The 121,896-nt window shown below is 51.9% G+C and overlaps 1 protein-coding gene and 2 long non-coding RNA genes across 5 annotated transcripts; 2 read left to right on the top strand and 1 right to left on the bottom strand.

Moving 5' to 3' along the window:
* Positions 1-22,309: 22,309 nt before the first annotated feature.
* On the bottom strand, positions 22,310-78,100 carry ICE1 (interactor of little elongation complex ELL subunit 1). 2 transcript variants are annotated; one of them, XM_042953499.1, is made up of 19 exons: positions 77,809-78,100; positions 65,492-65,550; positions 64,778-64,812; positions 62,565-62,583; positions 61,710-61,821; positions 60,128-60,204; positions 59,133-59,170; positions 56,927-57,009; positions 56,665-56,704; positions 56,523-56,579; positions 49,176-49,262; positions 45,991-46,403; positions 38,957-43,720; positions 37,641-37,809; positions 34,880-35,040; positions 31,768-31,958; positions 29,407-29,513; positions 23,611-23,709; positions 22,310-22,585 (listed from the first exon to the last, which is right to left on the bottom strand). In XM_042953499.1, exons 1-19 carry the CDS (start codon positions 77,890-77,892, stop codon positions 22,404-22,406), a joined length of 6,777 nt encoding a protein of 2,258 aa, XP_042809433.1. In that variant the 5' UTR covers positions 77,893-78,100; the 3' UTR covers positions 22,310-22,403. The 2 variants fall into 2 exon arrangements, with proteins under 2 accessions (XP_042809433.1, XP_042809442.1); XM_042953508.1 differs by lacking the exons at positions 22,310-22,585; positions 23,611-23,709 and adding an exon at positions 27,923-28,746.
* Positions 78,101-78,421: 321 nt separating this feature from the next.
* Positions 78,422-89,905, top strand: LOC122228454. Its single transcript, XR_006206604.1, has 5 exons — positions 78,422-79,414; positions 80,809-80,914; positions 84,666-85,037; positions 85,338-86,119; positions 89,217-89,905. It is a non-coding gene; the product is annotated as an uncharacterized LOC122228454 (long non-coding RNA).
* Positions 89,906-96,069: 6,164 nt separating this feature from the next.
* On the top strand, positions 96,070-98,405 carry LOC122202150. 2 transcript variants are annotated; one of them, XR_006194490.1, is made up of 2 exons: positions 96,070-96,215; positions 96,625-98,405. It is a non-coding gene; the product is annotated as an uncharacterized LOC122202150 (long non-coding RNA). The 2 variants fall into 2 exon arrangements; XR_006194491.1 differs by having other exon boundaries at positions 96,777-98,405.
* The last annotated feature ends 23,491 nt before the right edge of the window (positions 98,406-121,896 follow it).

Below are 121,896 nucleotides of genomic sequence, written 5' to 3' on the forward strand. Positions count from 1 at the left end.
GAAGCCAACACAGGCCCGTGGAGAATGAAAGATTTTGTAAGGTCTCAGGGGGTCTGAGGACAGCCTTCGACATCATTTCCTGAATTCCCTGGTTTATAGGGGAACCCCTAATGGGACAGAAAGGCCTCTCTCCGCCCAGAGATCCCTGCTGCCCTCCGACCAGCTTTCTTCCCAGGTAGACGGCAGTCCCGTTTGGCACCCATTGATTTTTAACGTTTATTTATTTATTATTGAGAGTCAGAGAGAGACAGAGCATGAGCAGGAGAGGCGCACAGAGAGACAGAGGGCGACACAGAATCCAAAGCAGGCTCCAGGCCCTGAGCTGTCAGCCCAGAGCCCGACGCGGGGCTCGAACTCATGAACCGCGAGATTGTGACCTGAGCCGAAGTCGGACGCTTAACCGACTGAGCCCCCCGGGCGCCCCACAACATGGTGGCTTTTAACGCTGCTTGGCTAGAGCCTGTGGAAGGTGCTTGCTGGCACTGCGGACTGGCCCCTCCAGCGACCAGCAGGTGCACCTGTCTCTGACCTCAGCAGACTTTACACGCGGGACAGGAACGTGGGCGGCTATGGGAGGGACGGGGCGGCACGGTGGGTTCAGAATCCCCAGCGCGGGGCCGGGCAGCCGTCGGTGATGTTTCCAGTCAGGTCCCCAAGAAGCAGACCTGAGACACGGGGTGACGTGCGTGTGATAAGAAAGGGGGCTGAGCAGAAGCCAGCGCCAGTCGAAGCCGGGCAAGGACGGGGACCCAAGCGAGGGGAGATGCCAAGCAAAGTCCCTCGATGGCAGCTCGGCTGACCCCACAGGGAGCCCGGGGTATGAGCTCCGCCTCCCCCATCGAGGCAGCCGGCACCAGGCGCCGCACCCGGGGACACGGTCAGCGATCACCCCGGGCCAGGCACTCCTGCTCTGTGCACCTGGGAGGACAGGCCCAGCAGCCCGAGGAGGCCAGTGCATTAGGGAGGAGCCCCAGCTTCTGGCCACTGAATGGGCGCTGAAGAGGGGGACCAGCACGGAGCAGCACCCAGGGACCTGGGGGGATCCGAGCAAGGACCTGGCTTCGTCCACCACAGGCCGTGACTATCTGTATTATTCGACACTCAAGCAATGTATGCATAGGAATTCACTTCACCCTTGTAACAACCCATTTTACAGACGGGTAAGTTGTGCACAGAGAGGTTGGTTAAGTGGCCAGAGGTCGCAGGGCTCCTCTGTGGTCATATTCCTACAGACGGAAGAGCCAGGCCCCCAGTCCGCCCCGAGGGCCTGCGCCATGACCTCTCTGTTCTGCCTTCGTGTAAGAGCCTGTTCCCTCCTCTGGAAAGTGAAGTAACAACCAGCTAGTAAGGTCATACAGGAAGATCCTTGCTAATTACGAAACCGCTGACGAACTGCATTCCGGGAGCAGGAAGAACCACAAAGGGAACCTTGCTGGCCCCAGATGACCAGAGGCCTAGTCAGCTCCAGCCACGTGAGCCTCTGGTCCCCGAGTCCAGGGTCAAGCTGGCTCATGGACAGGAGCAACTACGCACATGTTTAACTCCACCCTCACGACAGCCTCTGTGCAACGGACACTTACACCCGTCCTCTTCCACGTGCCAGGACCAACCAGCTCCTACAGAAGTTATCCTTAAAAACTGGCAGTTTTGTTTCCTTCACTTAATGGGGATTCCAGAGGCACTGGTTGCCAGCACTGATTCAGTGACTCAGTCTGGATGTCCGGAACGCAGTCTGCTAGTCTCTTGGCCTTCCCTCAAGGTCACAAGATGGCTGCTGTGATTCTAGCCATCACACCCAAACCGCAAGCAACAGGAAGAAAGAGCCGAAGGGCAAAGGGAGAATGCTAAGTGCCAGCTGAGCCTTCTGCCTTTTCAAGTTTTCCTAGAAAGTTCACCCCAGGACACGCATCTGTCAGAACAGTTTCACATGGCGACATGGTGAGCAAAGGAGGCTAAGAAATAATACTCCCTGATCTGAGTTCACTGCTGCTCGAGAATGCTGTTTCCATGCGAGCATTATTTGCCTATTGCTTCCATAAGAGAATACCGCAAATGTAGTGGCTTGAAACAACACACATATATATTCTCCTCCGGTGTTAGAGATCAGGTGCCTGAGGTGCCTCACCAGGCTAAATTGGAGGTGTGGGCAGGGCTCTGTTCTTTTCTGCAGGCTGTAGCAAAGCATCCGTTTCCTTGGCTTCTCTGGCTCCCAGAGGCCACGTGCATTCTCTGGTTTGGGGCCCCTTGGGTCTTGAAAGCCAGCAAAGCCTCGTGGAGTCCTCTCGAACTTTGGTCTCTCTGGTTCTCCCTCTTCTGTCTCCCTCTTCCACTTTCAAGGGCCCTGTGATTACTTTGAGCCAACGCTGACAACCCAGAATCCTACCCCCACCTCAAGGCCCCCTTCAGGGGCCTCAATGCCCCTGTGCCGCGTAAGGTGACCCATTCACAGGTCCCAGGAAGTAGGTCGTGGACATCTTGCGGGGGAGGGGTGTCATTTTCCTGCCCACCACAGTTGGAAAGGAAATAGACACTGGCTGGGCCACCAGCAACCTCTACCCCTTGGGTAAGTGCCTGGATCCTTGCAGTAAAATGTTCAGTGAAAATAATCCCAGTTTCCTCTCTGGGCAGGGTTATAATATCAAGGAACGTAAGAAACAGCCACCAAGTACCTGGTTTTTTTGGCACTGAAATTGGAAAGTGAGGCATGAGAGGGCTGACCGGCCTGCTCAGGTCACGGAGCAGCAGAGCTGGGGCTCTTCGTCGGGAATGGGGGGTGGAGGGTCGAGCGAGCTGGGACCTGGTCCTGGGTCTGCGTCCTCAGGCCCCAGACGCAGCTCCTCCCCGGCACCCCGCCCTCCTGCCTTCCCCACCCAAGGCGTCAGGACTCCTGGGCCGTCCCTTTACATTTGTGTACACGAAGAGGGTGGGGGCGGGGACTGTGCTCGGCAGGCCCGCCCACCCCGCGCAAGGAATCAGATACTAAATAGTCACACTTCAGGACTCTGCGGTCTAGTCGCGACCCTCCCACTCGGGGTCCGCGAACGCAGGTGAATGGGCGTGGCTGCGCGACAATGGCACTCTGTTCCCCGAGGCACCCAGCCCAGCCGGGGGCACAGCTGGCAGTTTGTCTCAGAAACTTGCCGTGGACGCCGCGCTGGCCCGTGCCGAGCCTTGTCGCACCGAGTGGTCACGCCAGGGGAAATACGGGGGCCTCCGGGCACCCTTGTCAACCTACCGGTACACAACCTGTTTTACGTGTGTCTCTGTTTCAAGACACCTTGTTTACAGTAGAGTTGATGCAAAATCAACACCGCGATGAGATACCACCTCACAGCTGTCAGAATGGCTGGAATTCACTCAGGAAACGACCGATGTTGGCGAGGATGCAGAGAAAGGGGATCCCTCTGGCACTGCTGGTGGGAGTGCAAACTGGGGCGGGCCGCTGGGGAAGACAGCGTGGAGGTTCCTCGAAAAGTTAAAAATAGAACTACCTTGCGACCCAGCAATCGCACTACCAGGTATTTATCCAAAGGATACAGGAATGCTGATTCGAAGGGGTCCACGCACCCCAGCACTGTCAACAATAGCCAAAGTATGGAAAGAGCCGGAATGCCCATCAACCGACCAAGGGATAAAGAAGATGGGGGCTTATATACACAATGGAACGTCACTCGGCAACCAACAAGAATGGAATCTTGCCATTTGCAACAATGTGGATGGAATTAGAGGGTATTGTGCTAGGCGAAATAAGTCAGAGAAAGACAAACGGGATTTCACTCAGATGTGGAATTGCAGAAACACAACAGACGAACACAGGGGAAGGGAAGGAAAAGTAAGATAAAAACAGAGAGGGAGGCAAACCATAAGAGACTCTTAGGTACAGAGAAGAAACTGAGGGCTGATGGAGGGGCGGTGGGTGGGGGGCATGGGTCAAATGGGCGCAGGGCATCCAGGAGGGCACTTGTTGCGATGAGCGCTGGGTGTTAGATGCATCACTAGATTCTCCTCCTCAAGCCAAGACTACACTGTACGTTAACTAACTTGAAAATAAATTAAGCAAAAACAGAGGTCATAAAAAAAATAATAGAGTCGAGTTGCCTCATTAACACTGAAGCTGGGCCGCCTGGAGCCATCCTGCGGAGCAGAGCGGGTTCACCTGTGTGCACCCACCTGGCTGTGGCTCCCCCTGGCACCGCTTCCCATCTGCTACTGACTGTGCCCCCCCCCCAAATTCCCATGCGGAAGCCTAACCCTCAGTGGGATGGTATCTGGAGATGGGGTCTTTGAGGGGACCTCAGGTCTCCCCGAGGTCCTGGAGGTGGCACTGCCATGATGGGAGCAGCGTCCTCATAAGAAGAGACACCAGAGAGGTCGCTTCCTCTGTGTCCTCTCTGACACGCAAGGCTGAAGCAAGACAGCCCTCTGCAAACCCAGAGCCACCCTCGCAGAGTCCGCCAGCCCTTCGATATCTAGGGTGATGAGAAATACACGTGTGCCACTCGAGCTGCCCAGTCTGTGCTGACTTGTCACGGCAGCCCGACAGACGGAAACCGTAGCCCCGCTCCCTCGCTCCCCAACACCACAGGCATCAGCCAGCAGCACATAATCCTTTCCTCAGGCTCTGCTTTCTGGAGAATGCAGGTTTGGTTCCAAGCATTCCATCTTTCAAATGGAGATCAGAAGGTTGGGGACGGAATCACATGCGGAAAAGCCAACACTTCTTGGGCGTGAACCGTATACTGATACTGTGCTCAGCAGTTTACATTCAGCACCTAGTCCTCAAACAACCGGTGCGGGGATCCTGTTTCACAAAGCAGGAAAGTGAGGCAGGGAGACTTGGAGAGATTTGGCCAAGGTCAAGTTGTGAGTTCAGGGGCTGCACAGGGCTCCACACTTGCAGGTCTGGCCCCGGACGGCCCTTCTTTACATGATCTCTAAAGCCAGAGGTGGCTAGTAGATGATGGCCTCCCTTCCCCTGCATCTGCGTTTACCATTATGATGGAACATGGGCTTTCCTTAGCTGAACATACTTTTGTAACATGATAATCCCCAGATGTGTGCCTCTAGCTCCCATGACATCTCCTATCAGCACCCTCCCATGCTGGGAATGGAGTCTCAGAAAAACACAAAATGAATGGACTGTAGAACGTAGGCCATTAAATTATTCTGCAAGATCCTTAAACGTGCCGAAGTGCCCGTCTCAATAAATATTTATTCTCAGAAGCTGGTGTTATTTCTGAAACGACGTGCAGCGTATTCTTATTATAGCCCTGAAAAATCATTCAGTTTGATCGTAGTTAGTTCTGCTTGACTTAACGATTTTGCAAGGAACTTTTTGATTCCAGGAAAACAGATGAATTAAAAGTCGACTGCAGGAATTGAGTCACACTTGAGTTCAGAGCCCCTCGCACTTTTTTCCCCGTATTTTCTGCCCACACTCTCCTCTCGCCCCTTTCCTTTCAACCTTAGAAGAAATGTATTATCACTCATGGGAAGAAAGCCAGCATGATACGCTATTTGCAGATAATTGGAGATATTGACGCTGGCTACTTTCCGTGGTTCTTGGGAGGTTCTCAGGCACAAGCTGAGCCCAGGGCCCCAGCGGACGGCCCCCCGGGAGAACAGCAGGTCGAGGAAGGCAGCAGGCAAGATTCTTCATGCCAGAACTAAAGGGTGAAAGCACAGAGCTTGGGCTCAGAGTGGGGGACAGGGAGGCAGCCTCCTCAGGAAGGCTGCAGGGGGTGAGCCCTCGGCTGCTGAGAAGCATGGTACTTGTCCAGAGACTCAAGGCAAGGAAATCCCAGATACAGGTTCCATGAGCAAAGCCACAGGGGATGGAAGTTCGCCCAGCTGGGTGTTCCCAGCGCAGATGGTGTGTGACAAGATGGGACTGGAGACGCAAGGGGCGAATGCTGGTCTCCCGTGGGCCCATCAAAGAGCCAGACTGGCAGGTGAGTGGAGGTAGGTGATCTGTAAAGGCAGTGAAATTAGCATTCTACCAACCAGCAGGGGAAACCGATCCAAGCCTGGAACGAGGCGAAGGCTTCCTGTGTGCCATCTCCAAGGCGAGGGAGGGGTGCGAGGGGATGGACGGGTTTCCTGGCCCCACCCGGACCCCCGTAGGTCTATGCCTTTGAAAGGGAGGGAAGAAAGAGAGGGGGCGAGGTGCCGGGACAGGAGCGCGTGCATCATTTGGAGGACGGCAAGGGGGGGTCCATCGTGGTGTGCAGCCAGGTCATGTAATGTCCTTAAGAGGAACCGGAGATCGGCTACTGCTGCAGCGTTTCTTTCTAAGCCCCAGCCTTCACCTTCCTTCTGCTCGGGAACCTGTGGCCTATCCCAGTTTGGATGCGACTGTCTTCTTCAACGGTGTGCCGATGACAACCCTACACCATCGGATACACTGAGGATAGCAGGCTGCCGCTGGACCCCATTGTGGGATTCTGCAGTCCACCTGGTGACCCCACGTGAGACAGAAGACGGCGTGGCTCTCAAGAGGCAATGGTGCGACTATGGAAAGGAGCTGCTGATCTGGGGACACAGAAGCAAAGGGCTCCATACATCCCGAGAGGAGGGGTGATTGGGGAGGCGGAGGGTGAGCGGGACCACATGTATGCTTTGTGTCGGCGTGGGCTGGGGTGGCAGGGTCCAGACAGGGTGGTCCAGCCCCCATACCCGTTCACTCCGGGGTTCCGGTCCCAACCAAGCAATTCGTCCTATGATGACTCTGAGAACCGACATTCACCCACCTGGTGTGTTCACTCTAGAGTAGCCAACGTGATTGCCCTCAGCAGAAAGTATCACGCGGGTATCAGACTGAAACCCTCACAAACCAGAGATGAAGAGATTGCAGCTCAACAAGTTTGCAGTCAACCACTGCTTTTCATTGAGAAGATAATGAACAGGCACATCATGAAGAAGTATACAGTGAGCACTACAGCACTGTTTTAGGGAGTCTGGATTCAGAAAGATGAATGCCCTGGTCCCCCAAAATGCCAGCCTGAAGACACCCTCATCAATCACTTTAAGAATGTTTCTTTCCAAATAAATGACCTTCCCACCAAGTCACCTGCTCCCTCTGCATTGGGAGTATGGGTTCTCCAGAGACAGAGACCAAGAGGACATGTATTGGTCGGGAATATGTAGTTCTGTGTCTCTGGAGAACCCTGACGAACCCAACACCGACAGATGATCGATAGATGATAGATAGAAATTGGTTTTAGATATATCAGATACAGATACACAGACATAGAGAGACCCAGATATGACATGTAGATCTCTGTATCTATTTGTAGACAAATAAATCTAGATATCTACGTACATCTCTACATCTATATAGTTACCTAGATGGATACAGGTTAGAGAGATTATGTCTATCTATAGATTTATATAAACCTATATATCTATTGCAGATGTGAACCACACTTGGAAAATACCCTCACAGTGACGTGGAGATAGGTGTTTGACCACAGCTGGGCACCACAGCCCAGCCAAGCTGATGCATAACGTTAACCATCCCAGCTGGTACGTACTTCCCTCCCTCTAGAACTTCCATGGGGTGGGAACAGTCATCTTTCCCCAGAGAGCACACATGCCAGTGGGTCCACCAGCCATAGGTCCCAAAGCAGAGGGAAGTCAGGTGGTAGGAAACTGAGGAAGGTGGGGGACCTGGGAGGGCAGGCCGAGCCGGCTGTTCTGGGGGTGTTCTGAAGGTCAGATGCTTTGTTCCCCAGGAAATTTCCCTGAAGGTGACTTCAGATCTGCTCTGTGAGCCTCAAGGGTGGAAAGTACCCAATTTCACACAAGGGAAAAAAAGGTCAATGTAATTTACACACATTGAAATGCTCAGATCTCGAGTGCATTATTCTACAAGTTCTGTGAATATCCACTGAGGCACACAGCGCCTTCCTGCATGGAAAGTTGCCTCGTTCCTCCCTGGTCAATCCCTCCCTCCCTGAGGCAAGCTCTGATCCTGATTCCTATCACCATAGGCCTCTTTTACTTATTCCTGAAGTTTATATCTACAGAATTACACAGTATGTGCATTTTCGCGTTTGGCTTATTTCACTCAGCCTATTATTTCTGAGACTTACACATTGTGTGTACATGTAGTTAATTTCTTCTCATTGCTGAGTAAAATTCGACTGTGTGGACAAAGCATGGTTTATCCATTCTGTTGATCAATAATCCACATGCAACTATTATAAAGGTCTTATGAAAGACTTTTCATACACACAGACACGTTTATTTTGGACAATTTACCCAGGAGTGGGATTACCGTGTCATAGAAGCAGATTTACCACTTTAAGAAACGGACAGTTTGCCACAGCGGTTATATTCCCGCCTACAACGTGTGAGAGTCACCGTGTCCTTTGTGTCCTCCAGGCTTTTCTGTGGTCACCCCTGTGCATTCCAGACATTCTAGTGCAGCATGTGTATCATTATATCATATTATAGCCAATGCTGCATTGGGTTTTTAATGTGCAAGCTTCTTGATGATTAATAAAGTTGAGTAGGTTTTCACAGGTTTATTGACCTGTGTGTGTGAAGTGCCTATTTGCCTTTATTGCTTTTGAAACTGTATTGCCCCTTATTATTGAATCCAGGAGTTCCTTATATATTCTGGTTACAAATACTTGGACTTATGAATATGTCTTCATAGTCTGTGACTTGCTTATTTCATTGATAGTGTTTTGTGATGTAGAATTTTTTCTTTCCATGAAGTCTAATTCATCATTTTTTAAATTTTGTGAGCATGTCTTTTGACTCATTAGAAACCTTTGCTTACCCCAAGGTCACAAATATAGTCCTTTGTGTTTTCTCATTTTCTTGTTTACATTACCTTATTTTCTTGCTTACATTACCTTTACATTTTGGTCTGTCTTAACTAGGATCTTGTATGGAGTGAATTCCATACAACGTTTTAAATGGATCTCATGCAAAGCACATTGTAAGACCTAAATTACAAGGTATTAATATAGAGCAGTGGGATGGTATACTCCTTCCTTCCTCAATTTGGCATTTAATACAGATTTTGACGACCAGCTTTCATACACCTGGGGGCATAAGACAGCCCTCTGAGATCTGCCTGCTTTTCTAGCATTTCCAGCTACTCTCAGGGCCCCACTCGGACCTATCGGCCACACTTGTCTATCGCTGTCCGTGTCCTTGCCACCGAAATAGCACTTTCTTTGCATCCCTTTCTTTGCATCTCCAGACAGATTCACCTCCCTTGATTTCTTCCTCTCTCTACTTCTAATACACACACACACTTATCATGTCCTTTATATTTATACAAATGCATACCTTTTCTGGTGCTCTTTATTGCTTCCTACAGATTCACAATTGGAGCTGACATTATTCTTCAGCCTGAAGAAATTATTTTAGTGTTCCCTGTAGAGGATTTCATCGGGAGAAGTGCTCTTAGCTTTTCTCTTCTCAACACTTATTTAAGTTAATCTTTTCATTTCGAGATAGTAGTAGATTCATAATCAACTTTAAAGAACAGAGGGATTCCGTGTATCCTGTACTCAGTTTCCTCCAATGATAACGCCTTGTAAAACTACCCTACGATACCACAGCCAGGATACTGACACTGGGGCAGTCAAGATACGGAGCCTCTATCACTACAGGATCTATTATGGTGCTCCTTTTAGTAACACCTCACACTCTCTAACCCGTCGGTGACCCCGAGTGACCACTAATCTGTCTCGCCTTTCTGCAACGTTGCCATTTCAAGAATGAAATTACACAGGCTGTAACAATTTGGGATTGTCTTAGCTTCGTTTTTTAAGGCTATTTTTCAGGATATTGAATTCTGGACTGACAGCTGTTTGCACGTGTACGTACGCGTGCGTGCACGTACACGCGTGCGTGAACATCCTCTATTTTTCCCGATTGGTGTTTTCCGAGCATTTTGGAATCGTGCGTTGATGTCTCTCGTCAATCTTAGACCATTCGGAGCAAATATTTCATTAAATTTATTCTTCCTCATTCTCTTCTTCTCAGATTCCAATTACAATGCTGCACCATTTGATATTGTCCCGTAAATTAAGACATTTTTATCTATTGTTTTTTTCTGTTGTTTTATTTTTTAAAATATTTTTCCTCTTTGCATTTCAGTTTAGAGCCTTCCAATTAACCTGTCCTCAAGTTTACCGATCATTTCCTCTGCTGACTCACTCTGATATTAAACCCAATAAAATATTTATTTCTGATACTATATTTCTCACTTCTAGCATTTTTACTTGATTTGTTTTATACTTTCCACGCGTCTGCTAAAATTCACCCTCTGTTCATATCTCCTGCACACTTTTTCCAATAGATCATTTAACATATTTCTAGTTATTTTACAGCTTTTGTCAAATAATTCCAACATCTGAGCCACCTATGGGTCTACTTCTATTTACTGTTTCCTTTCTTCATCATGGTATATGAGAACAGTAGAGACTGAAGTAAATAGTATTTTTATCTTAAAGGGCACTTCCTTTCTGGCTCAGGCCACTGGTTTGGAGGGACCGAGTAAATGTGTCTTACAATTAAGCCAGGTCTGAGCTTTTTGGCAAGTTTAGTTAATTCACCACGACCTTCAAATGTTTTGAGAATGGGATTAGGATTTTCCATTCTGCAGTGCTTGGGGTCTGGGCTGTGGCAAGATTTCCCAAATGTCTTCATGTTACCCAAACCGCCTGTTTTCCACACCATGAGATCTTGAGATTTACAAGTCAACCGATATTTTGAGCTCTCTTTGCATTCTGGTGCAGCCACGGCCGTTGGGGCACCTGTTCTGCCTCGGTACGTGGACGGGCTCTCTCCGCTCTCCCACCCACCTGCAGCTAATGCCCGTGGACAATCCCCCAGGTCTCTTGCTCATGCCCAGCCCTCGGCAGCTGACAATCCACAGCGCCTCTGACTGACTGACATCAGTTCTCATGTGCTGCTTCTCCCCTCCTCTTGTAGGTGGTTGTCTTGGACTTGGAGGAGGTGCCAGGAACGTTGGGGGAATCTCCAGCTTCCTGTCCAGCCCTGATCCTGAGCACTCGAGGAGGGCCTGTGCGAAAGACCGGTTCTGTGACTGGGGCTCCTCGGGATTCCAATGTGTCAGCTTCGCGTGGCCATGCAAAGACTTTTAAAATTCATACCCACTTCTCCTTATCCCCATCTACGGCAGAACCCTGTTTCTCTTGTATGTACACCAAGAATGAGAGTTGCTCTGGGTCTCTTCTCGCCTCTGAAAACCTTGCCATTTCTTGCAATTAAGTTCCTTATGGGATTTTCCCCCCACATTTTAAGCTCTCTCACTGGTTTGGAAAGACCACGATTTCGTGGCTTATACATCTTGTTTGGGTTATCAAGAGCATCAGTCTCTTGGGAGACATCTTCCACGCCTCTCACCCTCTATTTCCTATCATTTTTTCTCTTGAGTTGTTTTCTGTAATTATTTGCAGAGCACTCTTATACCAATATCTCCTGATTTGTAACTGATCTGCTTATATCCTGTCTCCCGGCTTTATACTTTGAGATACACACGTGCGTGTCTGCGTCTTGTTTTTAGTTCTGTTTTTCACACCGATTGTCTGATAAACCTCCATCATCCCTTGTCCTCCTGTTATGCTTTCATATTCCCGTCCAATTTCTTTGAAATGTGAAATACTTATTGTGTGTATTCTAAATCTGGGAAATAAGACATACACAAAGTCCATAAATCTGGAGTTTGTTCTTACTGGAAGTTCTCGTCTCTTCAGTTGTTTTATGGGTATGAGTATGAATTCATGCTCCTTGGAACTTTACCGGTGGGAATTCTTTAAGGACTGGGCTTTAAAAACTCTTTCCTCCAACAAGCATTTCCATTCGACTTTTCCAGGCGCTTTAGCACAACTAAATTGGGACCGCTGTAAACTCACCTGGAGGGACTGGGGCCACATAAGTGGTGCACATTCCTATCCACACTCACGAGTGCAAGACGTGGGGTAGGAATTCTCATGCAAGATACTGTTTTGTGTGTGTGCTGGGGGTGATTTTTCCTGTTGCATCCATAGCTGGGATGGAGGGGGGGGTCCTGTCCCTACCTTCTCCTTCTGTGGTTTTTTTTTTTTTCCCCCCCTTGGCTTGACCTAGAATTTCGTCCCTACCTGGGTCCTGGCTTCATGGGGTGCGGTTGTCACTGATGGAACCCGTGTTCTTCTCTCCCCAGGCCTCGTCACCTCTCCCCTTCCGTGTGGCCCGCACACCTCAATCCGTCTGCCACCTGAGACTGGCTTACTCCCTCCCATTGTCACACAGGCAGACGCTGAAATGATGCCTCCCCGAGTGGATTTCAGCTTCCTTGTCCTGTCTCACCTTCAGCAGATTTTCTTATTTTCTGCCAGCTCAACTGTGCACTATGTTTTAAATGTCTTACTCAGCATTTGTTAGTCTGCAATTCTGCAGGATTCCTTCTTTAACTTTTACTACCTCTGTTGGGCTTTCCTGACAACTAGTGTGCAAGTTTGTGCTTTCCAGGGGCCTCAGGATCTGTATTTTTAAAGCACACTCCAGGACCTGGGTTAAGTGCAGGACAGTTGGGCAAACTTCCACACACTCGTCTGGATGACCACCTTCCAGAACTTTCGAAGGAGAGAGCCCGCTCCTTCCTCGGGCCAGTGGCCCACTTTGACTTTAAAACCTTTGGGTTAAAGTGGCTTTTATATTAGCCTTTACTTTGGCAGCTGTACATGCTGAAGCGAATGTAGATATTACTAAGTTTAAAAGTAAGGTTGAATAAATCCGTGCCAGCTTCGTAAAAGGGAAGTGCGTAATCGATTCTGGAATTACATGGAAACGCCGTGAGCCGGTCCAGGGTAAAAGTGGAAGTAAGTAAACTTGGAATTCTTCACACACGGTCATTTTCCCTTTTTGCAGAGAAGAAACGCCTCCTGCACGGATACGCACGCTGGGGGCAGATGATGGCACGGGCACTAGGAACAGCGGGTTCGAGACTGAAGTCACAGAGACCTGGCCGGGTCTGGGGGCAGTGGGGCTGAGAGCACTCGTTTGTCTGCCTCGTGTGGGCCACTGGCTGTCCCGCTCTACTGGCCGGGGCACATCAGCAGCTCCGTTCTTCTGAGACAAGGCGAGTGGCTAGAAATCAGGGCTCACCTCTCAGATACTTTTGTTGTGCCTTTGCTCAGTCTACCTGGATCTGACTCAGGAAACACCGTATCCACGGCCACTGACACTTCACGAGGTTGCTAGAAACAGAAAGAAGCTCCTACATTCTGCTTAGTGCTCTTTACAAGCCATGCTGTCACTGACTGGAGGTCACCTAACCTGCCTGCCGCTCAGCTCTGGAGGCAGCCGCAGCGATGCCCTTCCCCGATTTTCAAGCAGGCTCTAATGCAAACAGAGATACAATATTCCTCTGTTTTAATAAAATAGTCTGTCTTGAAAAGCTCTACCAAGCAAACAATTTAAACATTTAACCGAATGAAATTAGTGGCACTTAATTACTTCAATCATTAACACAGAAGATTGTGATATTTGGGTATAAACATGAACATGTAAAGCAAATCTCCCCTCTCCCCACCCCGAAAAAAACCCAACCGGAATCAACAAGAAGACAATAAAGGCAAAAGAAAGCAATCAAAATAATTCCTTTCCGATGGTGAAAGGTTACTAGCTGTCAATTCCCAAACCACCAGGATCCTGCCCAAATGCTATTAGAGCATTGATGGGCTTTGCTAATAAAAAGCAGTGTCGTCGAGGTGAATGTCTCCTTGATCGGGGATCATGGGGCAAGCTGAGGGCAAAATACAAGGTGGTACCATCCCCCCCCGCCCCCCCCCCCCGCATGGTGTATGTGTGATATTCTCTGGACACTCCTGGCTACCCAAGAACCAAGGAGAGGGGTTTAAGTGCTTGCTATGGTGGTGTGGGAAACTAAGGCAAATGAAAAATTAAATTCCCTTACTGCCTGCAGCCCACTGACAAGTCCTTGAAACGGGCTGAGTGACCTCCCTCTAGGAGCTCAGCTGCCTCGATGACGACACTTTGCTGGGGACAAAAGAGCCCCGTAGCTTAACACTGTCCCAACCTCGAGGACCCTGTAAGCCTACTTCCTTTATCTCACCTGCCCTGGGACATATGCTGGCAGTCCTACTCCAAGCTTATGGTCCCCGATACACATCTGAAAGGGCTCATGACTGAGGTTTTATTAAACGGTAAGAAGTGGTGTTTCCCTAGCAACAGCCACCCCTCAAGGTCCTGGAAACCTTGCTTCCAAAATACCTTAGAGACTTACTCTATCCCTAACCCCCTCCCAACCTGAGGTTATATAACGAGTTACCCGTCAGGACCCCAGGGCAGCTCTTGTGCCCACGGGTCCCGTCCCCGTGCTTTAATAAAATCACCTTTCTTGGGGCACCTGGGTGGCTCAGTCGGTTGGGCGTCCGACTTCGGCTCAGGTCATGATCTCGAGGTCCGTGGGTTCGAGCCCTGCGTCGGGCTCTGGGCTGACAGCTCAGAGCCTGGAGCCTGTTTCGGATTCTGTGTCTCCCTCCTTCTCTGACCCTCCCCTGTTCATGTTCTCTCTCTGTGTCTCAAAAATAAATAAATGTTAAAAAAATTTTAAAAAAAATCGCCTTTCTTGCACCAAAGACGTCTTCAAGAATTCTTTCTTGGTCGTCGGTTCCGGATCACCCCACCATCACCCTAAAACTTCATCATCCTGAGCTCAAGTTCTCATGATCTGAATCGGCATCGTTCAGGGGTACTGTCTGTATTTTCTACAGGACAAAGTTTTAAGCCCCACCGAAATTTCTTGGGTGACTCATAGAAAGATGTGACGTATGCGATGCGCGTCTTCTGTCTCGCTACACCCAGACGGAAGACAAGTCCCAGGGACGCCAACAGCCTCAGGAAGTCACAGGAGAACACAGACATCCCCCCACCCACCCTCCACCCGCAGGAGGGTGCGCGCTCCCGGCCCCAGTGGTCCCACGGAGGCTGCCCCGTGATTAACAAGGAAGGGTGTGATCTCTCAGCAGGGTCTCTGAAGGTCCCTGCCAGAAGCCCCTGCCCCAGGGGGAGCCCCGCCACACCAGCTCACGCCGCCTGTGCGCCCCGTTCCTGCGGCCGGTGCAGCGCGCCCCCTGCAGGCCGGCCAGGCTCCGACGGGCACCGCCTGCACCAGATTTCTTTTAAATCCCAGGCACCAGGGTTTTCTTATTTTAAGATTTTTCTTCTCCCTCTCCTTTCTCTCCACGCGGCCACACTGTGGGATCTCAGAGTGAAAGGGGCGCAGGTAAAGGGCACGATGTAAAAACAAACCGTTCGCCATATCATTTCCTTGATCTCAAGCGGGCTGGGAAGGTGGGGGTGTGCAGTTGAGCAAAGCCAGAAATCAAGCAACGTGAACCGAACAGTTCCTGGAATTGTATTTACCTCGCTTTATTTTTCCCCCATGTCAATGTTTCTATTTACAAATTAAAGTTATGTATTTCACAACGGCATCGGAATCCAGAAAACTAATTTCCCCATCACTAAACAGATAGGCTGTCCGAACAGAAAGACGCAGGGACATTTTATTCTGGATGACGGCTTCAGGCTCCCTAAAAATACGAGTCCGGAAAGGTCAGGAAGGAGTGAGTGCTTTAAAAACTATTTTCCGCTCCACCGCAGATTTAACAAACACGTCTCCAAGGTGCAAACAAAGGCTGGCCCTGGGTGGCGGAGGCAGAGAGGAGGCTGTCTGAACAGCCCGCTGAGTCACGCCCCTCCTTCCGCCCCCCGTAGGTGGCTCCCCAGGACAGCACGTGTCCCTGGGGCCTCAGGCTGAAAGGACACTACAGACCCTGCAGGCATTCCGGGGACCGCCCTCTGAAAGGAGTCCCCAGCATTCAAAAGAGCACTTCTTCTGCATTTGAAGGGGGGGGGAGGTCCACCTGGCTTTCTCCGTCAGTCTCTCCCTTGATGTCCCCAGAAGAGAAAGGACTCTGGAGCACTGGCTGCCACCACAAAGGACCCAGACTCTGCCTTTCTAGAGGTTTCCACACTAACGAGACTCCGGAGGAAGTGAACACCCGACGACTGGCAGGGCCTCCCCCTCGGGGTCCCTTTCCTCTTCTCCCCAAGGTCCCCAGGGTGACGTGAAAACGGATGATGCTGCGGATGAAATCCTGACAGCCTCCGAGTTACTGGTGGGGGCGCCCGCCGCTCAGCAGGGACGGGGCTGTGGGGGCTTCCCCTTAACCCTCCTCGGCCCAGGGCAGGCGGTGGGGGAGAGGGGGGGGCGGCCAGGGCTCCACGGAGCAGAAGAAACCCCCGCAGGCTAAATGCCTGTTTTTGAAAGACTCTCCACTTTCTCCACAAACGTACTTTTTCCCCAAAGGAGAAGCATTGGTGGGAAAACTACAGACAAGCAGGTCAGGAGACCCGACGTGCCAGTGGTCTTCCTGCGAGGGAAGTTTCCGCAGCTCAGACTTGGGTTGTCCAGACACCTGCAAACATGACTGCTGTTTGCTATTAAAATAAGGCAAGTCGGGGAGCGCCTGGGGGGCTCAGTCGGTTGAGCGTCCCATTCGGCTCAGGTCACCATCTCGCGGCCCGTGAGTTCGAGCCCCGCGTCGGGCTCCGTGGTGACAGCCAGAGCCTGGAGCCTGCTTCGGATTCTGCGTCTCCCTCTCTCTCTGCCCCCCACCCCCGCCCCTCACACTCCGTCTGTCTCTGTCTCAAACATAAATGAACATTGAAAATATGAAAGAAAATAAGGCCAGTCCTCAATTATCTGCTAGTGACTGATGGGCAGATCGAGGTGGGCTTTCCCCAGTGCCTGTGGGAGCAGGTGCCTGGGCCCCCAAGGGACACGTGGGGGTGGTACCCAGGAAGGGCAGAGTGCCTGGCAGTTGTGGTTTCGGCCCTATTGTCAATCGTTTCGCTAACCCCCCTCTGTCACCTTCCATTAGTCCACTGGTTCAAGGTGGCCTTAAATACCGCATCACACAAAGCAGGTGTAGACAGACACTGACTTGGTTGGCTCATCATAAACACAACCCCCCCCAAAGTTACTAGGTGGTCGTGTTTTGAGGACTGTCAGGAAACCCGAAGTAGGATTCCTCCGAGGTCAGAATGGTTCCCCTATTTGGGGTTGCTGCACACGGATCAAAGCTGGTTTTAAGAGTCTGACTGGTGTTGGCGTGGACTTCAGGGAATCATACGACGGCCCTCCGCCCGAGTTGGGGTTCAGGTATACAAGCCACCTGAGTGACAGCTGGGTTCAGAGCCACCACACGGCCCTCCCCGCCTTCAGGGGGAGCAGGACCCCAGCGGGAGTGCCCGCTCCCAGAAGGCTAAGGCTGGAGTGAAGGGACAGCCCTCCAGACCGGACTCCCTGCCACCTTCAGCTTCTGAGGGCGCCCACTTACAAGGGTACACGTGTCCCCCCCAGTCACTGCGGGCCCTCCCGTCCCCGCCAAGCCGGCAGCCTCCCCGGAGGACCCCGCCCTGCAGGCAGGGGAGCAGCAGACAGGAGGGCCCGCAGCCCTGCTGTCAGTAAGCTCTGGGTCGTCGGCAGAGAGGGGTGAGGCGGGCATGCGGTCCCCCACGTTGGCGTCAGGCCATCCGGTGGGAGTCGGGAGCGGCTGGCGGATGTGGAAGGAGCCGCGGGCCCAGGAAGCAGGCCGGAGGGAGACTGGGGGGCCAGCGTGTGACCTGCTTCCCTTTTTAATTTGCTCCGTGCACACGGTACAGAATTAACGCGGAAAATTAAATTAAACCTTGCACCGGGTCCCCATTTAAACTATTAAAAGTGGATACACGGTAACACACTTACACCCAGAAACATGGCGACAAGCAGATCAGCTGTGAGCGCGAAAGGTGTGGGGGGTCCAGGGTTGACATTTCCCAGCCCTCGCTTTCCTCTTCTGTCAGCTGCGCACCCGTGATGCAGGGTGACGTTATCCCACAGCAGTAATTACCGAGCATGTATTAAGAAAAGAGTATTCCAGGGGCGCCTGGGTGGCTCAGTCGGTGGAGCGTCCGACTTCGGCTCAGGCCGTGATCTCACGGTTCGTGGGTTTGAGCCCCGCGTCGGGCTCTGTGCCGACAGCTTGGAGCCTGGAGCCTGCTTCGGATTCTGGGTCTCACTCTCTCTCTGCCCCTCTCCGCTCTCGCTCTGTCTCTCAAAACTGAACAGACATTAAAAAATAAAAATAAAAGAATAAAAAAGAAAGAAGAGAATATTCCTAACGATGCACCAATGACTTAGAACAGACCGTGGTTCCCGATGGCGGGAGGTTACCGGCCCCTCCTCTCCCGCTTCCCCTGAAGGGAATGGGGGGGGGGCGTGCCCCTCGCGGGAGGCCTCTTACCCGCGGCCCCAGACCTCCCACTCTGGCACTCGTGGGCGCAGGGGGGAGGCCGGGCCCTCCGAGAACCAGGGGTGGGGGGATCGGCCCGACGGGCCCCTGGCCCCCGAGCACAGAGCCCCCAACAGGGCAGCACCAGCCGCCAGGTATGGGCACCAGGGGCCCCAAGTCCTCCCCCAAGAGCCGGCAGACGCGGTCGCTCTCCCAAAACCAAAGTCACACCCTCCGTGCCATGTGAGTGCGCCGAACACAGGACCCGGCTCAGGAACCGCTCCTCACTTCAGACAGACCCAAGAAAGTCAGTCTCCCTCAGAACTCTCTTCGGAGGTACGAAAAGGAACTTTCTGCGTGTCACAACCACGCGCAGAATTCCTCCCACCAAGTATCCGGCAAACGGAAGGAAAGAAGCGAGGAAAGTGTATTTCAGTTAATGGCTCGGCCCTCCTTCTGAAACGCTTTCCCCTACGTTTCTAGAACGTTCCACACCGAACCCCTTCTCTTCAGTCTCCGGCAGGTGGATTAAACTTACCAGTCTGAGCTCCACGTGCGCCACTGACCGCCTACACAATGGTCCTGCGCGAGAGGACGTGTGAGGGACGGCATCTGAACAGGACCAGGCATGTTCAGGGTGGGCAGGGGGGTCTCACCGCCGTGCACACAGGACCGGCTCGTCGGGCGAGGGGCCCACAGCCTTCCCAGCCACTATCGCTACGGCCTAGGCACCTGGCCACCTTATGCGTGTATCCGTTCGTGTCCAAGCCCTTTGCTCCAGGGTCGTTAAAAAACATCCAGGAGAGAATCTAACAGGCAAAGCGTGTGCATTTGTGTCTGGCGGGAGGGGTAGGTATGCTCTCAGGTACCGCTGAGCTTTCGTGTGACCCTTTCCAAACATTCTCCCCATTTGCTGCTGGGGAGAATGGGCCGAGGCAGGGGAATCTCATTCGGGAACCAGGTGTCCCGGGGTGAGAGGCTCTGTGACTGTGCACTGTCCTCATCAGACACATCCCAGGCAGGTGCCCTCTGTGGCCCGGCGGGAGTTGCTCACGGGCGAGGCTGCAGCGCCCTCTAATGGCCACGGTGCAATTCTTCCCATTCCCAAATTAATCCAGGCTCCTAATTCTTGCAGAAGTTCAATCTGTGAGTTACGCCACCACATGTCTTGAAAAACGAAGCAAGCAGTGACCGAGTGCCATCAGGGTGGAAAATGGCAGCCTGAAGGGCCGCATGCGGGCTGATTTTCAGAACCAAGAGTGGGGACTTCCTGAGCAAAGTCCCTGCAGACAGGGCTCGGCAGTGAGTGACGATCAGGGCCACAAGGCTCACCGCCCCTGCTCACCGCCACTGTCCCAGGGACAGCTCCTCATCCTGTGCCCTTAGCGTTAGGGGGCCCAGCCCAGAGTGCGTGGCCTGGCCTGCCCCGGGCTGTAATCCTAAACTGTGTGGGGCCCGGCTTGGGCTGCCCAGACCCTGTGTGGTTCCTGGGCGCACAGGACCCCGCTCTAGCCTAACGCCCCATCCAACCCCAGGTTCAACTGCACATTCCCTTTGTTGTTTATTCGTTTCCCCTAAGTGATAAAACCTGCAACGGTGTTCTGCCTGGAGGCCAGCATTCTCCACCAATGACACCTACCGAGGTCCAAAAGCCGTTCTGAAGCCTATGACCAGTCCATTTACCAGGCAGATTCTCCCACAAGCCTGTCCGCGGACGCACTCTTCTCTCTCCCTTAACGCCTTCTCCTTCGGGAAAGGATCAGGGAGTCCCCGCCACTTGCGGGGGGCAAAATGCATCACCTCACCTGACCTCGCGGCTCCAGCACAGAGAGACGGCCACCTGCCTGCCTCCCTGCCTTCTTAGCCTTGGCCAGGAGACAGCCGCCAAGGGGCCACCCCACTGTCCCTGGCCCACACAGCCTCAAATGTCAGGAGGTACCGAAGCTGGCAAGTTCTCCTTCCCCGTGATCACACACACAGCTTCAAACAGCCTCCCTACACCGTCGACTCCCCAACTTCTGCCCGATCTCATCCACCCCCAGACTTCTGCCCGTAAAGGCTGCCCCCTCCACTGCCATGTCTCGTGGTCCCCACATCCCAGACGCACACCTAGGACCCGTGATTCCAACCACCAGCCTCTGCACCTGTCCTCAGTCCCGGTGCCCGACTCTGTGACCCGGGGATCCCGATTCCGACCTGCCCCTCCCGCAATGCATAGTTCAGCAGTGACCTTACTTCCAAGGGGGACTTGAAACCATCCCACCCTTCGCCCCCTGCACTGCCGCCCCGTGCTCTCCCCCGACTTCCCGACAGGTCTCTGCTTCCCTCTTGCCCTCCTCCCATCATTTGCCACAGTGGAAGGTGACTTCGTGGGACACCTCGGTCAAACCTCCCTCTAAGCACGAACGCGCCCGGGGCCCCCGGGTGCCGGCGACGGGCCCTTGCCTGTGTGACTGACTGAACAAACAGCACGCGCTCCCTTCCACAGCGGCCTCCTTCCTGCACGCAGCGGGTTCTTCCCTCTCAGAGCCAGCCGCCTGCCCGGGAGGGTCGCTCGTCTCCTTTCAAGGCTCGCTCCCTCCGCCCAGCTCCCAGCTTGCCGGCCACGGCCTCAGAGGGACCGCTGCAGACAGAGTCTCCCCTGCTGTTCCGGCGCAAACCTCCACGTTGACCTCACTGCACCTGCTCCAATTTCAGACGGCTGATTCACTGGGGGGCCGGGTTTTTCTCTCCCGGCAGCTCACAGGTCTTTGAGAACACAGCCCGGGCTGTGCGCTCCCCAGCTCCTCCCAGGGAGGCCCCAGCACGGAGCCCACGCTCAGTAAATACTGGTAGAAAGAACAACCCGCCAACAAAAAGCTTCCAAAGGGCAGCGCAGAGTTATTCATAAACGTCAATTATGTTTGTTATAACTGTTTTAAAAACACGAGGCAGGAGTGACAAAAGAGTTGTCGGATGTGATTTTTTAAAGGGCAGCAATATTCGTAAGTAAACAGAGAGGGGCCATCAGCACGTAATTACGCGGGATCCAGTGACGCCAAGAGCATCTCGGAGAACACGCACGACCGGCTTGATAGCAGCACGTGGCGTATTTCCGTTTTGGAGCGGCCGTCTTCCCTTTGGTTAGAGTGGAGAATTTTCCATCTGTGGTGATAACACCCAGGGTCACCCTTCGCGGATCAGAACAACCACGCGCGTGGCTTACTTTTTATTTTTTATTATAAAAAACACATACAAGAGTTTTAAGAAATGATGAATATAAGACAAATCGGAACCACGGTGAGTTATTAAACCCATCTTCTATGTACAAATACTACAATTCCGAAAGTGGAATATCATCAAATGTGAAACACATTATAGCACTGTCCATATGTACACGGCACACACAGAGACCCACCCGCGCTGGCCTCTGAATCGTTTAGATACACCTCGCGGACACGACCCTGCAAGTGACCTTTGCTCGGAGGCGCTCCTGGTCCTCCTAGAGTGACAGGGTTTTAAGGAACTGCAGAGACAGGAAGAAGACGCGCTACGACGGGGCCCGAAGGCTCTCCCCGGGTTCCCTCTCACCCGTGGCGCCCCCACCTGGAGAAACAATGGAACAGTCCGTTTCCAGCTAAGACCGCGGAAGAGTCTTCTAGCTCCTTCTTGGCCGATTTATTTTTTCCTAGTCAACCATTCCGGCGCAAAGTCCAAAATTAGCTCAGGAACCAAATCAATGCTTTTATATTAAATTCATTATAAAACGCCACTCAATTTTAAAAAGCGACTAAAAGGACACTTTCTGCAGCAAAAAAGGGCTAAGTTCAAGTTTTTGTTGTTTGACCAAGACACAATAATACAACCCATATGTCATGGAATCACAACAGCCTTAAGTGAAATGTATGCGGTTTGGGGGAGGGCGGCCCGGCCCCTGCTGGCTCCGGTGTCCTCGCCAGTGACGGGCGCGCCTGGACATCCTCTCCTCTGCGACGACGTTCCGAAGCCTCAGTCGGGACTCTGCGAGCTGACTCAACTGTCCGGACTCGGACACGCGAAGGCACTTCTCTAGACGCAGGGGCGCACGGCTTCTTAGCCCACCTCCTCGGCGCACAGGCAGCTGACTTCCTCCAGGCAGCTGAGCACCGCGGAGGGAACGCTGTGAGAGGTCTCTCTGCGCCAGGCTTCCAGGATGCGGGAGATCTCCGCTGGGTTGCTGGGACTCAGATCGCAAAGCGCGTACACAGCTGCTAGCTGTATGCCCCACGGTATATCTGCAAAGAATTTTCCTATCAGTCGCTACGCGAGAAAATGCCTGTTATTCAGAATCTGAATGCCGTAATCTGCGGAAACACTCTTCAAACCCAGGACACTTTCTGCCAGCAATGAAAAGTATCAGAGAAGAAACCCACAGTGAAAAAATTAATGAAGACCCATCCACACGTGGCAAGAAACACAACGGCAAGAGAGCCGTGTGCAGGCCGGCACCCAGGGCACGGCCAGGGTGTCCGGGCAGGAGGCTCCGGAAGGATCACGCTCCACATTTATGTCGCGATGGAAGGTGGATCCCGGAGCACCCCTCAGGTAAATGATTCCATTACACAGCCACTGCAAGTGCTTGTAAAAGGGCTACTCTGAAAACGAACACAGACACGAGAGGAGAAGAAAAGCCCTCCCCGGGGCCGCACTGCCACCCCCCACCCCCCATGTGCCTGAGAGAGGCAGAGGAAGGTAGCTTACAGCGAGGTCACAGACCACGTGTGCCAGGCTTCTTTCTCATTTAGCTTAAGTTTATTTACAAGTCCTTTAATGAAAATTTAATTTAGCTGAATTTCAGTTAAAACTACAATTCAAAGAACACAACATAAAACCCAGATGTGCTCAAACGTCAGTTCTGAAACATAGCTTTAAAAATTACTCACCCCTCAAATAAACATTTTAAAAAGGCGGTGGGGGGGGGGGGGGGTGGCGCCTGGGTGACTCAATCTGTTGTGTGTCTGACTCTTGATTTCGGCTCAGGTCACGGTCCCAGGATCTTGGGATCGAGCCCGGTGGTGGGCTCTGGGCTGTGCGTGGAACCTGTCTGGGAGTCTCTCTCCCGCTCTCTGTGCCCCCCCTCCCCCTCACGCGCATGCCTTCTCTCGAAAATAGACACACATTTAAAAACATGAAAACCACGCATCTCCCCCAGCCGCACGGCAGCGAGAGGTGCTCAGAGCAGGGCGCACAGTGGGAACTCACAAGAGGCTTAACGGGGCCGCGAGGGACTCAGAACAATCTCAGCGGACCCGGGTCCTACCTTCGTCCTGGGCGTGCTGAATAAACATGCCGATGACGGAGCTGATGCTTTTCACAGCAGACGGGAACCCTTCCTTCAAGCCCAACTGGCCCAACCGACCTGGGGGGAAACAAACCGAAACGTAAACGGTCTTTGGTTACATAACAACTTTTCCCGAGAAAGTAAAATTCACGTTTTCTCTCTTCTGCCGTTCCGCACATTAAGGTGAAGGATCCTCAAGCCGAAACGGCTCCCTGTCCCCACCCGAGAGCGGGCGGAACAGGAAAGCATCGGGACGCCTAAAGCACCCCTTGTCCCGCTGGGGGGCGGGGGCAACGGTGGCCAGGATGACTAACCGTCCCTTCTTCCGGTCACACGAGGGCGGCACGCACGTGCGGCTTTCTCCGCCGAGGGAGCCGACAGGGAGCTCAGCGGAGCGCGTGGTCTGGCAGGCTCCGCGCGACAGGGCTGACTTGTGCTGGGTCGGGAGGACCCAGGCGAGGCCGCGGCGCCGGCAGCCAGGTTCTGGACCGGCACCCTTCCGAGCGGCGCAGCCCTGGCCGTGCCGCAGCCCGGGAGCGCGCGGGCGTGGTTTGCACGGTCCCCAGGGTCCAAATGATTTTCACAGCGGAACAACGCGGACTAGGAGGCGACCTGCCTCCTTCCCGATGCTGAGATAAGACCCAGGCTCAACACCAGCGCAGATCGGACGACTGGGTCCGCGGCACCAGTCACGGCAGCGGCTGCAAGGGGGCCACTGCTGCCACCAGGAGCTCCCGGTGAAAACAGCTACTTTCACGGAACGATGCCCCCTCCGAAGCACCAGCAGTTAGTCTTGCCGCGGCCAGCAGCCCGTAAGCTGCTGTGGGTGTGGGGGGCACACGGCACACCGGGGGCCTGGCCAGGCTCGGGCCGGGAAACGCACCGCGGGGGCTGCCTGAACCGGGAGGGAGGCGGTGCTCTTCCGAGACACGCCCACATTTCTCTGCCCAATGACTGACAACCTACAGCTATTCGGACCCAGACAGACCTGTTCTCAAAAACGAATAAAGCGAGGAAATTTATCACTGCTGTCACTGATAAAATGTGCGCTCTTAAGCCAAATTAGAATTTTGGAAAAACTTCCACTAGCCACCCTGCGCCTGACAGCTTCGAAATTTAAAACTTCTCTGATGAGATCAGTGATGACATTAATGTCTGTTTTCTGGATGTTGTTGACGGCTGGAAGATCTGTGCAAATCAGTATTTTCCGAGGGAGCGAGCAGCGCGCCTTATAAAGTCGCCCTGGAGCCCTCAGGACCCGAGACCAGCGGGTGATGCGGCAGGAAGGCCCCCTGGTGACGGTTCAGACCCCACTCCATCCGTTTAGGGAGTCGGCACTTGTGAATTTTTACGTGGTGTCCCAGCATATCCACAATGATCTAAAAGGGCTATTAAAACACTCAGGAGCTCCGTACAAAGCTGGATTTTCTTTACACACTTCAACCAAAAAACCCACTGCAAGAGCCCGGTGCAGCGCGGACAGGCCCTCGGATCCTGGCAGAAAAGAGGATCTGCCCCAAGATAACCTTCTCCTCGAGGTCGGTTTTGTTTGGCAACCACTTTCCACGGAGAATGTCATTTATGTTAACACCGGTTTATCATCACTGGCTTTAAGTGCTAACGGAAGCTCTCCCCCAGTCAGAAGGACCTGCAGAGACAAGCCCTGGGGGTCCTCACGGGGGGGGGGGGGGGGGGCACATCCCGCTGAAGGCGGAGGAAGCACGATGATGCCACGCGCCCAGCCCCGCCCACCTGGATCCCTCCTGTGTTCTGCGGTCCGTGGAGGTGGGCTTGCTTCGAGGTGGAACCCCGTTCCCTCCCTCCAGGCGCGGCCTCGTGGTCTCCGCCCCTCCTCTCTCACAGGAAGGGGATTCCGGACGAACTGGGTGCCCTTTTATCCACGTCCTTTTCCTGGGTTTTTAGGACATCGCCCTGTAATCTCTTCTGTGTCTGCGTTTTCTCAACTCTACACACACCCTCCGCTGTATCTATGTACGAACCCAGGCCACCAGCTTCGCTGCCATTTTGAACACGGAGAAACCGAGACCTAGGACACTGAAGGAACCTTCATCACTTAGCATTTCCTACAGGAACCAACTCAGTACTGGCTGCGTGCAGCCCAAATGCTGTCACAGACAGCTCGATAAATTCCTACTGATGGATGGATGCCTAGAAAATTTCGAATCCAGGATGAAACTATAGACATCTGGATAATTCCCGGGAAATCTCTCACCGAGGTTGAAAAGTAATGTACTTTAGAGATCAGGAATTTCAATCAGTGATCACTCAATTATCTGCTTCCAATTAGATCAAACTGCTGTCTGCCCCCATCTGTCCTCTGAGACAATCTACTAGGGGTGCTCAACATATACGCGACAGCTGAGCAGGGGAAGGGTGTGTGCCAAACACAGACACCGGCTCGCTCAGCCCAGGATGCGCATGTCTTCCCAGATAATATAATGGCCCCTTTTCTTTAAATTAAAAGTGCTTACTGAACTGGATTTTATAAGCTCTTTAAATTAATGGAACTTTCAAGGATCAAATGATCAGTAATCATGAGTCGGAGGTAGGTGGCTTGGGGGAAAGACCTTAATGCACGAGAACAAAGATGAGAGACAAATCTGCCCTACAGACGGGAGAAACGGTCCCCCCAGAAGGAACCTGAGTCCAGGGGATTCGGCCACATGAAAACACAGGTAAGAAACACGGAGTTCACCTTGCTGTCAAAGGTAACGACCCCCAGCACTCAGGGAAGCATGAGGGAGGCAGCTGGGGGCCTGCGGGGAAGGTGACCGAGTAGCCCCCCAGGGTTCCCTCAAGTCTGCAGGTGCAGGCAGGCCACGGAAAACAGGAGTTGAGGCGACGTCAAAGAAAGGGTGAAAGAAAGGCCTGGCAAAAGGCTGGGTGGAAATGGACAAGCAGAGGCTACTTCAGCCTGGCCTGCAAACGCCTGATGTGGGCAGTGCTCCCCTGGCTTCTAGGCTAAATACCAGGTGGGCCCCGGAGGGTTCCTCAGCTCTTAGGGGCAAAGGTGGCGCTACACGGCTTTGCACTCGACCGAGTCCAGCAGCAGACAGACTTCTGTCTCCGCTCGGCCACCTTCAGCGCCGAGGGACCTCAGACGAGGGCTTGACCTTCCCTAGCCTCACCGCTGCCCTGAAATGAGCAGACTGAAGCAGGTTCTACCACTTCTCCACATCCCCCTTGATCTAGAACAACCCAAACACTCCCCAAAAGGCTCTAATACGCTATCCCTCGAGCACGTCAGAAGAAACCCCACTTACTAATCATGTACGACCACCTGCGGACAGCACTGTTCATCCCCCCATCCAACGTTAGGTGACCCCGGGCTGTTCTGACAGAAAGCGTCGTGGGTTTCCCATGGAGTGAAAATTCATTTGGGATTTTGCCAATTTGGAAATAAAAATAAAGACGACTCCTCTATTCTTTGAATGATGAGTGTGTCACTATTAGGAAAATCACGGCTCACCAGTTTGTGTGCCGAATTTTATAGCGTCAGCTTCAGAAACTGCAGGAAGGTTCTCTAATGGAGTTTCCTCTCGGAAACGGCTCAAACTCCAAATGGGACAGCCGTGCAGGGGGTCCGTGCACATCCGGCCCGGACACAACTTCTCAGAGCTCTGCAGCTCTAGAGAACAGGCCTCACCCGTCTCTGTCCCCACCCCCCGCCCCCATCGCCCAGCGCCACGGCTTCAGCGCCCACAGACGGCCAGAGCTGGCCAAGCTGAGCCGCCCTCTCTGGCACCGGCCTCTGCCCGCCGGCCCTCCCCACACCCGCCTCGGGCAGGGACGCCGCGGCGGCTACGCCGGGTGTCTGCAGACCCAAGGAGAATCCTCCAGGCCCGACCCTGCGCTTGTTTTCACCCTTAGCACATCCCAGCTATCCATCCTCTGAATCACACTCATGTGTTTATATATTACCATCTCCTCCCGTAACGCTGTTAAGTACGCGTCATCGTTTACTCCTAGCTTATGTAACTTCATTACATATGGCTGAATTATGTAAGTGTACACATATTCTTTAAGAAGCTTCTCAGGGAATCTGGACGACCGGCCAACGGTGGAAGGCACGGACTCCGGAGAGCCAGCCTCAGGGGCGAAGCACGTGTGGGGCCGACCCTCCACTACAGGTGCACGGGGACCGCACGGAAGCCACCAGAAGCGCAGCCCTCCGCTCTCCCACGCCCGCTTCCTCTCCCGTCACAACCACAAGTGTGTACATGGACAACCTCCTGCAACAACAGTGGCAAAAATCACACAGTATTTTGTAAGCGTGACTTCAAAAAGTTTCGTGTTCGTTTCAAAATCCAAAGATACTTTATGGAGGTTGATATATGTATTTATAGACTTAACATCTCTTCCTAATTTTTTCTTCAAGAAGGTTTCTCGGTTTAAAATAAATCAGTTCAAACTATGAACATCTGTAAGAGAAGACGCTACCGAAAGGAGAATGTGCAGACACACACGCGGCCCGTCTGCCGTCCCCTGGCCCTCGTGTCCTTCCTGCTTCCTGCTGTCGCGGACTGTCCCGGGGGCCTGCAGGGAGGGGCTCTGCAGGGCCCGTGTGGCGGCAGCGCCCACGGAGCCGCTCGCCCCCTCCACCACCCACGCCTTATTCATCTCTGCAGGTGGCTCCCTTCCTCCACGGTCGCGGGCGATCACTCCGGGCTCGCACGCTTCACTCCAAGTGTATTTTCTGTCCTTTCCAGTGAAATTAGAGTCTTCCTTGAAAGCAGGTTGCCGTCTTGAACCATTTTACACATTTACTTAGTGCAAGGTTCTTAGGTTTGCATGTGAAGCAGATACAGAGCAGGAATCCTTCTTGCCGAGACAGTAACAAAAGCAGCCACAGACAGCTCTAAGTAGAAGACTTACTTAGACAAAGTAAGTAATACTCTCAAACCTTCTTTTGAGCGGTACTGTCTTGAAGTTCTAAATAATTCAACTCTAGAGATACTTGAAAGTCGCAGGAAGTACCTTCAAGGATCTGAGGGGCTACAATGCAGGTTATCAGACGAACCTTGTTTGTTGTGTGTCGGGGGGTAATGCTACATGCTGCAGACAGAGAAGTCAGTTCCGAGTAAGGAGAGCCTTCTGAAAGGTAACAGATGTCATCACGTAAATCCCGCAGGGCTTAGAGAGCACCTCATCAGAGATGAGGCAAAGAGGAAAAAATGACTAACACTAAGAAATAAAAATCTGTGGGAGACAGGGAGGAGCAGAACCAAAAAGCCACTGAGGTCCTCCTTATCTGAGAGGCCTCATTTAAAATACGTTTAAACAACGATTTTCATTCCTACATATCAGCTTGGAGGAAAACAAAGTTGGTTCCCAGTCACGGCACCACAGGACGTGACCCTGCCGAGGCAAACAGGAAAGAACCCGGGTGCCTGGCGGGGAGGCAGCCGACTTTCAGGAACCAAATGAGACCAGAGTGTCCTTTAGAGCAACTCTGTGCCCCGGCTGGCGTAGGGCAGTGTGTGCCTGTGCGGCTACGAACAGTACGAACTGAGAAGCACACGTTCAATCATACACAAAATATACTGGCACGAAAACTTCATCTCTGGCAGAGTGGGATAAAACAAGAATTTGTAAGAGTAGGAGTAAGGAGAGTAAGTGAGAAAATATCTACTGTGATGGTAATAAAGTCACTCGTTATGGTCAAGTTTCCCCCAACGTATATTATTACACCTTTATTCCCCTACCAAGATACAATCAATAACAAGAAAAGGCTTAATAAAACAGACAACTCACCAATTAGCCTCAGAATTGATGCTATAATAATGTCGGGAGTATATGCAATGTTTGCATGTCCTTTTCGGTATTTTATCCACTTATCCATGACGGGCCACAGCTCTTTACTACAAAACAGTAACAGCACACGTGCGTGTTTATGTACATGTGCAGGAAAAGAACGTATGTGTGTCACCGCTCAGATATCAACAACTTGAAACTGGCCCATAAAAGACAGACAATCAGTCAAGAAAAGGGACTTCTTAAAAAAAATTTCATTTGTTTATTTATAAAAACAGGCTCCATGCCCAACGTGGGGCTCGAACTCACAACCCTGAGATCATGAGGCACACACTCTACCAAGTGAGCCAGCCAGGCGCCCGAGAAGAGGGACTTCTGAAGATGTAACTTTTTAGGTTAAAATGAGAACAGTGACGGGAGGCTCACACACTCTCCAACTATTCGGGGCGTCTCTGCCCACACTGGCTTCAAAGAGGCTACAAATAGCTATGTTTGCATCTTGATTCTGTTTCCGCCCTTTTCACAAGGCTTTGAGTGGAGAAGCTGAACGAGGTCTCCAGGTCCCAGAACTGGCGGCGGTGGGGGTCCGGATTTTCACTGGGACCCTCCAGACGTGCGCGTGGCCTCTGTGTCCTAGAAGCCTAGCATGTCCTCGGAGGAGCACAGAGCTCAAGAAAACCACGTTTTCGAAACTTTCTACTGACTGAAACACTGCCAATCCTCTTTGCTTTCTCTCCTTCCAAAACCCGATTTCCTTCTTACATAGCATTTGTAGTATTCGAAAAGCTGACTGACAACACACAGGAGAATAATGTAACTTAAAAGTGCCCCAAATAGCACATTTGCAGAGAATGTTACTCCACTAATTCTGGATTTTTCTTTCCACATGCTTCTCCACGTGCACGTACGTAAAAACCTGGGGAGGGGGACCACAGCGCTTAGGGCTCCGGGACTGGAGTTGCTCAGGCAGAGATCCCGGTCTTCCACACCCTGTCCTCACGCCCAGCGGGGGGCACTGGCCAAAGGACCTCTGGTGAGAATCACTTCCAGTGGTCTCATTGGTCACCCTGCCCACTGGGCTCCCACCAAGAGCCAGGGGATGAGGCCCACAGGAGGTCTGCGTGCCTTTCCTGACAGCACTGGGCAGACGGCTGTCACTTCCTTACTTGTCAGCAAAGGACTGTGAGATGCCGTCATGTCACTACCCGAGCATCCGCTTGTAGCTGTGTATTTTAATACAGCCGTACCTCGTTATACAGAAGTACCATCGTTCAATTTCCTACTGTTTCACATTTAGGAGTATAATCTTTCCCTAGTGTTAAGGAGAAAAAAAGGAGAGTACACTTTCCCACAGAATACATTCAAGTATCTCCAGGATACGGACTATCAATCCTTTGTGAATCCTTTTTCGTGTCATAAACTCCTTTAAACCAGCCTTTCTGGGGCGCCTGGGTGGCTCAGTTGGTTGAAGTGTCCAATTCTTGATTTTGGCTCGGGTCATGATCTCACGGTTCGTGGGAACAAGCCCTGCATTGGGCTCTGCACTGACAGGGCAGAGTCTGCTTGGGGTTCTCCCCTCCCTCGGGCCCTCCCCGCCCCCACACGACCCCCCTATGCACGCACACGCACACACGCACACACACACACTCACTCTCTCTCTCAAAAATAAATCACCTCAAATAGATAATTAATTAAATAAAATCAAAAGATCCCCCAAACCCTTAGCCTTTCTAAGTCAGGTCCCCAGACAATTACGATCTAATAAGAACTGTTTGAGCAGCTATTTTCTCCTTTCCCCCACCTCCCGGTCTCCCAAAGATGGCACGCTGCCAGTGCCAGAATTCTCCAGGCCCAGAGAAAGGCAGATTCGTTACATAAAACAGACGCCTGGGACTCCGTTCTCTCCTGAAAGGCCAGGTAAGGAGAGCCACTAATCTGGGCTCTCACTCTGCCTGTTCGTGTGGGTTTTCCCAAGTATTTGAAAGTTAAGATGCGATCGTCACACTTCATCCTACGCTACTGGCTGAGCACTTCCCTCAGTGGACACTGCTCTGCATGCCGGCTTGTGCCAGTGAGCCCACACCCCTCCTCCAGGAGACTCCTTTCCCCTTGGGACAGAGGTGGTAATAAAACAATCTATGGGAAGAAGTCACAGGCACCACAAAAAAACAAAGCAGAGATGTGACGCTAATACGAGTCCTTCAAGGGTAGTTTTGCCAACTCTTACCCAAATCAAGATGTCATTTGTACATGTTTCCGCTGCCTTCAACAGCAAAATCTGCTCCAACCAAATTCAGCAACCATTCAACAGACTACCTTCCAATCCAACACCCCAGCTCTGAGTCAGTGAAACGGCCGTACCTTATAATGTTATCATGTGTCCAAATCCATTTCTGGTGGCAGCACAGCAGGTCAATGGCAAATATGTACTCCCAAGTGTTATCACTCAAATCCTCACCAAATTTTTCACTGGACTGGAATTCTGTTTTTGGACACAGCTGTATGGTCAAAAGCAGCTTAGAAACCATGAAACCCACATCCACAGGAGCATTCTAGCAAACGAAAAAAGAAAAAAACAAAATACAATTTAAACTTTCAAATACAGCACCTTTCATTTGTAATCTTGAGTGTAACAAGCATCCCATGAATAATCATTTAATTTTAAGACACCTTTTGAAAGCTGTATTTGAATAAGGAACTACGTTTATCTTAGTCATAATACTTGTCCTAAGCTGATTATAAACCGGTGGTGGGTAGGCCACAAAAAAAGCTCCAGGCGGGATGCAGAATCCAGTTAGGTAGAAAACAGAGCAGCTGCAATCCAGATAGAAATGCAAATTGTCATTACCTCAAAGCAAACAATTAAAAAGTTATAATAAAAAATTTTTTTTAACTTCAAAAAAGTCCTTTAAGTTCTAACATCTTCCTGACCCTAGATATCAGTCTTGTTACAGAAATTGATAAAATTTAGTCACCCAGTACTGGACTCCTTGACCTGGCTTCATTCACACCTGCGCACATCTGTTGATAGTTACCCACGTCCTTGTACCTATTGGCGGTCTGAACGCTCCTTGCTGCTGAATAGTTCTCCATTACATGACGGACCAGTGTGCTTATCCACTCACCTACTGACAGGCTTCTGGGCTATTCCGGCCTCAGGTGATGCGTGAGAATGCTGCTGTGAACACACATGTCTTCGTGTGGACGTTAATTCGACTTCTTGGATAAATACCTAACAGCGGACTTACAACTTTTTCTTTCTCGTCCTATTTTCTATTGGGTTTTGTTATCAACGGTAAATAGGAAGCTTTCAATCTTTTCTTATACTTGCAAAAGACTAGAATAACTTAGTTCTTTATAAGGTGAAGCAAAATTCAGGTGGAGCCTATACATGCTTTTTATGTTTTACATCAACTTTTCCAGCTCTTCTATAAACGTTAGCTGACAACACTGTCTCTTCAAGTGTTCTGCCCCAAAACCAAATCTGATACTGTTTACCTTGTTAGAAACCGTCCTTGGCTTCCAAATCTGCCGCCATAGTTGTGGCTAGTGGTCTTCTCGCACTCTTTATCCTACGACCGTAGTTCTATTTTCTTTCTCGTTTTGAAATCTTCAATATTTTCCCTTTTCTCTTTTTTCATTAGTCCGACCTGAGAGCTATCTGTTTTGTTACTATTTTTTAAAGGCAATGTGTTTTTCTTCTATGTGTTTTCTTTTTGTTCACTGCTTCATACCTTTTAAGCTATATTCTTTTTTTTTTTCAGATTGCTTCTCATATTTTTAATTTTTAAAATAATTATCAGCCACTTTATCAGTTTAATAATGAAAACACTCAAACTATGTTAGTGAGTGTAAGTTTTCCCAAAACTAGAGATCCTTGGTATGAAGGGTTTTCCTTTTCAATGATTTGCGAAACACTGACTTTACTTTTGAGTTCCTTATTCCCCAATTGTCCAGGATCATATATGCCAACTTTCAAGATGAGCGGGGGAGGGCACAGAGAAGGAGACACAGAATCGGAAGCAGGCTCCAGGCTCCGAGCTGGCAGCACAGAGCCCGACGCGAGGCTGGAACTCACAGACCGCGAGATCATGACCTGAGCCGAAGTCAGATGCTTAACCTACGGAGCCAGCCAGGTGCCCCGGGAATCTTCACTTTTTAAGAATTAAGGTTTTCACGTAACCAAATTCATGATGGGTCTGCACATGTGCTATAGGCAAACAGAAAAATTAATATTCTTCATTCAAGTTTACTTTACATATTAATGAATTCCAGTGCGTCTACTGCTTTTTGTCTCTCTGAGAGAGAAAATCTGCAAGTCTTGTACTATAATGGCATTCTTCCCCCAAGTATTACTCGTTTTTGTATACCTTGCACTTGATATTTTTATTTGATATATGGCAAACACATTTCTTAAAATTCTGCTTTTTTCATAAAGAATGTCTTTTATCATCAAATCACCCGTATCTGGTTTCATCCCGAACAGGCCAGAGGAGCAGGCTCCAGTGCACAAGCAGGGGGACCAGGCAGGGGCACGTGGCCCCGCAGGGGACCTGGGGGTGGAGGTGTGATGGTGGCCATCGCGGTCAATGGCTGGAGACGGAAGGGCCCTTCCGACTCAGTGACTGATGGGAATCTGATGATGCCTCCCAGGACTACACTCTGCTTTGTCTAGACAAGTTGCCAAACAGATAACAGACTTGCTTTTAAATATTTCCTTAACTTGTATCCACCAGTAGCCCTTTCCTGTACTTTTCATAAGAAAATAGAAGTCTAACGAATATTAATATCAAAAAGTACCAAAAAGGAAAGCAAAACGGCATATAAAATTCGACTACGTGCATGGGCCAGGATAATATTAAGAGGATATTAATACACAGTCATTTAAAAACAAACCAAAGTCAACCCCTCACTGAATTCGACATCTCTTCGAGTTTCCCACTGGCAATTCAACATCCAGAGATTCTCATTCGATAGAAGCTACACACAAAGGAATGCAATCTAGATGCCATATTAGCCCTCAGTTACCAAATAAACACATAGGGACAAAGTACTGAAATAAAGAGAAATCCCATCGACCAAAAAGAAAAAGAGAGTACAGATTGAAAAAATTCAAAACGAGGACTTGAACTTTTTCACCTCACCATTTTTTTTGCCTCTCCAAGTGCCTACTGCAGACAGCCCCTCTGAGCCCTGCACACATACACGTGGACCTCACCAGCCGTAAACCAGTGGACAGAAGAAACTTTTGTTAAATTAACACAACACGTAAGTCTACACTTCTTCCCAAGCTGGCCCGTGCACATTTCCCGAACTAAATGCACAAGCTTGGGCTAAAATGGTATTTTAAAGGATCTCATACAAAGAGGAATGTGTCTGAAATGCTGGTGAACGAGTACGACCCGAGCGAGTACATTCACGTAAGATCTACGAGACGAGCACGGTTATGAGAATAAGTAAAAGCCAGCCTCACCTTTTCCCAGTTGAGGAATGCTCTCAGACAGTTCCGAACCTCTCCTTTCGCACGCTGCCTGGCAACCAGCTGCATTGCTTTATTAATCACCGACTGGGAAATAAATATATCATGCCACATGTTTGCAATGAACAAAGTCAATTTTTCTGATTCCGGAAAATCTATGAGAAAGACAGACAGACGATAAACCTTTACATCTGATCAAGTGAATAAGTTACAAGCTAAGAACAAATTTTAATAACTGTGCTTGTGCCTCGCAAGGCCTCCGTACAGTGAAGGGAGGGAGCCCGAAGAGGCCCCGGCCGCAGTTATTTCAAAATCTGCTTCCTTCTCCCGCAAACCCTTCGCTCTGGTAAACCTTCCTTAATTACATCTGAACCATGACAGCTCAGATACGCCACTGAACCATGAAAAGAGCCACGGAATCCAAAACACGAAGCCAAGGCAAACCGCTCTCTCCAGATTCTCCAACCCTAGAACCTTCCCGTTTCTTAAGTGTCATTTCAGGCCAGTTTTTATGCATCCGCAAGACAGAACTCACCGGTACAACACTTTTATAAAAGGCTTTCGACTTGGAGAGATGTTTTTATACACTGCGGAGGACGACCTTCTATCGTGAATGCTCTTGCCCACGTCTGGCTTTGTTTAATCAACCTAAGCCACGTACAGCACACACACAACAAAATGCACCCTTTTCAAGCAGACGGTTTGGTGAATGAATGGATCTGTGTGGCCCCCACCGCAATCCATTTAAGAACATTTCCGTCACCCCAAATTCCCACGGTCTGACCCTTTCCAGTGCGTCACTTAGTCCCAGACACAGACAACTCTGATCCGCTTACTGCCACTTTCAATGAGTTGCTTTTTCTCAAATACGTACGAACGGGTTCGGACGGCACGCGCTCCTTTCCGTCCGGCTCCCTGACTCCACAGAATGTTTCTGCGGTTCACCCGTGTTGCCACGCACATCAGTGGTCCCTCGCTTTGCGTGGCCAAACAGTGGTCAACTGCTTGATATAGCACACTCGTTCCTTCACCTGCTGAGGGATGTGGGCTTCCAGCCACAGGCCCCTGCAGGTGGAGACGCTACGAACAACCGCGGGCCGGTCCAGTGAGCGTATGTCTCTACTTCTGTTAGGGAAGGACCTACGAGTGGGATTCCTGGGTCATTTGGTAAGTGAGTATTTGAATTCTATAAGAAACTGCCAGTGTTTTGCGACGTGGCTGAGCCAGCCAACACAGACTTTTACCCTGTTTGGCAGGAAGCGCATCTCTCCCGTTTCCTGTTGTATCTCACCTAACGCTGCAACGTGTTGAAAGAGCAGACGACCAAAGCATAAACTCCCTGCACTCTCTTGATGTGTTCTTTCTGAAATCTTGGGTCCTGCCCCAGGACCTCTGCACATGCCGCTTCCTCTGCCTGGCGTTCTCTCCCTCGCTTTTCTTGGATACACTGCCTGGCATCTTGCCACCTCAAGCTCAAAGGTCACTCTGACAAGGAGAGCTTCTCTGACCCCACAGACACTCACAAATCCTCCCTCCACAGCACTGTTCGTTCACTCATTCAACAGATACTCCGTGACTGTGGATAGCGTATTGCTCTGGGGTCGGAATAAATGGGGACAAGACGAAGTTCCTCCTTTACGGAGCATGCAATCTAGTGGAGGAGAAAGACAAACAGATTCAGACACGATGGAAGCGGGGGTGAGGGCCATGCAGAAAACGCCAGGAGAAAGACCGCAGGAGTCCGTGTGGGAGGTACCACGTGAGCCCCGAGAAAGCTAAAGGGAAAGCTTCCCAGGGGAGAAATCTGTGCCCACGAGCCTGAGGGGAGCGGGCTGAACCCCGGAGGGGGCTCAGCAGAGCGCACGCAGCTCGCCTCTCTCCTGCCCACCACTGACGATGCCCTGCGCGAGCCGGGGTCACGTTGGCTTGTGCGCATCTGGGTCGGGCTGTGGCCACCACCCAAGCCTGAGGCCTGGCACGCACCCCGTTACCACTGCTGAGGAAAGCAGGGCCTGAGAGAGTAAACAAGGCGAGGGAGAGGGCGACACACAGCAGTCTCACTTGCAGCCCCGCAGGCGGTGGACATGTCCCGTCACCCGATGCACACGCCCCCCCCCCCCCCCCCCCCGGAAGATTAAAAGATTAAAGGTTAAAAATCTTCACGATCCAGGTCAGACTTTCTGGGCTGCAGTCAAATCACATTTATGCGCCGTGTCACCGTTCACAAACATTGCCACCGATGACGTGTGATCAGGAAGGGGGCTTCTGTGCCGACCCGTCCGTGGGGACGGAGGGAGCGGAGGGGCGACGGGGCCCAGGGGAGCCCTCCTGGGGTTCCACGTCTCTGGTCCTCGTCTTGTGGGCTTTACGGCTCCGTTTCAGACGCCGCCTCTTCCAGCCAGCGACACGGCAGCACGCTTTGACACCCACCTTACAAACCCATCCTCCCGTCTCGTGTGGCCCACACCTGACTCTGGAGTGGCTACACTAGGAACCGACAGACACACGTCGTGACGACACTCTATGCACAAGCGGGAACGCAGCTGCTGCTACGAGCAGGTCAGCCACGGAAACTGCCCCCCGGGCAACGAGGCACGGCTTCACCCGGCCAAGGCGCTTCACGGCCTCGGGGAAACGCACCAACGTCCTGCGTATTTGCAAAGACACATGGCGGTCCCTCGGCTGCAAGTACAGACCCAGTGTCGCGGGGGAAGTACACACATGTCAACACAAAACGACCACCGTGTGAACGCACCTTCCTTCAGTAGGCTGTAGCAAAACAGGCGGGCTCGCTCCAAGTCTCCCAGTTGCCGGCATATGCCCACGTACACCCTGCAGAGGGCGTGGATGTAACTGCGCTCCAGGGAGATCTTCTGAATCTTCAGTTCTGAGAGGATGGAGTGAAGCAAGCACTCTGCTAGATGCTGGGTCGAGACACAAAGAGAAAACACAACGTGTGCCGACGTTTCGTCTGCTTACTGAACAACGGCTACAACTTACAGATGAAGTCTGTCTGTCGGGACCACACAATGTGCCCGGAGCAGCAAGCAGAGGAGAGCGGTGACTGCGGAGGACAACCCGCCTCGCTCGGCCCGGTGAGCCACGCGGCGCGGGGGTCAGGGGCCGCGGCCGCGGGCTGCCTGCAGGTGCCACAGGCCGCGCCCGAGCACGCCTGGGCCCCTGAAGCCGCCACCTCCCCACCAAAGTCCACTTCCTTGCTTTTCGCCGAAGTAACTCTCTGATCTACTCCACTTCCTGTTTTCTGAACTCCTTTAGATCTTAAAAACACCGGGCAACGTTTGTCTCGCTTTGGAAGAAGGGCGTTAAATAATTTGATCCATTTGTTCGTTTCAAACGAACCTCCCGAAGTCACTCGCACTGCTCTCGCGCTTTCTGAAAGTACGCGACCCAGGAAAACTACGTGCGTGTTTCTACCACTCCGCTGCGAAGAGGTGCGGGTAGGCAACACGGCAGGGGCACCGGAAGGAATCGGCACAAGGTGTCGACACGGGTACTCAGAAGACACAGCCCTGTGAAGGCCCCACTAAACCACCTGTCGGTCTACACGATGCTCCCATTTCTGTTCCCCCCATCTGGAAGCCAGCACGTGGTCGGGCTTCGTGCGTGACGTACATCAAGGGAGGGACGGGAAACCCCGCGCTATCTTTGTGAAAGACGCTCACTCTCGGGTGTGTGTATGGTGCAATTCATGGAAAAGAAAGGCTCCACCACAGGAGACAAATCTGCTGCTTTGAAACAAATCATTTTGAGCCTTTCAACAGGCCAGAATCGATGGAAAATGTGCAACGGTGGTCCTGACAGACACTTTTTTCCTTCCAAATTATCAGGTATTTGATAAATACAAATGATCAAATCTCCACTGCCTTCTCACATCCCGCGTGTGTAAAATGCTGACTAGAAACCAAGTATGGGTCACAATGTGGACACGGGTAACTGTCCACCTCTGGAATAAAAGTCCTGTTCAGGGCCATCTGCCACCGGGCTGCGAGCAGACAGCCTGTCTCCGAGCACATGCAGTTCCTAACGCTCGTACAGAAAAGTTCCACGTACCTTTTTGGTCGTGCTGAATTCGTGAACAACTTCCTTCTCTTGATCTCTCATTACGGGCTTTTTGGAGATATTTCCCACATACACGTGACTCCGGATGACAGGCAGGAGATCAAAAGACGACTCTGCAATCTTCTTCAGCGCGTCAGCTATGGCTTTGTCGTGGGACTCCACAGTTTCTTTCGGGTTTGGAGGCAACTGTGAGGCTGTGCTGACGGTCAGAAGAGCACTTCTCTCCTCCTCTGTCGTCACGCCTTCAGCCTGAGGGAGGCTCCTCCGGACGGTCCTGTGGACTCCTTCTGCGGCGGCGCTCCCGGGCTCTGGTTCTGGGGACCCGCTGTCCAGCCGCAGTCTCTTGGCGCTCCTCAGCGTAGATGCAGACAACGTCCTTTTCCCACCTGAGTCCTGGTGAGTCCCCGTATCTTTGGACTTATCCTGACTGCAGTCACTCCCAGAGCTGCCCCCCGTTTTCACAAAGGCGGTTGACGTTGACGTGATTGCTTTGAATCCTGTGATGGCGCCGACGGGCCCTGCTAAGTTCTTACAGTCAGCAGGTGGGCCCCGGGCGAGCTGAATGTTCCCTTTGAGGATGTTGAGGGTGCGGGCCCTGGCAGACAACTCCGGGTACATGCTGTCAAGGATTTTGACGGAATTCTCCTGGGGTCCGGCCACAGCCGCATGGGCGGAAGCAAAGGGGGGGAGGCGGCCCGGCACAGGGAGGGCATGCTTTGGCGTCGCAGCACAGAACTGCAGGGGAGACGACAGGATCCTCTCGCCGGCTGCTGCGGTGGATGGGGACGGGGACGTGCGCGGGGGCGAGGGGCATCCGGGCTCTTCCGGCAAAGGAGACATCGCAGGAGGCACCGGGATTTCACACAAGGGAGAAATGGGGCCGATGGGAGAGGCGGGGGAGGAGGGAGTGGAAGCGGCTATCAGAGGAGACACCGGCCGGGAAGTCCGGGGAGGGGTGGCAACCAACGGAGCAAGCAAGGGTGGCAGAGGGGGCCCCACCTCCTGCCGTATTTTACTCAGGGTGTCAGAACAGTCCGTGGGGGTCGACGTGTCCGCATTGGCTAGGATGGTCTGAGTTTGATTTCTCTGGGTTTTTGCGTTCTCTCTTTCCCCTAAAAATGACTGGGAGCCTTCACTCTGATTAGCTTCAACTCTGCTTGACGCTGAGGTCTTTGCTGGCTTGTTTGACTGATCTTTGTTGGTCACCTTGGATCGATTCTTATTCTTGCCAAACGGCTCTAGTTTTGAGTTAAAATACGTGTGATCGGACGCAACCACCTGAGACTCGAAGTTCTGGTCGTAGATTTCGGAGCTAAGCCTCACACTAGGTTTGACCGGCCTGTTGCGCAAGCGACTTTTATCGAAGTTGGTGCTCTGACTACTGCTGGAGATTTCTTCCTGGGCACCCGGGAGGCTGCCGCCCTGGGGCTCCGGAAACGCAAGGCCAGGGTGACCGGTCTCTGGAGACTTGTCCAGAGCAGTGACGGAGATGAAACCGGCTCCCGGGCCTCCCGGCTCCGGGGAGACAGCGACGTCCTCCGGAGTGTCGCACAGTATAACCTGGTCCACGTTTGGCATGAGAGCCACCCCGTTGATGATGGTCCAGTGGTCCCCCTTTTCAATGACTAGATTCTGATCCTTGTTGATCAGCACATTGATGACCTCGGAGGTCACCGTAGAGATCTGGCACTGGAATGTCGTTTCTGCCTCCCCTTCGGCACCGCGCTCCGCCGTCTGCCCCGCTCCCGAGTCGGCGTGCAGGGCTGAGGGCTCCGCCGCTTCTGACAGGCCCTCCTCCCCACCACGGTTCGGGCTGGTGACGTGGGAAGCGGCCTCGGGTCCGCCGGGGGCGCTTCCGTTCCCCGCGGGACCGCCGCCGGGAGAGTCGCCCTCGCCGGCCAGGCCGGCTGCTGGAGGGGGCGTACCCGTGGGCAGTGGCGAGGGGTCCCCCGCTTCCCGAGGTGGGCCGTGCTCTCGGACGGGCCCGGCGGTCACGGCGTCGTGCACGTTGAAGAGCACGAAATCGGCAGCATCCTCTCCGGCGGGGCCCTCGCAGCTGGCCTGAAGCTCCTGTCCGATCTTGGTGAGGACCTCTGACAGCGTTTCCAGAGAGCGCCGAGAGAGCCGCCGCGTGCCCCGCAGGGGCCCGTCCTCCTCCTCGGACTCGAGCCACTCTTCCGGGGTTTCGAGCGCTTCTTCGTCACACAGCTGCTTCCTGTACTTTTCTCCTGATGGCTCACCTGGCTTTAACTCTTTGCTCATGTCCTTACTCAGGGTTCCTTTGCTAGAACATTCTGAAACAGAGTCCCCGGAACTATAATCTCTCAACTGACAACTTTCGAGAAACATGACGACCTCGGACGTAGAAAGTCCGTCTATCTCCGACAGAGTACTGATGTTGAAGTCCTGCAGGGCCGAGGTCAGACACCCCACCTCCACGGAGGGCTTGCTCTCGGCCGCGCCGGCCCCCAGGGCTCCCCCACCTTCCCCGGAGGCGCTGGCGGCCCCGTGCCGGGCGGCCCCCGTCACGGCCTCGGGCTCGCTCTCGCCCTCGCTGCAGCTGGGCGCCTCGCTCTCTTCCACCTCCGTGTCGCCGCCTCCCGCCTCCCGGATGCCCGTGTAACAACACGGGGCCGCGGCCAGGGCACCCGGAGGGACGCCGCGCGTCTCTTCACCTTTTCCGAGACCCGCCGACGGGAGCGCCGTCCCGGAGGTGCCTGGGTCTCCGGGAGAAGCGCCGCCCGGGGTCGGCGACGGCAGCTCCAGAGACCCCCTCAGGCTCTGCCGCCCGCCAGGAGGGTCCTCGGGCACGGCCAGGGCCCCCCCGCCAGATCTGCCCGAGCCCCCACACGGTGCTCCTGCACCAGGAAAGCTTCTCGACACGGGTGCCGGCGTGGCCGGAAGGCGTCCATCCACAGGCAGCCCGGACGAGTCCAGATTCGGGGCACAGAGGAGCAGACCTTGCTCCTGTACCGCTTCCGGTGCCGAGGCTCCCGTCAGGACATCCTGGTTCGGGACTGGGATCTTTTCACAAGAGAAAGACAGTTTGCTACCTGTGGAACAGTGAGGATTTTCCACAGGTAAAGAACCGCTGGGAAAACTGAAATCGAATTTTCTCCTTGAGGCAGAAACTTGTGGCGAGGTCCCCCCCGCAGCAGCCGCCCCCGGCATATTCCAGGCCGGGTCCTCTCTCTCTCCACCACGTCCCGCTCCAGACGCCGTCACGAAGGCCGGCTCAGTCCTCTGCGGCCCCCAGTGCTCTGACCGAGCCCCGTGTGCCGTTTCGGGTCTGGCCTGCTTGGTGATCACCGAAACTTGGTTAGGCAACAGTGACGGAGCGGCCCTGAGCCCCGCGGGGTTACTTCCTCTGGCAAGTTCAGGCCTGGACGCGGGTCCCCTGTTTTCTAAGGCTGGCACTGCCTTTTGTAACTGACGGTCAGTCTTGTGTTCGTGTTCCGATTTAGCTCTCAGCCTTTCCTCGCTACCTCTCCTTAACAGGTCACTCTGGTGCCAGGAAGGGCTTTTCCCGAAGCCAAACCCACTCTTGGTCAAGCCGCACTGAGACTCCACCAACGGCGTGGAATCCGCCCTGGTCAGGGAGGGCTCAGTTCTCGGACCCTGACTTCGACACTGTGCCTCTTTCGCAGCGTTTACAAACACCGACTGCGGAAGCGAACAGACTCTGGGCATGCCTTTCCCAACGTCTGTGCCCTCGACCTCACTGCTACTTAGGTTACTAAAATGTGATGGTCCCAACTCGGGGCTCAAAGCATACAAGCTGTTTTCCAGATGGTTCTCTCCGGCAGGACACTCTGGGGGCTCGGGCTGCAGGTCCAGCAAGGTGAAGGCCTCAGCTCGTAGCTTCTGTTCTGAGCGCTGCAGCTCGGTGGGGGCGGAGTCAGGAGGAGGGCGTGCATCAGAGGAAGGCTGGGAGTCACTGCACACGGACGATGCCCCCGAGGTAGGAGAGGAAGAAAGCCTGGCGTCAACACCGAGCCCCGTGGTGCCCACTGTGTGACCTGCGTCGTCTGCTGGTTCAGGCGAGGCTCCTAAAATGAACCTCCGAACATCTCTGTCTTTTCCCAATACCCTACACATTCCCTGAAAGTGGTCAGAAATGGGTACATGATCCGATTCAAAAGGGATTTCGTTTGTCAGTGTCCACGTGGTAAACTGGGGTTTGGGCGATCCTATCATTTCGGACAGCAGGCTCTTTCCTTCAGATTCCACGAGGTCACCGAACGGTCTGCTGCCGAGGGGAGGGTGATGCACGTCAGCCCTCCAGGGGGCCGCCGCCCCGTCCTGGGCCTGGCGGCCAGACGTCCCCCCACACACGCTTCCTGCCGTGTCATCGAGCGTGTTCTCCGTCTGCACCGACTTGTCCACCTCGCGACCCTCTCTCGGTCTCTGCGCCTCATCTAAAATGCCTCTTTCCCTGTCACTCGTGGCTTCCGAGGACACTGCCCAGGGTTGCTCGCGAGCTAAAGCGCGTGTGGCTGAAGGCTCTCTCAGGGCCGCTGTGACTGTCCCAAACCCAACCGCTGTCACTCCGTTTACTTCCAGTGCAGTCAGAGTTCTGGAGGCTTCATGCGATGTGAGCTTTTCCTCCCGCGTATCCCTCCTTCCATCACTTCTCCTGGATGAGCCAAAGTAATGCGATTCAGACGTCTCATCTTCTGAAACAGACGCGGCAGAATTTCTAGGTTGGGACGACTCATCGTCGCTGGAATCCGTATACTCTCCGAAGTAGGTTTCCTGAAAAACGGAGTTGTTCCCGTTAGTTAAGACTAACTGAACCGAGTGAACACAACTTACCAATTGCATGCATCACAGAACACACTCCTGCTTCCTGAAGAACCCGTAACACCCATCTGCAGAAGGAGCATCTCCTCGTGTGCAGCCCACAGGCGACGGGCGAGTGGCAGCGGGACACAGACAGCACTGCCTCGCCTCCACCCTGACCCTGTCCCAGAGCCCCACCCCCACCGCCGGCTCCTCCCACAACTCACAGCCCCCCACGTGGCCTGGGGTCTGTTCTCCTAAGGCCGGAACAGTCCCTCTCTCCAGCTCTTCCCCTCCGTTTCCTGGCACAACGGTGTCCAACTCGGGACGCACTGCCCTCTAGTCCCCGGCCTCCGGGTCACTCTGGCCCAGGCGCCCAGCTCCGGCCCAGCGCCACCAGTGTGGGCGGTGCACCTGGCCCCCGCTCTGGTGATGCCACGTAGACCTCTCGTGCCAACAGCCCCTCTCACCAGGCTGCACCCGGGGTGCCACTAACAAGCGGACGGGCTCCACTCTTTCAACGGTGCGCACACAACACTGCTCCTTCCCACGCAACCCGCTCTCCGCCTCCGTTCCAGAAGCCCTCCACCACTCCTGGGCAGCCCCGCGGCCCGGGTGAACCGGCCCCCATCACACAGCACCTCCGGGAGAGCTACCTCCTCAACCGCGGGGCCTCATTCCACAAGGGAGACTACGGACCGGCGAAGAACAGCACGGACGTACGCTTGCCCCACCAAGCCAATCCTTTCCTCCCCCGAAATCTTAGGCACTTTTATCTGGTTCTCTTCCTGTCCTGCCACTCGTCCTCAACCTCCTCTCCTCTTCGATGTGGTCACCTACAGGCAGATGCGCTCCTGGGACCCCAGCCTCTGCTGCTACCCACCCACACCGAACAACCTCCCAGTCCCACGGCTTCTGTGACACCCCGAGGCTGGGGAGCCCCGACGTCTGGGCGCGCCGCAGCCTCCTCCCGGGCCCCACGCCCGTGGGCCTAACGTCGCAACGCACGTGTCGCCTGGAAACCCACGCACACCTCTATCCGCACCTGACACCGCGCCTTCCCACCCACGCAGGGTTTCTTCCTTCCTCTCCTTTCCAGCATCGCTGACTCCTGAGCCTCCCTTTCCACCACGTGGAAAACCTCGCCAGAGGCCGCTCGTTCCCCTCCTACCATTTCTCAAGCCACCCCACCTTGAACCCCAGTGCCGCTGCAGGGATATGACCTGTGGAGAAGGCCGGCAACGGCTGAGTCGGTCAGTGACGTCCCCGTCCACGCTCCCACCTCCCTCCGGACTCTCCCCACCGCCTACACTCTGCCACACAGCGGCTAAGCGGAACCTTCCAGCTGAAAACCTACCAGCCGATCCGCCTCCCGGGATCCACCGCCTCCCAATGCCCCCACGATCAACTGGAAAGTCCCGAGGCCCCAGACGGCCCTTGCACGCCTGGTCGACGTGAGCATCCTCTGGCACGGGATCACCTTCAGTCCCACAGGTGTGTAAAGAGCTCCAGCACCGGACACACCCTGCCCTCTTGAACACTCAGCGGGCTCCTGTCCTCCCAGAGCTTCTCTGCCCGCCCTGGCCTCCCTGAGGGCCGAGCCTCCGGCCCGGGTCCACTCCAGCCCCACGGTGTCCCTCACGGCCGCGCAATCGCCTGCGCCCTTCCCCACCCCACCGCCAGGCGCGACCCCGTCACCTCGCGTTCCCAGTGCCGAGCACGGCCTCCGGAACAGAACGGACACGCGCTGCTTCCCAAATGAAGGGAGCGACTCAGAGGGAGCAATGCTTTTACCTGCTCCTTAAGCCAAACAGCATACAAGTCTGCTTTATCCAGACTGGCTTCCTAAGAAATTACAACAAACCTTCGTGCAAACACACAAAAAGATGACGAATTCATCAAGCGAAGGTGGGGAATTGGGCAAACGCGGGTTAACGGGCATGTGTGCTACAAACAGGGATGCCCCATCTCTGAAAACAACTCTGTGCCTACACACATTGTTTGTAGGGACTCAGGATTTGGTTGTGAATCAAGACAAACAGAACACGACCCTAACACAAACCACCAGTGTCACGGCAGCCACGCTGGTCCCAAGAACACGGGCACGCCTTACGCAGTTCTCACTTCGTCCCCAATAAAATCTGGCCCGAGCATGATCACCGAGCACCTCCCACCGAGCATGGCTAAGTGCCAGGATGGGCAACGTGCCCACTGGATAACTCAAATCCAAAGCGCAAACTCACAGGTGCGAGCGAAGAAGGTAACGTGCTCAGGTGCGGTAAGGACACCAGAGGCGGGGACGGCACCGGAGACAAAAGAGGAGGGGGAAGTCTGAAGAAGTCGACTGCAGCCTGGAGATCTTCATCAAAAAAGCGATCACGATCAGAGAAGTCAGCGCTGTCCTGCTCACTCCTGTGCAGCAGGACCTCAGGATTCCGGCCCTCGGGAGACACGCGTTCGGGACGGTGAGCAGCGGCACCGGGCCCCTCTGTTCCCACACTCTTACAGGCAGGGAAGTCGCCCTCTATCTCCATGGACAGTTCCGTCAGGCACGTCTGCACGGCTGCGGCTCTGAGGGGACCGCCTCCCGCCGGAGGGGGTGCGCCAGCATCTTGGGACTCTCTTGGTGCGGGGGGGTTTTCTTTGGCGGGTTTTTCTGTGGGAGACAAAAGCCAATACTAAACATCTATAATATCAAGAAAACTTACAAAAAATACGCTAAACATTCAAAATGCTTGTACTATTGAGTAAATTCGAATCAACAGAAACCTCCTTTAAAAGGCAACCTGCCAATCCCTCCCCACAGATCACCCTAGAAGACCCGAGCACATTTCCCATAAGCACAGTTCCCTAGCAACAAGCAAGCCAAGAGGGCCGGCAGGCAGAGGGAGGGGATGCCCCCCGCCCACCAGCAGCACGGTGCCTGGGCGGAAGGCACCACGACGGCGGGTAATGGGCCTGGACGGCACGTGCCTTCTCTCAGTAAATCTTCCACACAGTGAGTAGTACTGGGGAGGAACGGCTCTGTGCATAGAGGCTGACGGGGAACATGATCTTCAGGTCTGAAAAGCAATCAAAAATCAGCCAACATCAAGCCTATCCCGTGGTCATATTTATACAACGCTCTAATTAAGGGACTCGGCTAGGTCACATAAATGCTTTGTATCACAGCGCACCGGGAAAATTACAGTAAAAAGCCAATGGTTTGGGGGTCTTGGTTTTGGTGAACTGTAGCGAACTGTCAAGGAAGATGTTTGTGTCCTGGGAAGTAACTGGAAACAACCATCTGTCATCTATGAAAGTTGTAAACATATGTTTTACACAAGGACTCAAGGCTGCCTGGAGAAGTGACTGACTGACTGGAGGGCTGGGGGGGGGGGGGGGGGGGGGAGGGGGGGGTACCTGAACATCTCACAGAGCCAGAAAGAAATTCTCCAAACAGGCTGGGGGTGCCTCAAGGGCCCCGGAGCCGACCTGAAGATGGACCCAATCACCAAGTGGGAAAAATCTGAACAATGAAATGATATGAGTTATGATGCAAATACAGAATTCCGATTAATGTGTGTAGAAGGGATGAGAGAAATGCAAAATCGCTAACAAACTAAGTAGTAATTGTAGCACAGGGGCTTTGCCAGTGGGCTCGACTGGGAGAGAAACAGACTGTCTGCACAGCATCCCAGTGTCCCCCTCCAGGCGAGTCACGGAGACTTGCGGTGGAGAACCCTGGTGGACACCACCTTAAAGCAGCAGCCCTGCCCCCCCCCCCCCCCGCCCCGTACGTGCCCCCTCCCCTGCAACGGCCCGAGCACAGCGCCAGGCGCTACTGGGGACCTCCTGCCATAAACACGGTCTTCACCTAGCACGACAAGACAGTACACAGACGAAACTGATGGGTTTCCTCCCTCCCCGAAGACGTCAAAGACAAGAGACAAGGCGAGATGGATGGACCGCGGACTGGGGCCGAGATGCGGGCTGGGGGCGCTGCGAGGGGCAACGTGGGCTCGGGGATGGAAACACCTGGAATGGAACTGGAGGCGTCCGTGTGAGGCCCAGCTCGGCTCAGAGACCCGCGCTGAGGGTGACATTCAGCGGAATCTGGATGAGGAGCCTGAGGGGGATTCTCTGCCTTATTTTTATGAATTTTCTCATAGAAAAACAAAAAATTCGAAAGAAAAAGAAGATGTTTTAGGATTTAAGATTCCAAAGATGCCATGTTTTCCTTTTTACTTGAAAAAGTTACCATTAAGCCATAGACTTACCCCTCAAAATAGTTCGCTTTTAAATAAAAACATCGGATTATTAAACAGAAAGCCCTTTTAATAACACCTTTAACGACAAGAAGTCGCGTGCTCATAATAAAACACGACTACTGCCTGCTGAGGCAGGCGGAAGTGTCCCAGGGTGCTTCTGGCTGAAGGCACGAAGAGAGCGATTCGGGACTGCAAAGACGGACTCACGAGACGCAGGCCCCACCGGCCCGTTGGCGGTGCGTCTACCCAGAATGTGACAATCTGCTTAAAAGCACCCCATCACCGTGCCTCTCTTCGCCTCACAAAACCTCACGAGTTCCGAATCGAGCACTGATGAGAACCAGGAACTTGTCTAGCAACCTTTTTCTGCAGGAACTTTGCCTGCAGAGCTGGGGAGTAAAAACTAGGTCCACCTTTCTACAGATTTAGATCCTCAATGATCTGGCAATTCAGAGCAGCTAACCACAAGAAACTAGTTACACCGAAACAAAAACGGCCGAGAAACGCTTTCCTCTAACGCGAGACCACTAACTTCTCCCCATCCCCGCTGGTACGACCAACCCCGATTTCCAAATCCTAAATCCTGGGTCGGGTGCACGTGGGCACGTGGGAGAACGCCTCCGCAGCTTTCCCCTGCAAATCGGGGTGTCCCGCAGATTAGGTCAAACCTCCGAAAACGCATTCGGGGTGGCGCTGCGCAGTGACCACGTGACGTGACGGCGCGAAAGGAAACGGGCTCTCGTCTGACCACAGCGGTCCTCTAAAGGAGCCGATGCGAGTACGGCAGGTGGAGGCGACAAGGTCAACCAAAGGCACTGGGTAAGCTGCAGGGAAACTACACACGGCTGGGCTGCTACTGGATTCAGAAAGGGCCGTGGCCCCCGGCGTCCCGCCGGCTCCCGCCACACGCGCTCCGTCGTGTGTCCGTCCACTTTCTCTGCACGTTCTCTGCTGGAAGCCGCCATTTAAACGGTAAAAGCCGAAGGCGCTTTTAATTTTCTTTTGATTTGAATTTCAGGCCCCGCTGAAGGGAAAGGAGCTCCGTGTAACGAGAAGGACCCACGCCAGCCCATCTCGCTCTCGTAACGGGAGATGTCACAGACTAAAGGCGTACGACACCCCGGGTAAACGCTTCTACTTCCACGTGTGAGAAGTGCTTGCGGAAGCTGCGCTCTCACCTGGGACACACCTGCTGCCTTCACCAGGTAGTCTGTGTGTTGTGTTGATACAGAGCCAGAGTTCCTTCAGAAGCAGTTTTACTTTTCCTGTGAAAAAGAGCAAAGTATTAAAGACAGGTCACTTGGTCCAGTCCACCCAAGGCCAAACACACTCGTAGGAAATCGAGAGCTCCAAGACTAGGTTCCCGCAACATCGCCCCCCGAGCGCAAGCACTGCGCGTAACACGCTCAGCTGCAGACGGGAAGGCCTGCGATGCTTCAGCTCAACACTGAAGGCTGAATGCACGCTTGGTTTTGTTCGAGGGGTGGGGGAATGAGAGGGCACGGGATTCGAAGGACCAAATCTACTTGCTGTTGAAGGTCTCTATCGTCTTTGTATATGCGTGGGCCAAACACATCTCTGGCCTTGTCACAGAAGGCGGTGAGAGATGAGGGACGGAAGCACGGCCAGAATGACCGACGTCGGAGATGCCGGCTCCCCGTATACGACAGACAATGTCAGAGAGGCACCCTCGGTCACAACAGGGTGTCAGAGAACCCGTGAGAACTGACCACGCTGTAACTGACCCGGGGGCTTCGTGGATAATTGAAAGATCCATTAATGGTTTTCAGGGGTGACAGGGTGGGAGACAAAAATACGTGTGTATAAACACTTGGAAAGGAAGGGATCATCACACACACAAACAGACACACAGAGAAGCATATGCTTTTATAAGGAAAAGTGAAAGTCTCTGAATTTGTATGAATTTTCAAAAGGGTCTGAATTCCTCAAATAGTTCAGAACCATCGGTTCAGGTTGAAAGGTAAGTATTTCTATAGATTTAGATCCTTGATGATCTGTGAATTCAGACTTTTGTAACTAAGACAGGCCTAACGAAATTCGTGTAACATTAAGAATACGACACTATGGTTTTTAAGTGAGTTTAGCATTAATGTGTACATACATTCCAAAAAACTCCCAGAACAAAAAATATTCTTAAAAACTTAAGTATGAACGAACAGCCTGTGGTCAAATCTGCATCAAAAGACCAACCACGCTAAGGAAAGTTCAATTAAAAATGCGCTTTAAGTGTTAGGTAATTTGAGGCCACCTCAAGCTCTATTATAGTTTCCCTGAAGCTCTTAAATTAGCCGGAAGCACTTATTGAAAATACTGAAATCTTTAATCCAGTTCTAGAGAGGATAAAAGACCAAACACTGTAATGCCCTTTGCTTAAATGACCTGACCGGGATCCCTGCTTATTACGTATACCCAAAGCAGCAAACAAGGAACCTTAAAAAAAAAAGAAACAGAGTTACTTTTCTATCCTTACGGAGCTACTGCCCACAACTACGCCTGTTCTGAGCATTCATTACTTCTCATCGGACAAACACAAAAGTCGCCCTTCCCAGTAAAGCAGGAAAAAATCCACCCTGTGCTTTCCTTACTCAGCTGTGAAGAGGAAACCTCATTGGGTCCAACTGCACACCTTCCCCCACGCCTGTAAAGTCCTCCCTGAATCAGAATCTAAGGCATCGACGAGCATCTCTGAACCTGTCTGCTCCACGGATTTGTCAGTTACACCACATGAACACCACGCTTCCTTCATCATGATGAGCTCGCAGTTACGTTTTGATGTCTGGGTGGGCGTGGGCTTTGCTCAGGTTCTTCCTTCCCAAACACTCGATTATTCTGAATACCTATTCTTCCTAATAAGCCTCGACCGCCTGCTTGTCCTTCCCCATATGAAACCGCAGCAGGGTCTGCGTAAGACGGGAAAACTCACATCTTTACACAGCGAGTCTCTGATCCAGGAACGCAACGTTCCCTTACACGTTCTGGTCTTTAACGCTCTCCACGGGGTTTATGGATTTCCCCGCTGAGGCCCGGCGCACACGGTTTATAGGTTTTCTCTTCCTAGACGGCTGACGGTCCCGCGGCCTTTGGAGGATGGGCTGTTCCTGTCCCGTCCCTATTCTGACAGGTCACCGTCGGGCACCGCACATCACACTCTGCCAGCAGAGTCCACAAGACTGTCTTACCATCTGCAATGATGACAACTCTGAACCTCCCTCATCGGATCTACAGCTCGCCCTCGTCTGTGCTGGCCCTGCTCCACTGCTGACGGCCTCCAGCCTACACAGAGTAGACGGCACAGAAAGCACGCGCGTCCGCGTCTCACGGTAGTGACAAGGCTCCTCCGTTTCACCTTTCTCGATTTCAAAATGTGTTGTTCTCGGGGCGCCTGGGTGGCTCAGTCGGTGAAGCGTCCGACTTCGGCTCAGGTCATGATCTCCCATTTCATGAATTCAAGCCCCACATCGGGCTCTGTGCTGACATCTTAGAGGCTGGAGCGGGCTTCCCATTCTGTGTCTCCCTCTTTCTCTGCCCCACCCCACTTGTGCGCCCTGTCTCTCTCTCAATAATAAATAAACATTTAGGGGGTGCCTGGGTGGCTCAGTCGGTTAAGCGTCCGACTTCAACTCAGGTCACGATCTCGCGGTCCGTGAGCTCGAGCGTCGCGTCGGGCTCTGGGCTGATGGCTCAGAGCCTGGAGCCTGCTTCCGATTCTGTGTTTCCCTCTGCCTCTGCCCCTCCCCCTTTCATAATCTGTCTCTCTCTGTCTCAAAAATAAATAAATGTTAAAAAAAAAAATTAAAAAAAAAACAAAACAAAATGTGTTGTTCTATTATTACCTCACCACGTATTGTTCCCTGAGGAACGGGTACTTTTTCTCTTCGGCAGCTGTTGTGGCATTCCTGAGACAAATCTGTGAGTCGTAACTTGTGTGTGTTCTCTGCTACTACTAAACTTGAGTCCCCAAAACTTCATCTAGCGTCTTGCAGCCCCGTTCCTGAGTGACCGCGCTTGGAGTCTTGAGGATGTGAGCACGGGATTCTCAGCCGCCTTTGGTACTGGCCTATTTGAGTTCGAGAGAATGACATGGAAAGCGGTCCGTGTTTTTCTAAGTTCTAAAACGAATACATAACAATAAAGACATTCGTCTCATCCACTGGCGCCTTTACAGAGCTCCCTTATAAGTCATCTGGATCTTCGACGGTGTTAGATCTTTATTTTATTTTAATTTCTTCTGGGTTATTTTTCCTGTTCAGGTTTACAACTATCCCGACTCAATCTGAGCATGCTTTCCTTGAAAATGGCCCAATTCACAAACACGATCAAATCTGAATATAAATCTGTGAACTAAGTAATTCTCTAACTGCAGTTTTGTTCCAGTTTTCCCAGTCCTCGTGCTTTTGTCCCTTCCTGTCTCGGTCACACCTGCCGAAAGGAGCTGTGGGCTCCACCAGCCTTGCAAAGATCCAGCTGTTCCATTTAAAGGTCCCAAATCAATTGCTTTGTTTCCTATTTCATTAACTTAGGTCCTTCCTTCCATTTTCCTTAGTTTCTGTTTTCCGTTGCATTTTCTTACTTTGTTATTCATCTTCTGTAGGTCTTGCTTTCTAGAATAATCACATAGGCCCATTCGTTCCTGTGAATGCCATACTGGCAGGATCGCAGAGACTTCAATACTGCCCTACTGTTTACTTCCAAAAGGGCTTAGTATTTCAGTTATTTTCTGTTATCCAAGAGGTGGTTTGTGTCTATGCACATTTAGTTACCAGATAGGTTTGGTAAGTAATTTTTCCCCCCTTTGGGCGAGGGCAGGATTTTTGTTAATATCTTATTAAATATCAGTATCTTAATAATATATTAGGCTATAGTTCCTGTTGTCTAGTAGTCAACCTTCATATATGTTTGAAAAGTATTTTAAAGAATTCTACGTTTGTGGTTTAAAAGGATTAGATGGAAATCACCAGTCTGCAATTACGAAATCAACTCTACCTCCTACTTTGTCTGCTTTTACAAAATCAACTGTTTCTGAGAAGAATACTAAGGCCTCTTATGGAAACAATGTGACTATTCCCTCTAGAATTTCCAGGCATTTTTACTTGATGCAGTTTCGTGATTTTAGGTCTATGACTGTAGCATTTACTTGGCGAACTGATCAATCACCAACTGATCAATCAACTTAATCAACCTGGTATTCCCTTTTAATTCATGTAAACTCATTTCCAGGCTGGAATTACTTTTTGCCTGATTACGGCTTCAAGTTAGCATTTGTTTGAAACTTCTTTATCCATCCCTCTATATTCAACTCCATTTGATTTTACAAATACTTCCTACGACATGCCAAAAACAAAGGTCATGCACAAGAAATCACACCCAACACCTGAAAGGCCTTTCTAACATAAATATCACGTGTGTGTCCTGCTCCTGAGTTTCCTTCAACTACTTCTTGCCGACCTTCTGTCCCGAGGGCTCTGTCCTCCCCTCGCAGAGGTCCCGCTGGAGGACCATGGGGACATCGCCGATCTGGCTTTCCACAGTCGAGAGCCCCACTGGCTCAATTTCGCAGCCGCAGCCGACGGGTATGCTCTTAGACTTTCTCTCACGACATTACCTCTATTTTTAACATGTTCTCCTTGTTCATGATTTAATCCTGTTTCTTCAGGGTTCTTCTCCTTGAGTGTGGTGGCTTCCTTTCACATGACTGCTGCCTCTCAGTTTTAAATGAAAATCGAGGCAGGACATCTTTGAGAGCCAGTGTGTACTTCTTCAGCCTTCACTTCCCTGGCAATAAACGAAGGGTCTCATTTCACGGACCTACAGGTCTCTACCTTCGGACGGAAGGGATGCAGAGTGAACCAGTTACGAGGATTTACCCGGAGAATGTAAGTAGCCCATTTTCTGGGAACCTGAGTGGCTACCCTTCAAAGCAGCCATAATTCCTCAATTTCCTGATTTCCTTACATCCACACCCACTCCGAGTGCCTCCTGTGCCATAAATGACACTTCACAGACCCGAACTCTGGGCCACAGCGTGTGGACAAGTTCCAGAAACGGCTTCTGACATGGAAAGGCTACAAAATGTTCACCCTTGAATCAATTACCTGGCAAACCTCTCCTGTCCTGCTCTTTCTCCCACTCCCCGTGCCCCTGAGTGGAAGCAACACAGGGCTTCTGCAATAAAACTTGCTTTTCGAGGGCTGCCGTTTTCTCTGTCGTTTTGGGTTTCATCGCCAACTGACGCCACCTGCTTTACATCTTCCTCCACTGCATACACTTTTTTTTTTTACATTTATTTATTTTTGAGAAACAGAGTGAGACAAAGCGTGAGTGGGGGAGGGGCAGAAAGCGAAGGAGACACAGAATCTGAAGCAGGCTCCAGGCTCTGAGCAAGCGGTCGGCACAGAGCCTGATGCGGGGCTTGAACCCATGAACTGTGAGATCATGACCTGAGCCAAAGTCGGACGCTCAACCGACTGAGCCACCCAGGTGCCCCCCCTTTTTAACTCTAAAGGAGAGTTTTGTGTTATTTTTTCTTTCCCTGCCATTTTTAATGGAACTTAGAAGGAATAAAAGGGAAATGTGGCATTCAGGCAGACTTTTTAAAAATGAAGTCAACCCAATACTCAAACTTATGAATTCTTTCATAAGTATAGATGGCCCTTGAATGACATGGGGGTCAGGGGCACCAAGCCCCGGCAGTTGAAAATGCACATGTAACTGTGACTCCCCTAAAACCTAATTACTAATAGCCCACTATTAACCTGAAACCTTCCTGATAACATAACAGGCAATAACACATATTTTATGTTATACACATTATATGCTGTAGTCTTACAGTAAAGTAGGCTAGAAGAAAGAAAACGTTGTTAAAAACTCAGAAGAAACATTCACAGTGCTGTACTGTAGTTACCCACATATAAGAATACCCACATATAAGCAGATACGTGTGTAATTCAAACAAGTGTGAAGGGCCAAAAGAGTGTATTAAGAGAAAAAGTGTTACTTGGGAATTAAATCCACCAAGGTCCTCAGTGAAAGAATTCACAGATTCCCAAAGACTTCACTTACTTAGAAGAAGTAAAACGTACAGCAGACAATATGCTCAGCGTCACGGTGAGGGGAGGCAAAAGACCAAAGAAAACACAAAGCCGGGCTAGAGAGCAGCCAAGGGGATGGGGTGGGAGGGTTCAGTTTGAGACGGTGAGGCCTGAGCACATCAGATCCTCAACCACCCGTCAGCGCAGAAGAGAAGACGGGGACACCGGCAGCCGGCAGGTGGCTGCGAGAGGCCAGCCCAGTGTGCCCGCTGCTTCCCTGGGCAGCACGTCTGCCCAAAGCCTGGCTTCCCGCATGTAAAGGCAGGAAGAGCAGGGTGAGAGCACACGGAACGTAGCGAGAGCAGTGAACGGCCAACCGGGGTCCAGGCAACTGCAAGGCGTCAACTATTAAAGCCTCAAGCCCAGGAAAAGCTGGTCCTATGCTCGGAATTAAAAGAAAAAAAAAGGAAGCAGAGACAAGGTAAAGGAGACTTCCGAAGAGACACTATCTACACGCCCAGAACGACACGAGTGGTTTTAGTAATTTCCGTTTGGATGAGAAATAACACGCTGGTGAATGAAAATACCATTAGTTACTTATTTACCATTTTCAATCCATCCCTTCCCGAGAAAGTGTGAGACAGGTAGAGCAGAAATTCACAATCTAGGTTTTAAAAGTGAAAAACAAGGGCGCCTGGGTGGCTCAGTCGGTTGAGCTTCCGACTTCAGCTCAGGTCATGATCTCACAGCTCATGGGTTTGAGCCCCGCGTCGGGCTCTGCGCTGATGGTGCAGAGCCTGCTTGGGATTCTCTCTCCCTCTCTCTCTGCCCCTCCTGACTCTCACTCTCTCTCAAGAAAAATAAAAGTGAAGAAAAAAGAAGGAAAGTAAATGGCCAAAGATCAAACAATAAAGAGGAAGATTAAAGCAAAAACTCCCAATTTCTCAACTTCCACAGTTAGACCTTCTTGCCTACAAGATAACACACCGAACGACAAATGCACACGGATGCAACCCCTCGCTCCCCCACGACTGCCCTTTTACTTTCCTGTGTAAATGCTGGCCTCCCCCAAATGCTTCTGTCCTCCAAAAATACAGCAGAGGGCTTTGACTCCAGTTTTCCTGCCTGACTTTAATAATCGTTACACATCTGGCACCTAAGAAAGTTTATAAATTAACTTGAGAAACTTCGTAAGAAAACTATAGTTATTTATTGACAAGTATGGAAATTATATCTCTGACAGTTTCCTTTTCCAAACAATATTGCTTTCTGAGTCTTTCATTCGCTATTTTATTTGATCAGACAGCAAGGTGGTAACACGTGCAGACCTGAGGGAGACCTAAAACAGGACAGGACGCCTCGCACATGAACACCCGCTAAACCTCAGAATCTTCCTAATTACAGGTGAGAGCAGCGAGCCACCTCCCAAACCACTGAAATCACGCACAAGTAAAAAGAAATCTGTAATATACTCACTTTTATCTATGCTTCCATAAGAATCGCTTGAAATTTGTGTTCCGATATGTCTCAACTCTAAAATCATGGAGGAGAAGACTGTTAATAAAGAACACTGCATGTCGAGCCAGGATTTTTAAGTAGGCATGAAGTGAATACTCACCCTTTGCAGTTTTCTGTTTAGAGAATTCATCCAGCCGTTCCTGTGAAAACAAAAGGCTGCCAGTGTCTGTAGGGGACAGAGGGGGACACAGAGCGCAGGCGCCCCACACCCAATGTGAGACGGGGAGCTGAGCGGGTCCTGCGGACTCTTTCGTGGGGTGGCCCCGCTCCTGACTCCCGTGGGACCAGGACCCGCTGGGCTGACGGACAGGACGAAGCCCCGAGGCTGGCAGTTCCCACGTGTGTGTGCTATTATCTGTTACCTGTGTCTTCCTAAATTCCTTCTCGAGTATCTTCTTCTCAGTCCTCAGTTGCTTGAAGTCCTGAGTTTGCTTAACAGCAGCCTCTTTCAAGAGTGCAACGGAGAGAGAGAACGATAATTTACCAACTTTACAACTACCGTCAGCATAATACTCAAAATATAATCTGAGTTTTCCTTATTTCACAGAACTTTAACACAAACTTTGTAAGTCGCTGCTCCTTCAGCGTGTTATCGGTCAGGGATAAATGTAGGAACGCTTCGCATTTACACTGTTATCTGTGAAACCACAGACTTGGCTCAGACCCTAAGACTCCTTTCCGATCCCAGCACAAGCCAGCCCGTGCCCTCTGGTCAGGCAAGAACCCAATACACATGAGCCTTCCAGAAGGAGGGGCACTGCTCCCCCTTGCTCTTCAGCAAGAAGCAACGTTCACGCTTCAGACGTGTCAGAAGCGTGGCTGCATCTCAGAAGAGTTCCTACCACCTCTGTATTGGGGAGGGGGGCAATCTTTGCCATGCTTCTTCTATGTTATGCCTTCCTGGAGTTCCCTTCAAGTACATACTTCTAGCGAGTGCCTTTGCTCTAGATGTACTTTTAAGGAATTGTTACAGTTCTTCCCTGGATCTTCAGCAAATTCTTCAATCTGGCTTTTGGTTCTGAAGCACACGCTCCAAATACATTAATCAAGAATTTAGGGGAGCCTGAGTGGCTCAGTCGGTTGAGCGTCCGACTTCAGCTCAGGTCATGATCTCGTGGTTCATGTGTTCAAGCCCCACATTGGGCTCTGTGCTGACAGCTGGGAGCCTGGAGCCTGCTTCGGATTCTGTGTCTCCCTCTCTCCCTGGCCCTCCCCCACTCATGCTCTGTCTCTCTCTCTCTCTCTCAAAAATAAACATTAAAAAAAATTAAAAAAAAAAAAAAAGAATCTAACCAGCATTGACTTCATCTGAATATGTTCAGACACAGCCGCCATGAAAACTAAACTCCCATAAACCACTGCAGTAACGATCCACCCCTGACTGCTCCGACAAGCCTGAGTATTTCCTTACCTGATTATTATGCCACATCACTTACGAGGAAAAAATATTTTTGTCACACGGGAAATAAAGGCTACACTTTTGCTTCAAAGGAAATCTGTTCTAAGAGCTATACACAGTCTCCCAGGCATTTCAGATGTCTTTGAAACGTTTCCTAAAATAGACACTTCTCTCCACACACTAGCAAGAGAAAGCAACACTTAACAAACACAGTCATATCGTGTTTACTACCATATTGTCAGTGTTTGTGCAAAAACCCAATCAGAGGAAAACTTGTTAAAATATTTATAGAGTTTAAATCTAAAAATGTAGGCTCAGTCTAGGTAAATTAATGATGAGAAATATTTTCAGCTAAGTCTCTTCTCTGTGCCCGATCCAACTACGTTGAAATTCTTACTCCTCACTACATGAAAAATGAACCACGCTCTGAAGGAAGGTGGGATCCATTTGATGAAACAGCCCACGCAGGAATGAAAGGGGGACCCGGAGACCCGCAAAGCCCCACTGGTCTCTCCCTGATGTATTTCCGTGTTCCAACCACGTAACGAAAGGGGAAAGAACCCAAAGGAAAGATCTTGAGATCAGTTCCTGAAAGGGCTATTAGCCGTCCCGTGAGGACTCAGCTGACCCTCTCGCGGTCCCTCTGTGTTCTGCCTACTCAGCGTAGACCAGGAGCCCGAATCCAAACGCTGGGGCGGGGAGGGGGTCAGAGACAAAGGGATGATACCCAGGGCAGGCAATTTCTCGGAACCTTTCCACGGATGTGTCAAAACTGTCTAAAAACATCAAGTTTCCTGGCACGAGAAGTAGTATTTTCTTTCTACTAACCTCTTATTTCAGGGAACAATGAGAAAGCCTCCTCAAACTCAACTTCCTGAATTAAATCCTTTTCCTGACTGCTGCTTTTTAAGGTAAAAACACAGGCCGCTCCTAGTTTGGGCCACGTTTCAGACATTTGCCACACAGTATGCTCATATTCCTATTCCTCCCCCGGAAGGGAGCGTTGCCGCCGACCCTCCCGCTAATTGTGCCCTCGGCGCGGCCACTCAGGGCCCGCCCTCGAGAACCACGCAGCCACCGGGCCAAGCACCACAACCCTGTGAAGTCACCGGTGGGACTGGTGAGAAGAGCAGTGACCCCACCAGCGAGGTGACAACAGTGCCCATTACCTTCCAGCTTCTTCACCTTGGCTTCTAGCTTCTTCTTCCTATTGAGACAATTTTATAAGTTAAAAAGGTAAAAACGGTCAGCTCTCAAACCAGAAACACGTACGTTACAATTCACGGTACATAGATTTTCTTAAATCGCTACAATTTACACAACAAAGGCACGTCGGTCATGATCGGTCATGACGAGCCTCGCGCCTCGACCACTGAAATCACCGGCAACTTTTCTGAAGGCAGAGGAAACCCGAGAGAGCGCTACGCGGCTTAGCGTGCCTTGGTTCTAAAAAAACTCTCTTTCCGCCAAGTCCGGGGTTTCCCGGAACTGCAGCGGCCTCGCCGCCAGGCCGGGCCAAGGCGCGCAGACGGGCTCCCGCGAGCGGTGCGGCACGGATGCGGGCGGGGGCACTTCTGGGGCGCACGTGCCGGCAGTGCTCACGGCCCCACGGCCCAGGAGGCAGGGGCCGCCGAGCTGCACCGGTTTTCAGGCAGACTTTGCAGTCGGAGCGAGTGGGAAACTCCGAGAAACCGTCTCTGAGTAACCACCGCGTCGGATCGACGTCACCGCACTGCGTGTGTGGCTCCCAAGCTTTGTGAGGAGCGGGGAAGTGACCAACCGGGTGCCTTCAGACAGCTCTTTTTATTAATGGTGACAAAGACCCCACCGCACAGGGCACAGGGCAAGGAGCTGACGGTCGTGTCCGAAGGCACACGGAGACGCGTGCGTGCGTGCGCGCGCAGGCAGACATAAAAACTCTGGAGTTCTTTCTCTGTGCAGCTCTTCAACGCGCCCAGGCTTCTCAGTCCTTCTTATAACCTTCACGCGAGGTGTGACCTCCGTCTTACAGATGTGGAGACTAAGGCTGAAGGACCGACTCGTTTACAACCACAAGGTTAGTTACAGGCAAGATCCCAAAGACAGGGAGACAAATGGGACGGATGGAAGCATCAGCTCTTTTGGAAAAGGAAAACCGGATTTGCACAGTTATCTTAACACTTACTGAGCATCTGTTTTCAAGCATTCTTCTTTCACACGAGCATACTCCTGATGAGTGTCCTGGTACAACTTCAGAGAACTCTGGAAAAAGATAACATATCTTATCTTATCACCATCAGTGATAACTTATTTTGACCTTGACCAGCAAAATTATTATCACTTAATAGTAAGATGTTAACCAGATGAATACATACATTAGGCAGGAAACCACCATATAATTCTTTGAACATTTTAATAAAGATAACCAGATCCTTAACGTAAATTTAACACGATTAATAGTCTCATCAAAGAAAGCTACTAAGAATGTGAAAATGTACTAATTTTAGGGCAACTCCAAATCTCTGTAATACGGATTAGCAAATATTTTGGTCTCAACCAGTTAAAATTCAACAAAATCTGAGGAAATTTTAGAGCTTAATAAATATAAGCTATCATTTTTACCATACAAAAATATAAACAAACCATTATACTTAACGATAACTGGGAAGAATGTGTTAACACCCATTAACGTGTATGTCCTGATGGCCAGCACAGAACGGGAAAGACTGTCACCGAGCACTGTCTCCTACTACGTGCACATGCGGGGTCTCTAACTGCCACAGCTCCGAGAGGGGTTTCACGACCCCCTTGTACACGAGGGGTCTGAGGATCCACAGCTGACTTATTCCTCTAGAGCCACAGAGAACGAGTGACGGATGAGGGCTTGTCACTGGGGTCTGACGCCAGCGTTCCTGCTTCCTCTCGGCTGTGGCTGCCGACATGATTATGTGTCAGAGGCAGCCAAGATTCAACGTCGCGGCTGTTTCCGTTTCACCTTCTTTGCATCGTTCGACACAGAATAAAGACTTTCTACAAAAGTATTACGACCGGTCACTGTTGAAGCAGGTCAGACAACCGATCGGTGCACGGCATTGCTAGAACAGCACAAGGTGAAGACTGGGAGGCACAGACACTACGGTGACAAGGGCTTGGAGAACAGGCTGAGAAGACCAGCGTTGTCCCAGCTTAGCTACGACATGTCTCAAGCAAACCAAGCAACCGACTCTACTGGCCTCTGACTTAGGGTACCTGTAAAAGCCATAAATTCTCTCCCAAGACTCCTGGGAAGAGTAAGCCGAAATTCATACTGAAGTGCAAGTTTACAGCACTTTTTTTCCACCACCCCCCAGGTTTACGGAATTTTAAATCAACTGCAACTTGATTTTGAAACAGAGAACATGATCTCTCTACCTTTAAGTTTGAATGTTTGCTTTTCATTTTATAACTAAAGCAAGACCAACGTGAATAGGCAATCAACGCAGGGCACGCAATAGCCCTAAAAACCCACAGTTAGCAGGTTCCTCCGGAGAACCTCAAAGAACACAGAAGCGATGAACACAGCATTATAGGGCTAGCAATTACCATGAGGACCAAGCCATGAATCAACCCGTGCGACCTTCTCTAAAAATAGTAATACGCTTAATGCTTCTTGACTAGCACCTGTTTCCTTTGTGAAGACGTAAAATGCCCCCTCATTCCAATGACAGTGAATAAGCAGACCTTAGTTTACGGAAGGTAAAGCTTTGTGGGAAAATCCCTTCAGGTACCTTCTTCTCCTCTAGCTCTGCTTTTAAAGATCCCAGCTCTTCCTGACATTTCTGCAGAGGAGAGATCTTCTGAAGCATCTGTTCCACTTGGTGATGCAGAGTACTGTTCTCTCTAAAAATGGACAATGCGTTAGCGTCAGTCGACAAAAGTATCTCCAGCATGTTACTAAACAGACCTACTGATGATTTCCTGGTTTCTCTAACTTGGACCAGAAAAGAAACAAGAGAATGTCTCATTTGAAATGCCTTCTCTCTATTTACATCAACATGACCTTCATGCTGCCCTTTGTTCCTTTGACATGATAGTCTATTTCTAATAAAAAGTATATGAAACAGCTACCTGAGACGCTCTCAGTCTGACGGAGAATATATTAAAGAACAATCTGTCAGATACTCTGGCTTTTCCGATCTGGAAGTCATCTCCATTTACTCAAACTAAGTGCCGGGCAATTTTGTGATCCAGGTCATAACAATGTTTTGCCTTCTTCTAGGTGACGAATGTATTCAGAATATGAGACACTGCTAAATGTTAAGTCCGTTTAAAATTGTTTAAGATGCACAAGATAACCGCACTTAACAGTCCAATTCATACAGACCACAATCTGATTAACAGTAAACTTCATTTCAATGGCAATGCCATGGGTTCAAGTATTGAAAAGTCAAATGCCAGGCTGTAATTTAAGACCTTGGTAAGAAATTGATTTGGATAAAAATGTAAATCTTCTTCTATTATGACCAGCAAAGCAACACTGTATACAATGGATCAATCCTATGTGACACTTTGATTGAGTCTGTTTAAAAAATCTAGTCTTTTAAATGTCTACCCCAAAACAACGATGAAAACAGGTAGCTTACCTTCTTGCAAACTGCAGCTGTGAAACTTGTTAAAGAAAACTCTTGAGAGTTTTATCTACTGACACTTGTCTGAAGATTAAACTCACTTTAAAAGTATCTGTAATAATCTCTGTTCAATATACATACAGGCAAGATCACAATTCCTAGAAAACAATTATTTCACGTGCCATTTATAACACAGCAATAAAAATTTTTACTACGTTATTCTATTTACCATACCATGTACCTAAAGTCAAAACACCTACTTCTCTAAATTGAAACAAGGTATTCAATTTAATACAGATTAATATGAAATTCCAAGAATAAACACAAGGTAATATTCAACCAACGAGCAACACCTCCAATCCTGTAAGTAACAAAATCCTGAAACAACCTACCCTGGATTTCTCAGATGGTCCCCAGCATAACTGCAGCAAACAAGAGTTTAGGTTCTTGCACAAACCATCTACCACTACACTTAATGAGCAAGGAGAAGAGAAACACAGGGAGAACAGGAAATCTAGACGACCTTACTCTGACAGCGTCCATGGTATGATCACTTCACCCCCATCTCACGCTGCCAGGAAAACGTGCTAAAAGAACAAAACAATTATCCCTTTAAATTTCACCTCCTGGAAGTTTCCACGTTTACAGCACAATGTGGCAAATGTCTACAACATCACACCTCCATCCTCCTCCCAGAATACAGACTGCTCCAGATCCAGGACTATATTCACTCTTACCAGTCTTTGCAAGAAAGCAAAGTTCAAAAATATCGAAAGGAAAAATAAAATATACTCTCTGTCCTTCAGAAAAAGGAAATAAACTTAACACAACAACCAGAATTACACAAAAAAGTAGGAAATGAAGTTACAAAATAAAGCCATTTAAACCTGCACCACGAGCACCGTGGGCTGCGAGAGCAAGCTACTGCCCACGCGAGGTACAGAAGTCCGTACTTGGGACCAACGCCAAGTACGCAGCTAGGCCGCAGAGGATCAGAGCACAGAACGCGCATTCAAGAATTAAGCCCGAGGCTTACCAGGTTTTAATAAACTATTCTAACAATTTTGACTTTAAAATTTGACAAATTTTTGAAAAGTGAATCAGTTTTCCTGCTAGATTACATGTGTTAATTACCTCAAAAATTTATGCCAAAAAAGGATATAATGAAAGTATATACTCTTCTAATGCTGGAATCGCCTATTTCCCTATTCAGCTAATTAAAAGTATTTCTATTAATTGTTTCTGCTCAGCTTTCATGATCAAAGATATAAAAGATATTATTACTATCAAAGATATCATTGCTCTTACCATAATATACATTTAGTTAAACAGACTGCGAATTTCAACAAATAAAGCACAAGGGGCTTTCACTGACCTATTGTTTTTAACATAAAAATCCAGTACTAAAAATAAGTCTAAAGCTTATGCCTTCATTTTATTATTCGAATCACACAAGTTAGGTACGGAAGCACCAACACAAACAATCAGTGATCACACACAAGCTCAGGAAAGTCAGAAAGAGTATCGAAGCAGGCCTCAGGTTCCCGACAAAGCTGAACAGCAGAATGTGTCCCGAGACTGAAGCTGAACTTCAGCGAATCCTCACAAATACACCTGTGCTATTTTTTACGGGGGAGATTCCCTTCGTGATGAATGTTTTCACCACAAAATGCAGAAAAATGAATCACACACACCATCTGCACCCTCGCAACAAAATACTTCGACGGTTACTGAACAAATGCTGACCACGAGTCCACGCCTGTCTTGTCAACACAAGTCACCCCGATGAGGGATAACATCTATAGTAATTCTCTACAAATCAGAAAGCTAATTAATAAAAGTCAATTTTCCAACATTCTGACTATTCCTACAGGGCAAGTCTTTCAGAAATTCCGGAACATTCTCACATTCAGCTTCACGCTATTCCTAAACCCGCAGAACATACGTCACACCTCCTCAGGACAAATGAAAGAGACCCACGTGTTCGAAAGTTAGGAAACCTGAAGAAAACCGAAGCCAGGGACAAAACCAGACTGTTCTAAAACGGACACTCACAGTCTTTGTCATTCCACGCGGTCACAGGAAGAGACTCACATCCACGCTGTGCTCCTCCCTTAGAGGCTGTAAATCCCACCTCCCGAAAGATAACTGAAAATCCCCACGGTTCATTAAGAAACTATAAAGATGTAAATGTTAAAATTCGAAGGAAAAAGCTGGTAAAAGGATATCATCACATTTCTTCTGATATTCTGTTAATAAATTACTGCAACAAAGAAAAGAATTACGTTACCTTTTTGATCTGGAAAATACATTGTTAAAATCACATTTCAAAATATGCCAGGCACCCTTGTTCCTAGGTTTCTGGCAACAAATTTATGCTTAATATGTATGCGTGCGTGTGTGTGTGTGTGTGTGTGTGTGTGTGTGTGTGCATATATATCGCAACTGTATCATATATCGAATATATATGTATATTATACGTACACATCACCTTCAATTCCTTAGAAGCAGCGCTGCACTGATACATGAACTTTTAATTTAAATCCCTTTGACTGGAGTAACATCCTAGCCTATAAATCCATGTGACTTTTAGAATATTAAAAAAAAAAAAAAAAAAAAAGACTAAATCTCATCCCATGACTATGAAACACTTACTGTGAGGAAACCTGAGGTCCAGTCCTAAAGCTACGAGGGCTTTAAAGACAGAAAACAGCTTGAAACAAAATGTCCACTCTGTCTAGCCCAGATCGCTTCCCAAGCTGTAAGGCTGGCTGTGAAGGGCTGTGGGCCAGTACCGCAATGTGAGTTGCACTGTGACCCTCAGCACGCGGGCCCCAGGTGACAGACTCAAGGTCTCTTTGCCCAGGGGTCTAACACACCACCTGCTCCGGCTCATCCGCTGGGTTCATGAAGTTCAACCAAACACTTGAAAACATACTCACTCTGTATTAATAATTTTTTGCTTCAAGGTAATTAATGCTTCGACATACTCGTTTAAATTCTGAAAGACAAAAACAGCTACAGTCAGCTACTTGTTTCTTAAGTTACTCTACACAGATTCTCTGTGTAACATATTGTGAAACACAAACATGCTGTTCATTCACTCTGTGACATAAAAGCAGAAATGAAGACGCTACTCACTCTACCTATAAACACAGACCCACAGACTCCGGGTGATCTTGAACCCATGCTGTATCTCTCTGAATTCTTACGCGAATGACACTCTCTTCCCGACAGCAAGGGAGCCGTGCAGAGGCCGTCACTTGTGCTCTCAACGACAGAGTCTGGTGGGTGAGTAGTCACTACCTTAGCTCACCAACTACCAGTAATCATCAGTCTACAACTTACTCTGCATTGTTTCTGAAGGGACTGAAGACAACCAAAAAGACACAGAAGTTACAAACACACACACACACACACACACTAAAAATTAAAAAAAACCACAGGAAGGACAAGTAGGAATATTAAAATAGGGACAAGATTCAATAAAAAAAACTCATTTGATAAGGATCTGTAGATTTTAGGGACTAACTACAAATCCGGCTCTACATTGCTACTATCGACAGGGAAAACATCATTAATTACACTGCTCAAAGTGTTTCTAAGATTTAAAAGCAAAAATTTTTTTCCTTAAGTGACTTTTTTCCCCTTCACGTCTGCACATTTCATTAGCAAATATTTCAGAAATAAGTACTTATTTTCACTGATTATACCAAAACACCTTTTTCTAGATAATCCAAATGATTCTGAGAATTAAAGAAACATCTCCCTCTACAGTGCCACGTGCACCTTCTTCAGTCCTACGCGTAACGTGATCGTTAAAATAAAAACCGTATACACTGAAAGACATAAAGAAAAAATCTTAGCTCTCCTCTGGCCCCACCCCCAATGAAAGACCTCGATTCCACGTCGCCCATCTCCCTCCGGAACCGCTCCCACACACGACACTGGGTGTGCTCAGGGCACCAGGGGCCACCGCAGGACACGCGGGTTCTCCTCAGCCTTCACCCGCGCCCCACGAGCGTCCCTGCCCATCCCCTGTGAGACACTGCTCCCGGTCCTTAGGATCGAGCGCAGACAGGCTCCTGCAGCAGGGACAGTTACGGGCAATGCAAATCTCAGGGCCCTTTTTTTTTTTTTTTTTTTTTTTTTTTTAACGTTTTATTTAGTTTTGAGACAGAGACAGAGCATGAACGGGGTAGGGGCAGAGAGAGAGAGGGAGACACAGAATCGGAAGCAGGCTCCAGGCTCTGAGCCATCAGCCCAGAGCCCGATGCGGGGTTCGAACTCACGGACCGTGAGATCGCGACCGGAGCTGAAGTCGGACGCCCAACCGACTGAGCCCCCCAGGCGCCCCATCAGGGCCCTTATTTTTTCATCTGTGTTTCTCTAGGAGCGTGACTGACAAATCTCTGCCGGCTACTCACAGTTCTTCTCCTCTTAGTTAACAGCTCCTTCCTACTGTTTGCTCACTGGGAAGTTGCCCTTTCCGAGGGGCTGCCACATCTAAGGCACGGTGACATTTCATTAAATGTTACAAATGCACATACGGTATGTCGGGTGACCGCTGAAATACACCCACGTAGGCATGTATATGTTTTAAATACTCAGAGTTGAATCCGTCACTTTTTACAAAATTTCGGTTTCCTGATGTGTTTAGAAAGTTCTATCCCACCCATGACGCCAAAATAAAAGGATTCTCCTCTACGCTATCCTAGTACTTTCATGCTTTCGTATTTTGTATTTCTAGCTTTAACCGCTCTGGTGCTGGGTACAATCCAGACTCTCAAGGCTGAAGGTCAAAAGGGCAACAGGGGGCCCATTTATTTTTGTATTCAATGTATACTTGGCCTCCCACGTTGAAGAAACAATCTTTCATTAACAAATTTGGGGTGTAGCAACAGACTTCCGGGCCCAGAGGGTAAGGAATGCATCTGCTTTTACGCCCTCCCTAAAAACCAGCTGAAACTGAAGTCAAGGAACTTTCCACCAAAGGCAAGACCCACAAAGACGAGGGCAGAATAAGAGACCAATGGCAACTGGAAAGCAGATTCAAGAACACGGATTCAGGGGCTCAAGAGAGCAGGGGGGTGGGGTGGGGAACAGGGACACCAGGTTCCTCTGAGACCAGAGGCCGGCAGACGGCGCTAACGTGAGAACTGGTCGCAAGCTCTCTTGCAAGCATTTAATCCTCAAATTCCTACCTCTCTGCCACCATCCAGGAAAAGGTCTGCTGTGAGGAATTCTCTGCCCGGGACACTGAACGCAGTGCCAGAAACAAAGGGACGAGCCGCTCCTAAACACAGAGGGGACGCTGACCACCTCCGGGCCCCACGAAGCTCCCAGACGCTGGCAGCCAGTCCTTTTGCCCTCTGGGCAGGAGACTGACCACACTTGGTCGGAGGAAGTATAACCAGCCTGCAGATGAGATCTAAAGGCACTGACAGGAGATCTGCTTCAAATAAACGGCCCGCCAGACCTTCTGCGTGAAGCCCGGGGTCCTGAAGCCCCGCACTCAGCATTTCCCGCCAGCACCTTAGCCAACAGTTTTAACACGAACAAATAATCAAGGATTTCTGCACATCAGAGAGAACCCTGAACGTGAGCGAGAGAGACCAAAAGAAGACAAAGCAACTTGGAGTAAATAAAAACTGAGACGAAAACTGCAAGAACGGTAATATGAGCGGAGGTTAAGTGATGTTACATTCACGAAACAGTATTTTTAAAAGGAATATACAGAGTTCCTAGGAACTTTATTATAGCTCTCAAAAATTAAAAACACATACACGCACGAGGACGGCTAAACAACTCAAAATGACAGACAGCAGCAAGTGCTGGTGAGGATGCAGAGACCGGAACCCTCCGAGTCGGGGGTGGGGGGCAGGAAACGGTGCAGCTGCGTCGAACAGCTGGGCAAGGGCTCACACGTTAATCACCTGACCATCCAGCAATTCCACTCCTAGGTCCGTGCCCCGAGGAACCGAAAACACACGTCCCTGCCAACCCCGCACACTGTGGTTCACAGCATTAGTCACGCTAGACAAAGAAGTAAAAAATAAGCTAATGAAACGGATAAACAAAATGTCACACAGCCACATAACGTGATTACTCGGCAATGAAACGGATGAATGCCACCCGCTACCACAGGGGTAAACCCTGCAAACATCACGCTACCCACACGAGCTCACAGAAGGCTGTATGACTCCATTCATGTGAATTGCCCATAACAGGCAGATCCAGAGACAGAAAGTAGATTAGCGCTTGCCAGGGACGAGGGCGGGGGAGACAGGGAATGACCGCTAATGCCTAAGAGGTTCCTGGCAGGGGCGAGGTGGGGGACTCGGGTGGAGAGGAACGTGTTTTACAAAGTGGTGACAGGGTTGCAAAACTGTGACCGAACTAAAAACCACTGAATCGCACACATAAAAAGGATGAATTTTATGGTATGTGAATTGTATCTCAATAAAACTGTCAGAACTAAATTAAAAACAGGAAAGCAAAATAAAAACCTTAAAAGAGTTGAGGATAAAGTTGAAAATAAAAGTTCCCCAGATAAAACGAAACACAGACCTAAGAACAAAGTAAAATAAAAAGCAATTAAAGTTATCAGTGCAAGATCCCACATGCCCAACAAATAAGAGTTCTAGACACAGTAATTGGAAAGATGGACAGATGATCAAAGTCATTCTGATATTCAAGGAAAACAAATCTCAGAACCAAAGCCAGACATTTCCAAACTGAAAGGTCCCAGCACATAAATAGAAACAGAATCCAAACCAGGAAACATCAGCACCAGGTTTCAGGGCATCGGAGACACAGCAAAGACCCTACAGGAATCCTGAGAGAAAAATGAAACCAGCCAAGTCGCATGCAGAGAATCTGGAACCAGAATGGCTTCAGCCTTCACAACAATCTGGAAACCTAGAACCCCGCAAAGTTTTGAAGGAAAAGTGAATTCCAAGGTAAAATTCTGTGCAAGCTAGCAATCAGCTGGGGTGGTAAAACTGACATTCTTGGTTTTTTCTTCCAACAAGATTTTACATAAATTCAAGTTAGTTGAAAGTAGACTCTTCCCAGTCAGAAGTTCTACAAAAGTTCTACTTCGCAGACATCCTTACTGAGGGAGGTACTGCAGGTCATGACCACACGTGACCCCCCCAAACTCCTGGAGTAAAGCCAGAGAAGGCGACGTGGCACAAAAGACAGAGGTGACGAGAATCGAGAAGGCGGCTGCGCCCCGGAAAGGAGCAGGCCCCAAGGCTCTGCACGGAATTTCCCCCTTAAGGAGAAAACGACAGAGCATCTGGCGGAATGAAAGCCCTGAGGAGTTTCTGCCCTAACTGGCAGAGAGCTGCAAGTAAATGTGGTTGGTTCGCACCATGTATTTAAATTATGACTTTTTAAGCACAAGTGATCCTTCCTTTTTTCCCATCCTCTTTCCAGTTCTTTGCCAGTGGATTTCATCTTCCCCACCTTGCTTCCAGATGCCGTTCTACAGTGCTAAGTACCATGCAAGAGACATTCCAGAAACCTCTAGAGTCCCACACAGCTGGATTCGAATTCCTGCCCCACCTCCTTCCAGCCCGGGAACCTTGGGCAGATTTATTTAGCCTCCCTTTGCCTCAGGACCCTTTCCAATCCTATAGATAAGCAGACAGAGCACTGGGAGGGACAGAGCTGGCCTGCTATAGGAAGTAAACAGGATGAGCCAGGAAAGGGTCAACCCGTCCCTGGCATACAGCAAAGAGTCCTTAACATGTTCAAGATGAGCAAGCTGAATAAAGGCTAGAATCACTCATCCGGGGAAACAAACAAAAAAACACAAGAAAGGAAAAGTAATCATGATTTACTCGAGTACAGCTCTGAAGACCATACAGTCAGAATAACATCCGCTCGGAGCAGGGACGGCACCGAAATTACACACGGGCTGAGAAGGCAGGGGAGCAGAGGGAGGGCAGGGGCCTCAGGGGCAGCAGGGTCCCGGCTGCAAGGAGAGCTCAGCGTGCACCTGCCGAGGTCAGCCATCCGACAGGACGCCTGACACCGAAGACCGAGAAGCAGCAACACAAGTCTGTCACTTCACGCTATTCAGGTTCGTTACAACACGCACCGCGAACAACTCAAAGCGGGACGGGAGGGAGGTGGGGCTGGGGGCTGCTGGCTCTTGCCCATCCGTGGACACATCTTGTCCATCTGGCCACCTCTCTAACCTGTGTTCACCCACATTTGCTACGGGTAAGAAATGAAAACCACAAAACACAGCACCACACGGGGGAAAAGCAGACGATGCAAAGACGAAACCACAGCACTCGAGGCCCTGACTTTTCCCTCTGAGCCCGCCTTCACGGCAGCTCAAATCCGGGCAGATCCTGCAGCACCCTGACAAGTCTTCTGTGTCTCTCCAATCTGGTCCGAACCGTCTCTAACCAGCACATCTCGGGGCTGTGAGTGTGCAGCGGGCTGTGTCTAAGTGACTTTCGCTCATTTACGAGTGCACACGGCCCTACGCCGCCCAGCCTCGGGAAGCAGGCAGGTGTGGGAGCTCCCCTCCAGGACAGGCTGACGTGACGGGGTTCCCGGGACCGCGGCTTCTCTCCCAGCCGTCTGGCGCTTCTGGAAGTCGCGCCGCAACGTCTGCCGGAAGGCTCGGGCTTCCTCCCGGCGGTCCCCCATCGCTAACCCCACCTTGTGTCCCCCTCCAGCCCTACGTCGCACTTACTCACTCGTCCACCAATACGGCTCCCAGACCAGCACGTCCTGTCACCCCGACTTACTCCCCACGTACTCTTCCACAGCGCGCTGTTTCAATTTTATCCACGAAGATCCTCTGGACGGTCACTGCGCGCGTCTAACACTTGACGAAAGTAAAGGGCACCACCGTTTGCTTACCTTCCCTCCCTTCTCCTAGAGACGTGGAACGGGAGCGGTGGCGGAGGGCACAAGGCGAGGAGGGGCGGGACAACCTGGCAGGGGGCCTGGGGCAGGTGCCTTTAGGAAACCGGCACCGCCACAGAAGGGGTCAGCAGACGTGCAGACAGACAGCAAGTCAGTTAGCAGAGGTGGCGACAGGAGAAGTACGGTGCCCAGGTCGACCTCCACACTCCCACCCGGGCTGGCAGATTCTTGTCTGCGGTGGCTGTGCCGTGCACGGTGCGATGTTCGCGGCGCCTCTGGCCTCGGCTCACGAGGTGGCGGGAGCACCCCCTCGGCCCCCCGGGGCACGTGTGGGAACAAAGGACACGGCAGGTCTGAGACTGTCCCCAGCAAGGCCTGCTACAAGGGTGCCCGTGGTGGTGCGTGGGGAATTGGGATTCTAGAGGGTTCCCACCCTTCGCTCGATGCTACGAGTGGCTCCCTGTGCTGACCTGCGGTGTGGTTTCTGCCGAAACTTGCTTTCCTTCTGGAATCTGAGCGTGTATCCGCCCGAGCAGCCCCCAGCAGACACTCCGTGTGTGTCACTGAGCACTGCTGGGTAACGTCCCTTGAGTCCAGTCACCCTCGCTGGGCTGCCTCAGGGCCCCACCCCAGGGCCTTTCCGCCCGGCAGACTCTGCTTTGTGCGCTCCGGCCGTAAGGCCCCGGGCGAGGAGGACGGCGCGCTCACGTGCATGCTCCTGGCCAACCCCTGACCCCGGGTGTGGGCTCGCGGAGCCCTGACACAGCGTGGCCCCCACAACGTCTGCAGACCCCGCCAACGAGAACACAGGCTATGCTCCTGAAGCTTTCAGGGACACGAAATTCAGAGAGAGACTCCACGGAGGAGGCTGAAGAGACACGAGTGCTCTACAACACGTTTTCCTGAGCGGGCCTCGAACCAGCGAGAGGCAGAAGCTCCTCCTTGGCCCGGAAGCAAACTGCGAGGGGCCCAGGGACTGGGCGAGCGGCTGCACCGACGCTCGCGTCAGGACTGGAGGGCAGCGGGCTCACCATGCTGAAGGGTGCTCGGATTTCAGGGCAACACAGCCCGAAGCGTGCAGGGCAGGGAAGGCGTGTGTGCACAGCAGGGACGAGGCCCACGAGCAAACCCCTGGACAATCGGCGAGTGGGGTGAAGAGAATGCCGGAGTTCCGTGTGCTATTCTGGCGACTTTCTTGTACGTTCTAAGTTAAGTCGTTTTTGTTTTTTTTTTCCTCAAAAGAAATTATTTTTAAAAATCACAGTAATCCAATAACCCCTAGGCTGGGGGTGATGTGGCTCGCTGCTCGCCTTGAATCCTCTCCAGGGTGCCACATCTCCGCCTCCTCGTCCTGGTCAACTTTTTATCAACTGCAATCATTTAAAGTCCACACTGATCTCCAGCAGAGCGGAGCGTGTCTCCTGAGCGGTGAGCGAGGACCCCCCTGTGGACTCCTTGGCGTCGAGTGGCCGGGAACACGGCAGGAAGGTAGGGACGCCCCCCTCCAGCGCTGCTCCGGGTACTTCCCCGCCAGACCAGCTGAGTGGCTCCGCTTCCCGGGAAGGCAGGACAACGTGGCCCCCCTTCGGGCCACGACACTCTCCCTTCACTCTTTCTCCTTACTCAGCTAAGAATCATCCTCAGACCTCAGTTCAGATTCACTTCCTGTAGGAAGCCGCCTTCCGCTGCCCCGCCCCTCGGTGCTCTCGGGGTACCCCGTGCATCCCCCAACGTGGTACCTGTTTCCTACACTTGCTCTGTGGTTTTCTCGCCATCTGTAACCTGAACTAGAACACGAGCCTCAAGCCCCTTCTGTCCGTGACTGTATTCCAAACTCATACCATGACGTGACACGCACACACATTTGCTAAGCGACCGACAATGCTGGGAGTGTCCCTCGTAACACAACCACTTACAAAGCACTTACAGTATGTCTAGGAGAGAACAGGTTTCAGGTTCTAAACCACAGGCAATTATCAGTGGCAGTCCAACACAAGTTTACATAAATCACAGGCTCGATTCTGCTCTGAGGACGGCCAGAGAGCATCTGTCCCGCATCCAGTCCAGTGACACGAGCGCAAAAGGATCATCATGTGCTTCGGCCTCTCGTCAGGGTTCCCAGGGTTAAACGGTTTTGCTCCGCAGGGAGTGGAACCGGTGGCAAGGGGGCCTCGCCTCCACCAGAACAAAGCAGCCTGTGCCAGACCTAAAACAACCAGCTCAAGAAAGGTCACTGGCAACAGAGTAAGGACCCACACTGGATCACGTGGCGTCTCACACTCAGGAACCCATACGCACCTTGGGCCAGAGCTCAGTGACAAACCATTATCACCACTGAGGGTGACAAGAGACAGGAGAGGAGGCACGAGACTACAAAACACAGAGGATGCAGAAGATGTGGTTAATCCGCACCCTGCGGGACGCAGCGCCGACCGCAGGGTACCACGAAAGAGAAAGACGGAGTGGGCAGGAGGAGGGGGGCAGGAGGGAAGATTTCCAGTGCAAGGACAGGACCGCGGGACTTAGGACAGACAGCCAGCTTCCCGCCACGGTCCGGAACCAAGGCCTAGCACCCGCCTCCCGCAGGGATGACACCTGCCTGCTTGCCCACGGTGTGCGAGATGCGGGGAGCTGTGCGACACTACACAGCAGGCCACCCTCTCTGTGCAGGGCACCCCCTTAGCTTCTCTGGCACAAGGCGGCCTCAAGTGTGGAACCCGCTGCGGTCCTGAGGCGCCTCTCCAAAAGGTGACCCCGCTCAGGCTGTCAGATCCCTGCTCCCTGTTCTCCACGTTCCCCACCCTGACTTCGCGGGCTCCCATTTCCCTGTGTCCTTCTGTCCCCTTCGGTCCACACTTGCCTTCCGTCAGCAGCTTTCCCTTCATGGACCCCTCACGACAGCACCTCGTCTCATGATTGCCGCAGAAGTTTCCAAAGTTTCCGTAAGTGACAGAGCGTACCCCTCCGGGCCACTTCTGTTTTCCTAGAAGTCCCCTGGGCACCTGGGGGCACCGTGTACCACACAAATCGCCACACACACCACGTGTGACTGCAGCTGGGCATCCCCAATCCCGCGGTCGTTCCAGAACCTCACTCCCACGTTTCCAACGTCTCTTCCGGCCGCGTTTCTACTTCCCTTCCCTCCACCAGTGCTCAGCTGCTCAGGTTTTACTCTCTGGTCTTCTAGCTCCCAGACCTGGGACCCGTCTCCTCTTTGTAGATTCTCACATTTAGACCTTTTTCTTCTTTGTTCCCATCCCTGGGAAGCTTCAGTTCCCCCAGGCTTTTGTTATCACTAATGTACCACAGCTGGTGGCACCCCCTCCAGTCCAAGCAGCACATCACCACCTGCTATTTTTAGGGAAGACACGGCTACTACGCGGCAATCGTGCAAGACCTCGCTCTAGTCCCTAAGCTGAGAAAACTAACGCAGAACTGTAAGGTGGTGACCAACGAGATCTTCAATCGCCTGCCACAAACCTATTTTCCCAGCCTCACTTTGCAAAATTAAAGACTTGCTCGAGGCTCTACGCGTATCTGATCCTCCTCTTCCCCTAAAAAGATGTTCCAGGCAAAAACCCAAATGCAATGGAGTGTCCTGATTTAGGGAAGAGGTCTCCAAAAGCAGGCCCTGCTTTTGTGAATCAAGTTTCCCTGGAGCCCAAGCATGCCCGCTCCTTGCCTGCTGCCCCCACGGCACGTGCCCTGCGATGGCCAGGGGAGGAGCTGCCAACAGCCTGGATCCCGATGACCTTGCCCCCCACGGAACCAGTCTGCAGGCCCCTGGATTGAAGAGACTTCACAGGTCTCCTACTGCTGTTCTGAGACCCAAGTCTGGGAATGCGGCAAGGGCAGGAGAGGGGGAGTCCTCGGCAAGATTCAGCGAGAATCTCTAGGCCAGAGATCGCGCTGGGTCACACAGGCTGGCAGCAGCGGGGAAGAGCAAGGAGTGGGGGGAAACGAACGCGCTGGGTCAAGGGAATGGGTTGATAGACTGGATGCAGAATGCGAGAGAAAGACAGGAACCAAGGATGACACTTAGTTTCCGGCCTACACGACCAGAAAGCTACAGTTGCTACTTTCAACTACCAGAGGACCAGGAACCACACTCCTGAAGGAGGACCAAATCCACAGCTGAAAAGTGGAATTCACACCAGTTCTGCACAGAAGCCTCCAACAGCTCACTGTTCTTTCAGAGTAAAAGCCAAAATCCTTACGGTGGTCCAGAAGAGCCCCACAATCAGGCCCTCCTCATTCTGCCTTCATCAGACTCCCTGACTGCTAATAAACTCCACCCAAAACTCTCAGGTTGAAATCTGATCCCCAATGTGACAGCGTTTGGAGGTGGGGTCTTGGGAGGTGTTTAGGTCATGAGGGCAGAGCCCTCAGGAATGGGATTAGTGCCCTTTCCAAAAGACCCCAGAAAGCTCCCTTCCCTTTACACGGGGTGAGGACACGGCGAGAAGACAGACAGACACAAACCAGGAACCAGAACCACGCCCCGCCCCTCCCCCCCCAGCCCTAAATCTGCCTGTGCTTTGATCTAAGACCTCCCAGTCAACAGAACTATGAGGAATGAACTCCCATTGTATTTTACGGCGTTTTGTTACGCAGCCTAGAAGGGGTATGACATCCACGTTCACTCCACTGCAGCGACACTGGCCTTCTCTTCCCAAGCACATCCAGCATGCTCCTGTGTCGGGCGTCCACACCTGATCTGCCTGCTGGACGGGACGCTCATCTCCCAAGATGTCGACGGGGTTCGTTCTCTCACTCCCTTTGCTCAAATAGAACCTTCTCAGAGAGGCCTTCCCAGGGCTTCCTACGTAAATTCCACCAGCCAGTGGCCCCTTCCTGGCCCATTTGTTCTTTCTACCTCCTTTGCTTTAATTTATCTCCAACGTATTTATTATTTTCTCATGTAACTTGTTTAATCTGTTCCCTCCCCCACCTCCTAAAATAGAAGCTCAAGAAATCAAGAATGTTTGCCTTTTTCCTCCTGCTGCCTAAAACACAGCAGGTTACCTATAAATAGTTTTGGATGAAAGTGGCCCAAAGAATGCGGTTTATGAAAGATCCAAGAGACCTTCACTCAAGTTCCTGGGGTTTTGAGGGAAAATAAAAGTACATTATAGACACCTATCCAGCGCAGCAGCTGAGCTCAGAAACGATTTTCCTGCCAGTGCAGGACTCCCTTTCTCTCTCCCCTGCTCTCAACACTTAACATTTGGGATCATTTCACAGATAGCGCCCTCAAAAAAAAAGAAAAAGAACAAAAAAACACCTTATCTTGATGGCCTATCTGGCCTACATTCTTCTCCGGTCTCATCCCAGCAGCCACTCTCCCCTCCACACTGTGCTCATGCCAAGCAGACACTGTTCTGCTCCCCAAAGACCCACTGCTCCCTCCCACCTCCGAACATCCCACCTGTTGACTCCTCCATGTTGACCCCTCCACGCAGGAAGGTCCTCTCCCGCTCTTCGGCTCAACATTCAGGTCTCCCTACCTCACCCCCTCAAAAACCCTCTGCCCCCACCACCGCCAAGAGGCAAGACCACCATTCCAACTCCTCCTTTGTCTTCCTCCCAATCCTTAAAATCCTGTGAAGTCTTACTTGCACACACGAGTCTTACTTATAAAGGCAGATCGTGTGTTCTGCTCACTATGTCCCTGGTGCCTAGAACACCAGGCAGAAGGCGTGACAACTTCATGACATCTAGTAGGTAGGGCAGGGAGGGGCCCCACTTTACCACTAATGGTGCTGACAGAAGTTAAGAGACCCTCGATATCAGACAGCTAAGAGGATCAGGTCGGACACAAGTGCCTGGGACCGTTTCTACTACCTCACAAGACTTGGGGCCAGACACTAGTAACTCCTCTCCTGTCACCGTAGAGAACAGTCCCTCCTGCTGTTAGAAACTTCCAGTACGTGCACACGCCTTTGATGAATGACCCTCCCCGCCAACCAGCACGGCCTGCCTCCGGGCAAGAAATATTTCAAGATGAGCCAGAGCAGCCCCAAACCTCGTCCTCGGAGAGGCAGCGGCCCCGAGCATTTCGCCCATCACCCGTCGGCCCCGGGGAAGCCCTGAGACTGGGGGAGTGAAGCCAGGGGCCCCGCCAGCGCTCGCTCACGCTGCCCCCCGCTACCACCACCGCATCCCGGCCAACGAGTGCCGGGTTGCAAGCCTAAATAAAGCAAAGGAGGCGGTTCCCAATACAACTGCAGTAGAAAGGGGGGCGGGCAGGGGAGGAGGGGGAGCTTCCGCCGTGGAGCGGGCGCAGCGCGCGCGGCGGGACCCCCAGCCCCACGCCCCGGCCGGCCGAGCTCCTCCGCGCCCCCGGCCCGGGAAGGCGCCGCACCTGCTGCAGGGAGGCGCAGCCCTGACACCGCGAGAGGTCCGCCGCCGTCCCGGGCGCCGCCGAATGGGTCTCGCCCGGCATCATGGTGCCAACGCCGGGCCCGGTGGGCCCGCGCGCCTCAGGGACCCGCGGCCCGGGCCCTGTCCTCCCTCTGCTGACGCCGCCGGGGCCGCCGCCTGCCAGGCCGCTTCCCGCCGGGTCCGGGCGGGTCCATCCGTGCACGGAGGTCCCCGTGGAGCTGGCGAAGGGCTCTCCCAACCGGAGCCGCCTCGGGCACTAGAGAGAAACGCGACCCGGCGCGGCCCCCGAGCGCGACAGCGCCCAGCCAGGACCCCGCCCCGCCCTAGCTCGCCCCGCCCCTCTCCGCGGCTTGGGGCTGCCCGCGGCGCCGCCTGAGCAAAATAGGGAGCGGAGCCGAGCCGAGGCGGCGGGAGAGGCGCCCACAAAGGAAAAGTCAGGGAGAGCAGAGGCATCGGAGGTGCACCCCTTGCGCTGAGTAGGGGGTTAATCTTTTATTGCCGGCTGGCTGTGTGGCAGGTTCCCGTAGACACCTACAGCCCTCAGCGAGGGGGCGGTGACCCCCTTGATGACGTCACTCAGGCGCCTGCAGCAATGGAAGGTCCCGCGCCGGGACGGGCAGGTGTGCGATTTGGAACTGGAGGGAACCGCTCTGTCCGAGCCCGGCCGGGTACCCGGAGGGGAAGGAGGGACTACGCTTCCCGACGCCCCGTGCGGCGGACGACCCCGGGCGAGTCCTCCCGCCGTGGCGCGGCCTTCGCGACAGCGGCCGCTCCTTCCTGCGGGACCGTCGTTCTTCCCGGCAGCTGGCCGCGCTTGCGGCGGTCGGTCGGTCTCTCTGCCAGGCCCTCCCTGCGGCCCGAAGCCCTGGCCGGTGCGCAGCCGGTGACCCCAGTCACGGATGGTGGCAGGCCGCTCCCAAATCTCAAGTCTATACCCCTTGAGAGGGGAAAAAACAAAACTCCTCCCCCTGGCCGCAATTCCTGGGTAAATTCGGGCCCTGGTCCTCGGCTTGGACCGCAGGTCTTCACCTTATCCCCCGGCAGCAGAATTCTCTTCTTAACGATCCCAGCTCGTTGCCGTATCACTGCCTGGCTCAGAAACTTCCCGCGGCTTCCCAACGTCCAAATTCTTAGCATTCGATACGAGCATTGTATGTGCTACCTAGACACCCAGACTTCACGGGCTTTTTCCAAAATGTTCAGTACGGACACTGCGACGGGAAACGGCCCTCCCCAGAGAGCAGTCTGGTTCCTCTACAAATACCGCACCCCTGCCCCTTCTTACACAATCTGTGGCTGCCACTTGCTGTGGAGCAAGGGACCAGGGCTCCGGACCTGACAGCCAGATTTCCTGTCGTTGGCACCTAAGGCGGCCCAGTACCTGACGGATCCATTTACCCCTGAGCGGAAAACAAGACGAGCAGCAGTGCAGCGGGAAGCAGATGTACCTCGGAAGACCGTCGTGTGACCCATTAGAGAAAGGGGAGAGCGGACCATGTCTGCGTCCTGATGACTTTCCGTCTCTGGCTTCTGATCCAGACAAACGTGTCTTAACAGTAACTTCCCTTTTATTTAAGGTTTCCCAAGTGAGTGTTTTTTTCCCAGGTTATTTGAGTGGAAGAGGCACCAGCTTACCCTCCAGCCTTATCTCCCTCTACGTTGCCCTCCACACCCACAGTGCACCTGCTGTTGCTGGAACTCAGAACGCTCACTGCTGCCTTTCTGCCTTTTCTTTTGGCCCGTTTCTTCCCCTTGCCTGGAACACCTTCCTCCCAGGGCTACTGGTTGTCATCCACCAAGTAATCCTTCCAGGTCCCACATTTTATGCCACAACCTGAAGTGACACCTACCTTCTTTTCTGCCCTTTAGCACCGACTGATCTTTTGTTTTTTTTTTTTTAATTTCTTAAACGTTAATTTATTTTTGAGAGAGAGAGACAGAGCACGAGCAGAGGAGGGTCAGAGAGAGAGGGAGACACAGAATCCGAAGCAGACTCCAGGCTCCGAACTGTCCGCACAGAGCCTGACGCCCGACGTGGGGCTCAAACTCACGAACCGCCAGATCATGACCTGAGCTGAAGTTGCTCAACCGACTGAGCCACCCAGGCGCCCCCTGACTGATCTTTTTGTAACCCCGCATTTAGACTTGGATTACAGTGATTGTCACATCTTCTGAAACCTCTCAGTTTTCCTCATACACCTCGTGAAGTGCTGTACACAGTAGGTACTCAGTGAATGTCAGAGTGAATCAAATTTGCTGCAACTAATTGAAGGTAAAAAAAAAAAATAAGCATTTAACATGCAAGACTGAATGCGCATTTTCTCCTTTTCTCAAACCATTCCTGAAGACGTTCAAAGAAATAAACGTTTTGTTCGTATAACGTAGGGTAGACAAACTCTACAAAGGGCCACATAATAACTGTTTTAGGCTTTTGGGGGCCACGTAGATCTACTGCGTATTTGTCATTATTTTTCGGTTTTTAAAGAATCATTTAAAAATGTAAAACTTGGGGTGTTTGGCTGGCTTAGTCCATGAAGCATGCGACTCTTGATCTTGGGGTCATGAGTTCAAGCCCCAGGTCATGTACAGAGATTACTTAAAAATATATATTTTGAGGCACCTGGTGGCTCAGCCGGTTAAGCATGTGACTTTGGCTTAGATCATGATCTCGGCATTCGTGAGTTCCAGCCCCGTGTGGGGCTCTGTGCTGACAGCTCAAAGCCTTAACCTGCTTTGGATTCTGTGTCTCCCTCTCTCGCTGCCCCTCCCCCTCTCACGCTCTGTCTCCCTCTCTCTCTCTCTCTCAAAAATAAACATGAAAAAAAAAATAAATTAAGTCTTTTAAAAAAATGTAAAACTCATTCTTACCTTGCAAGCTGAACAAAACCACATGTTATACGTGGTGATGGAAACTGATGTAGGGCCACTAATTGAGGAATGCCGAAAATTACATTTTTCCTCTTTCCCCCATTTCCCACAGCCACACCTGTCTCATTGTTGTCATGGAAAAAAGCCAGCAAACGTCTACACTACAGAAAGTGGCGAACAGTGAATTTGGAACCACATACCTGCCTTTAAATTGTCAAGTGAGTGGCCTATTTGAACCGGTGTTTTCTTATAAAGGATTACCTGTCATTTAGGGGAAAAGCAACCAGGACAGATCCAAATCCATAGGATCTATGAAGCAGAGAGTAGTTAGTAACAAGTTATCGATGGTATCCATTTCGGAAAACAAATAGGTCTTTAGCTTACTTGTAGAAACCTAATTTGTGGTCTCTTGGGTTTGGTTTTTTTTTTTTTTTTTTTTTAATCATTTTTTCATACCAAATTTACAAGAAAAACATTGCATTTTTCTGTCTGAGAGTCCTCAGGCCTGGAGGGATGTCTAGATTCTGGCTTCTGATGTGGGGACTCCCTTGTACATGTGGAGCCCAGTCGGTTGTTTAGAGGAACTGACTCAAAGGCTCAGTTCTTGCCTCACGACCTCCCGGATACTCAGTAACGTCTCCAAACTAAAGCTTTAGAACGTAACATAATTCGGAGGTTAGTTACACTGATGACTTAATTCATTAATGTAGTCTTCCCCTGAAATGGTTAATAGATTTGGTCTAGAAGCCAAGGAGATTTTTATCATATGAACTCAAAACAGAAAGATACTTGTTCTTTGCAAGTTCCTATGTTTTGCTTTACGAAGAGCTATTCCTTCATCTTATGCGCTTCTGCATAATAAAAATAAACCACATTAGGTCTTTTAAAATCCCTGGGTATGTTTCATGGAGTGGTTTCCAGCTCTGACAGTTTATAATTCAGACAGCATCTGATGAAGGTAATTTCTGGACCTGTGATGTCATGCTAACAAATGGCCACCAGATGTCAGTCTTTCCTTGTGTTTTTAGACACAAATGGACTTTGGAACCACATTTACGGTTCTATTTGTGTGGCACCCTCAGTGGAAGGCACTTTTCAGGGAGCATCTGCCCCCTCACAGTCCACCACGCATGGTCCTAAGCTCCCTTTGCTCCGGTGTCACTTACGTCCTGGGTTACGGCAGTGACTTGTCCCCACGGGCCACTACTCGGCCCTGGGCCCTCGCTTAGAGCCCAGCTCCCACCCTCGAAGTGATGCAGAGTTGGGGGGAAACGCGGGCGCTTTCTGGAAGATGGAGCTCGCTCAGAAAGCCGAAGAACCCATTTTTCAAGACAAGCATCATTGGGAGGAGAATGCAGAACCCATGTGAGTGTTAATGATGAAGCATGACTTTAAAGGACTTTCACGCTTGTATAATCCTTTCCACGGGAGTTCAGGCTCACTCCCCTCGTGGGGTGTTCTGTGAACACCAGGCAGCAGTAAACCGCTTGTCCTGAGTCGCTTCTGGGGATTTGCAGAGGGAGGTTGGGGTCTCGGGGGCAAGGGAGAGAGGCTTCCCTCAGGGAGGGCTGGTGGGCGGGGTGCGACCCACCCACCCCAAAGGAGAGGGAGGGAGGGAGGGAGGGGGCTGTGGGATGGCCCACCCCAAGCCAGGCACGTGCCCTGGTGTGATTCCAAGGGGACCCACTCCTGAGGCTGTGGGAAGTGGGGCGCGCGGGGAGTGAGCCGCGCTTTCGCGGGCGGGGGACAAAAGGTGAGGGTTTTCTGCCCACTGGATATCGTGGGCCTCTTGGCGGAAGCCGCCGGGGACCCAGAGGGCGGCCCGAGGGAGGCAAGCTGCCTGGCAGGTGTTCCCAATGCCACGGCCAAGGCAGAGTGGAAGCAGGCAGCCGGACGTCCAACGTGGCTCTTCCGCCACCGTCAGAAGCACTGCCGCTGGGAAGGGTCCGCTTGGGCCCCCTCCTGGGTCTTGTACCAGCTGCAGACCACGGCAGGGCAGCGGCCCAACAGCGTCAGGTTTTCCGAGGCATTCGAGAACTCCCCGGCCCCCCGGCCCCTGGCGTGCAACTACCTTCTCCCGGTTGACTGTCAGCTGCGGGGGCCTGGCCCAGAAGACCCTCTGTGCTCCTCACTTGCCCCCCCAGGGAGCAGAGAGGAGCCCCAGGGCACTGAGGGGTAGGGAGCTCCCGCCTCCCAGCCCCACCCCTCCCCTGCTACCCACCCTGCGGTACTGGGACCCTTGACCTGGGCCTGCTGGGCTCCTGCTGCTGGGGACCCGCAGACTCTGCCCAGAGGCTGCTCCTCAGCAGTGGGAGGAGGGAGAAGGGCCTGGGCCTCCCTTTTCATACTGGCAGATTCCAGGCCCTGTCAGTGTCTCTGCCTCGCTTTGCCCTGGGCCACATCTGAGTCCTCAGAGAGTCCCTTCCCAGCCCCACAGGGCCCCTCCTCCCACGTCTGAACCTGAGCTCCAGGGGACGTCCTCCAGGTGTCCGTTCTTGCAGGTTCTGTCCTTTGCCCGAGGTCGCCTGCAGCCTGCGGGGTGGCAGGTGCCTCTGGCAGCACCGAGGTCCCCGTCCTGAAAAGAGGGGACTGCCCCCCCCCCCCAAAGCCTGCTTGTCCACATCGCACTCTGACCCCGAGCTGAGCAGCCTGTGAACCCAAGTCACCGCAGAACCAACCACGAGGGACCGTACCTTCTCTGCCTGGAGGGCCCAGGCCCTGGCTGCAGCAGAGAAAAAGGCCGCCAGGCCTCCCCCCTCCCCCACCCCGCCTGGCCTCCCCCTCCCCCAGCCTCCCTGGGGCATCCCAGCACAGGCTGGAGCTCAGCCGGTGGGAGAAGTCAAGCCCAAGACAGGAGGTGAGCGGCCAGCAAGCTGTGCTGGGCTTCGTGTGGACGGAGACGCCTGCGAGGCCACGGGCCCAACAGGGGGTCCAGGGTACCAGGGGCCCCAGACAGCCCGCGCCGCGGGGACCGGTGACAGAGAGCTCGGTCAGTGGAGTGGCTTCGCAGTGGCTCTGCCCAGCGTTGTTCTTGCTCACGTGCTGCACTTGTGCGGACCCTGCGGTCACCACCCTTCCTCTCCACCTCCCCCCCCCTCCCCCCCGGGCCGTGCCTCCAAGGGGGCTCCAGGCACACCTGGCTGCGCGGCCTGCACAGGACGCCCCTCTGGGCCGCCACTGAGGGGCGGTGCTGGGCGTCCCGGTGGCGGCTCCTCCCCTGGGAGTCTCCTTGATGCTGCCGGGCAGGCCTGGTGGCTCGTCCCTTTGTCTTATTTGGCTGTCCTCCCCGCTCGGCCCCCTCGCCTCCCCACACGGCCGATCACCTGCGGGCCTGCTGGTGCCACGTCCCCGCCGTCCAGCTCCCCTCCACGGCCGCCACTACCATCCGGGGACCGGCAGCCCCTGGACGGCCCGGGAGCCCCCCACAGCCAGCTCCCGCCCTTCGCCACCAGCCGAGATCGGTGTCCAGCTGTCCGTGAGGACGACACCGCCGACAGGAGAGAGGCGGACAGGCTCTGGATCGATGCACCGTCTCCCTCTCTGCCAGAAACAGGATTTGGACTCCTCTCCACCGTCGCCAGGGCTCCCCGGGCTCCGGTCCACGGAGCTTCGTGCCACGTGACCCCACAGTCCTCCAGATCTGGCCGGCCCTCTGCCTCACCCGGTCTCAGCCCAGATGTTACCTGCTCAGACCTTCCAGGCCCCTGTGCCCGCCCCCCCCCCCCCCCACCCCACGGCTCCTGCGTTTTCCTTCCCCACAGTAGCCCCGTTCTCCCAGGAGGAAGATGAATGTGAGATGTGAAGGGGCCTCGCTGTGTCCACGCCGGGCCTCGTCCGCTGTCCTCCCTGGACGGGGGGCGGAGGGGCAGCCGCCCCCCCAGCCCCTCTCCGCCTCCCCCGGCTCTTCTCCGTCTTCGGCGCTTCCTGCAACTGTACCTTAACAGGGGCCTCTTCCCTGCTCACCTCCAGGTGCCCTGAGACCAGACCCAGAGACCACGCTTCGTCCACCTTCTTTCTTCCCTTCCCCGGCACTCGTTCATCACGCGGCAAACGTCGCCGGATGACCGCATGCGCCAGGCACACGGCGCCTCGGGGAGGGGAGGCCCGACACGGCCCTGCCCTCGGGCCGCTCGCTCCCCGGCTTCCTGCGCAGCCCCTTTGTCTGCCTGGACCCTCCTCAGCGACTCGCTCCTTACAGGCGCCCGCGCCGCAGGCCCAGCCAGCTTCCAGCACCTTCCAGCGCCAAGACCTGCTACGCGATTTGCGTGGCCCAGTGCAAGATGAAAACGCCAGGCCCTGCGTTCAAACGTACGGAGGCTTCGAAGGCACCGACAGCAAAGCGTGAGAACGAGAGCGGAGGGGGCACCGCACGCCCAGGGAAGCTCCCTGCCAGCGGCCTCCTGGCCACACCCCTCCCGGCCCCCTCACCTGCAGGACCAGGCCTCCTCCCAGTCCAGAGTCACAGAGTCACCCCACCCTCGCCCTCAGACTCTGCGCACTGAAGGGGCGCTTTGCCTCTAATGGCCCAGCCCTCCCTGTTCTAGGCACATCCATCCGGCCGGTCCACGGGCACCGACCCATATCACCCTCACCAAACTCGGATTCCGGGTCTCACATTGCCCTTTCCGTCTGTCCGCCCAGGCCCTTCGTGATTCCGGTTACACAGGAGCTCTCCTGCCCGCCCACGCTGGATGTCTGTCCTCTCTCCTGGGGCCGTGGACATAAGACCCGAGGGAGCCCTGGGACACCTGCCAAGTGACCCCAAGAGGAGCCTGAGAATGGAATGTTCCTAAGAGGGAACGTTGGGGGAAAGGCGGCTTTGGGAGCAGCTGACCTCACAGGATTTTTAGGCAGATGGAGTGACCACGTGTGACCTGGGGGACAATGGACTCGATATCAAGGGGGTCAGACCTAGAGGGTGGGGGATTCTGGGCAAACACTTGGCAGGACTCTTGAGGACAATGCAGAGATGAGCACGCAAGCCCAGAAGGCGGGGCCTGGCCGAGCAGAGGGTCAGAGCCTGGCCAACGCTGGGTCAGGAGAGACTGTCATGATGGGAGGCAGCTACTGTCACGGGGCTCTGGTCCCCACCACAGCACACCTGCCACCAGGCCTCCTCCGGGATGCCTCCTTGAGGAGGGCTCTCACTCCCAGAGAAAGCGGACCTGCGCCAGAGTGAGAGCCGAGGCCTGGTGAAGGGGGCTCCGCTCCGAGGAGGTCCCCCAGGGCGTTTCCACATCAGACGCCTGGTAAAGAATCTTCCAGCCTTACCACCTCGGGGCTGAGAGGGTGGGTCCCTGCATTGGGGTGACAGGAGCAAGGCAGGCGTCACAGGGATCCCTGCTCACCGATGCCCTTGCTAAGGCTGTCCGCTGCCTTAGTACCTGCCTGCTGGTTTGGATCTGATCCCCTGGTCCTTCTAGGTAAGTCTGAAGGAGGGGGTCTCTAAGGGGCGCTGTCCAGGGAAGGCTGTGCTCCTTCAAGGACGGACTCCCTCGTGGGAGTCCCAGCTGCTGAGTTGCCCAGAACCCAGGGCAGCTGTCGCCTGCCAGCTGCACTGCCCACCCTCTCCCCCTGCCGCGGCCCTGGAGGTCCCTCCCCGGGGGTCTGGTGCCACCTCCCTACGTCCGGCACAGAGGCTAAGCCCTCTGCTGACCTCTGGCCGTGGGCCTCACAGGGTGCCAGACGTTCTGTTGTAGGGTTCCTCAGAGACCGCTCTGATTTTCCATCCCTCTCCGCGTGGGGGGCCCCCGTGCCGTCCCCTCACCGGCTTCCACCGTGTGCCCTCCCAGCCCCGTGGGTTCAGGTCCCACGGCCTCCGCCCATGCGCCCACATCCTCATGGCCCCGAGCACCTGCTGGGAACTGGTCTGTTCCTGCACTGCCTGACATTTCCTGGGCTCCTCTCCTTAGCACCCCTACCTTGCTTACCATCATCCACGGGACTGCCTGAGGTCTGGTGAGCCCTATTCAAGGTCTGGCACGACCTAGACCCCTGGTGTCTTCAGTCCCACACGGGCAGTATTGTCACAGATTTGTGTGCTTGGTGTAGGGGGTTTCCACTGGGCTCTGCTAGGGGGCCTGAGGCTGGGGGCTACTCCGAGCGGGTCTCCTGGGTCTCCGGCCGGGGCGATCCTATGCCCTGTGCACCGTCCCCCACGTCTCACGCCAGCCTCCAGGAATGCCTGGCCCAGTCCTGTGGTCATCGTAGCTGTCTCCGGACTTGCCCCACGACCCGGGGCGGAGGTGGGGGGTGGGGGGAAGGCACAGAAGCTCCCTGGTGGGGAACTGCCACTCTACATCTAAGCAGTGGCTTTTGAGATGTTCTCGGTGGCTGGAAGAGGGCCATTGGAGTCAAGGGAAAGGCTTTTTTTTTTTTTTTTTTTTTTTTCTGGAGAAGGAGTGAAGAAGCAGTCATTCACCAAAGAGTTGTTGAAAGGATCAATGAGCACGTGAATATGTGGATATTCATCTGAATAAAAGTATAACCTTGTGAGATTAAATACCGGGAGCTCTGGCAATCACACTGCTTGGTATTTAAACAAATGACTTGAAGACGTATCTCCATGAGAAAGCCTGCACACAAGTTTACAGCAACTTTATTACAAATTGTCAAAACTTGGAGGTAACCAAGATGTCCCTCAGTAGGCGAGTGGATAAACCGGGGTCCATCCAGACAGTGGAATATTATTCGGCACTAAAAAGAACTGAGCTGTTGAGCCGTGAAAAGACAGAGAGGAATCTTAAATGCGTATTTTTAATTTTATTTTTTTAAGTTTATTTATTTATTTTGAGAGAGAGAGAGAGAGGACATGATCGGGGAGGGGGCAGAGAGAGACGGAGACAGAGAATCCCAAGCGGGCTCCGTGCTGTCAGCACAGAGCCTGACGTGGGGCTCGAACTGACACATTGTGAGATTGTGACCTGCGCCGTAATGAAGAACAGGACACTTAACCAGCTGAGCCGCCCGGGCACCCCAAATGCATATTTTTCAATGACGGAAGCCAATCTGCAAAGGCTACATGTTGCAGGACTCCAACTCTGTGACCTTCTGGACAAGGCAAGACCGAGAAGACAGTAAAGGGGTCAGTGGCTGTCACAGGTTGGGGGAGGGGAGGCTGCGTAGATAGAGCGCAGAGGATCTTGAGGGCAGTGAACCAACTCTGTGTGGTGCTGTAATGACACATACACATCACCCGTACGTGCATGAAAATCTATACAGTGTGCGACACCAGGAGTGGACCCTAACGCTCCCCGTGGACGGGGTGTGAGGATGTGTCCGTGCGGGCTCATCAGCTGTAACAGACTTACCACCCGGATGCTGACGATGTCGGAGGCTAAGCACAGTGCGGGGGGCAGGGGCACGCGGGAACCCTGTACCTTCCGCTCTATTTTCCTGTGAACCTAAAGATGCTCTAAAGAGTAAAGTCTATTAAAAAAAAAAAAAAAGAACAAAAAGTTGCACGTGCTGGAGGTGACAATAGAGAGTCTCCAAGTCAGAAGTGAATTTGGCACGTCGAAGCATCAGAAACCAGCTCAGAGTCTGGAGTGTAGGGAGCGGGAAGCCACTTACTGGAGTTGATTGCTTGGGGGTCAGGGTAGCGCCTGCCGATGCCACCAGGGTCTTGGAAACCAGGGTAGACATGTTTGACACTCTAGGTGCAAGGAGCCGCCATAAAGAGTTTTCAGACACGGGGGTGGCATTCTCGGATTTGCGTGAAAACCTTTGGTTCCGGCTGCCTTCTGGAAATAGACTTGGGAGCCTGGGTGTCGTCTCCCCAGTTGGGAAGGAAGAGTTGGTGCTGGGTAGGTAGGAAGTCAAGGATGTGTTGATTCAATGATGTATGCAGCCTAAAAGAGGTTTACTTTTTTTCGGGAAAAAAAGCACACAACACAAAACTCTCTGGACCCCAGAGTGACAAAGAGCTTTTTTGAAAAGCAGTGTTTTGAGTTTCTAGGTGGTCTTGAGAAGCCACGGGTCTCAAAACTTCCTTATTTCTGAAACTGATGATTCAGATTGTGAGTTGGAATGGTGTTATTCTAAGATCGTGAGAATATAGTACATTCTGTAAGTTATCCAGGCAGAAAATTATTGCCAAGAAGGGGGTGGTGGCGAAAGTGTCTTTCATTTAGAATAAGTGTGTAGCAATTGTTTGAATTTTAGATAAAATGATACCAAACATCTTCGGCCAGAAATTTTCCTTTGGGCTCATCTTCAAACCCTGCCATGAAGAAAAATGGTGCTGACTTGAACAGTGCATTCCAGATGTGTAGCGACTGCTCCAAGAGTTGGAGACCATATACCAGAATAAGAAAAAAAAATAGCTTAATGTTCTTTATCGAAAGAAAGATAGGGAAGTATGACCCCCAAATGTCTCTTGGATGCATCCTGTTGAACTTGCGGCTATACCCTACATTTCTATTTAAGAAGAGATTTCGGATCCAGTAAGGCATTTTATGGTTGATGAGGGGAAAACTTAAATCTCTATTTAAACACCACTCTCTTTCTTCCCTTCTGCAGAGATGGAATTACTTCTCATTTGCATGAAGAATAAACAAATCCATCACGTTGGGCGGGAGCATCGGGTGTCCTCACGGCGGTGCGGAATCTTCCGTGCGCGATGGTGTGTGTAGACCCTGAGCTGGCAAAGGAGTTCCTAGGGCACATTTGGCAGGTGGGCACTCCAAGTCCATTGGACACTCTCGCAAATGTGACTTCCCAGAGGTCCAAGGTTGAGGCGGTGTTTCTGTCATTTTATTCGAACTGCGTCACGCGGAAGTTAATTTCCAGGAAGCAGCCACCCGCATGGGAAGGCTGCCGGGCAGGGGCCAGCAGGGAGCTGTCGCCTTGGCCCGTGGAGCTGGCAGGCAGGACGGAGATGCTGGGTTTCTGCGGCTGCAGCCTGCTCTCTGGGCCCTCACGGCCTGCACCCAGAGGTGGCTTTCTGGTGCCCAGGATGCAGCTAAGGGTGCGTGTTCCCGGGGACGTGGCTAAGGCTGCACGTTCCTAAAGCAGGCTTCCCACAGCGGCCTCCCCAGGCCTCCCCTTCCTGCCCCGGGTAGGGGACGTAGCTCTACAGAAGGCCTTCCAGACTCATTCTTGGAGCCTGGGGCACGGACCACTCCTCCCTTGGACGCTGATGGCAGCACACAATTCTTTGCAGGAGATCTCTTCCTGCTTAAAATAGCTAGTGGGGCGCCTGGGTGGCTCAGTCGGTTAAGGGTCGGGCTTTGCCTCAGGTCGTGATCTCATGGTTGGTGAGTTCGAGCCCTGCGTTGAGCTCTGTGCTGATAGCTCAGCTCCTGGAGCCTGCCTCGGATTCTCTCTCTCTCTCTCTCTCTCTCTCTCTCTCTCTCTCTCTCAGCCTGTCTCTGCTTACTCTCTGTCTCTTAAAAAGAAACATTAAAGGAGCACCTGGATGGCTCAGTCGGTTGGGCGTCCGACTTCGGCTCAGGTCACGATCTCATGGTCTGTGCGTTCGAGCCCCACGCCGGGCTCTGTGCTGACAGCTGGAGCCTGCTTCGGATTCTGTATCTTCCTCTCTCTCTCTCTCTGCCCCTCCTCTGCTCTCACTCTTTCTCTCTCTCTCTTAAAAATAAATAAACGTTTAAAAAAAAATAAAAATAAATAAATACATAAATACATAAATTAAATAAATTAAGTAGCCAGTGATTCCTGCTGCTTGCCTGTTGATGTGGCTTTGGAGGCAGGAGCGCACGCTACTCCCGAACCCGGTCCCCAAGCCGGTTCCCTGCTCACCCACCTGACTTCTGCCAACGACAGCGCATTCTCCCCACCAGCCCACGCTTCCCCTGCTCCCTTCCTCCTGCCTCTGCTTCCCTTCCTTGCACCTCATCACAGCAAGGGTGCACCCCTGCATCAGCTGAGCCACAGAGCCCCACACTCCACCTGTTGCACATCCCTCACTGCTCTACACGCCAGTGCTCCTAAAGAGCTGCTTCTTTTTTTTTAAAGCAAGTCACTGTCTTGGCCTAAATACTGCCACTACAGTAACCCACGAGACAAAGCCCCGCTACCATACAAGGAGACTCACAGCCTCCTCTCCACCCCTCGCACAGCCTTCTGGAAGCTCTTTGGAAGCTTAATATCAATTAGAACATTAAGTCAACCCTCAAACTCCCAATCATGCCTTGGATGATGTCACCTTTCATTCGAGACGTTTCCCTCCTGCCCATAACTCCATCCAAATGCTGCTGCCTTTGACTCCGTGCCCCAGTCCCCCACCCCGCCGGAGAGGAGAGGGCTGTACCTGGCCCAGAACAGCGCCCTGCCCCATACCTCTGAGCCCTGCGCTACGTGCTTCTTCTTGAGCCACCCCACACTCTTCAACAGGTAGGGCGCGGCCCCTCAGAACCACCCAGCAGCACTGTCTTCCCCAGTGCACATCGCAAAGTGACTCCTAAGGCTTTAATCTGTGATGGCGCGAGGGGAGCAGGCACTTGGGGATGATGGATGGAACTATAGCTCCGGCCATCAGACCTGGAAGATGGTGGCAAATACCTTATGTCCAGTACCAACCTGGTTGTGCCTTTCCTGTGTGCTTAGAAATATTTTCTTCGCCCGCGTTTCAGATTTTCCGCCCAAGAAGCGGGGGTACGTATATTGTCTCACCGAAAAGGAATCCTGTGAAGTGCAGTGTTATTCATAAAGCACTCTGTTTCTCATTGATAAATAGCAACGTGGAGAGGACAGGGTAATCTTCTTTATGAAGTATGTTTAACTCACAGATCTAAAATTTGGGAAAGGCGAGAGGAGTTTGATAAATTTCAAACTTGACAAACATGATCTATTGTCTTTGAACCCAAGCGGTACTAATTTAGCAAAGAAGACCAAAAAAAAAAAAAAAAAAAAAAATCTTTGTTCCTGCCAGAGTTTATGTTTTTAATTCACTTACCTAAAAGTCTTTCCTATTCGTTTGGAAGGGAAGTTCCCGTTTTGCACCAGGCTTGATGATGCATCTGTATGTTACAGGAGGAGAATGCACAATTTCCTCACACCAGCGTCTCCCCAGCACTAAGGGCTCGCGTCAGGGCCTTGCCTTGCCCCCGCTTCGGCTCACTGAACCGTGCAGACTGAGCGTGTGTTCAGGCGGGGCACTGCTCTGGGACGTGGACGTGCTGAAGCTGCTCCCCTGGCGTGGCAGACACCTCCCAAGCCGGGACACTCTGCACTGTGCGTGACACTCGGGGAACAGAGAGACACCGCAGGGTCACAGGCAGGAATCTCACCGGGTGTCCGCGGATGATTCACAGGAGCGAGGAGTATGAAATTTCGAGGTGGCCATTTAAAGAGGATTTTTCCAAGAACGGAGCCATTCGGTCTAGGGCGCTCCCGGGGGAGGGATGGCTTTGGCAGACGTACTGGCTTCAGGAGGGGAGCTGGAGGGTAGCACAGAGCTAGAAAGAAAGTCGTACTGGGCAGTGAGGATGGGCTCATAAACGTGGGCTGAGGGGCCCCTGGAGTTCCAGAAATACACTTTGGCCACCAAGGACACCGTACTCTGTGGGAGGTGGGGGAGGAGAGGGGTTTTGTATGACAGTCTGGGCTTCTAAGGAAGGCAGACTCCTTGGGGTAGACGTCTTCTCTCTTCAGTGGGACAGAAATAAAAACACACGTGGCGTACAATGCGTGATTTATGGCAACACGTGTATTTATAGGTACGCAGTGTGCAATCGCTGCAGAGCGTAAGAGCAGACCTAACAGTGACTTTCCAGAAAGGCCAGGGGGCAGTATGGCATTGTGCAGAGGCTAAGGGTTTAGGGTTTAGCCACTTGCCGTGTGGCCTTGGCGGGATACTCAGCCTCCGGGAGGGTTGTTTTTTTTCCTACATCTGTAAGATGCGGCTGCGAGAACTTTCTCTGTGCTGACTTGGTTGCATATGCGATGTACCTGAGCAGCAGGTAGGTGCTTAGCGAGCGAGAGATGTTGAGCTCTGAAGACACACTATGTTCGTAAATTCGGTACTTGTGAATTTCTACTCCTTCGCCACAGGCTGTGCTCTCTCACTGGAAGCAGAACGAGCTACCAGAACACTCCCCTGGTTCTGGATAATAAGGCGAAGGGCTCACGCTTTGTCGACGTTCGAACTCGCCCCAGCGTGCGGCCCCTGGCATGCGCACGCCTGGGTGCAGGCCCTCCGTGGTCAGGTGGCAGGCGGCACGGGTCTGTGGTGGGGCTGCTGCATTTGCCCTTGTCACTTACGGAATGCTCCCCCCTTCTGTCTCCAGTTCCACACTTTCCGTCATTTGAACACACCCTTGGAAGTCATTCGGGGTGTGGGTTTGGGAAGTCATGTGGAGAAAATGTTCCGCTCTGACAGCTGCCTTCCTTGCAAACTACACAGGTGACCCTCTCCTGTCCTCACATGCGTCTGACTCTCTCACTTTGTACTTCTGGGTTTCCTACCAAGGACGGACCTCCCAGAGGCATGCCCCGCTCTAATGTGATTCAGGAATTTGGGGTGGGCTGGTTCTCAGTAAGAACCAACGCATCTATACCCATAACTGACTGCCACCATTAACATCTACTTGCTTTTCCTCTGTCTTAAGCAATCTGGCTTCACCGGTCTAGGTAAGTCTAGCCCAGAAAGATGAAATGTGCAAATAACTTTATTGCTAATATCAGGAACTTCCCCAGTATTAATTTAAATGGGTATCAGGCCACTGAATGTACAACGAACAGCAATGCCCGACGGTGTGCTTTCAGGGCTTGTCACGTCCGCTTCTGCTAAACTACAGGTGGCCCTCCAACAACGCAGAGGTCGGGGGCGCCGACCCTCTCTCTGCACGGGCAGAAATCCACGTATAACCTTGACGCTTCAAAACTTCACCACCAACAGCCTACTGTTGACCGCAAGCCTTACCGCTAAGGTAAGCACATCGGCACACGTAAATTGGCACGTAAATTGTCACATAAATTGGCACACATTTGTACGTGACAGGTGTTATCTGCCGTGTTCTTACCATAAACGAAGCTAGAGAAAAGAACACGTTGAGAAACTCACAAGGAAGAGAAAATACGTTTACGGTGTTTATTAACAAATGCACTTACCGTATTTATTAAAAATTCCACGCGTTAAGTGAACCTGCATGGTTCCGACCCATGTTGTCCAAAGGTCAACTGGCTTATGTCATGGATCGTGACCAGTAACGCAGCTCCATTTCCACTTGGAAGACCGGCCTTGGACCAGAAAGCAGAAACCTCACAACTATGTCGCCTTTGTCCAAGTCCCTCCCAGACAAATCCAAGACCGTCAGGGCAATGCCTGCCTGCGCCAGGGTGAGCGAGCAGCCCCCTCAGCCCTGCTTGTCCCCAGACGGCACTGGTAGGATTTTCGGGGAGCCAGCCTTCGGCAGCATGATGCGCACGCACGGGTACTTTTGGTCACCTCCCTGGGGGCTCTGCCCTCTGTGCTGAGCCCGTGGATCTCTGAGGACTGGCCACAGCCATGTGCAGGGCCAAGCGTCAGCTGCAGGAGGCATCTGGGTGGCTCAGTCGGTTAAGCATCGCACTCTTCTGTTTCCGTTCAGGTCAAGATCTCACGGTTCGTGGGTTTGAGCTCCCACTCAGAGCTCAGACTCTGCGCTGACGATGAGGAGCCTGCGTGGGATTCTCTCTCTCCCTCGCTCTCTGCCCCTCCCTTGCTTTCTCTCTCTCTCTCTTTCTCTTTCTCGCTCTGTCAAATATAAATAAATAAACATTTTTTTTTTGAAGCATCGGCTGTGGGTCCAGACTCCCCCCTTACCAACACCTGCTCTCCTGGTGAGCTGAGAAGTCACAACTTCCCCTCCCCGTCAGCTGGTGTGTGCAAAGTGTGGACTTTGCAGATGTGATAGGAGGGTCTTGAGATGGGTGGGGGGGGGGGTGGGGATTTCCCTTGATTCCCCAGGGGGGGACCCTAAATGTAAACACAGGTATCCTTTCAACAGGGATGCGGAGGGAGGTTTGGGAAAGAGGAGAAGGCCACGTGAAGGGAGGGAGGCACTGGGAAGTCAGTGGAAGGAGCCACAAGCCCTTCAGGTGGCCGATGAAATCTGGGGAGGTCTAGGCCGCAAAATCTCTGGTGCCTCCCGAAGGAACCCATCCTGCCCACGCCTCGATTTAGCCTGCTTGTGCACCTGTGCCCTCCAGGCTGCAAGAGAGTAAATTCGTGTGGTTTCAAGCCACCAAGTCTGTGGTGATATGTCACAGCAGCAACAGGACACAAATAAATGCAGTTTTCTCGTGTTTGAAGTGCACGGCGCAGAAATAGGAGCCAGGGGCTTTTGCAAGGGTTCAATGAGGCGACTCACATAAAGCACTGAGGGCGGAGTCAGACAGTAAACACTCAATGTCATTACTGCAACTATTATGTCTCTGTTTAAAACCAAGTTTCGGGGCACCTGGGTGGCTCAGGCAATGGAGTGTCCGGCGATTTCGGCTCGGGTCATGATCTCACAGTCGTGAGTTGGAACCCCATGTCGGGTCCTTTGCTGAGCATGGAGCCTGCTTAAGATTCTCTCTCTCTCTCTCTCTCTCTCTCTCTCTCTTGCTCTCTCTCCTTCTGCCCCTCTCCCCTGCTCATGCCCTCTCTCTCTCTCTCTCTTTCAAATAAAAAATAAAATAAAAATAAATATAAAAAAATAAAAATAAAAATAAACCAAGTTTCGTACCAGATCCGCAAAGCTGCGTGTGGGCAGACGATCTGTAGGTTCCACCTCCAAGACGCTCCAGGCTGGCAGAGTGCCAAGTACACGGAAGAGCCTCTATAATTACTTGTTGACCATCAGGTCCTGATGATATAGAGCTCTCTCCACCACACAAGGTGTTCACCCCTTAAAGTGTTTTGTTAGTGAAAGAAGGCAATCACACGGATGCTTCCAAAGAGTACGATCATGAAACCGTGTGACAGGGGCACCCGGGCGGCTCAGTCGGTTAAGCTTCCGACTTCGGCTCAGGGCATGATCTCACGGTTCATGAGTTCGGGCCCCTGCATCGGGCTCTGTGCCGACAGCTCAGAGCCTGGAGCTGCTTCGGATTCTGTGTCTCCCTCTCTCTCTGTCGTTCCCCCACTCATGCTCTGTCTCTCTGTCTCTCTCAAAAATAAATAAACATTAAAAAAAAAGAAACTCTGTATGATAGAGGGTCCTCCAGGAAAACAGGACCAAGAGGAGATTAGATAGATAGATAGATAGATAGATAGATAGATAGATAGATAGATAATAGATAGATGGATAGGTAGATGAGATGGATAGATACATAGATAGATACATAGATAATAGACAAATACATAGATGGGTGATACGTATGTACTTACATACACTGATACATACGTACTCTCCGGAGGGAGGGCAGGAGGAGAGAGATTTTGAGGAGTTGGCTCACACGATTCCAGGACTGGATGTCATAATAACTCTCAACCAGAAGGTGAAAAGAGCAGAGTGAGGCTAATGCCGTCTGGTTAAAAAGCAGCAGTCACCCACATGAGCCAGAGGAGAGGGATGCTCAGTCACGTTTGTGGTTTTGATGAGGAACTTGTCTTTGTGTGCGGGATGATTTGGGAGGGGTCTTCATTCTGCCCTGCTCCACCATGTCCCCAGAGTGGCCTTCTGTAGCGCTGGTGCTCTGCGACACCGTTTAACCCCACAGGGGCAGGAGCATGGCCAAGGGTGCCGGGGTCTGGCAGCACCTGGAGGCTGCTTTCCTCTTCTGAAAGATTCATAGGTTCTGATCCATCAGTTCTTGGGTAATTAAGGGCTCACTAGTCCCTCAATATAGACACAGCCGCAATACTTACAGAAGTTATTTGGCTCAGGTGTTCTCAAAGGACAGGGAAGCTCCCACATGTTTTATCTGTTGATTCGTCATAAATCGCCACAAATTTAGTGACTTAAAACAACACGCATTAATTATCTCACACTCTATGCAGGTCAGACATCCTGGCACAGCCCAGCTGGGTCCTCCGCTTTGGGTCTCACCACACTATAGTCAAGCATCAGGTGGGGTCGTGGTCTCATCAGAGGCCCAAGTGGGGAAAGATCACCTTCCAAGCCTTCTCATTTTGTTTGGCCGGGCTTACAGGACGGAAGTCCCCGCCTTGCTGCTGTTTGTCACCTGGGACCACTCTCAGCTCCTAGAGGCTGCACAGTTCCCTGTCACATGGCCTTTCTGCAGGCGGTCCCACAAAACGGCAGCTCACTTCTTCAAAGGCAGCAAGGGAGAGTCTCTCTTCCTCAAACTCTTACATCATCTATAACCTTGGATATGACAGCCCATCACCTCTGCCATATTGTCGTCCAAAAGTAAGTCACAAACCCCGCTCACATTCAAAAGGTGGAGATTATATAGGACACCAATCATTGGACAGGGGGTCACCCTATGGTATGTCTGCTACATTATCTAAGACTATATTAAACATGTGTATGAATCCTTCCATTTCTTAAGCATTTAGAAATTTCAAAAGGAATAAACAGAAAATGCAGATGACATGAATAAATCCAAAGAAGAAAATAAAATCATTCCTGGCTATTACTATTTCTACCATGAAGAGATGATCACTTACAACACTTGAATGTCGCAGACTGAGGACTCTTCAGAAGTAGTCTGGGACCAAACAGGTTCTCGTAGGGCACAGAGAGGAGGCTCCATCTTGACTGGTGAGAGAGAAGCTTCTGGAGCTCCTTCTTCCCCTGCTAGTGGAGGCCATTGGTCAACTGGGCCAGTAGAGCCCCCGGTGACGTGACATTTTTGAATTTTTGATTATTACACCGTTTGGGATGGAGAAAGTACTACTGGAATTCAGTAGGTGGAGCCTAGGGATACCGAGAAAAATCCCACAACACGCCGAATCGTCCCGGCTCACACATCCATGCTGCCGAGGCTGAGAGCCTGGTCTCAATCCTCACGTGAGAATGTGAAGCTGAAGAGGCTGTGGGGTGGAGGGCAGTATTCACAAAGGTGTTCCTTTCTCTCTCAGTCATACCTCATGGCTCCGCCCAATGGAAGTGAAGAGTAAAAGTGACCTAGTCGCAAAGCACCTACTGAACCATAGCAACCTTGGGGAGACATTCACATGCATTAACAGATGAGGCAACAATTGTAAGTGCTGCAGAGCAGGAGAAGATTTATTGGGCTTCAAGGAATTAAAGGAAAATCATATTATCAAGTGACAGATCAGGACCAACCAAAGACTAGAGACAGAGCCAGCCTCCTCTGCCGCCTTCTGCCCACGGGAGCAGCGGGGCTGGTCAACCTGGATTTCTACGGCCACATTCTAGAATGTCTTGTAGGGAGACATGTCTTTGGGACACTTGGGGCCTAGCACTTGGAGAGAAGTTTACCTCAGTTCTCCTCCCTGGAGTCTGCGATCATTTGAAAGTAACAGGAGAAAGCGGTCAGGCCAAGGGAAAGATCTCAACGGGGCCATCAACGGTAAGGACGCTAACCATTCATTCATTGCGAAATCGCGGGGACGGCTACATGATGAAGACCTCAGAGGATCTGGGCACTGAAAATACCTGGCCTCTGCCCCCTGGATGCCCCCAGCAGCCCTTTCCAGTGGTGACGACCCACGTTGTCTCCAGATGGGGCCAATTGTCCACCAGGGGCAGACTCACCCAAAGTTGAGAACCGTGGATTTAAGTGGTTTTATTTTGTAGGTGTGTTCGCTTACTTGCTTTGCTGATCATTAAACAAAGCTGCCTGAACCTCCCCACAGCCTGCTTTCTGCCTCCATCCAAGTACACCCAGAAGGTACATTCCCAGCTGCTAAATTACTATTGCAGAGAAGCAGCATCCATTGAGAACTCTGATATATTTTTGCCAAATTTCTATCCAAGTATCATTTTTAGAAAGTTAAAAGCACAACTCTGACACAAACATATAGGAAGCCCGTGTCCAAGATTTCTTTGTCTCATTTAGAGAGACAGCTGGTGGGCTGGAAGGCTGGTTCAGGAGGAAGAGGGGACACAGTGCTCAAAAGGGGGTTCCACGATCACACTCACAAGGAAGCTCTGACTGTGCACAGCGTCCTCCGTGAGGCTCCACAGCATTGGTCACTTGCGTTGCGGTCAGTTCTCTGTGTGTCAGTGTGGACTCGTACAGGGTTGTGAGATACACTAGTCAGTGGAAACTAGTAAGTCATGAATGAGAGAGGTCTTAGGGGGTCCTTGCGTTCACCCCCGTGTATCCTTGAAAAGACACAGTCATCCTCTTGCCCATTCCTAAGCTTTGATGTTTTCTCTCTTAACGTTGCCATCCTGACATTGTGCACAGAGTTGTCTCCTTCAGTTGCCCCGGCTCCCATAACCACCGTCCACGAGGGATGAACATTCCTTTCTCTTCCCGCCCACCAGACAGGTATCTCGTGTCTCACTTCCCTTTCTGTCACTGCTGGGACGGCCAGTATGTTTCCACACATTTATTGGCCATTTCAGCTCTAATTTATTTTGCCTTCCTGTCCTTTGTCGATTTTCCTTTTAGAGAGTTCTGCGTTTCCTCATTCATTTGCAACCCATCTGTCTATGTGTCATTTGTCTCTTACAAATGTTAGAAATGTCTTTCTAAATTTCCCTTTGCCTTTTCATTTTGTTTTTCTCTAATAGAGAAATTGATACAGAATCCAGTTCACCAGTATCTGTCTTCATGGGCTCACATCTGAGATTTTATGTTGAAAAGTCCTTTCTCAGGGTACCTGAGTGGCTCATTCTGTTAAGCATCCAACTCCTGGTTTTGGCTCAGATCATGATCTCATGGTTTGTGGGATCAATCCCCACATCGGGCTCTGTGCTGACAACAGGGAGCCTCCTTGGGATTCTCTCTCTCTCAACTCCTCTTTCTCAAAATAAGTAAATAAACAACAACAAAAAATAAAAGTCCTTTCTCAATCCTGGGATTAAATCTTCACCTATGCTTCCTCCAACTATATTTAGAAGTGGTTATTTTATACTTAAGTTTGTGTTCCATTCGAAGCCCATTTCTAGAAGAAGATGAGAGTTGGAGATACAACTATTTTCCCCCAAAGAATTATCCAGTTTTCTTGGCTTTGTTGAATAATTCATGTTTTTAAGCCATACTGTTCAGATGTGAAGTCTCTGTACAGAAGAGCCTGCTTCTGGACTGTCTGTTCTATTCCCTTGATCGACCTGCGGTCTTGGCCCCAGGCCACAAAATGTAAATTGCTAGTGATCAAGTACCATACTTCTTTATCTGGCAGAGCAGGTCTGATTTTAAATATCACAGCTTTTATTTGCAAATGGGAGAGTGACGATTTGTATAGAATTTACATGAGTAAAAGGGTGTTCTCTCTTTTTCGGTGGACAGTGGTGTTCCATCATCTTATCAAACCAGCTATTTTCCTATTAAAAAGATATTTTCACTTCTTAGTGAATACTTTGAGGGCATGGCATTTCCCTCTGTGGAATGAAAGGCACTGCCACTTACCTTAAATATTCTTACCAGGTGCCCTTTTCCTCTGCCTGAGTGTCTGGGAATGCTTAGGCCCAGAGTCATAGGGGGGTGTCCAGAAATTGGCTGGCGGGGGGGGGGGGAACTGGGCACTTGAGAGGGTGCAGACTCTCATACACTCATGACACAGCTTGATCAGAGTGCTTGCAATGAAGAGTCAGCTGATCTTTATGTATTTGTTTTAATTTTTTTAAATATTTATTTATTTTGAGAGAGAGAGAGAAAGAACGAGACAAGGGTGCAGAGAGAGAAGGGGACAGGATCCAGAGCAGGCTCTGCACTGATAGTACAATGCGGGGCTTGAACTCCCCAACCATGAGATCATGACCTGAGCCGAGGTTGGACGCTTAGCCAACCGAGCCACCCAGGTGGCCCTGTTTGTTTTTATTAACTTCTGAACCAGTTTTCTCACACTGGGCTCCTCAAGTTCCATAAGATTTATCAGAGTAGCTGGAGAAAAGTTCTTTCAAAATAAAGTTAGAAAATACCCTGTTGTACCATGTCGAACAAGGTTCTCTGCAGCAGGACTTCTCAGGGCCTTTAATCTGTTCGTATCCTGTGACTCTCCAAGAGTGTTATTAGACCCTGGCACCCTTCTCCCAGAAACGCTGGTTATTACACCCTGGCACCCTTCTCCTAGAAACAATAGTCAACATCGCAGTCAACACTAGGCTATCTAAGCTCTGAAGCCTGGGAAAGACTATTTCTCCGATACTATGATTTTTCACACAAAACTGAAAAAGACAAAATGTCGCCAACAGAGAAAAAGAAAACAGCCGTAATTAATGATCATCATTGACAAGGAGGCGGCGGTCCACTCTATCTCTGGTGGCGGTTTCAGCTTTCCCAAGTGAGTTCTGTACATTTTCTTGGCGGCCCTCCCTCCTCCCCGGTGCAGAGTGCAGGCGAGGCATTATCATCCCTCTTTGCTGAGAAGGCTGACGTCCTCCGGCCGTGGGATGCCGGAGCCCGCACGAGCATTGCGCCCGTGGATTGCACGACAGATTTTGTCAGCTTTCCTTTGCTGTGTCAAGTGACAGGACTCAATGGCAGAAACCAACAGCCATTTATTAGCTGACAGTCCTCCAGGCCAGAAACACGGCAGAGTGAAGCCGGGTTCTCCGCTCAGGGTCTCACACAGTGAAATCAGGGTTGGCCGGGCTTCCTTCCTTTCTGGAGACTCAGGGGAAGATTCAGCTTCCAACTCATGTGGGTTGTTGGCAGAATTCATTTCCTCACGGTTGTAGGACTGCGGATTCCGGGTCCTGGGGCCGTGCACGCTCTTTGCCATGTGAACCCTCATCTTCCAAGCCAGCAACAGGGAGTCCAGGTCTCTTTCTTCAGGAGGAGCTCTGTCCCTTGTATGGGCTCACCTGATTAGGTCAGGCTCACCCAGGGTAGTCTCCCTGCCTAGAAGTCAATTTACTTGCACCTCAATCCCATCTGTAAGATCCAGTCACGGCGGTCCCTTAAGACCCTTACTGGTCCCTGTAAGATCCAGTCACGGCGGTTCGTGTGGATCGAACATCTGGGAGACAGTTTGTGTACCGGATGGGGTTGGGGGGAAGCAGTGGGGATCTGGGGAGTTCTGCCAGCCACATTCACGTCTTACTGGGTGGGGCTCCAGGATCGGGCTTGCTTTAGAAACTTTGTGTGCTGCTAAGGTGGTCCATGTGTGTTTGGGGACATAAAAAATGAGTCACAAGAGATTTGATCTCAGTTAGAATTCGTAGAACACACGAGGACACCAGAGAGGCTCCCCAGAAGCTGATGCTGACAACCGGGCCACGTTCTTTCCACGTCCGGCAAAACCGCATTCCTCGCTGCTGCCTGTCCGTGCTGTCCTGGGGCTGGAAAGAATCTGTGCAGCGTTCAATGGTTGCCTTTTAGTGACTATTTTAAGAAGATTCTATTTGAAACTCCACTTGTTGTCTGTGGCTGCAATAATGCTCAATGTGCTGGGGGCAATGACATCCTTAGCCACCGTGGCCCGGCTGTTCTTTACGGGATGTTAACATCATTCACGTTTTGTTTGTCGTCGATGATCAATGGCTAGAGACTACGGTTCCCAACCACCCCCCCCGCCCGCCAACTGACACTTTGTCACATGAATGTCACATCCCCAGCTACCACTCACCTCACCATCCGAGTTCCTAGTCGCGAGTTTGTAAATGTCACCCTACGTTTCTAGTGAAATCTAGCAGGAAAACACTTAGCCAAACCAGACTCCCTGGGCCCACTGATTGGTGGGTCGCAGGTTCCCGCTTTCAGCCACCATTGCGGGGTGGGTTGAACTGGGGAGATGATAAAGGAACAGCGCCCCCTGCCCCCCACCCTTCTGTTTCCCTGCCATACTCCCCCCTGCAGGAACCGTCAGCCTTCCCACCGGCCGGGAAGTGATTTCCTGTTACAACATGAAACAAGGCTCCTCTGGGGGCTGAGTGGACAGGCCCCACCGCACGGGCCCCCTGCTCCAGGGCCGGTCCCTGCGTCCCCCGCACTGCTATCCCCTCCGAGCTCTGATGTCATGGGGACCACAGGCCCAGAGCCTGGGGCCGGGCTCCGTGTCCCAAGCAGGCCACGCTAATATCATTAAGCCGCCTGGTTTTAATTTGCAACCACTTCCCAGCTGTCTACTTAGAAGTGTTTAAAGCCAAGCTCTTTCATTCTTTCCACCATTTACTGGTGATCGGAGAAGTTTAATGATTGTCTTGTGAGGCGGGGGTGGGACACAGGTCAGAGAGTGATGAGAAAGAAGAATTATAAGCTGGAAGAGAAACGCAAGATAATAAAAGTGTAATTTAAGACATCATACTTGCACAATTACCGTTGTGTGTCACACTTAGCAGGGAGTCTAAATTTATCTCACTGCTGATAGTCCACTGTGAGAAATAAAACTGTACAGAAACCTGGGGGGGGGGGGTGTTCCAGAATTTCTCAACAACTTTATCTAGCAGTTCAGCGTGTGGGCAGGAGAGTGGGGGAGGCCTCGGGGCCTTCCGCGGTGCTCAGCCCGCAGCGATCGCGCTGTTTCGGGCGGAGCTGGCCACCCCCCCCCCCACCAGGGCCCGTGGAGCCCCCCACTTCCAGGGCAGAGAGCAAAAAGACGCTGAGGCTCCGCCCCCGGGCCATGCCCTGTCCCCTCTGAGAACAGGGTGGTGGCTCTGAGATCAGTCATTCCGGACGCCTCCCTCCCTTCCACATGCCCACAGAGATGCCCCGTGGGTGTGGGTGGCGGTCGCCCCGCCCCCCGTGTGCCCCACATCTCACCCTTCCCGGTCTGCAGCCCAGCCACCTCTCACGCCTCACTCGGGACGTGCCCCTGGGTTTCTCTCATGTTCTCAGAGCTCAGATCCCATGACGGGATGTCCTCCTGGCCCCGTGTCCCTCCGCCTCCCTCCTCCGGCCAGGCCGCTGGAAAGAATCCCGCCCCAATACCCAGTGTCCCCCTCCACCCAGGTGCCAAGGGAACGGGTTTCAAACCCACATGACGTCACTTTGTGCCCTAGCTCAAGGCCCTCCAACAGCTTCCCGTTTGGCTTAAAATAAAGTTCAGATACGACAGCGGCCCACAGCCTGCTTTCTCTGATGCAGCCTCCTCGACCCCCTGGCCTCCAAGAGCCTCCTCGCCTTTCTGTCCACTGTCCTCGCCACGTCCCTTCCCACCTCGGGGCCCGTTCAGGTCCTGACCCCTCTCCCCGGAACCCACTCCCGCCAGATGGTCCCATGTGCATAGTTCTCTGTGCAAATGTCCCGGCTCCAGAGAGCTTCCCTCCCCCACAGGATGGGGCCCAGTGGGACAGGTGTCCCCAAGGCAAGAGGGCATCTGGCTCGCACGGGCCAGCCCCACAGACGTTTGGGAAACGAGAAGACAAAGACGTGTAGCTTCCCTGAGATCTCGGAAGATTTAACTATTTAAACTAAGAACCAACATAGATTTTCCTCCTAAGTTCAGTTCATTGCAGGGCTAAATACTCTAATCCAAGCAGTATGGCAGCTTCTGGGTTGTCCAATCTGGTGGCCACTGGCCACATGTGGCTATGGAAATAGGAACGTAAACTCCTTGAGGCAAACCACAGTTAACTCAGTTCCTTAGTCACACGGTGCGCATTTAAGAACTCTGCAGTCACACGTAGCTAGTGGCTGCCTGTTAGGGACTAAATATTTGTGTCCCCTCCACCCCCGCCCATTCACGCTGAGGCCCTCACCCCCAGCGAGACGGCCTCTGGAGGCAGGGCCTTTGGGAGGCGACTAGGGACTAGGGTTAGTTGAAGTCCTGAGGGTGGGGTCCCCGTGATAGGATTAGGGCCCTTACAAGACGAGGGAGAGACCAGACCCCTCTCGTCCGTGCCGTGTGGGGACACAGCCAGGCGGCGGCCATCTGCCAACCGGCAAGTGGGTTCTCAGCAGACGCTAAATCGGATGTCACCTTCATGTTAGACGTCCGGCCTCCAGAACCGTGAAAACACGTCTGTGTGTTGGGCAGCCCAGTGTGACGCTTGCTCATGGCAGCCTGAGCCGACGACACATCGCCCCTCCGCCACCCGCTCCCGCGTCCTCGCTGGAAGTCCGAGCGCTCAGAGCTGTGTGCCGCGTGGTAGAAAAGACCCAGTGGCCCTCTCCGGAGGCGTCCGGAGGCGGCTGCCGAAGGATGGACGGGAGAACGGTGTCCGATGAGTCCCGGCAGACGAGCGCACAGGTGCGGAGCGCTTAGCACGGAGATGCTGACTTTGAGCCAGGTTTCCAAGGATGAGCGGGAGCCACCAGGTGAAGCAGAGCGTGACAGGTGAGCGGCTGACCCTACCCAGGGCCCCGAAAATAAATAGAAATGCACCCAGGTGTAAAACCCCAAGCTTGGCAAGATCAGTACAGAGAGAGCGTTCTCGCAGCATGAGTGCTGGGGGGACGGAGCCACGTTACTCGGAGGGGAGGCGGCTTAACTAGCGTCCGTGAGATAGAGAAGAGGTGGCGTGGGATTGGGGGAGGAAACGTATCGTCACGGGGACAAAAGGCTCTTCGGCAAGACCCTGAGGGTCAGTTGGAGCCCACGCCTCCTGCAGACCAAGCACCCTGCGGTGAGCGGCCGATGGCACCTGTAGAACGGGCTCCATCCACACAGGCGGGTCCCCGCGGTGGTGCTGGCATCGCCCCCCCCCCCCCCCAAACTGGAGACAAGTAATTCAGCCTTCTCTCCGCTCACCCGATGTCACTTTCTTGCCAGGGTAACTGGATATCGCCTGATATCCGGGAGCCTCAAGTACTCATCTGCCTTCCCGCTGTGACTTTGCTTCCTGGTGGCCAAGTTCGGGCAAAGTGTGGGCAAGCATTGGTCTTCCTTTGTCCCCAGCGCCTGGCGGGATGCCCCCGCCCAGGGAGCAGGCACCTGACTGCCTCTGAAACCTGTGAGTGGTAAGTGGACCCCAGCCTTGCTGCTTTTGTGCCGGTTCTCAGCTGGGGGCTGGCCTTGCTCTGGTCGCCCTGAACCCCCTCCACCGGGACGGCGGGGAGCAGGGAGACAAGACTGAGGACTCCGGCTTTCCTGAGAAGCTCCAGAGGGAGCCGGTGGTAACTGAACAAGCAGCTCCAGGGACCTGGGTGAGGAGTCGGCCAAGGAGGGAAGGGGGCGACGATCTGAACGTGTCTCTTGGGGTTGGTTGGCGGAAGGGGCAGGGCACCCGGCACACGGGCCACAGACTCTGTAGCTGCTCACCCAGAGAGCAAGCTCTCCATCCACCTTCCCGACACGTCTGTGCCACTCACGGGAAAGAGGACGGCGACTGCAATACGCTCAACAGATAAGAACGCTTTTCCCTGCCTGCCTGGTCCGCGCGGGCCATTTCTCACGGTTTCTGGAGGCTGTGATTGCCGCCACTAGGCGCTGAGTTCGAGAGGATACAGCCAGCTGAGCCTCGTGGTGAGTAAATGTTGGCGGCCACACTAACTTTAAATTGATATGAATGTCACGGTTGCTTTTTATAGTTTTCCTGAAGGCTTTAGCAACAATAGACCAAGGCAAGCCGCATGGTACCTGAACCCGAATCGAGCCCGCATTTTTCTGATGTGTATTTAATTTGGTTTTGGCACAGAATCTCTGTTTTTCTTGGGTTTTACATCATTTATGAGGTTGCATGGATACACTCTAACAAAACATCATCTATAATCAAACGAGGCTCACAGAAGAAAGAAATGTATGCCAATTCCGACTAATCTTAGCCTTTATGGGAATAGTGATTTGCTCGGAATGATTAGCCAAACATCTGTGTCAACACTTTCTGAGCTGGAGAGAGAGATGTTCGTCGCCACATTTACGATATTTCTAGCTCCACAGAGGGGAAATGCTCATCGCAAACAAATGTCTCAGCTAAGCTCTTCTGAGTATAATCGACTCTCCTAATTAATTGCAATAATTAAAGGCACAGATACTTGCAAGGATTGCACGTGTGTGGATTGCATGTGGTTTCAAACTAAACTTTCTAATAAAGTGACCTCCCGTCATCCCCTGGAGGCATTTTAGGAAGAAAGTCATTTTCTTTTCCCCATTGCACAGAGGCATATGGTCTCACGTACCCCTCTAATCCAGGCATCACTCAGCATTTTCTGGGTTGAAACAGAAAAAGCATATAGGCTCGTCAAGGATGGTTTATGTGATTAAGGACGACAAAAAAAAATGTCAATAATTGAATCCATTGTCAAACATCTCCTACAAGAGACAACATCTGTACCCAGTTGTCCACACACAGGGCAGTCCTCGGTGTTTGTGGCAGAGAACGTATTTCTCCTGGTGACCACAAACACACAGCTGCCAGATGAAGCCGCCCCCAAGAGCACATCTCTGCTGCTTTGGGGGCTAGGGAGGATGGTGTGGGCCACACCGTGGGCAAGGAACGTCTTCTGTCCTGTGCTAAAGCTTCCCCTCCGGGGACAGGTTGCACCCTGCTGATGATCTCTTCTGTTCCTTCGTGACATCCGTTTATGTCATCCTTCTGCAGGGCAGACATCGCAGGAAGGAACGCGGTAATGAAACGAGATCTGCACACATGTGGCAGCCGGACCAGCCTCTCAGTCTAGGAAGAGTCATAGATGTAGCTGATGAAAAACCAGGAAAGCAGAACGGCGTTCCTAGCCCGGGGCAAGGCTGATGCTTCTCTGTTTCCCTGCACTGGAGAACTCTGTGTATCTGGGGCATTTCTATCCCATCGGAATCATCCGAAAGTGCCCATTGATGTGGGGGGTAAGCAGTGTCTCTGTTTAATCAGCTGTGTCTTCTGTGGGCACCCGAGGCTTTCTCAAGGCCTCAGAGGAGGCCAGCGTGAAACCTTTGAGTCACGGGATCAACTCTGTAAACCTAGAGACAAATTCCTTGAGTTTAATAAAATGAGGTTTTAAATAAAATGAGGTGTTTTTTTTTTTCCTTCCTTAAATGTCTGTCCCTATTGAATTTGGCTCCTTCTTAAGCCCCTGTAGCATGGAGGGGCGAGTGATGGAAATAGAACAGTCTGAGATATTTCAGTCTCCAATTGCGGTGGATTCTTTGAATTAATCACGTCAGTTGGATGGAATCCAATTTCAGGTTTGATCTCACTCTGAACAAGCAGTATTATCTTCTTGTTTCCCGAAGCCTGCCTTTTTGTTTCATAGAGTTGACCTGGGAGGCAAGTTAGCATGCAGCACGACTGGGAAAATCGGCCCAAACATACCTACGTGAACTTGGTAAGGGTTGCAAGTGTCTTTCCAGAGTGCTCTGGCTTACTCGAGAAAATTCTGGCTGTGGACCAAAGTCATCATATTTCCAGGTGGGTTTGCAATCAGCTACCTCACCGTCGTAGAGCTTTAGTCTGGCCTTCTGCGTTTTCCCCACTTGGGGTCATTACAAACCCTTACATTGTTATGGTTGTTGAAAATTTAACCGGGAAAACCATCGGCCCACCTTCACCACGGAGCCGAAAGCTGACAGAAGAGAAGTTTGGGTTTTATTTCACTTCGAAGATGGCCATTCGGGAGGCCAGGAGACAGTGTTTCAAGGTTGAGTAAACCCAACCTCCGGTCCGATGGCCATCCAGAACATGGAGGGCGCCCCTGAGCCCTGCACCCCTGCCTCGGAATTCACATGCTGAGCAGGACCTCGTTCAATACGTCTTCATGGAAGCAGATTTATGTGTCAGCACCAAATCGGCAAGGGGCAAAAACGTAGCTGGAGAGAATGTTCAGGTGTTCAAATGAATTTCACTGGGATGGAAGTCTTTCCTGTTTTTCCAGCACGTTTATCGTCATCACCCAGATCTGCCGAACTCCTCCCCTCAGGCGTATGTGTGACTTCACTGGATGGTAGCTGGGTCTCTTCATAGGATGACAGCCTCCCTAGGGGATGTGTTTAAGGACAGGAATGATTGTTGAGTTGTGCCATGATCTAAATCCACCCATCCCGCCCCCCTCCCCAATCCCTTCCTTGATCTCTCAGAAGATCGGGACCTCAGGTACCCGCATCCCTCTGTCCATTTAGAGTACTACTACTTCCGAATTCCTTGGTTTAGAAAATACCATTTATTGCCAACAGATTTGATCAGTGACCTTCTTATTGTTCCAGCCTTCAGAAAGCTGAACAGCTCACTTTGGCACCTTCTTTGTGAAACAAGTTGCTTTTGAGTCAAATCTAAGCCAGGCCCCCACCTCCCGACACGCTGCTCACCTCTACGGGAACCCCCGGAGGAAGCCCCGGGGCAGGGGAAGACGAGACCACACATCCAGCCAAGGTCACCGTGGGTCTTCTGTGTCCCACCCACCATCACTACGGATGCAGTGCTGGCACACAGACAAAGGGGGAAGGCCTCGTACTGCTTACTGAACTTATTCATTCGCGTAAAAGATTCCAATTTTACAAGAGTTGGTTTCCAGGCTTTGGACTAAATTTGGGACGTTTTGAACCGGTTAATTGGAGCCATTCAGAAATTATCATAATTTGCTCCATTTCCTCCCCAAATGTCCCCTTTTCACCAATCCAGTTACATGTATTGTTAGAGCGAGTGACAGACCAGCTACTGAATGTACGTGTGCTCTCTTTCTAGTTCACGTATTTTGTTCTGAGATAAGGAAATCGGTGAAAAAAAGAATCTTTGAAGCTTGTTGTCCAAAAGTTTCTGTTCTTTCTTTTTCTTGGGATACCACTCTGAATTTTTGACTCAAAGGGACAGGCCAAACCTGCTTTCAGTAACACCTTAATGGTTTTGTGAGTGTCCAAAAGTAACTGGAAAAGATCAGTAAAAGCGATCGAAGGGTTGAAGAGGCTCCTTTGCCATCAGTTGTGGTTTGTTCTGGAAATGTGTGCGGGGGAGAGGAGGCTGTCGGGAGGCTGGGGAAGGGTGGGGAGGAGAGAACACTGGGCCCCCAACAATTGCACGATGACAGAGGGAGCGACCACTGGAATAACTGAGAAGTGCTCTGTGTTCTTGGACTGTGCCCACAGGGCGGGGGCTGGAGCAGGGCAGGTCCTTCTTTTCTGAGGGGGGATGTGGGGGCTGACAGCAGGGGTAAGAGAAGAATCAGGGGAAGGGAGTTGAGGGGAGCATCCCAGCCTGGGAGACAGCATTTGTGTTTGGATCTATTTTGCCTTGGACCCAATGACCATAACCCTCCATCTAGGAAATGACTGGGACCCACCCAGCTCCTTAAGCCCCACACGCCACCACCCTGTAAACACGTTACGATGATGCCCTGGGCCAGGTTAATTCCACATACTCCCTAATCTCCCCATGTGACGCGGCTGTCCCTCATCATGTCCAGGGTCCCCCCCACCCCCATCGCCCACTGTCACACCCCACGCTCACCATGTGCTATACGCAGCACGAGCCCTGCCACCCCGCCGTCTGTCCGCACCTCTATTTTCTCGTGTTGGGTTTCGATGCCTTCCCCGCTGTTGTGTCTCCTGCATCCACCACAGAGCTTAGCATAGAGTAGGTGTTCAGCAAACGTCAACTAAGTGAGTGGAAGAAATGCACACCAGACTGCCTACTCATTAAGTCTCAGGTGATAGAGCAGAGATGTGAGCTTGTCCCCAGGAGGGGGAAAACCCTTGTCAAGATGAGGACTCCACATCGCACTAATCCCTTCTTTAAAACAACCAAGTACTTTTCATTTTATTAGTCACTTTCCCGGAAGTGAAGTATAACTCACTTCCTTTGGACAAAAGCAGTCCGTCCCCTTCACTGTGGTTTCTCTCTTCCCTCTGGGCACAGGGGCTCGCCATCTGCTCACATAGCCTTTCCCTGGAATCATAAAGTGTATTTCTCTCTCGCGCTCTCTCTCTGTCTGACCTAGCCATTTCCCTCCCCATCCTGTATCCACAAACACGGGCATACCTTTCCACTCCGTTCCGGCTCCCTCTCATACTCCCCATTGCAGCTGGACGGGGCCAGCTCATAGTTTGGGAGATTAGGTCACTGTGGCTTGTCTACACAGCTGTGTTTCTGGCAGGGCCCCGGAACCGCTAATCCCGTCCCTCACGGTGGAGCCGATGGTTTAGTCTCAGGCATGCCCATGCTCCTGGAAACATGACACATTCATAATAAAGTCAAAACACGAGTCCGCTAGCCCCGGAGCCCAGCTTTACTTCCAAACGTCTCCCTGCAGCTTCCCTAACCTTGGTGGGAGCTCTGGACTCATGGAGACTCTCCCAGCTGATGGCGGAGTGGCTGCTGTTAGGACCACCACGGCTGCTGATCATGAGGTCTGAGCACGTGGGCTGTGCATGGTGGGCGGTCCCTGGGTTGACAGGGGCAGTGGCTGCCATTCCGTGTAGAGGGGACCGGCATGCTGGCCTCACCCTGGCCACTCCTTGCGATGGTCCTGGACACACCTAATCTGGAATTTGACGGGTGAGACGGGACCTGTAGATTGGGTCCAAACCAGAAGAATGCCAAAGGCATGCCGGAAGGGAGTCGGGAATTAAGTAATACAGAGAGAAAGGGGCTAGCCCACGCCTGGACTCCTGGGGTCTGGAGAGACGATAACTCCTCTGCAGCACCCGAGAAGAGTGAGCAGGAATCCAAGGCACCATCTTCGTGCCCGCCTGATGCTCCCTCAGCTCCTCCTCCTGGGCCACCACTCGCCAGCTCAGAGGCTGTCCTGTGGTTTTACGAGGCTGTCTCCAGGGCCTCTCGACAGATCCAGCGAGGGACACCCAATCCTCGCCGGGAAACGCTGAGCCTCTTCCCCAGGGATTTGAATGGAAATTCCTCAGGGGCGGAAGCCGAACAACGTAAGCCAAGGACACCCTGGGCACCAGGTCCCCTGCTATTTAGAGGGAGGGCTCTGGGCTCACGGTGGCGCACAGAGAGGAGCTGAGGTCCTGACGCTGAGAAAGCCTGAGCCTACATCCAGCGGTCAGCAGCCGCTGGGGTTCAGAAACGCTGCTCACGGCCAGGGCTTGGCCGTCTACCCCCTTCCTTGGATTCTGCCAACCCGATTAACTGACGCTTTCCTTGTGCTCATTCACCTCAGGTTTTCTATTTCTTGCCACCAAAGGGGTCCTATCGGACTAGTGGCTTTCCATCCTACAGCCTAATTCCTTAGTAAAGAAAACTCTGTATACAGCATTGAAGTATACTATACAGATATCAAACATTTTATCTTAGGCATAAAAATGGCAGATCCCGGATATGCGATGGAGGAAGTAGAAGATGATCAAGGAACGTCTTATTGTGTCAGAAAGTAAGGAAATACTAAACAGAGAGGGGGAGGGAGAGAGAGAGAGAGAGAGAGAGAGAGAGAGAGATGGGGGCTTGTCACAAGGACACAGGAGCCACCAGAAGGAGCTCCCACTGGCCAAATCCGGGAGTATTTGCATTCCAATGTATTCAAGGATGACAATGAATTATTGCAAAATATCCAGGAGTCCATGCAATAAATAAATAGATACACAAGCTAACTGGGGGAGAAGGGAGGGCTCTCGCTTGTGGTAGTATTAGAATAGTATTGTAGTGGCATTGTGGTGGCATTTTAGTGGTGTTGCAGTGGGGTTGACGAGTCAGGCCGATAAATAAATGCGGCAGGTGCGCTGGGTAGAATGTTGCCGAACAGTGTCCTTCCGGCAGGAATCATCAATGACCGCTCGGTCTTTTCGGGGGCGGGGCTGGATTTTGAGGAGGAACAGGATATTGTCAAATCTTAAAGGGCCTCTCCCCAGATTTCTTTTTTTTTTTTTTTAATTTTTTTTAACGTTTATTTCTTTTTGAGACAGAGAGAGACAGAGCATGAATGGGGGAGGGGCAGAGAGAGAGGGAGACACAGAATCGGAAGCAGGCTCCAGGCTTCGAGCCGTCAACCCAGAGCCCGACGCGGAGCTCAAACTCACAGACCGCGAGATTGTGACCTGAGTCGAAGTCGGATGCTTAACCTTCTGAGCCACCCAGGCGCCCCTCCACAGATTTCTTATTAGAGGCAAGGGTAGAACTGGCAAGCGCGGAGCAGAGAAATTGGACCACGGGGAGGCTGGGCGTTTAGTGCAAAGCACAGCTTGCATAGTGCACATGACACAGTGCAGAGACCAGACCCACGCGAGCAGATGCTTGCTGAGAACACGCTCTGAGAAAGCAAGAAGGGCCGGATTTTGAAATGTTTCGGGGGAAAGGAGATTGAAGTGTGTGACAGCTGAGTGCAGAAAGTGACCCTAGACAGTGCTAGTCCTAGCGGGGAAGTGTCTTAAAGGACATCTTTGCGCCCGTGGCCGCACATGGAGTATAGATGGTGGGCCAGATCAGAGGGTTGTGTCATTGTGAGACTCACCGTAGGTGTCGACTGGACGGTAGCTAGGTCAGGACATATCCTCCGTCTGGGGGTAAAGAGACGTGATGTATGCAGGCTATTCTCAAAGGGTTCAGAAAATAGTCTATACAGAGAGACACAATGAAGAAGCCGATGGGTCAAAAGGAAACAGTAGTTGATTCTGAGTACAGGCTACACAGGTGTTCTTGTTCTGTTTTACAACTTTCGCTCTAATTTTCTAACACTTTATTTCTCCATAACGTGTTAAAAACAACAGGGAAAGCAGTGCGATGTATTCCTGGAAACCCAGCCCCGCCTGGGGTCACTCGCACTCGGGGGCATCCTTGGCTTGGGCTTTCTGCTGTTTGAACTTGGTAATGGTGCAGCAGGTGGGGAGTGAGGCCGCTCACTTTTCCGCCACGTGTTTGCTGACTTTCTCCTTTCTAGGATGTTGGCTTCAATTAACCTCCAGGTAGCAGAGGGCGGAAAAAACCCAGCTGTGTGCCAACAATGAGACTTGGCTTTCCTGCGGCCTCAGAAAAACTGTAAATAAATCAAAACGCAGGGGATGTCATTTGATCTGGAAAAGGGTTAGCTAAATACTCCAGGATGTTGGAAACAAAAGATATTTTAAATACCACAGGGCGTCCAAGCGTAATTTAGAGGGTGTCGTTCTGCCCAATATTGGCTGACGTCAGTTGAAAGTAAACTATGGCTAAAAACTAAAATCCCAAATGTGAGAGGAAGAATTTTAAAAATCCAGTGTTAGACCCCAATGCTTCGGTGATTCTCATTTTCAGGGTGGGATTTAACAAGCCCTTGGATGATTTCCACGTCCACCAGGGTTTAAGAATCACTGGGCTAGCTCTCTTTTCCCAGTGTTTACTTTCGTCGAAGTACCAACCTCTCAAGGAGATAGGTTTTAATGGATCTCCCGTCACTCCCTGTAGCCCTGGGTAGATCAAGTCAAATCATCTGGCTTACCGTAAAGTCGGGGAATTGGACCAGATGACTTCTCATTTCTCACCTCCTTTCTCTTATTTGGTTTACTCGGAATCACATCACGCTGGATTTATCTGCTTCAAAGGCGTTTTCAACCCTGCTGCAAAATGACATGCCAGAATTTGCTCCTATCTCGACCTCTCGGCAGAGCAGGAGTCATGGAGCACGTCGGATTTCCCTTTGAAGGACACGTGCGGAGACCGGCAAAAGTGGAAGCCCCAGACTCCCCTGCGTCCCCAGGGTCTGGTGGGGACCGTCCTTGGCCAGGGGGCTGTCTGGCTCAGAGCTGTGGTCACGCCTCAGCCCCGAGTGGGGGAGTCTACACACATTTCAGGGTGCACATAGGCACCAGGAGAGCGGCAGGACTAAAGCGGGGTGCCCACCCGCGGACAGCACTGGGCGTGAGCTCTGCAAACGTGGGGGCTTGGTGTGGGCAGGTGGGCATAGCCCTGTCCTCTCCAGCACAGGGACACGCTTCCCTTCTTAAAGGGTGCCCTTTGGGAAGCTACAGGGACACTGGGGAATGTGGGATAGGGGTCCACCTTGCCTTTGTCTTTGGCTACCTGTGGGATCACACGTGCCGCAGGGACCCACGACAGAGTCCAGTGTGGCCCATCTGGGGAGGCGGAGGCTTCCTTCCTCACTTGACTGAGAGGAAAGGCACGGGGCAAGGGAACTCGCCCGTCCTCTCCCCACGGGACCCCCTCCAGTCCCCTGACCTCTCCCCAGGAACAGTACACCTGTTCAGCTTGCGATGGGCATAGAAAGCTCTTTACGGGAGATGCATCAGAGTCCTTCCTGGCGGCTCCCCTGCCCGCACGTCCCTCTCTCCTGGATGGTGGGCTCCCATGCACGGCCATCTTGCCGTCCTGTTTTGTACCCCAGTGCCTTCATCTCAGGGCACACAGTAGGGGTTCAAAAAATACACCTAACGAATGGACCACTGCACTAGAGGTAAGATGTCATTCTGTCACTTCCATGGGAAAAGCAACGTTTAAGTGTGAAATGAGGTAAAACTTAAGCTATAAACCAGAAATGTCTCCATAGGCATTTTCAGAACTCTTGGCCCTTCTGTGGACACCCCACCCCCTCTCCAAAGTCACAGCGGACAGGGAATGAGAAGGGGACAGTAGAGCCATGGAGGGGGCAGCAGATACACCCTTCAGAAACGCACATGCGGTGGCTCAGGACGCAGCCATACTGGCCGTCAGACACATGCACCGACAGAACATGGCAGCAGACGTGGGAACGGCTTTGCAAGGTCTACGGAGCAAGGGCCAAAGTCAAGGTCAGGAAGTAGAAAGCCGGGAGTTTATACAGATCTCTACTCTGGTTGGCGGGAGGTAAACGGAAGTCACTGGCTCCTTATAAAACACGTGTTCATTTACTCCTCAGTCAGTTGTCACCATTGGTTTTCTTCTGTCCTAAATGTACGTGGTGGCTCCCTCGATGGCTTCCAAGCAGGGGTGATGGGAGAACACGTCTGCAGTGGAGACTGGCCAGCCCACAGAAGTTCCAGGGAAGTGAGCAGGCGGGATTTGGGCTTCGGAAGTGGTTCCCACAGGAAAAGGGAAACACATCCTCTGGTAACCTGCAAGCATGGCTCCGGAGACACACAAGAAAATGTGAGACTTTTCTCCAACTAGAGTTAACCCCAGGCTGCACTCCATCTCTCAAAAACAACCGGTTGACGGGGTGCCTGGGGGGCTCAGTCGGTTGAGCGTCTGACTCTTGATTTCGGCTCAGGTCGTGATCTCACGGCTTGTCAGTTCAAGCCCCACGTGGGGCTCTGGACTGATAACACTGAGCCTGCTGGGGATTCTCTCTCCTTGTCTCTCTCCCCTCCCCTGCTCTCACTCTCTCAACATTAATCAATAAGCTTCAACATATAAATAACAAGATTACGGAGGGAAAATGCGTATTCATAAAAAAAGGAAGTGGGGGGAATGGATGTGAGCTTGGAAAACAGGAATCTTGGACCTAACCTGGTTCTGAAATAAGTGGAGTTGGGAGCCAGTTGTGTGTGTGAGAGATTGCATGTGTGTGTGTGTGTGTGTGTGTGTGTGTGTGTGCCGTGAGAGTGTGTGCAGCACATGTGGGTCTGTGTGTGTGCCTGTGATGTGATGTGTGTGTGTGCATGGTGTGTGCATGTGTGTGAGTGCATACACGGGTACATGAGGTATGTGCAAGTGTGTATGTGTAGAAGTGTGTGTGGTGTGTGTGAGTGCATGTGAGTGTGTATGTGCAGGTGTACATGTGTGAGTGTGTGTGTGCGTGTGTGTGTGCTATCTTTGTAACCTTCAAATGCCCACAGAGTCTTAGTGGCCACCTTGGGGTGGAAGGGAAGAGAGGGAGAAGGGGAGGGGCCAGGAGGGAGGGCAGGGCAGGAGGGAGATGGGCGGGGCCAGGAGGGAGACAAGGCAGGGCAGGAGTGAGATGGGGTGGAGCAGGAGGGAGATGGGAGGGAGGGAAATGGGCGGGGCCAAGAGGGAGACAAGGTAGGGCAGGAGGGAGATGGGGCGGGGCAGGAGGGAAATGGGCGGGGCCAGGAGGGAGACAAGGCAGGGCAGGAGGGAGATGGGGCGGGGCCAGGAGGGGAGGTGGGCAGGGCCAGGAGGGAGAGAAGGTGGACAGAGCCCAGGCTCCTGTGGGATTGTGGGGAAGGCTGCCCAGGGCGGAGGATGGCACGTTTCGCCTGTGTCGTCTGCACTTTGTTCTGTTCTGCCTTTGTGGAGAACTGACGCCTTAGTTTGTCAGACGTCAGGGAAGAAAGAAAGCATTTATTTATGCTTGTCGGGAAGGACAGTGGAGACAGGTGGGACCCTGAATTCGAACCCAGCCTTGCCAGGAGCCAGCAGTGCACCCTGGCCCGTGACATCACCTTTCTTGGTCAGTTCTTGATCAGTCAGTGTGGCGATTAATAAGATGCTATATTACTATATATCACAACACACACACATATATGACGTGTTGCCGTGTTTCTTCGCTCACAAAACCCTCGTACAGAAAGTTCTAAGCGCAAGTACCTGGAAAGTACTTGCTTTCATATCCCTTCTGATCTGAGTATGAAATTAAACGTGGTGCTGACCTTCAGATTCAATAGTTGTGTTAAAAATAAGACAGCAGGGGTGCCTGGGTGGCTCAGTTGGTTAAGCATCCACCTCTCTCTTTTTTTTTTTTTAACGCGTATTTATTTTTGAGGGAGAGAGAGAGACAGAGACAGAGACAGAGACAGGGCATGAGCGGGGGAGGGGCAGGGAGCGAGGGAGACACAGAATCTGAAGCAGGCTCCAGGCTCCGAGCTGTCAGCACAGAGCCCGACGTAGGGCTCGAAACCATGAACCGTGAGATCATGACCTGAGCCAAAGTCAGATGCTCAACCGGCTGAGCCACCCAGGTGCCCCATGCGTCCAACTCTTGATATTGGCTCAGGTCACGATCTCTCCGTTCGTGGGATGGAGCCTTGAGTCGGGCTCCACAGTGACATCACAGAGCCTGCGTGTGATTCTCTCTCTCCCTCTCCCTCTGCCCCTCCCCCACTCATGCACTCACATTCTGTCTCTCTCTCTCTCTCAAACCTAAATAAACATTAAAAAATGTAAAGCGGCAAATTATTACATAGGAACAGGCTCATACCCAAAAATAAAATGTGGTCCTTCACGCTGCTAACTTGCACATTGAAAACGATTAAAACGGTGAATGCTTTCCTCTATGGATTTTACCCAAAGAAAAGTTAATAACACAAAATGCAACGGAGGCCCCGGCCCCAGTGGATGCGGCAGGCTCCGCGCTGGCTGGGAGAGGCAGTCCCTTGCTCTTTGGAGGCTGTTAGAACCCTCCCCACAGGCTCCGCTCTTGCCCCGGCCAAGCTGAGTCCGGTCCACAGAATATTCTCTGGTTCCTGGAAACCGATCTTGACCTTGATCTTTTCCCTCAAATCGTTTCCTCTGTGTGGGGCTCTTTCTCCTTTACCCTAGCTCCTTAGACCCACCAGCCCCGGGATCCATGCCAATGCTTCTCCAGCATTGGCGTTTCAGAAAAGAACACCACTGCCAGGTTCCTGTCCCAGAAACCCAGACCCCGACCTAAGTTCCCCCCGCCCCACCTCCCTCTCCTCACAGACCTTTGGCAGCTGCCTGGGGTCCTGGAAGCCTTTTCTTGGAGTTCATATACAGAACCCTTAACCACAGTTTTTAAATATGTGCTACTTTTGTAGCAAAACTTGTGTCCTGGGTGATCAGGTTTGCATGTGGGTGTTGGGGTGCCCGCGGTAGAGGGGGTGGAGCCCTTTATGCACCCAGATCTCTCTGTATGGCCCTATGTCTGTGGCCAGTTCATGGGGCTTCCCCAGCTCGAAGTCAGCAGGTACAGGTAGGTCCCTGCCACCCACAGGAAGCCTCCCCCGCCCGTCCTGGGGGCTGGGACCTCCTCTGACCCACTATCCATTCAGGTCACCGTGTCCTCTCACTGCCCCACAGCGGGATCTTCTGAGTCCTGTGACATCTCCTTACAAAAGGAAACTCCCTTTCCCTAACTCTTGAGAAGTTTGCAGATCTGACTGTCAGAACGTTCCCCACACTGCAATAATCCTCTTGAATAAAGTCCGGGTTAGGTTTTACTGGATGTCAAGCAGAGGCCGCCTCAGTGAAATGCCCACGTCACATCTCAGAAAGGCTACCACGTCCCCACAGTCCCCCCACTGAGAGGCTGGGATGTGTCCCGCAGGTGCCCTTCCGGCCCGGGGCTGGCTGACTTTGAGGAAACTAAGCGGTGTGGCCACGAGAGTGGGGAGGTGACTGCTGGACCCAGCCCCAGAGGGAGGGGGCGCCCAGGACCAGCCTCGCATCAGGATGGGGGGACTTGGGACCCTAAATGACCCACCGGGGCGGGCACTGAGGCAGCCCAGCACATGGGTGTGCCCATGCCTCCGGCCGGGTAGCCTTCTGGGAAGTCACAGGCCTCCAGACTCACCTCCAGCTCTGGGTCCATAACCAGAGGTCCGTGGACAAGAGGAATGAGGAATGGACCCTCTGGGTGACTGTATGGGGATCATGTAAAGCCTGCAGGTGTCCATGGACAAGACCCTGAAGAGGTTAGCATCAAACACTCAGGTCAGTTCGAGCTGGAGGGGACCCCAAGCAGCAGCGATCGCAAACCCCTTCTTTTTCCTCATGAGAAAATGGAAAGCCTGTCGCTGATATCAAACAGAGAAGCGAGGCAGAGGCGCAGTTAACGTCCCCCAGTCAACTCTGACCCGGAGGCTCTTGTCACTCACCCCTGTCTTATCACTCACCCCCCTCACCTCTGTAATCAGGACTCCTCGGGGCATGATGTAAGGAGAAACCACAAAAGACGAGCCCAGAAATGTGACTGTATTCAGACGGAATGTGTCAGATAAAACAAATTTGTTTGCAATGGGCAAAAACCTGACTCCCAACTTCTGCCCCAGATGGGAAGTACTTGCATGAGGCAAGAGAATTGCAATGGCTCAGCTTTCCCCCAGAACAAAGCACCTAATAAATCTGTGAACCCAGTTTGCAAATGAAACTTTTTAATCATTCAGGGAATGTTAATTGGCTGTTGTCCTTAACGCCTCAGAAAGAACTTGTAATGAGGAAAAGCAAAACAGAACAAGTCCCGAGTCTGTGTCTGGATTCGGGTAACTAGACTTCAGTCCCTTTACTTAGTTTTATTTACAAACTTCTTTAAATAAACCACGTGGCTTGTCTGTATAGACTGAATGTAAATTACACATCCCTTTCAGGCAAAACCTTACTAACCTGGTTATAAAGTGCGCTCTGGTGGAGTGGGCATTTGGATCTTTTATGTAGTTATTTCTTTATTTATTTTACTTGAAGGAGATTTTAAGATTTTTTTTCTTTATGGCTGCAAATAACCACCATAACAATCCAGAAGAACAATGGTTTTAGGGCAGACCTAACCCACAAGACCCTAACAAGAAGCCGGTTCCCCATTCAGTTAGAATGGGGTTACTTATCATTTCTTTTTTTCCTTCTTTTTTTAAACTTTATTCATTTATTGTTGAGAAAGAGACAGCCCGAACAGGCTGTGTGATGTCAGTGCAGAGCCCGACGTGGGGCTCGAACTCACGAAACTGTGAGATCATGACCTGAGCTGAAACCAAGAGTCCGATGCTTAACTGACTGAGCCACCCAAGTGCCCCATATCATTTCTTAAATAAAGTTATGGACGTGGAATCCCCTAGCCTCACCGCTTCACATTTGTTGAGCGCCTCTGATAAATCTCACTATTTTACCTCACACCCGTCCGAGTGGCTAAAATGAACAACTCAGGAAACAACAGATGCTGGCCAGAGTGTGGAGAAGCGGGAACCCTTTTGCACTGTTGGTGGGAACGCAAACTGGTGCAGCCGCTCTGGAAAACAGTGTGGAGGTTCCTCAAAAAATTGAAAATAGACCTACCCTATGACCCAGCAATAACACTGCTAGGAATTTACTCAAAGGAGCCTGGAGTGCTGATGCACAGGAGCACTTGTACCCCAATGTTTATAGCAGCACTTTCAACAGTAGCCAAATTATGGGAAGAGCCTAAATGTCTATCAACTGACGGATGGATAAAGAAATTGTGGTTTATATGCACAAAGGAATACTACGTGGCAATGAGAAAGAATGAAATCTGGCCTTTTGAAGCAACGTGGGTGGAACTGGAGGGTATTATGCTGAATGGAATAAGTCAGGCAGAGAAAGACAGGTACCATATGTTTTCACTCTTATGTGGATCCTGAGAAACTTAACAGAAGACCGTGGGGGAGACGAGGGGGAAAAACATTACAGAGAGGGAGGGAAGCAAACCATGAGACTCTTAAATACAGAAACAAATTGAGGGTGGACGGGGAGGTGGGGAGAGGGGAAATGGGGGATGGGCATCGGGGAGGGCCCCGATGAGCACTTGTTGGGACGAGCACTGGGTGTCGTATGTAAGCGATGAATCACGGGAATCTACCCCCGAAACCAAGAGCACACTGGATACGCTGTATGTCAGCCAACTTGACAATACATTATATTAAAAGAATAAATCAATAACTCTCCCTATTTTGCGTTCGGTTTCTTATATGGCAAATGAATCCCCCTTGACAGAGACCCTCGAATCACTAAGAGTCAGGGATCCACATCTGTCTGTGTTGGGCATGGAGAGAACAGAAGGACTGAGCATCACTGAGCCCCTGGCTAGCTGCCAACACCCTGCACTGCCCTGACCGCAGCCCTGGGTTTCCCAGCCCTGCCTCCTTCCCCGTTTTCCAGGTGAGCGCCCTTGACACAGACATTTATCCCAGTCTGGCCGGTCACAAGAAGAGAAATTCAGATTTGTGGGACCACACCTTCTATGTGCAGCCAGGTCTATCTGCCAGTCTCATCTGGGGTCCCGAGCGATGCTTTGGTCTCCTGCACAGACAGAATGAGCTTTTAGAGGCAGAAACCAGGCGTCGACAAGGGTAGAGATGACCTGAGCTACGGGGTGTCTCAAGTTCCCAGGCTCTGAGCCTCGTACGTTCAAACTTCACTGAGCCCGGCACATTCTCGCAGACACCTCACATTTCTTCAGTGTCGATTAGAAAACTTGTTTTTGTTATTGTGTTTAACTCTCTGACTCTGCTCGAATACGTACCCTTTTATTTAGGAGAAATTACAAGAACCGTTCATTTAAGAGGTTGGGTTTTAAACGTCTAAACCTGGACGTTATGTTTTGTAGAGACGTCTTACAAAGATTTTGGAGGCCCGAGGGGCGGCAGTCGGACAATCCCTTATTTTGTTGGTTATTTTCCACCAAATGGGACGGCTGGTTTCAGTCCGATCTTGAAAGTCCAGAACAGTCCACACGTGGGGAAAGAGGCCTCTGCAAGCCCACCGACCCCACTTCTCTTCATTGGGGTGCAGCCCCTGCGGAGGGGCGTGCCAGCAAGGCACGCTCACGAAAGCAGGATTCAGTAGGCAAGAAT

This window comes from Panthera leo, chromosome A1 (genome assembly GCF_018350215.1).
Source record: "Panthera leo isolate Ple1 chromosome A1, P.leo_Ple1_pat1.1, whole genome shotgun sequence".
NCBI lineage: Eukaryota > Metazoa > Chordata > Mammalia > Carnivora > Felidae > Panthera > Panthera leo.

What these genes read in the sequence shown, in the direction of transcription:
- ICE1 (XM_042953499.1), bottom strand. Translation starts at nt 77,892, where the DNA reads ATGATGCCGGGCGAGACCCATTCGGCGGCGCCCGGGACGGCGGCGGAC. An exon ending in CTACAGCCTACTGAAGGAAG is followed by an intron (nt 35,041 to 37,640) that starts GTGCGTTCACAC and finishes TCTTTCTCATAG; the next exon opens with ATTTTCCGGAATCAGAAAAA. An exon ending in ATCAATTCTGAGGCTAATTG is followed by an intron (nt 23,710 to 29,406) that starts GTGAGTTGTCTG and finishes GTTTCCCCCCAG; the next exon opens with GTCGGTTGGGCCAGTTGGGC.